The sequence below is a fragment of the Cupressus sempervirens genome, chromosome 10 (genome assembly GCF_028749045.1).
Source record: "Cupressus sempervirens isolate cs-2001-9-10 chromosome 10, ASM2874904v1, whole genome shotgun sequence".
Lineage (NCBI taxonomy): Eukaryota > Viridiplantae > Streptophyta > Pinopsida > Cupressales > Cupressaceae > Cupressus > Cupressus sempervirens.
The window spans coordinates 206,549,352-206,693,530 of NC_143127.1; the positions used below are offsets into that span (position 1 = coordinate 206,549,352).

The 144,179-nt window shown below is 34.6% G+C and overlaps 1 pseudogene; it reads right to left on the reverse strand.

Moving 5' to 3' along the window:
- Nucleotides 1-35,836: 35,836 nt before the first annotated feature.
- On the reverse strand, nucleotides 35,837-95,639 carry LOC149533354 (fasciclin-like arabinogalactan protein 15; annotated as a pseudogene).
- Nucleotides 95,640-144,179: the final 48,540 nt, after the last annotated feature.

Below are 144,179 nucleotides of genomic sequence, written 5' to 3' on the forward strand. Positions count from 1 at the left end.
AACTTTGTGAGTATCATGGACAACCATTTTCATTCATTCAAGGAAAAGATGAATAAAAGATGTGGAATACCTAAGAAACTTGTAGAAGACTACAAGGATGATATTTTTTTTTATGGTAGACTATGCCAAAGTGTACATTCAAGCAGTCAACCCTAGAGTGGTGTAGGTTAAAACTTTGAACTATGAGGTTAACATTGTTGACACCAAGGATATTATTGAAGCACCGTTGAATGAACTTGTGGATCCCAAGGCCATACATTTTGGTACTTATGATGAATCCAAAGCAAGAATAGAACTTGAAATTAAGCTTCCTCAAGCAGTTAAGAAAGGAATGAAGAGGATAGAAAAATTGAGGCAAGCAAGTTCTACTCTCCTCTTGACTGAAGGAAAAGGAGATGATGTGGAAGAAGATGAAGTAGAAGAAACAAAGTTTGAAGAAGAAGAGCCTATAAGGAAGAAGGTTAAGGTTATCATTACCCAACCCACCAAGTCATCTACTATAGTATTCACAAGAAGAGCATCAAGATCAAGAAAGAAATTGGAATTAGGTGAGGAGGATGCCGAGGAAGTTATTTTCAAGAAACCTCCACCTACATTTCAAGAAAAATTAAAGGAAATTGAAGGAGGATTTGGAATGGAAAACTTCAAATCTCTCCAGTATGAAACTATTGTTAGGACTAACCTTAGACAGAAATAACAATTACATGCAAATATAACCAATATTAGAAAATAGTAGATCATATAAAAGAGAACACAAGGCACCAAGATTTAATGTGGTTCACCCAATCCCTAGGCTACATTCACCAACAACAAGTCCAATATTATTATCCAATGATTACAATCTACAATCCCTTACAACTCAATACCACTGCAAGAAGCTACAATATGACCATTACATTATGAAATCCCTAACCTTAAGCCTTTTTTATATGTAAGCTTTTGCTGCTTACAAAATTGGGGCTAGAATAAGTTGTCCAATAGGAAAAATAGTAGCTGACACCTTTTATAATATAAGGGCATTATTGGCTTCAGGGGCACTACCCCCAAAAATCCTTGTGGAGGCATTTTCCCTTGACCCCATCTTGTACTGTGACAAGGAGTGCACCTAGGGCACTATCCCAAGACCTCGCAAGCGTGCTACCCTAAGACCCTGCAAGGGTGCTGCTCCTTGACCCCATCTTGGGGGCACTACCTCCAAACCCCTATAGAAATAATATGGGGAGAAAACCATGCCAAATAAACCTCTGAGTCTAATTAGGCTCCACATCACAATAATCTCCCACTTGGAGACTAATCAAACCTCAAAACAACAACCTCCCACTTGGAGACTAATCGTAGCACTGCTAAACCTATAGCTCCCACTAGAATATATCAAACCATTATGGAATCTATTGTTCTTTTATTATATTTAGTTGAGAAGACTAATTGAAGTTGAAGAGGAGTTCACATTCTCCCTTGTCACTACCTTTGTAAACATATCCATTGTATTGTCATTTGTATGTATCTTCTCTAGCTTCAATTGTCTATCATCCAAAATTAACCAAATGAAATGGTACCACAAGTGTATGTGTTTTGTCTTTGAATGCAAAGATGAATTCTTTACAAGATGAATGGCACTCTAGCTATCTGTGAACAAATAATTATCAATATGTGGGTATTCAATTCTTCCATGAAGAATTGAAGCCATATCATCTCCTTGGCTACCTCTATAGCAGCAACATACTCTACCTCTGTAGTGGATAAAGCATTAACCTTCTATAATTGAGAAATCCAACTCATTAATACCCCACCAATAGTAAATACATAACTTGTAGTACTCCACCTAGTATCAATATCCCTTGCCAAATCCGAGTCAATATAGCCCTGTAAATTAGTGGTAGAGCCCCAAAATGTAAACACTTATTGGATGTTCCTCTCAAATATCTAAGAATCTATTTAAATGCATTCCAATGCTCAATTCCTGGATGACTCATATACTTGCTAACAACTCCCACTGCATGTGCAATAGCTAGCCTAGTACATACCATAGCATGCATCAAGCTTCATAAAATTGAAGCATAAGGTACCTTAAACATCTTATCCTCCTCTTCTTGTGTCTTGGGACACATCTCCTTAGTCAACTTCAAATGACCAAGTAAAGGTGTGTTAACAACTCTAGCATTCTCCATAGAGAAATGTTGCAACACCTTTGCAATACAATTAGCCTGAGATAATGTCAATTTCTCATTCTTCCTATATTTGCAAATCTTCATACCAAGAATTTTTTTCTGCCCCCAAATCCTTCATAACAAATGAATTTGCTAATTTTTCTTTTAACCCCTTAATGTGATCCATGTTAGACCCAACTACAAGTATATCATTAACATATAAACATAAGATAATGTAGCTATCATCATGCAACCTCTTAAAATAAACAAAGTGATCTAAATGACACCTACTATATCTATGCTCATGCATAAAACTATCAAATTTCAGATACCATCGCCGAGGTGCTTGCTTCAAGCCATATAAACTTTTCTTCAATCTGCACACTAAGTTCTCCTTACCTTTGACCTCAAATCCTTGTGGCTTTGTCATATAGACCTCTTCATCCAAATCATCATAAAGAAAGGTTGTTTTAACATCATGATGCTCCAAATGCAAATCTTCAGTAGCTACAATACTTAAAATAGTGCAAATAGAAGTTATTTTAACAATAGGAGAAAATATCTCATCAAAATCAATGCCCTTTTTTGTGCAAATCTTTTTACCACTAACCTAGCTTTAAATATTTTCTTACCTCCATCCTCTTCTTTCAACCTATAAACCCACTTATTTTGTAAAGCCCTTTTACTTGCAAGCAACTTGCATAAATCCCAAGTCTTATTTTTTAGAAAAGAGTCCATTTCATTTTTCATTGCAAACTCCCATTGAATCTTAGTATCCACCTACATAGCTTCATCATAACATTTAGGTTCACCAACATCAATAAGTAAAATAGAATACAAAGAATGAGAAAATCTTTCTGGAAGTCTAATTAGCCTTGTTGACCATCTAACATTCACTAGGGTGTGTGGCATTGTTGATAATTGGCTAATAGTGATATGTAATTATTGTCATTTATCGCAACACATTATGTAGATGTTCATAGGAAACCTCAGAAATAAAGATACTTAGTGTTTGGTAATCAAAAATTTGTTGAAGTACATAATTTGGTTTACAACAGTATATTGTTTTTTTTATAACTTGTTGTTGACGTCATATTATGACTAGCAAAGTTACATGGAGAGAGTATACATATTGGTGATGATGTGTATAACTTTAGAAGTTAGTATAGACTGTATGGAATAGAGATAATTATGTTTCAAGAAAAATAGGACAACGTAATTGAAGGAAAAGGATTGTTTTTTTTACAAAATAATTACTTGTCCAATTAGGGCCAACATCCTAGATGTTTGCTTAAAATTGGGAAAGTGGTTTATGGTCTTAGTTGACCTAGTAGAAATTTATAAAGGCATGGTATTTATGCAAAGGACATTTTGCGATAAGAAGTGAGCTATCTTAAATTGAAATACAAGTATGAATTGCAAATTCTGACTATATCTGAACTTTTGTGAAAGCAATATATGTAAAGTTTTATATGAGCTATAAATGATGATCCAAGATCAAGCTAAAGATTAGAGATTAGTAAAGGAAGAAGATAATAGTAAATTACTTGTTTGGGCAGTGATCTCTTCTTGTCATTGGAATTGCATGTTTGGGAAGTGGACTCTTCTTGCATACATTATACCACAATTCCTAATAGGATTGGAATCTCCTAACATGGATTCAAAGTCTCCTAATAGGGACTCCTTATACTGAACTTTCTCATTGAGTCCTAATAGGGTCCATCCTCTAACAAGGAACTTATATATCAATATATTATCTAGTGGGTATCATCCTCATTAGGGTTTTCCCTTGGCTAGGGTTTCCTTAGTTAAAAAAATATAGTGTTATGGGTTATCTTTGTGCATTGTTACTATTACTGTTACTGTTCAGCATTACTTTATTCTAGCAGAGAAAATCTTGATGATTCAGTGTCAATATAGAGAACTACTTATGATAAGATTGGTCTTGGTTATCTAATTAACATGTTTGCAAAGAAACTTGAGATTAGATCAGATCCAAAAGAAAAAAGGCAAATTTGATCATAAGATTGAATCCAATCAATCTTCTGAAAAACTTAAAGAAGTTAGACAAGTCAAGGAAGTTGAAATTTTGGATGAACCAAAGCAAGTGGAGACTCCCAAGGCAAATAGGTATGAATTTAGAGGTAACTATTTTTTACGTAATGAAATAGGTCATATGAAAAGAGATTGTACAAATAAGTCATTTAATCATGTTAAGGACTTTTACTGTCATAATTGTCATGGTATGGATCATAATGTAATTGATTGTAGGAAACCTAAGTATGATAATGATAGAAGAAATAGTAGAATGTCTAGAAATACTAACCTTGCAAATAGAAGAAGATCTAATGAAAGAACATCAAGAGAAGGAAGATCTCATGAAGACATAAGACATATCATGTGTTATAAGTGTAACAACTTAGGACACATTTCTTGAAATTGTCATGCACCTGATGATCAACAGAATCCAAGAAGCAGAGCACCTATTTGTCAGTTATGTCATAACTTCAAACACACATCAAAGTACTATAGAATGGATAGAAACTTTAGAGATATGAGGAACAATGGAAGAAACTTTGGGAACAAAAGGAATGATGGAAAGAACATTGGAAATTATAGAGGGAACCATGAGAGGAACTCTAGAACTAATAGAGTCAATGAAGAACATAGAAACATTGTGAGTGAACTTTGAGAAGAAATTAATGAAGCATTTGTGAAAGGAGTAGATATCTCAAAAGAAAAGTTAGATGATGATGAGACAGGAAGATCGGAGTTATTTGTTGCATTTGATTCAATTAAGTTAAATTAAGCTTGTTCACAACATCAAAATTTGAGAACTTAAGTCAGAAGCCAAATTAGAGGTAGTGAAGTTGGGAAAAGATGTATCCAATTATGTTTAGATGGTACCTAAGCTCACTTGTAATTTGGAGCTCATCTAAACAAGTTATGAAGAAATTTAGAGTTACTGGTATTATAGTAAAGGTTGATTCTATAATAAAACATGAAAAGTATGTTTTTGCAGAGGATTTTGTGATGCAAAGTCTTGAGAATGTTTGTCATGATGAAAGAAGGCTATAGTAAACCACGGCTGACATTTGAAGATCAGATAGATGATCTTGAGAAATTATTTGACTATAGAATGTAATTGACAGATTTTTTCATATTTGCAAAGTACACAATTAATGCAAGTTCAAGTTGAAAGGATAAATGGAGTAAAAAATTAATTTTCACTTCATTGCAAACACATCTAAAGTAAAGAACATTTAGAAGTAACTTGTTAGAGCAATTTTGAAGAAAATCCTATTTTTGGAAAGAGGTATTTTATCATTTTTCTATAAATCCAAAAAAAGTTCATAATTGATAGAATCATGGATATGTCATTAGTACACATTATCGAGAACAATGATAGACCTAGGTTAATGATTGTTTCCATAAAACCCACTGAAGGAAACCCTAACTCAATATTTTCTATCACTCTGAACAATGTAGTTTATCTTGAAGATGTAGTAAGTTATTTGAATAAAAATATTGAGTCAATAGGTAGTGAATTCATGAACAAAGATATGGAATTGGTTTTCAACCATGACATGACTGTGAAGCTTGGATTTGAACATCTAAGGGAATTAGACTTGTTTAAGTATAATTTCTACCTTGAGTTAGACAAAAATGAATGGATGCATATTATATTGAGTAGGATACATGATGGTAAATTATGGATGCAAGAAAATGTAGTTGACATTTCTACTAACCTTATTCATGAGGTAACTAGTCTCAGTAAATAAGGCAGTGTATCTATAGGTGAGAAGATGGTAAAGAAGAAAGTTGAAAGTTATCCTAAACAAGTGTATAATGATAAGGCTATGGTGATAAACACCATCAAGTAGGATGATGTTAGATTTTTTAGTAGAATTATTGCTTATCCTATTTGTGCAAGTTCTAAGATTGATGAAATTTCAGCGAGATTCATCTATGCATCATATAAGATATGTATAGAGAAAGAACAAGTGAATATTAGTGAAATACTAAGAATGCAACTCTTAGAAAACCTAGAAAAAATAAAGAGGACAAAGAATGGTGTGTTTAGATTCCAATCATTGATCAATCGCATATTCTTTCATGTACATAAAAGATTTTCTTATTTATCAGTCATAGACATAATGAGTAATGATAGATGCACTATGGAGAAGATTACAAAGGTATGCATAAGGCATCCTAAAAACAAGATATTGGATAGTGGCAACCTAATAATGAAGACATTTTAGAATGAAATGAAACTGAGATTTCGAATTGCTCCTGCAATTGTGGATAGATTCAAGGAAGACATTTGTATCTTGGTTGACACAAATCATACCTATATTCAACTAGTGGAACCTCAAGAGATATTTCTTGATCCCTTGAGCTATGAATTGAATGATGAGGTTGCATTTGGTTATATTGATTTGTTGCTAAATTTAGACAGAGATAAAGTAGAGCATAGATTTGGCACATATGATGAGATTAGATAGAAAGCTCATCAAGCAACCTCAGAAAAGACATCACACAAGAAAGTTGAATCTATAATGAAAAAGGTGCTATCAGAGGCCAAAATGATAGAGAGTGAATCTAAGGCCATAAGATAGACAATAAAGAAAGGTATACTAAACATACAATCTTTATCAATATCAGTTGCTAAGACATCTTTGGAACAAAGCATTTTGTATGCAGTAGTGTCTAATGTTCAACCTGGTGAGCCAAAGAGAAAGTCTGAAAGATTGGTGGAAGCAGTGTCTACTAAGACAAATAAAGTGAAACAACAAGCCACCAGACTAGGTAAAAGATAGAAAACATTGTTGATAATTAACTCCAATGATGAAAAAGATTAGGAACAAGAAATCAAGCAAGCAGAAAAAAGTGACTCCACCTAAGCAAGCAACAAGCAAAGCTTGACAACCTTGGAAGCCAAAGATTGAGAAGATCAATACAACTATTGCCAATAAAGGAAATTTTTGTTTAGATGAACAAGTTTTATGATTTATACAATAGTTTTGAGAAGGACCAGATTGGTATATTGATGCAGGAGCATATTGGTTTGATGTGTTATCCTACTCATTTTTGTTCATTCTGCTAGTTGTTGTCGAGTTCCACAGTGTATGCCAAGGTATTCTTCATGTGATAAGTTACCTAGTGTATTCTAAGTGACACTTCATGTGCCATGCTATTCTTAATGTGTCGAGTTACCTAGTATATGTCAAGTTACTATTCATGTGTTGAGTTTTCCTATTTATGCTGAGCGTTAGTATTTTGGATGTGTTTTCTGCGAGCTGACTTGCAAAATTTATGTCAATCACAACATTTATGATAAGATATTTTCTTGGGATGTGTCCAGACCATTTTTGGGTCAGCCTTTTTATTATGTAATGTTCTAGAATGATCTGTAAGCCATTTTGGAAAGTATAAATAGAGTGTTTAGGCTTAGAGTTGTGAGGGGAAAGTTTTTGGTAAAAAGTTTAGATCGATTGGGAGAAGAACTCAAAAGTGTGAATTTGAAGATGGATCTTAGATATTGAATGTATATTATATCTAACTGTAACCCAAAAGGCCTTATAGATGGACATTTATGCTGATATTTTCATGAATCAATAAAGTGTCTTATTGTTTTGTTCTCTCTCTCATTGGTGTTGTTCTCTATTTTTGTTTGCTTCCATTGTGTTAACTCTATAAGGTTAGTTTAAATTTTTGGGTGTGCCTTTGGCCCTAGTTCTTTCCTTCCCCTCCTGAGTGTGCAAGTAGATTGCCAAAGTGTGAGGCAATTTCTACTAGGACTTTGGATCATGTAGAACCCTAATTAGGATTTGGTTGTAGGGTTACAGATCTATAGATTTGACCTATAAATTGTAGAGGGTTACAATCTTGTAGGAACTTGATTTGTAAATATGGTTCATAGTAGAGAAAATGTTGATAATTCCATGTTAGATGCATTGAGACAAATTACAACCAAATTAGATGTTGTGGAGATAACCCAGAGGAGAGGAGCACATCTTGAGGAGGTGAGTGATGATGAAGTGGTAGCACCAAAACTTAATCTAGAACTAGAAGAAGATCAAGATGATGAAAGATTACTAAGAATATTATATAGGGAACATTCGAAGCCTGCTATAGAAGTTGTTCCTTATAATGGAAAGTTGGTCACCAATGTTGTGTTGGATTGGATCTCAGATATGGAGAAGTTCGTTGAGTATGAAATTACCAAGTTAGCTTGTTGAGAAAGATGAAAAATTTGAGACAAAAGGACATGAGTGTGAAAGAGTATACTAAGGAATTCAATAGATTGGACATCAGATATGGACATGTGGATGATGATGTTAAGAAGATTGCAAGATATCTAAATGGATTAAGATCTAGAATTCAAGATGAAATAAGTTTTGTGAAATTGGGAAGTGTGGAAGAAGCATATCAATATGCCTTGAAAGTCGAGGAGATCTTGAAAAAGAAGCATGAAAAAAGACAAAGAGGTAGAGGTGGTAGATTCTAGAGAGGCAAAGGTAGATCTTATGGAGAAGGTGGCAGATTTGATAGTTTTGTGCAAGATAAAGGCAAATCTGAATGGAAGAATGATGACAATGAAAAGACTGAGTGGAAAGGTGGTAGTTCTTATGAAGGAGGTACTGGTCCTTACCAAGGAAGAGGTAATTCTTATCCTAGAGGTGGTTTCTGTGGTAATTGTTTTAGATGTGGTAAGGAAGGGCATAGATCTTTTGAATCTAGATCTTCTCAAAGTAGGCAAAATAATAGAAATATTGTGATTCAAGAGGACATTAAGAGTTCACCAAGTGGACCTGAGGCTAGAGAAAATATAATGGTGAGAAGAACCTTATGTAATAAGGGAAGTGATGAGTAACCTATTTTAAGAAGAAGTATTTTCAAGACCACATGTAACATGGCTAGAAAATGTTTCAAGGTGATCATTAATAGTGGAAGTTCAATAAATTTGGCATCAGAAGAGCTTGTTACAAAGTTGTAGTTGCAGAGGCTAAAGCATCCTAAACCCTATCATGTTTCATGGATCAAAGACGAGCATAAGATATTGGTAAGTGAACAATGTATTGTGAAGTTCAAGATTGGGCATTATTTTGATGAAGTTCTATGTGACATTATGCCTATTGATTGTTGTCATATTTTTTTGGGTAGACCTTTGCAATATGATAGATATGTTGGACATGATAGAAGCTTGAATCAATATACTCTTTGGGTGAATGGGAAGAAGAAAATATTGTTGCCTTTGATTGAAAGTCCAGATGAGGTTAGTTGTACTACAATAAAAGTTTGCATGGTTATTGGGAAACAATTTGAAAAAGAAGTGAAGAAGAATCAATTTTTTTTTGCTATAGTTCCTAGAGGATCAAGTGTTGGTAGTAATGGCCAAGTGAAACAAAATTTGGTAATGATCGAGTGATAGAAGATAGTGGTAGCCGAGTACTAGAAGAAATTACAAAATTATTGAATGAGTATAAGGATATTTTTATTGAAGATATTCCTAATGGTTTATTGCTAGTAAGAAGTATAAGTCATTGTATGGACTTGATTCCTAGAGCTAGTTTGCTGAACAAAGCACCATATAGATTGATGCCTACAGAGAATGAAGAACTTAACAAGCAAGTGCATGAATTGCTACAAAAGGGATTAATCAGAGAAAGTTTGAGTCTATGTGTCACACCTATTGTACTAGCACCTAAGAAGAATGGATAATGGAGAATGTGTATTGATTCCAAAGCCATTAACAAGATCATTGTGAAATATAGGTTTCTTATGCCGAGGATGGATGACATAATAGATTGTTTGAGTGGAGAAAAGTATTTTACCAAGATTGATTTGAAGAGTGGCTCTCATTAGAATAGAATCAAAGAAGTTGATGAATGGAAGAATGTTTTTAAGACAAAAGATGGTTTGTATGAATGGTTGGTTATGCCTTTTGGTTTGACCAATGTAGCTAGTACTTTCATGAGGTTGATGAATGGAGTTTTGAAAAGATTTTTGGGTAAGTTTTTGATCATTTACCTAGATGATACTCTAATATTCAGTAAGACTAAGGAAGAACATCTTGAACATGTTAGACAAATATTGTATAGCTTGAAAGAGGGCAAGTTGAAGATCAATCTAAAAAAGTGTTCTTTTATGCAAGAGGAGATTGCGTATTTGGGATTTTTGATTTCAACTGATGGTTTGAGAATGGATCCAGAGAAAGTCAAAGTAATTTTGGAATGGCCTACACCTAAGAATGTGGGTGAGGTAAGATCATTTCATGGTTTGGCTAGTTTTTACAGAAAGTTTATAAAGAATTTTAGTGCTATTTGTAATGCTATGACTGGGACAATGAGAGGAGATAAAAAGGAATTCAAGTGGACAAATGGAGCTGATAAGAGTTTTGAGACTTTGAAACAAAAGGTTGTTGAGTTACCTCTATTGGCCTTGCCAAATTTGAATAAGGTATTTCAAGTTGAATGTGATGCAAGTGGTAGTGCCATAGGAGCTATATTGAGTCAAGAAGATAAACACGTTGCTTTCTTTAGCGAGAAGTTGAATGATGCTAAAAATAATTATTTTGTGTATGATCAATAGTTTTATACTATTGTTCAAGCTTTGAAGAAGTGGAGACATTATTTGATTCCTAAGGAGTTTGTGTTGTATATTGATCATAAAGCTTTATAGTACTTGGGAGTCAACATAAATTGAACCGAAGACATATGAAGTGGGTTGAGTATTTGCAATGTTTTACATTTGTAATTAAGCATAAGAGTGGAGTTACTAATAGAGTTGTTGATGCATTGAGTAGAAGACATTCTTTTTTGACTGAAATGAAGGTTGAAGTTCTTGGTTTTGATGAAATGAAAGAATTATATGATGTCGATCTTGATTTTTTTGAGGTGTGGAGAGAGTGCATAGCACCAAATTTGATAGATCACATCAATAAGGATGATGAGTATTTTATTCAAGAGGGTATGTTGTTTAAAGGTATTTAGTTGTGTATCCCTAAAAGTTATATGAGGTTGAATCTAATTAAGGAGAAGCATAGTGGTGGATTGGCTAGATATTTTGGAACTGATAAGACATTGAGTTTCTTGAAGGAGAAGTATTATTGGCCAAAGAAGTATAAGGATATTCATAAATTTGTGAAGAGTTGTGGAGTTTGTCAAGTTGCAAAAGGAGTAAGTCAAAGTACTAGATTGTGTACACCTATTTTTATTCCTGAGAAACCTTGGAGTGACATTAGTATGGATTTTGTTCTTGGATTGCCTAAAATAGAAAAGGGGTATGATTCTATATTTGTTGTTGTGGATAGATTTTCTAAAATGGCTCATTTTATACCATGTAAGAAGACATCAGATACTGAGCATGTTGCTGAAATTTTCTTCAAAGAGATTGTTAGATTGCATGGATTACCAAGAAGTATTATTTCTGATAGAGATAGTAAGTTTATTGGTTATTTTTGGAAAACTTTGTGGAAGAAGATGGGTACTAAGTTGAAGTTTAGTTCTACATTCCATAAGCAAATTGATGGATGGATAGAGGTTGTGAATAGAAGCTTGGGTAATTTGTTGAGATGCTTAGTTGGAGATGAAACACATAATTGAGAGATGGTATTGGCACAAGCTAAGTTTGCATCTAATAATTCTATAAATAGGAGTATAGGGAAGACACCTTTTGAGATTGTTACTAGAATGAATTGTAGAGGAGTATCAAATTTAAGAGATGTTGTTGGTGAAGAGAAAAGAATTTCTGTAGGAGAAGAATTTGTTGATTTTATGGAGTCTTTGCATAAGGAAGTGAGGCTGAAGTTGGAACAAAGTAATCAGAAATACAAGGAGAATGCTAACAAGTCTAGAAGACATCATGTTTTTGAAGTTGGTGATGAGGTGATGGTTCATTTGAAGAAAGTATGATTTTTGGTTGTAACATACAATAAGCTAAAGATGAAGAAGTTTGGACCTTGTTAGATCTTGAGGAAGCCTAACAGTGGAAATGCTTATGAAGTTGAGTTGCCTGATGACATGGATATATCTACTATATTCAATGTTGTTGATCTGTATAATTACCATAAATTAGATGAGGAAGTGGTTTTACCTGATGATTATCCTAATAAGTAGATTTAAGAGGTTGGACAAATATTGGATCAGAGAGTTGGTAAAAGCACAAGAGAAAAAGACTACTAAAAGTATTTGGTAAAGTGGAAGAACAAACCAATTGACGATGCTACATAGATTTCTCAATCTAAGTTGGATTCAACTCAGGTTGTGACCTCTCAATGATTTAGCAGAATGATTTCTTTCTACCCTAGTTGTTTGATGTAGGAGCATCCTAAGTTGACATGTTATCCTACTCATTTGCGTTCATTCTACTAGTTGTTGTTGAGTTCCACAGTATGTGCCAAGCTATTCTTCATGTGCTGAGTTACTTAGTGTATGCCAAGTGACTCTTCATGTGCTGAGCTATTCTTCATGTGCCAAGTTACCCAGTGTATGTCAAGTGACTCTTCATGTGCTGAGTTTTTCTATTTATGTTGAGCGTTAGTATTTTGGACGTGTTTTCTGTGAGCCAACTTGCAAAATTTATCTTGATCATGACATTTATGATAAGATCTTTTCTTGGGATGTGTCTAGACCATTGTTGGGTTGGACTTTCTATTATGTAATGTTTTAGAATTATTTGTAAGCCATTTTGGCAAGTATAAATAGAGTGTTTAGGCTTAGAGTTGTGAGGGGAAATTTTTTGGTAAAAAGTTTAGATCGATTGGGAGAAGAACTAGAAAGTGTGAAATTGAAGCTAGATCTTAGATCTTGAATGTATATTATATATGACCGTAACCAAGAAGGCCTTAAAGTTGGGCATGTATGTTGATATTTTCATGACTCAATAAAGTGTCTTACTATTTTTTTCTCTCTTTCTCAATGGTGTTGTTCTCTTTTTGTGTTTTCTTCCATTGTGTTAACTCTACAAGGTTGGTTTAGATTGTTGGGTGTGCCTTTGGCCCTAGTTCTTTCCTTTCCCCTCCTTGCATCATTATATCTACTGTGAGATATATTATGGCAAATAATCTAAAACTAAAGGATCTTGAGAGCATTATTAACCAAAAAGTCTATGAGAGACTCATCCAAAAGAAGGCTCCTGCAAGGGAAGAAGACCTTGAACTTTAGAAGTCTATGTTTAGGACTATTTGCAAGACTGATGATGAAGATGAAATCAAAATATTGTTGAATTACCTCGCACCATACTTGAGGAATAAATTGAGACCATTCTTATTTATGATTGGTGAAAATGATAAGCTAAGAAGTGAGACTATAGTAGCAATCAGTCAAATGCTGACAGAGTCAAAGACAACATCTCCTCTAGCTCCTAAAACCTCAGAAGTGTCAGAAAATAGTGACACTATGCAGATTGATCAAGCCAATGTTACCCTTAACATTGATGATACCAATCCATATGGTGGTCCCAAACCAAATGAACCAAACACCGAGGATATTGAGGATAAGTTGAGATAGATTGAGGAAGAGAAAAGACTACTTGAAGAAGAAAAGAAGAAAGTAGAGGAAGCCAAGCAAAAATTGCATGAGGAAGATAAGAAAAGATTGGAAGAGAAGAGAGAAAGAGAGGAAAAGGAAAAGAAAGAAGAAGAAGAAGAAGAGAAGCATGAAAGAAGCAATAAAGAAAGAGAGGGAAGATGATACTAAACCATCTAGTTCATCTACTCCACTCTCTCTTGCTAGTTTATCTAATAATGATGATGATCAAACAGATCTGATCTCATCCCTAACCAATTTGATTGAGAAGAAGAGGAAAGTGAAGAGTTTACATAGAACATTAATGGAAGTGAAAGACAGACTACATAGTACATTGGCAGTTCAGCACATAGAATCTAATCCTAAATAGAGAGCACGAGCAGTGCTAAAATCATTTGATGAAGAGTTTACAAATTTGTTGAATGTTGTAGAGGAAAAGACACAAATTTCCCATGATGCTAACCTATTTGGCACCATCTATCAGAATATCAAGAATATCTTAGTTAATCTTGATACTTGTATAAAAGAACTCTAAAAAATGCCAGTAGGAAGGGAAAACTTTGTATATTAAGTGTACCTTATCATACAAGCTAACTAAAGACATTGATAGTTAGATAGAGATAAAGATGATTTAGCTAGAGGCTTTATCCAACCAGATCCAACATCCATCTTGTAAAGTAGATGATTTTTAAAGACAAGTATCCAATATTCATAGTGACATCAAGAAACTAGAACTTCAGAAAGAACATATTTTGAAGAGGACATTTGATTTTAGAGCACCTATTGCTCTGAAATTATCTTTTATTGGGAAACAGTTAGAGGAATGTGTCAAGGCTAAGGACACATATTCCAACTTTTTGTATTTAGATATTAATGTAGTTGAGATTGTATCATATGCTTTATGTGCAATTCTCACTTCAACTGAGTCTACCAAGGAAACATGGACCAAAGTTATGGATATTATAAAGAAAATTTTTGATGACTGTATAAAGATTATTTTAGCATAAGGAAGGACAACATTTTTGACAATTTTTGGATCAAATCTTGACATTTTGATCTTTGTTATTGATGTCAAATGAGGAGTAATAGTTGTAAAAAATTTGGATAGTAAAAGGGGATAGATACAATTGGGAGTAGTATTTAATTGTAAAGTAGTAAAGTATATTGTAAGGGGGAGCATATGTAAATTTGAACAAGTTGTAATAGATGTAATGTTTATATGTTATTTATGTTAATTTTTTGTCACTTAGCCAATTTCCCCTATTTTGTTGCCATCAATGCCAAAGGGGGAGATTTTTGACAATTGGCTAATAGTGATATCTAATTGTTGTCATTTATGGAACCACGTGATGTACATATTCACATGAAACCTCAAAAATAAAGATACTTAGTGTTTGGTAATTAGAAAATTGTCAAGTATAGAATTTGGTTTCCAACAACATATTGTTTTGTTTATAACTTGTTGTTGACATCATATTATGACTAAAAAAGTTACATGGAGAGATTATACATATTGATGATGATGTGTATAACCTTAGAAGTTAGTATAGATTGTATAGAATAGAGATAATCATGTTTCAAGAAAAATAGGACAACGAAATTGAAGGAAAAGAATTGTTTTGTTTACAAAATAATTACTTGTCAAATTAGGGCCGACATCCTAGATATTTACTCTAACTTGGAAAAGTGGTTTGTGATCTTAGCCAACCTAAAAAAAATTTGTGTGAAGGCATGGTATTTATGCAAAGGAAATTTTGTGATAAGAAGTGATCTATCTTGAATTGAAGTACAAGTATGAATTGCAAATTGTGACTATATGCAAACTTTTGTGAAAGTGATATATGCAAAGTTTTATATGAGATATTTGATGATCCAAGATCAAGGTGAAGATCATAGATCAATAAAGGAAGAAGATAATAGTAAATTACTTGTTTGAATAGTGAGCTCTTCTTGTAGTTGAAATTACATGTTTGGGTAGTGGGATGTTCTTACATACATTATACTACAACTCCTAACATGGTTGGAATCTCCTAATAGGGATTCAAAGTCTCCTAATAGGGACTCCTTATAGTGAATTTTCTTATTGACTCCTAACAAGGTCCATCCTCTAACAAGGAACTTATATATTAGTATATTTTCCCTTGGCCAGGGTTTCCCTAGTTAACAAAATATGGTGTTATGAGTTATCTTTGTGCATTTTTATTGTTACAATTCAACATTACTTTATTGTTTTGTTATGCATGGTTTAAAGTATGTAATAATATCTAGTTGGCAACTAAAGTTTGTAGATTACTGATTACTAAAAGTAACTACACAACCCTTATCACCGAGTTGCCTTACTAAAATTAAATTTGTACTTAGCCTTGGAACATGTCTTACCTCATGTAGTAACCAATGATTCCCATTTTGCAACTTAATCTTAAATTTTCCTTTTCCAAAAATCTAACAGGGTTCATTATCCCCCAAATAAACAAGCTTAAAATACCCTTACACATAATCAATAAAATAACCTCTATGAGGTGTAGCATGAAATGAAGCACCATAATCTAAAAACCATGAATCATCAATCCTTTCTAAAGAAAGAAGCAAAGCATCCTCTTCAAATTTGGTACTTACCACATTCGCCTCCTTGTTCCCTTCTAGTTTATCTCCTTCATTGGTTTTTCGAGTCCAACAATCTTTCTTTTTATGTCTTGTTTTACCACAGTACCAACAATCTCTCAATCCTTTGGATTGAAACCTTTTCCCCTTTGACTTCCCTCTTGATTTCCAGAATTATATCCTCTTTCTGTCGTTCTACTCTGCTTTGTGTGTTCAAAGAACTTCCTGATGTAGATCCACCTAAGATTTTCCTATGAGTTTCCTCACTCAAAATAACACCAATCACATCATCATGTTTTAGGGTATTAGATCTGGAAACAAAATTACTCATAGCCATTACTAAGAAATTCCAACTTTTAGGCAAAGAACACAAAATCAAGAGAGCCCTAATTTCTTCATCAAAATTAGTACCCACAAAAGATAACTGACTGCTAATAATATTAAACTCATTCAAATGATTTGCAATAGATCCACCTTCTCTCATCTTCATATTAAATAAATGCTTCATGAGAAATACCTCGTTTGAAGTAGAGGGCTTTTCATACAATTTCGTAAGGGTTTGCATCAACTCTTTTGTAGTCTTTTCTTTTGTAATGTTAAATGTCACTACTTGTGCGAGGCATAATTGAATGCTTCCAAGTTCCTTTCTATCTAAAATCTCCTAGTCCTCATTTGTCATAATTCCTTGCTTCCTAGTTTTTCCTTCAATGGCTTCAATAAATCCTTCTAGTAAAGATAGTCTTCCATTTGCATCTTCCATAACTAAAAGTTATGCCCATTAAACTTGTCAACCCTCAGCTTGCCCTCATCTTCCATCACTCCCACTCAACCATGAGACCTTCCTGTAGAGGATTGCTAAAAATAAATTAAAAAAAGATGATGGTCTAGCTAAAAAAAATGATGACAATCTGGCTAAAAAGAATGATGACCATCTAGCTCTAATACCACTTGTTAAGATTAACCCTAGATAGAAATAACAATTACACACAAATATAACCAATACTAGGAAATAGTAGATCACATAAAAGAGAACACAAGACACCAAGATTTAACATGGTTCACCCAATCCCTAGGCTATATCCACCAACAACAAGTCCAATATTATTATTATCTAGTGATTACAATCCGTAACCCCTTACAACTCAATGCTACCACAAAAAGCTACAATATGACCATTACATTATGAAATCCCTAACCCTAAGCCTTTTTTATACAAGCTTTTTCCCCTGGACCCCACCTTGTACTACAACAGGGAGTGCACTTGGGGCACTTCCCCTTGAGCCCGTCTTGGAGGTGCTACCCCCAAACCCCTATAAAAATAATATGCATAGTAAACCGTGCAGAATAAACCTCCAAGTCTGATTAGGCTCCACATCACAACAACTAGGAATGTAGATGAGAAGAAGCGAGTTGAAGACATGGTGATGTCAAAATTAGGTAAACAGAGATACTCTCCTGATCAACTTGTACAACAAATTCCCAATGAGCTTATGCAAGAAATCAAGCGAAGATGGAAAAATGCTAAGAAGACTACAAAAGATATATTTGAATAGACTCTAAGGTAGCTCATGTTAAGTCTTAGTGACAAAGAGGTGAAAGAATCCATGAAGAAAAATGAGGAAAAGCTCACTCTTAAATTCAAAACATGCATGATATTTGTAAGTGACATTGAACATGTGGTGAAGATAGCTACGACTACATGGAAGAATTTTTACAAACTTCATCAACCATGTGATTTTGTTGTTCATGTTAGTGATATGGATGATGAAGATGACAAGGAAGATAATGACAATAATGATGAAGAAAATATAGAAATAGGAGATGTAAATCTAGATGATGAGAAGGAAGAACATAAAGCTATAGAGAAAAATCTCCCTGAGATTCAAAGTATTGATGAAACTAACCTAGAGAAGATTGCAACAATAGTATTGGTCTCATTTTCCTCACTCTTCAAGAAAATCTTTAATGCCATCAAGCTCAAAGAAAGATTTTGTTGGGTTGGTTGTGGAAACTATTGCAACACCATGCATCCAACCAATCTTTACACCAATTTTGCTAAGTACCATATTGGCTGAAGTGATTAGCAGTTCATCTACTGAGCAACAAGTGCCACCATCATCAAATTAGGGCATATAGCAACAAGGTATTTCTATTGTTAGTGAAATATCTACTTTTTTACTAGCCCTTTTATTTATACTGTTGTTACAATTCCAAATGTGTTAGTAGCAAGCACAAGGATTGTTGAGAACAAGCCTCAATCGAGTACAAAAGTTTTTAGTAAGGATGAAGGTAAAGAAGAAGACATTGATCTAGATGAGGATATAGCTATCCTGAATTGGGATATCTCTACTCTGAATCCTGATCAAATGAACATAATGGGTGAACTATTGCAAAAGAGAGATAAGTAACATAAGCTTAGAGAAGAGAAAAGTAGAGAAAGCCAAGTGCTTGAAGATGTGAAAAATATACTTGTAGATGCACTAAGAACTAAGGTTGATAGTACACAACCTATTTTGGTTTAGTTAATAGAAATTTTCCAGAAATTCAATGAAGATCTAAATGGACAAGAAAAGTTTCTATAGAGAGCAGAGAGGAAATTTGAGAACAAAGTATTGGAGCAAGTTGCATTGAAAATTGCAATAAATCAAGTAGAATTTTCTACTATTCAACACATTGGAAGCCTCTACAAATAATTTTATGTCATTATTCAACAAGTTTTGTGATACATCTATCTTCACTCAGTAAATCAAAGATAAACTATCTAAGATAGATGAAGACTTGAAGGCAGGTGCACACAAATTGTCACTTGACCTGAGCTATGGTTCTGCTCACTACTCAAAGATCAAATTTCTAACTAATTTACAAGAAAAATTAATAAGGGAAGAAGCTAGGATCAGGGCCACACTTGTAGACATCCAAGGCATGTTTCTTTCAAACATGGATGCATTGCAAAAACACATTGCACATGCCAAAACTCTCATCCATGATAATAACTTTTCCATAGCTGATCACATAATCGAGTTACCAAAAGAAGTACATATTGCATGTCATGTAAGCAAGGTGTTTCAGGAAAATTGGGACAAGACTATGGCATTGATTTTGAAGGTACATTCTGACTTCTTATCACATTTTGGCATTTATGTCAAAAAGGGGGAGAAGATATATATAAAAGGGGGAGAGATTTGTATATATCAAAGAGAAGTATAATATGTGATATATGTATGGGTGAGTAGCATAATATTATACAATTACATGTATAGATAATCAAAAATCATCTTTTACAAAAGCAATTTTGAAAAATTTCAAAAAGAGAGTATGTTATTGAGTTGAAGACACAAAATGGAGATAAAAGAATGTTTTGGACTTGAAATTTGGAGAATTTGGTTTTGGATTGATAAGTGTTTTTTTCACTAATGCCAAAGGGGGGAAATTCTTGACATTAAGGTCAAGTTTTGTTATTAGTGACTTACACTTAGTGAATTGGTTAAATAGCTACCGAGCTTACCTTGCAGTTTGTTGTGTTAACCAAGTAATCTAGGTTCCACCAAGTTCTGTAGTTGCTACCAAGTTTTAGAATCTACACTCAGTTCACACCAAGTAGTATCTACCGAGTTGATCAATGAGAGTGCAAACTGAGCTTCACAGTATTAACCAATTTTCACAATGTCAATCATGTTCTCCAGTGTCTACCAAGCTCGTAGTATCAGTGATGTGAATCTAGTATTGACTGAGCCAAGAAGTGTCAACCAAGTGATTTAGTTTATATCGAGCTCACAGTGTTAGTGTTGACTGAGCCATTGAGTGTCAACCAAGTGATTCAACTTATAGGTTGAGTATCATAGTTTTAACTAAGTCACCAGTGTTCAGTGAGTTCATATTACTTGGAAGTGATTAGTATGAACTAAGCTTCTACATCTACCGAGAGTATGATGATGCCAAGTGTTGACAATGGTTGTTGAGTATTAGAACCTCATTGAGTTTCTCTTTAGGATTTGAGTGTCAGTAGTTGAGCCAACTTTGTGATCTTATTTCAAATCTATGTTGTAGTAGACTTGATGAATTGTAATTTGGATTGGTATATATATAATGTATTATATCACATCCAAGTAGAAGTAAGAAAAAATATGATGGGAATATAGAGAGAAGAACTGTAAAGTGAAAAGGCTACAAGCAATATAAGGAGCATAAAAGATTTATCTATCATAAAAAGGTGATCATTACATTTCAAAGGAATCTCAACCAGCAAATCAAAGTTGCAGATCAGAGATCAAACACTGTTTCATCCTAATAGGTGTATTAGTTAAATCATTTAACAAGGTAGACTTAATAGTCTTTTTTAAATCTCTTTACTGAGTGCATACGTCATTGTATGTTTTTCAAATCCTTTAACAAGGTGGACCAAGAAATCCTCATTGATCCTAACAGGGTAGATCATTAGAAATGATCAATTGTAATCTGTAACTAGCCAATTTTATACTACAATACTAAAGCTTGTGGGTATCATCCCCACCCCAGTTTTACTTTCTATTTGGAAGGTATCTGGGTCACCATATATTATGTCAATATGTTATGAATGTTTTACTACTTTCAATCTTTCATGCATGCAATTAGATTAGAATATATATGAAGAATTAATTGGTGAAATAAGATTAAGTTTTCTTGGTTCCTAATTCACCCCTCCCCTCTTGGTAACCTAGCCAGTCCTATATTTCTAACATGTTGATCCCATCATTAGTATCTTGGTTCAAACTATCATTGAGTTGCAACAACAAGTGGCTCAATTCGCTCAATCTACATATAACATTCCTACATGTGACATTTGTATCCTCTTTCTTTAGATATCATTCGTGTTGTTATACCATGATATGTTGAGGTACCTCATCTTGACACTTCTAATGGTAAGGGTGTTGAGATTATGTGTGTTGCACACATTGTGTACTATTGCTTAGATAATATTACATTATTTTATTATGTAATGTTGTAGAGCACCTAGATGGACGTGCAATATGTAAAGATCATGGAATATAATTGATGAGTTTTATTGTAAGATTGTGATAATATTTTATGTAATTATTTAATATTGGAAAAAATAAATTAAATATCCAATATTAAATGTGGGGTCAATGGGTTAGGTTGCAAATGGTTTATGTATTACCACTTGGTGGTTTTGTGGGACTTGCTACTATATAAGTAGCCACAAGGGTAATTGTAGAGATAGGACAAGAACAAAAAAAGGTGAAAAAGGAAAGTTGAGTAGGAAAATGCTTGACAGGTTAGCCAAGAGAGCATTTGTGAAGGTTGGAAGCATGACATGTGATGTGTGGATTCCTGCTTGTTCACATGGATTTTTTAGTTGTGGCTATGTCTTTGAAGACTTCCATGGTTTTATTGCAATCATGTTTTGTTAAATAATACATGGTGATGGATTCTGTTGGAGATAGGGTTTTCCCCTCAATAAGGGTTTCCCACGGTATATCTTGTGTCACATTTTTTGGGTATGTTGCCTATTCTGTTGCATGTGGATTTCAATTACATATTTATTTCAAACTTATTATGGGTTCTGTAGAAAATGTTAGATTTTTTGTTGCAAGTTTCTTTACGAGTGGTATCAGAGCTATACTTTTGTTATTATAACACTAGATTCAATCCATGGGAATGCATGAGAGGATAAAAGAAAGGGCAAGATATGTGAGTTTTTTAGGTTGTTTATTATAGATCCAAGGGTTTTGGATTTTCTCTTATGATGGGATGTTGACATATTTTGGGCATGTAAAAGTGTTGATCAAATGAATTTTTTGGATGTTTGATTTAAATAAGGTTTTTAGGGGGGAGCTTGCAAAAATGACCTCTTGGGTAAAAACAAATCTCACAATTGGATCCAAGCTAGTTTTTCCATAAATTTGGATATATAATATGCCCTAGTTTGGTCATGTTGATAGAAAATGAAAAGTTTTTTTAGTTTCAGTGCATGACAACTATCAAATTTAATCCCATCAAAATTTTAGTAACAAAAAAAATCACAGTGAAAATGGTAGAAAAATTGTTTCAGTAAAATGGCCATAACTTTCACTTAGAAAATCATATTTTAGACTTCTTATAGTCGTTGGAAAGCTAATTCAATGAAATACAACTTGCTATAGGTTTAAATCTATGAATTTGAAATTTTGTCAATTTTTAAGAGCTGATAATTTAGATGTTATTAATTTTGAGCACAAATTTAGTCATAACTTGGGCATACAAAATTAGGTTTTCACCTTCAAATAGTCAATGAAAAGCTCTTGGAGAGCACTAAAAATTTATTCAAATTTGTTGCAAGATTGACATGATTTATTAGGTGATATATTGATCTGAATAGTTTATGATATATATTGACTATGATAACATTGTGAGTTTATGACATTGTATGTTTTGGATATTTGAGATTTGATGTCATTAAATACTCATTTTATATTTCATATTGGTCTCATGATGACTTCTTAGGTGTACAAGTTGTGCAGTGTTGTAAGTGGTCTACACTTACATGTTGCATTTATGACTTGGATATGAATTGTCTTTGCCAATTAATCTTTCATTATTGATGCATATTCATATTTGTGGCTTGTATTTGGGTTGTCTATGCCCTTAGTCACATGATTTGCTGATATTTTTTTCATGTAGAAGGGATTAGATGTTGTTATCAGGTACAATCATGGTGAAGGATTGTGGCTAGCTATTTTATGCTGACAAGTTGGACACTTTGAGACTTAGATGCTTAGTTCATGGATGTGATCATGGTGTCATGGATTTGGCATGCCATGATTAGATATACAATTACATCCTTGTTGTTCATTAGTTTGGATTCCTGATTTGGCTATGGTGGTATATCATCTTGGTTGAGGAGCATGGTCACTTTGTTTCTTTTGAGGATCTCATGATGTGCACTTTGAGTTCTTTGATGATTTGATGTCTTGATTGATTCTAATGATTAGAAGATTTTTTTTTATCATGATTCATAGAAAGCTTGGATACACGATTTAGTGGGAGTTTGTGATAGTGATGAGGTGGCAGTGCAAGATTAGTTCTTGGTTTGGATATGTTGGTTTCTCTTGGTACTAACACTTTGGTTATATGTTTAGACTTGGATGATCTTCATCTAGGAGATGCATTTTATCATGTTATGGGTGACTCAGTACCATGGTTGAGTGGGAGTTTTTGGTATTGATATATTTATTGATTTTTTTAAGATGTTGGAGGATGTCATCTTAAATCTTGTTGCTACAAAATATTCTTTGACATTTGCATGGTGCACTTTTTATCTTCATGGTGTGTGGAGATGGTTGTTCTTGAGGACTCATGGGGTTCTTGGTAAAGGTTTAGTTTATGCTTCCATTTGACATGTTATCCTTGGTATTAGGATGACTTCATTATTATTTCATGGTATAGTCATGATACACATTATGAGTTTTGACATATTATGGTATGTTCATATGGATCATGTTGCCTCTTTGGTTGAGATGTTTAGATCATGTTGTCTTGTTTATGTTCTTGAGGCCATGGTTGGAACTTTGACATTGATCTTGGCTTAGTTTCTTTGTATTGAGTACATTGATCACTTGCTTGATACTTCATTATATTTCTATGTTACATTTGGAATTCACACGGATTGATTGGTTACAAGTGCTCATGGATACTTAGGCATGATGATGATGTTGATTTCTCTTGGATTAGAGATATATTTGTTGGGAAAATTGTTTGGTTTTAGTGGGAAGTTTGAGTGGAATTCACCTGATATGGATTTTAGAGGATATTTCTCTTAGATTAGTCTTGGTTGGATGCTTGAATATCTTGATGAGAATTCTCATTACCCACTCTTGGTCTACTCGACGGTTTACTACTTGAGAGGTACATCCCATTATTTCTCTCCAATGCATTATGTTTATGTTTAACTTTTATTGATATGGATCTTGACCTATGGTACTTGAGTTAGACCTGTAAGGTCCCCTCTCTAGTGCCTTATCATAAACCTTAAGTGTCATGGATATGATAGAAAGATGAGAAATGATAAGGATGTAAGATGATATGTTTCAAGTATATTAGGTTGATATGTTGAGACCTTATTGAATTAAGGCTTAGGATGTCATGGCACTAGCCCTGAAACTATGTAGAGGACCTCATAGCATTTTATGCTTTAGTAGGATGATTCAACATTCACCCTCATGAGAGGAAATTTTTATTAGAATTGGATAAGTACCTACACAATAGGACTAAGTATGATGTAAACTTAATGAGTTAGTTATATGTTGATGTTTTAGGAGGATAGGTTATATTGACCTATAGAATGTGATGGTTTTATTTGATGATGGATTTTGGACCTATGTTGACATGAGTATGCAAGCATCCTAAATACCTGTCATAATTGAGTTTAAGGGCATACACCTTGTGATATGTTATCTCATAATTACAATGAGATATTATTAGTAATTTCACTACATTTAATCAAATTAAAAGGGTACTAGTGATTTATATTATTCCTCTAATTGTGAAATTTTCTTTTGGTGATGTTCACTTATAATATGTATTAGGACCTATCAGTGAACAAATTATCTTTTCCTACTATAACAACAATTCTATCTATGCCCAAGCCTCAGAAAACCCAATAAAGTTCATAATAGTTGGGTAAAAATTGAGATATTTGTTTCCCTATGAATTTCATAGGTACAACTCCCTTTACAAAAGATTTATCAATAAATTCAAAGATTGAAATTGATTAAATGCACACTTTTACCAAAAAGTGCATAAGGAACACTCATGTACTCTTGGGTACTGAGGTAATAACTTGCATACTCAAATATTTAATGAACAAAAAATCTCATAGTCTTTCCACAAATTAGTAGAATTTAAATAAGAAATTGAGCTTTACCACAAATTCAAACTGAAACTAGAAGAAAATAAATGAAAATCATCAACAAGAAACAACAATAGATGTTATACAGAACTAATCACCACAGCTCACAAAGTAACTATGATTGGACCACTTTAAATGCTAAGTTTTATAGCATGGAAAAAGGTGATAGATATATATTGAAAAATAATTCTTTAGCACCAAGTCATTTAAGAAATTATTCCAAACATATGGCTATCTATCTATCGCTACTTCTAGATAATAAGCTTAAAATAGTACTAGCTTTATTAGAGTATTTTTTGGCTACTTAAAATCTAACCCCTAACTAGCTAAATGCTCCAACATTTATAGTTCATTATAAATCCAAAAAGGCCTCCATTAAAGCCCAACCTTTCAGTTAGAAACATATGCAAAAATGAGAAACTATTTTAAAAATAGCTTGAAAAATAAAATAGAAAATAACTGCTCCTAACTAAATACTATGGCCAATATTTCCTCCATTCACCATAGTCTGCTTCACCAGTTTCTAGCTCCTGAACGCATTTGTGATCTCCCTCATTACATGGGAGTGAGGATTCTTTAGAATGAGAAACTTTTATTTGCAAGCATCCTTTTTCCATTTTAGCTCCTTGATTCTTTGGCTTTGCCTCGGCATGAGATTCTTGTTTAAATATAACATTGATTCGATGTTTGCTAGGTTAGTGAAGTCTCCAGGGGTAGGCGTGTCATTTTCTTTGATTTCTATCACAGCACCATTGAAGTTCTTGATCAAGACCTTAGAGTCCATATTACCATCTTTGAATTGTAAAATTTTGGTAGGATTGACAACCTACATATCCTTTAGGAGTTCTTTGTGCATTCCTACAATTTTGGCTTCTACTAACCGCATTTCTTCAATGGCTCGTTTATAAATTGACTCCTTCCATCCCATATTTCTCTTAAGAATAAAAATCATGCATGAATCCATGGTCTTCATGGGATTTTCATTCAGAAACTCCAATACCCCATATCTCTCAACTTCATGAACCTAGAATACAATGGCTTGGCAACAATTCTGGTTCGCTTCCAAAACTGGCAGGAGAGCTTGAATTTCACCCAAAAACACTTCTCCTTTGGTAAATGTGGTGGTAAAATCTAAAATGAACTTATTTCCTTCCTTCACTATGGATGTGACTCATTCCTACACTATGTCTAAGAGCAGTTTACCTCTTTGCATCTGCTTAACCAACTGTTAGATGTCTGAGGAATTAGGGTAAAAAGACTGTGAGGTCTAGACCAATGGAAGGGTGCTTACATTCATTAGTGAATCTATATAATCCACCATGGTGATTACCAATGCTTTCAATTCTTTCTTCTCCTTATTGTCCCTTTCTGATTGAATTAGCATATGGTCAGCAAAGAATTTGAAGAAATGATTACCAGTGTCTCTAGTAATAGCCCCTAATTCCATAGTGGTCACATTAAAGCCCTTGACATCAATTTCCCTAGATTCCTCTTTCTATTTGTATGTGTCCACTTTTGTCATTACTCTTTCAGTCACTAGATCTTTGATCAGTCGCGCATCACTCTTCATCTTTTTACTTTTAGAACCATGAGCTGCATACTTGGTGACAATATCTTTGATAAGTGTAGACACAGGCTGCAGGGTTCACTTCTTATTGAAAAAACTAGACAACCATGATGGTATAGTAGGAGTAGTGGTCATCCCCTAACTTCCTTTAAGAGGATTCATAAACTTATGTTGGTCCAAACTAGGAGTCTCTACTAATTACACATCACCATCCTAAGTATCTGAGAAGCTGAGTTCTTCTCCCAAACCTTGTCCCTAAGACATCATTTTCTCTTTTTGAATCTCTTGCAGCATGAGTGCCTTGGACTTAGTCTTTGACCTAGTTCTAGGGGTCGTGCTTTGCTTAGGGGATGGTGTTCTTTTCTTCTTACTAGGAGCTGAAGTATGACTTGCAACATGAGAGGAAATTGATATGTTAGAGGTCAATGTCTCAGAGAAAGAAACTTTCTTTGGAGATTTTCCAATTTGTTTTTCATTGGCAACCTTCATGTTTCTTCTTCTTAGCCGATTATTTGTGTGAGTAAGGATAAATTCGGTTCTCAAATTTATATAATCATCTTCCTCTTTGTTCCAATCTACCTCCAATTGTTTTAGCTCGCTCGCTTCTTCCCATCCCGGCTCAATAATATCTGAACCATCTTCAACTACTCCTTCCAACTAAAACTTCAATTTGAGAGAACCTATTTGTGGGAGTGTTAGTCTTGAATGGTTTTTCTTTATCACTTCTTCTTCATCATTACAATCTTGCCATAAATCTTCTAGATGTGGAACCATAGGTGATTGACCTTTAAGACCAAGTACTTTACCTGTAAAACCTTTACTATAAAAATTTCTCCTTCCATGGTACGACCCAAGATTAAAACTGACCAAGTTGCTCCCAATGAATAAGGAATTAACCATGTTGTTGCAAGTCAAATGACCAAGTTTAATAGGAAAAATAGATTCCCAATTTTCCTAGGGCAAATTATCTTTAAGTATTGAAAACAATTGTCTACAAATTTCAGCTATGACAAAACAGTCTAGAGCATAACGAGGCAATTTTACTAGTTCTTCCTCAAATCCCCTTATTCTGAAGTATGTAAACTTAGGAAATTGGATAAAATATCTCCCATAATTTTGAATTAGCTTTTGGGCCTCTAGGGATAATCTAGGCATGGGTGCCTTTTTGAGGTTCAAGTGTACACTTTCTATCAACATATCATGTGTTTTCCTAAAATCCTCCAATACTCTATCCCTTTGGAGCAAAGGACAATATTGGTAGACAATTACATCTTCACTCCAAGTTTCATGGGGGAGAGAAGTAATATTGCTGACATAAGCAATGCAGTAGGTTAGTTATGAAGACATGTAGAAATCTTCTCTAGACACCTTAGCATGTTTTAGCTGATTTCTCATTGAACTGGCTATCAATTCTGCCCAATCCAACAACTCTTCTCCCTTTAGAATGATTTCTACATAATGTTACATCCACTCTTCAAAGAGAAAGACATATGAAGAACCCTTGACCATGTTTAGTAAGACCATGATGTCATGGATATGAGGTTTCATATGGTCTTTGGTGATTATTTTGGGGAGTCCCTAAATACTTTTATAATTTGTTTCTATCCACTTCCTAGGCAACATGTTACAATATTTATCTAGGGTTTCTTGATACTCAACCAAAGACTAGGTAGGGCTAAAAGTGGAAAAAGTGAATTCAGACAAACACAAGACTGATGAAATGGTCTCTCTAGAGATGGATAACACTAGTTCTCCATATTTATTTAAAATTCTTTTAGTCCTCACATAATAGTGGTCAATACACAACTAGAGTAACTTAGGACTCAAAAGGGAAGGGGGAAAAGTCGTAGCTTCAACTAAACCACTTGTCAAAATCTCCATACAACCATTAACTTCATCTACTTGTTCAAGAAAACTTCCTTGTAATTTCTCAACCTTGACACCCTCCAAATTAGTGTTAGTAATAATATGTCTCCTACACTCCAAAATGGAAATTTTCCTAAAGAAATGTAGAACATACTTCATTTTAAGAAAAGGAAATTAAAACCCAACTCTACTTTATTCTTAGAAACACACACACAAAGGAAAGAACAAGGGGTTTCTTGTGTTCTCACCTATGATTTTTCGAGAGAAAACCAGACCTTTTTCCTTCAATTATGGTGGCTCCTCCTTCAATTCACACTTTCACATGATAAAGTAATGAAACATGAAACTCATACCTAAAAAGGAAAGAAGACATATAGGTGAGAGTACCACACCATTATGAGGCATTCATGGAAATTTCATTGCAGCTTAATTTGCATGCTTGAAGCTACGATAAGACACCTTCATTAAATGAGCACTTTCTGTAGCTATCCTTGCAATAATTATAAGTTTCTGACAAATAATCCAACTCACAGGTGAAAGATTTTCCTTTTTGAATCATGATGACAACTGATCTCATGCCTCAAACAAAAATTAAATCTGACACGACCCTTAATCATTACTTCTGTCACCTCAAATAGTTTCTCAGGAATCGATCATCCTTGAAGAATCATTAATGCTTGTCCAAAAGTCTTCAACAATTGAACTACTTTGAACCACTTCAAATTGAGGTTCAAAGAGGTTCAAAGAGGTTCAAACAAACATCATCATTATGCTTAGCGGTCCCACCTGCCAAAAATAGTTAGTGTTAAAACCTTTGATTGAACTTCTTTGAACTACTTTGAACCTCAGTTTGAAGAGGTTCAAAGAGTTTCAAGAAATGAGAGTTGCAATAGACAACACAAGGTTGGTTTCTATATGCAAGGGTCAGTGATATTCGTAAGATATGAGAACAATAAAGGCTTGTCCAATACAAGACTTTGGGTTTCAAGGGAAACCAGAGATAATTTAAAAAATGGCAACTTAGATTAAGGCTAATAGGAGCTAATTTGTATGATTAATGATTTAATCATTACAGATTCAATATTTCATCATTGTGATTAAAAATGATTATGATGATATTCAGAATGTTGATTTGACTATGTGAAGTAGAGATTCATATTGATATGAAAAAATTATATTTCAATGTTTTGAATATTTCATAGGTAAATGATTAGAAAGAAAATTTAATTGTAATAAGTGAATATGATAGTCAATATTAATTATACAATATTAATTTGTCATGCAGATATATACATGTATTTTTACATGATTTTCATTGGACTAATAATGCTCGAGTTCAATGTGTGGGAAACTGAACCATATAATTTAATCAAGGAAACAAGGGCCAAACTTATGTGAACGTGGTAAAGCTAAGGTGAATCTTTGGAAGATTCAAAACCTCTTTGTTATGTGTTCTATTTTGTAAACATGAACTGTGTGTGTTTGTAAAAGATTTAATTTCATGTGCAAGTAGTGGCATGCCATTGTGATGTGTAATGTGCTTTGAGGTGTAATTTGAAAAATCTATTGTTTATGTGTGGATGACATGTCATTTAGGGTTTTGAGTATGAAGTCATTAACCTAAATCTAATCCTCATTTTTATACTTAAGTAAATCCACTTGGGAGAGTGTTAGGATGGGTCAACATCATGTGGAAAATCGAATTCAAACTTGATAAGGGTTTTAGAGGGCCTAAAAGTATTCACAAAGTGTTATTTTTGTGAAAATAAGCCACCCACATGATAGTATAACATGTTAAGGTTCTAAATTTAAACATTTAAGTGCCTAGCTAACTTGGTAGGCCCTTTAAAAAAGAGTGTAAGAGATAGTGGGCTTGATTTTTTTGCCAAAAGTGTGATAGTGGGTGGGATAGTGGATGAGCCCTTTTAGAGGGCTTGGGAGAAACTAGTGGAATATTCACCCACTCTCTAAGTTTAGAGACAATTAGGATTTTGAAGGGAGAAGGCTAAGGAAGGAATCTCTTCAACAACTATCATTTTCCATTTTCCTGGATTCAAGGTTGGTGTCCATGCCATTGTTTCTCACTAAAATTGCATAATGGTGTTGAATCTATGTTCATGTAGAAATGTAATTGTGTATTGTGTGTTGTGTTGCATTGGTTTCCTTGATTTTTTTCTTGTTTTTGCAATGAGTGTTGTTGGGGTGTGAATGCTTTACCCACCCTTGGGAGGGAAGAGAAGCCTTGGGTAAAGTGGTTAGTTGGGCTTGATAATGTAGTTGAGAACCTTGGAGTATGGGCTCCATTGTATCCATAATCACTCATATCTTTATTTAGGGGTAATCAGGGAAGTATGGTGGAGCAAGGAAGTTTATAGAGTATGGGCTCCAAGAAAGCTATAGTTGATGATAGTGTGTTGGGGAATTTATTGTGAAGAGAAGGATGATTGTGAAAGCCTCAAAAGGGCATGTAAATTACTTATTGTAGATATTGTTTGATATGGCAAGTCTCTTCTTTGAAAGGCCCACCTTCACCCAATGTTCATGATTCCATTTGAGAATCATTGTGCAAAGCCTTGGTTCGGATTGTGAAGTGTTGTATTTTTTTTGTTCATGCATTAGTGAGTTTGATTTTTGTAAACCATTTGAGCCTTCTTTCCCCTAGCTTGGTTGGTGGCCTCATAGAGACCTAGGATGGGAGATGAGCCTCCATGGTTCTTGTGTAGACATTTTTGCAGGTTTTGTACTCATTGGACCCAAGAGAAGTTGGTGTCACCCATGTTTTGATTTAAAAAAGGAGGAAAATGTCATTTTTCAATGTATTTGAAAGGATGAATCCCTTCTCCATGTAATATATACTGCAATGTAAAAGTTGAAACCTTCATTTATGCTTTTGTATTGTACTGAAAAAAGAAGAGATTATCACCTTACATACATTGTTGTGAAGAGTGTTTTCATGTAGGGATGAGGAATGGGGATTATGATCCTATGTTGTTACATTATAAAATTATATATTATGCATTTAGATATAATTAAGAGAAAGTTCATTGTAGCATAATAACCATAGTTGAGTATGAAATGAATTCCACTATGTTTTGATTTAGTGAGCAATCTCATTTAGAGTTTCTTCATAAATAGGGAGAATAGATTTGATCTTGTTTCAAATGCACTACATGTACTAAAATTATTATTATTGTGATTTTAATAGTCCCAATGGGTTAGATATATGCAATATAATGCTAATGATAACATCAAACCACCACCAAAGCCATATTCATGGCCTCCTAAGTTGAGTAGAGAAAATAATGCATAAATCCCCAAGAGAGATTAAGCATGTATATGAAAAATCACTCTTTGGATTTTGTATGGGAGTGAAGAAGAATAAGATTCAGTCATATTATTATTATGATAGACCGATATTATATTGAGGGAGAATATACCCAAAATCTCCCTTATAGAATATGAATAAATTAACATCCCTAACCAAAGAAAATTATGAAATACACACACATATACCTAGCCAAATCAAATTTGATATGCCAAAGAAGAAAAAGATAAATAAATAATAAATTAGCACTAGTCCTAGGAAGTCAAGAGACTTTAACATTGCCAAGCTCAAAACAAATAGGAAGTGTGTTTGAATCATAAGCCTCATGTGACTAACGTCCCATACATATGTCACATTCCAAAAAAAAATTACTATATAATTTAACCCAATGAATCACACATTTATATGGAGGATGGTAACCTTGGGACATGAGAGATCATGTCATTAGTCCCCTCCACACTCATACCTCCTCCCTAGGCACTCTGACTCATTTAAGACCTACACCACTTTCTAGACACCCTTAGCACACATCATCAAGTGCCCAATCAATGTGTCAAGAGGGAAAGAGTCTTTTTAAAATAAAAGGTAGATATATATAGTATATGTGTTTGAGAGAGGGTCTTGGGATTGATGACCACCCCAAGTTTCATTGTTCAACCACTAGCTGACCTCCTAATCAATTTACATGCCTTGGAGCCCACATCAAAAGTTGACCATGGAATGCACGAGCCAAGGTGGAAGGAAGGAAATAGCACTTTCTAGCTTTTAGAGGATTGGGGAATGTATAGATGGGATGGTAGTTAGAATAGTGGAAAGTCGTGGGAATAAGGGAGGGTTAGGAAGTAGTTAAATAAGTTAGCAATTAAATTAGTATGAGGTTTTAGGTATTATAAATAGATTTTAGTGTATAGTTAACTAGCAATTGCACCCGAAGGAGCAAGGGGTATGCTGATAGTACAAAAATGTGGTAATATGTGTAAGATACATGCCCTCATTTTTTATATCATATGACACAAGATTAAGAGGATCAAATTTTTCTTTTGTATTTTACCATAGACAATATTGTGTGGCATTTGAGAGAATAACACATCTCAAAAGAAATAAATTTTTTTTCTTAAACATGAGTCCACGCAAATATGTACATCTTATATAATTCAAGGTCATTCTCAGTGTTGAATAATTTGCAGTAAAGATGTTTAGTTGCCATAAAGTTTGGAACTTTGAAATGTAATCTCCTTTTTGAATCAAGGAGTTCATTCAACTAAAGTGCTTTGATGTGATCAATCCCAAAAGGGAAACCTCCTCCCTCCCCTCGACATACATCGACGTGGATACATAGGGTCTCTCCATGTACACTAGTCAAACAAGAGAACATCCAAATGCAAGCTATCGAATAACCACATGGGGTATCTTTTCAACATGCCTATATCACAACAACTTTAAACATTAGGGAAAGATGATATTGAAATGAATAAATGCATCCAATTCTAAAACTAATGAAGTTAACACAAAAAAAGTTCTATAAATTAAGGGAAAGGATGCTATTTAATACCTAACCACTCTAGAGAGAGAGTTGTTGTAGTCGTGATTCTTCTTGTTTTCTAGATAATGGTATATGGATTATCCTTCATTCTTGAATATCACTCAAAGGAGAATGGTGGCTCTATACAAAGGTTGTCTAGTGATTTAATTCTTGATATAGTCGTAAAAGTCAAACCTTGTCATTCTATTGTACCAATATCAATTATTGTTTTTTGAAGCATTAACCCCTAGGATATATGTATGGTGAGTGAACATGACATGGATAGTGGTATTTTTCTATAACTTCCCAAGGTGAAAAGTGTTATAGGTAAACTTTTTGGGTTGACTTGGTCCCAAGGTGGGCCGTTGCAATTATCAAATCGTACAACCACATATAGAGGTAGTTCTAGGGGTTTACAATTAGGTGTGTACACAATATCTACCACCTCCCCAAGTGATCCATTTACAAGGCCCATTTGAATCCAAAGGTTTTTTGTTAACATTGTTCGTTGGCCTTTACATAGCAATATTTCTTTTGGAAGGTGATTGACATCACTAATGAGGCTTGGTTGTAAGTGTTCTTTTTTTTGCAATACTAAGTACAACAAGAAGATTGAGTAATTTAAGCATTTTTCGATTGTGTAGCCCAATTGAATTGTTTGTAGAGTAAAGGTGCATTGACTAATCAAACATACTTTTTTTGGAAGAAGATAATTTCTGGTTTGTATGTTGCATAAGTAATTCCCAATCTTGTTTAGTGGCTTCTACATTTCGCAAGTTGTACAACATGTGACAAAAGTTGATCTGAGTCTAAGTGTCACCTTGTTGGAAAAATATGGTTGTCAATGTGATAACCTTTGTAAATTTATCCCAAAGGTATTTCACATTTGAGTGTGATGCATAAATAGGTTTATCCATAACAAGGGGTAGTTGTGCTAAGTCACCCACAAGAATTATAGAAGCACCACTGAAGGAATTTTTTTGTTGATGGGAGAAGCCTTACATAATCTACTATCTATTTTAAGAAGAAATTTTTTCCCAACAAAGCTAACTTCATCAATAAGAAGGTATTTCACATGTCTCATCTCTTCTTGAAATTGTCCATGTAATGGGTGCATTTCTCTTATTGATATTCTAAGGGTAGCATGTATCATTGAGGCATGTATGTTGAATGCCACAATTCCTATAGGAGCAACTGTACAGAGTGGATTATTATTTTGAGATGCCAAAACCCAAAGTGCACGTCTGATGCAATGTATCAAGTATGATTTCCTTGTGCTCATTGTTCCTTGTATAATCAATTAAAGGGGTTGGTTGGAGGAAATTTCATTGTAATGCTCTTTAATAGTGGCAAGTGCTTGTTTTTGTTTGGGAGATAATGGATATAGTGGAGCATGTTCTTGTAATATGGAGTGATCATCTCTTTGAGTTGTCTTGTTCGTACTTATGAAATGCTATGCAGTGTTGTGCAAATGGGAAGGTATAGAACATAAAAAGACATAAATGATGATGTATATATAGTCCAATTATATTTATAATGTATGTATTGCATACTCAATAATGCAAAATTTTAAATATAATATTGCTCAAATTATCATATAATTTGACCATTACCAAATTTTGTTTTACCTTATTCCAAATTCTTGAACTTTATAATACCAAATATAACATTTTATTTTATTTAGAAATATAATATAATCCTACCCATTTCTTAAAAATATACTTTTAATTTAAAATCATATACAACTAATAATATAATATAATAATGTTATACATTATTTAGATTGAATTAATAAACAAAGCCCAATACCATAATATAATTAATTCTAAAGGAACTCTGCTACTAATCTAATATTTTATTTAGAAATATAATATAATCCTACCCACTTCTAAAAAATATACTTTTAATTTAAAATGATATACAACTAATAATATAATATAATAACTTTATACATTATTTAGATTGAATTAAAACAATTTCATTTAGAATAAATATAATCAATTCCCACAACATAATAAATATAAGATGTAGTAGAAATATGGTAAAAAACAACATTCATAGCTTACATCAGGTATGTGTACATATGCATTAATCAAAAAATTGCATCGTATCCCTGTCAACCAGACCAAACACTATCAGACCTTGTAGACCAAGTCACAAACCTTGGATCCAAATATCAAACCTTAGATCTCACAATAAAACCTCGGTAATGAAGTTATCTCCAACTTCGCTCTGCTCTACTTATCTTCGCATTCTGCTCTTCATGCTTCCTGAAATTGTTCTTCCTTTCTATCTCTTCATATTTAGAAAGAGAAATATTTATTGTCCTACTTTCTTTTAGATATTATTTTTTAGTGAATTTTTTTCTTGCTCTGTAATTGTGTGTATTGTTGTTACATCTCTGCAAGCTCTGTAAAGGCTTCATTGGAGGGTGCCAAAATCATCAAGCGGTACCCTTCCCTAACAAGCCTGGCAAGATCAGAGGCTAAAGATGTCATATTCACAAGAAAATCTACCATTTAACTGTATCTTTGTACTCAAACAGAGACCCTAGCAGTCCATTACATAATTTTCTACAGATCCAAAGGAAGCAAAATAATCAAGTCTCCGAGCAGTAGAAGCTGCTAAAAGATGGAGATCCTCTTTAGCATCAAGTGGAGAAAATCTAAAGGTACTCCTCATTCAGTGCCTGTCCATAGAACCAGGGGCTTGAGAAAAATAATATGATTCTTCTTCATAAGGGCACTTCTTCTTCCACTGCGAGAAAGCTTGCTAAATGATCTTCAAAAGTAGAAAGTCATCGATGCTATGAACAACTCCATCAAATCTCACAATCAAATCTGACATCGTGACTAAAATAAACCCTACCTTGAGGATATTTTTGAACATCCACAGTTGGAGGAAATTGAAAGATAGGGTTTTGAAATTGGCCATGGCAAGCAGCAACATAGCTGCCATGAGCTTGCGAGGCAACACATGGAACTGTAGCAACCTTTGCAGGAGCATCATGTTGCCCAGCTTGAGTAGAAACCTCTGAAAGCTTGCTTGAGTGAGGCCTCCAAAGCATGAATTTATTGAGTAGATAAATACCACCTATAATGTCTGGTTACCTAAATTTATTGGGTAGATAAATATTGCTTGGTTTTCCAAATAGACAGGTTTCTATGAAAAGCCCACCTATAATAGCCTATCGGCTAATTAAAGTAAGGAAGGTGATGAGCAGGTATCATAGGATATTAGAAGGAATGGAGTTAAATAGGTAATATACATTTTTCATGTTGATATGAATAGGGTGGGATATAGTATTAATTAATTTAGTAGGTTAGGAGAATGTGTAGAGTATTTAAGTGAGAAAAGAAATTGCATGCATATAATAACATGACTAATTGTAATTAAATAATATAATGTATGATAATGTATGAAGTTTAGTTGTTGTAAGAAATAATTGACTTTTAGAAGTGAAGATATAATGTTAACACATTTCACATGGGATGGAATATTCATTTAAGGTAGAATCTCGTATTGGTTTTTTTAAAAAATGAAATGAAAATTTGAATGTTAATAAGATATGATGTTTAGGGGTTGATGGGTCATGATTAGCATGAAAATAATTAATGGTGGAACTTAGGGACTAAAATCTATATTGGTGGTCGAATTGTCATATGGTGAATTATATTGTAAGACACATATTAGGTAAGACTACAAAATTGTAACCATAAAAATGATTAATAAAAGTTATTAGTAAATGTAATTATTAGGAGCTAAAAAGGTATAAATTAGGTCAACTAAATGGTAAAGGACAAAAAGTTAGGTTACTTGAGTTTAATCAACAAGAATGACCCTACCCTAGATGTAGAGTTCAACATACCGAGTTGAATGCCATGACATGACAACTAATAAACCCTAATATATATAACATCGAGAGCTTAAAGGAGTTGAATTTCTATTCATCTAATTATGATGTTGTATCAACAAAACTACTCCCCTAATTTTTGATGTCAAATAGAGATGAACCTTCAACCAACCTAGTAAGGATCAATTTATTTAAAGAATTAAAAGTATGTTGCAACCTTATAAACATAACGGTTATGTATTATGAACTACTAGTCTTCGATAACCTAGCTGACAATGTATAGATCCTTATGTGAAATCTTAAGTTCTATCTTTAAAAAAAATGTAGTTGTGTTTTTGCCCATGTAGATTTTGGGCATGACAAGTTCTAAAAGGTTCATTTGAGAGATGGTTTAGTATTTTTTATCTCCATGTGCATATGTTGTTATGTTGGTTGAGTCTGGGAGATGGTTTTATATTGGGCATATTCCTTGGATTAGGAATGGTTATTCCTTGGTGTAGGAATTGTTATGAGTTTGATCTTCATGTTAGAGGCTTACATCCATGATTAGTTATATGGTATGGTTTGGGTGTTGTTGTGGCTTCTTGGTTCGAGGTTTTATGGAGAAGATCTTACTTGACACAATCTACATCTAGAGGTGTTTATAGAAGGACATGATACATGTTATGATTTGCATGATTTGTCTTTGGTCTCAATTATCTTCATGGATGTTCAATTTCACTTAAATTAGATTTGAGATTGGTTAGAGATTATGATTACTAGTTTGTGTTCATGTATGTTATATGAGAGATGGCATGGTTATTATTTATCTCTTTCCTTTGTTGGTTATGAAGAACTTGGGAGAGCATTAGAGACTTGTTATGGGAGTTATTCATGCAAATTATTGATTTATGTTTTGTGGATGTCCTTGACACTACATGGATTCACTTCTTTGAGATGTTGTGAGTGGAAATGTTACATATTTGAAATTATTGTTTGTAGTGAGAGCTTCTTAGTATATATGTGGTAGGTATTTCTCTCGAGGCTTGTGATTGTAGCTTTTAGATTGTATATGTTGATGATGTGAGATTCACTTGGTATACCTTTGGAGATATGGATAGTTGGATGGGTTGGCACTTGTTGTGGATGCTATTTCAGCTATGGATTTTTTACAACTACAAATACATGTGATTACCTTTGGATTAGGTGTATATGCTTGACATTTTATTTGGTATAGGTGTCATGCCCAAAATTTACTATAAAAAAATAACACAACAATTTTTTAAAAAAAAAATTCTCTTTTTTTTTTTTTGCTTCCTAAGGAATACCTCACCATTCAATATAACACTACCAAATATTCAAAACTAACTAGCTTTAAACTCTAACATATTCTAACCTAAAACATCTTATCGACCAATTAATACTAACTACCCTTTTTATTATACATTCTATTTTAATTTAGAAGCCATTTGCTCCTAACGTCTTTAAAGTTAGTTTTAATAACATTCCTATACTTAACCCAAACATCATTACTAAGGATTTGCATAGTGTCCCTTAAAACTATCATCCTCTCATATTAATTTCAGGTATGTACTGAGGATGTTTAAATATTTGTCTCCAAAATAATTGTCATACTTACTATACTTTTATTTATTTTTCAATTGTTCTACGATGTTTCAGATTTACGTCATGAAATCATGCTTTCTACATACTATGTAGAAATTATCAGGGCATGGCTAAAGGAATACTTTTGTTTTACTATTTAATATTTTAATTCAATAACAATACTGTTAAACCCCTAGGTAATATAGATCAATCTTTAATTAAGAATTCTATGACATCTTCTAACAATGCATTTATTTGAAGTTAATATGCTTGTTTTCTTTTATCATCTTAATTTATTTTATAATTTCCATTACTCATTTTATTAAAGTTTTCTTTCTAATTTCACTATTAATTTTTGAGAGATGTGTATTTTGGATTGATGGTGTGCCACATCAATGTCTCAAATCACACCCTGAGATCCAACATCATGTTGGATATTTACTATCTTCAATATTAGAATCTATAACAACTTGCTTTAAGAGCTAGATCAATGAAAGATAAGATCACGGGTAATAATAACCTAACAAATTTTGTGATGAATCCTATCACCAAATGCCTTTAGCCAACTATATCCAATTCTTTCTAAGAACAAATATAAAACCAAAAGTACCCACTAATATAAAGTAACCATCGCAACCTAACCAACTTACTTTGCTATCGTAAAAATATCAACACCCACACACATACCATAGTAACTAAAAAGAAATTACACTAAATTAATTCTTAACTAAAGTCATCATCATTACACCTTCAATATTACTAACTAATCCTATCTACAATTTAAAATTCCAATTATAAAAATAAGATTCTATAAATAACATGCATTTACTACCTAGTATGCTACTACAATTTAAGACATACTTAAAGCTAATGTCTAACCTCATAAAATAACTACAAAACATTTTACAACCCACCAAATACACTGCTTATTTAACTCTATACTAACCTAGTACACTAACCATCCTATGTTACTAACCTAGCACTCTTACACTTCCCACATAAGTCAACGCCTATGTTTGAGGCGTTGTGGGAGACAAGATAACGTGGAGAGGTGGAAGTCATGTGACTTCCCTCTTCCCAACACTTTCCAACTCGATTTAAAAAAAAAAAAAATGCCTTCCTTTCGAATTGCCTAGGTGCCTAGAGGAGTACGTGGTCCCCTCCATATCTTGGGCAGAGGCATTGCACCTTCCTAGGCGATCAGACTACTGCAGCATGGAAATTAAGATGTGAAGTGAAACAAGTCAAGTTCGAAAATAGACAATGTTTCCCTTTTTATTAATTTATTTCTTCTTTTTAAGATGTCCTTTCTATGTTGACTTTGCTCACGAGTTTCTTGCTCCCAATAACAAAATTTGAAGATGACATACTTTTATATCTATTAATACTATATATTGTCCAATCATTAAAATGATTGTCTTGAGAATATGCTTCCTATTATTATATTGCTCTGTAATAGCAACTTGATGTGGGTTATTTTCTTCTCTCCCATCAAATTTCCAGAGAATAAAATGCACACTTCCAGTTTTAACTTATTTTTCACCCATATTTGCATCTTAGTTATTAGATTTAATTTTCTTTCCATTTAAATCATAATCTGATAATTTTCTTAATATCATTATCTACCATGCATATACAATGTTCCATTAACAATATAATGCTTTCTTGTGATAACATAGGATTTTACAAGCCTATCACTTATGCTTCAAATTGAGACAACTATATCAACAGAAAAGAAAACTTCCTCACAATAATCTATGAAATGTTTATAATAAGAAAGAATGTCTCATTACTTAATCTTCTCCAAAATTACATCAAATCTCTAATTGTGAAACTTACAATGACTTTTTCTAAATCTACCTTGCATAATGTTACAAGGATTATCCTATGTAAAGTCCTTGTGAGGTTTGGCTTTAACTAACAAGAAAAGTTCATATGTGCAGAAACTTGTGCATCAGATTTCAACATGTCTTCCTTCACAATTAATGTTTCCATACAAGAACAATAGTATACAATTTTCTAATTGATTCCATAATCACAACTAAATACAATAGGAAGTAGTTTTCTTTTCTTTTAACAACATTACCAACTGACATATTCCTTCTACAATTATCCAATGGAACAATGATGCCAAGGTATTCTACTCTTCCATAACTCATGATCATACCTTAACAAGGAACATACATATACAACATTTTCCATTATTTCCTCTACATATACATTAGGTAACAATGAGTAACATGAACACTGATCATCATGATCATTGAGAACATGAACAAGCTAGTGAATCCTCCTTCACAAGGGAGGGGCAAAATGTCAAGTTTTCTCATCCAAACATCAATTTGCAAGGTGATCATTCCAAGTTGTCTCCATTGCTCCCTTGGGCACAAATATGCAAATGCATCACAAAGAAAACAACAAGGACCATGGGTGCTTTCCACCAAACCATAGGCCTCCAAAGAGACCACCCCCATGCTAGGGGAACAAGGCTCAAACCAGGTTACACACACATACATCACACAAAACATAATCAACACCCTTCCATGGCTTGCACAATGATTCACCATTGGAATCATAAAACATTGGGTGAAGGTGGGCTCTTCAAGGAGGAGAAATTTTAACAACATAAATATCATATTGCCAATGCATTTTGCCTCTCAAGGCCACCACAACATAAACAACATATTGCCACTGCATTACCTCTCAAGGCCTTCAAAACAACCATCTTCTCCTCATCCACCAAACCTCCTTATACCTCCCAACAACAAGATTCATGGACATGATGGAGCCCATGCTCCATGATAATAACAAACCTCATCATGAGGTAAAAGAAAAAGATTTCTTTCTCACCTGCAATGTTAAGCCCAACTTGTGCCCTTCACCCAAGGCTTTTCTGCCCTCCCAAGGGTGAGTGAAGCCTTCACACCCATAATGAAAATCAACACTCACATTCAAACTAGAAACCACAACAAAACAAATGAAGAACAACAAAACAAAACCAAGCAAGGATCTCCAAAAGTATAAAACACATTCACTTCTTCCCAACATAATGACAAGCTCATAACACAAGATTGACAATGCAATGCATACTCCATTGATAACTTTTCACACTTGTAGATTTTCTTATCCATACTAAAGAAAAGGAATAAAAGAACATGTTTGAGCCACCAACCTTGGTCCAAGCTAGGGTAAGGATAGTTGTAGTAGAGCTCCCTTGATCTCCCTCCAAAACTTAGTTGTCTCTAAAATTAGAGAGTGGGTAGACACCCACTAGTTTGGCCAAGACTCTCTAATAAAGCCTTCCCACTAACTTATAATAGCAAAAACACTAAGCCACTACTTCTTACAAACTTGTCTCCTCTAACTTTTCTATTTTTAACATAGTGGAAAGCATGAGAGAAGATAGATATGACAACTCCAAATTCGAATTGATGGAAGAATGCATGGGTAAAGGGGCTCCCTAGGCTATCTAGGCACTCACATGATCAAAATTAGGCCCCTAACTTGTTGTACTATCATATGGATAACTTATTCTCACATAAAAGGCACTTTGGGACCACCTAATGACCCCTAAAAACCCTAGGCAAGTCCAAATTCGAATTTCCTTTGATTGAGACTCCTCATGCCATTTTTTTCTATGTGAAGTTAACTTGGGTTCTTCATCGGGGTTAGGTTTCTTCTTGACAAACCCTAAATGACATGGCATCTCCATAAGGACAACACAAGTGTCAAGTGACACACACAAAATATCACATTACATTATAAATGACTTGTTTTACAATAATACATGAACTAGGCTACTACACACACATACAATTCACATATTCGAAATAAAACACATTACAATGAGGTTTGAATCATTTCCATTGATTCAACCTTGGCTATGTCATGTTTGTAGTAGTTTGAGCCTTAATTCCCCTTTAAACCCATGGTCAAATTCCTGCACACTAAACTCAAGCATCAGTAGTCCAAGAAAATCATGTAAACAATAAGTACATAAGTGAAATAATCACTATCTCATTCAACATTAGACTTGCATATATTTCATCATCTCAAATTAACTTTCCCTTTCTTAATCATTTCAAATATAACCTTCAAAATATTAAAATATCAAAACTGACATATCACATTCGACATTTGAGTTCCATACTTCATTCTTTTTAATTAAATTACTTTTTCTAATAATTTCCATTTAAAATGCTCAAAATACTATAACATCAAACTTTACTTATCATAACATGGTCAATTTAATATTTTGAATAGCTTCATAGTCTATTTTTATCATTGCAACAAGATTTTGAATCCACAACTATTGAATCCCTAGGTATGCGGGTTAGGTTTCAATGCATAACAAAATTTATCTTTTTACTCTAATTTCCACTTTAAACATTACATTCTTACATTACAAGCATTTCTACCATTCAATTTATATTAAAGAAATGTCAATAGCTTAAAACGTGAATAGAATCATTAAATGCATCAATTAGGTCATAATATGCATAAGTAATTGCAGATTATCAAAATGCAGATATCAAAATAACATAACCCTACAGTCTCAAAAGTGTATCAATACATAGGATTAAAATCACCGCAATACAATTATCTCATTGGTACTATGATAGATCGGGTGAGGCCTCACATCATCCCCCCCTAGGCATGAACCTCCTCCTGGAGTTCATCAACTAGGTGTCAATGTTGTGTTATTGCCTAGGTTGTATTTACTAGAGCTAACCCACTCGAGTATTCTATTGTTGGTGCCAAGTAATCCAAAGCTTTACTTTGCTAAGGTCTAACTGTTAAATTTATTATGTCCTTGCTTAGGGTCTTCAACATAACATGCATCTATGGGCTTAACCAATTTAACATACATTATATACCTATGGTAAAAGAGGTTGGTCCATATCCCATAATTATGACATACAAAGGGTGGTGTCTTAGAAATCTTGTGTAGCAGCTTTACAATGGATAATCACAAATTTTACAGGTACATTAATTTTCTAGATGGTTTGTCAAGGATCCTCCTTGGTATGGCCATTTCAATAATATTCTTACTCACACAATTCACACAAAATTGCCTCAAAAGTATCAAAAGGAACAATTTTACCGAAAACAACATAGATGTGGCCACATTGGTAAATCCCAAATAACACAAGACATGTCCCTGAGGCACAATGGGAACAATCAAAAAACCTAGAAAAATAATAAGTGTCAAATTGTCAGTAAGCAAAACAAAAATTGCACAATGGGAACAATTTCACAAGCATGATGTGGCTGTACCAAGGTTCCTTGATGTTGAAGAGGATAAATGTGTGCTTTATGGAACTAATGGCTTAGTAATAAGTCTCATATCTCCTATGTCTCTAAGTGCTTCATCCATAGATCGTGGTTTAATTGGGTGTACTAATACATCTTACACCAAGTTGTCATTTATTGCATATGTTGAAACATAATGGGTTAGGCACCTAGTATTGAAACTAGACTTTGCTAATAGTTGATATCAGAAAGGAACATATGCTTATGCAACCTTGCTATAGAAATATCCTTTATCAATGATTTAATTTAACATCCTATTCATGAGGGTAAGCATGATATTTATAAAGTAACATGTAATTCTTTTTGAAACCTAGATTCCCAATTTGAATTGTGTCCAAATGGATGTGCCTAAATAAGTAATCATCCAGCTTATCCAACATGTACACTGAGATCATAACTCCTAGATGATTAATATCTACTCAAGTCAAGAGTTCCATATGATAGTGTGATAAGTAGCAATCATACTAAGGATTCCAACTATCGATTACATCCTATATCTAATATAGGAATATCACTTCTTGACACTTGCAATTTTGACTATACCACACAATGGTGTCACGAATGGATTATTGTTTAGTATCGTAGCCCCTATAAAAAGATGATAATTCCTCTACTATATATATTCGGTACTCCATGACCACCTTAATATTAATCATTTGAGGTCAATTTTCACTTCTATTTACATTGTAACAAATCTTAATATTATGCTTGTATTCACATCTAGGATATCATTTTATATAGTTCTCTTCATCATGTTTTGATATGGTTATGCCCTCCAACTATTATCATTTTCCACACTAATTTAAATGCTATACTTTTATGACACCTTGACCCTTCAACATTATTATTAATGATAATCAATTATAACTATCACAAATGTACAATTAATCATAAATAATTAATGTTGTTAGTTATAGGATTAGTGTTAAATTAGGGCATACTATATATATATTCCATTAAATATAATGGATAGGATACCTTGTACTCTTATATTTATAATACCCAAAATTGGTCTCAAAACTAACTTGCTCCTAATCTTTCGAATGATCAACAAAATCCTAATTTATTGGGCATTTCTAGTCCTAATTGACTCTACTTGATTTAAATATCAATTGTAGAAAATCATTCATCTACAAAAATCACTATAAAAATAAATAAATAAATGAAATATCGACATCTTGGCTATTAAACCCACTAAATCAATTAATTTAATTAAAATTTCCTAATATATTAATTTTGACATTTTCTAAGATTACATAAAAAATGAATTTATTGCTTATTTGACTTAAATATCTACATATATTTATTATTTGAATTTAAATAGTCAAAATATGAGACATAATTTTAACAAAATCTCCAAAATCTTCTTTTGATTTGTTTTTATAAAAAAAAATGGAAACATTGAGTGATTTTAAAAAAGAATAAGGAAACAAATCAATTAACTCTCTCAAATGGAAACTTCCATTCCAACATGAACACTCACTCAATCTCCACCATTCATCTAATTGATATACACCATTAGTTTATTTTGGATTTCTCTATAAATTGGGAACTTATGCTTCTCCTTTGAGATGATGAAATTTGTAAGTGAATAAACTCTGTCAATTTCAATACTCCACATTTGTGCTTTCAAAAGCTTTGTTGCATTTTCATTCAATACTTTCATTTTAGTTGTTAAATTGCATAAATGTTCTAGCTTAAATGTTTTCTTACATTGTTTATATTCATTTACTTGCATGGAAAATCTTAGATAAATCTTACATTATTTTTTTTTTCTTTACAAATCCTTCATTCTAGTTCAATCTATGGTCACTAACTTCTCTTACATGCAGTGACATTGTGAAATGCATATAGGGACATTTTTGACACATACTATTAAAGTAGTATTCTTTTATGAAGAAATACAAGTTTAGCTATTGTTAGTTAGAAGGAAAAAAAAATTTAAAAAATGTATAGGTTCTTCTTAATATTCTTCAAGTAAGCATGAAACTTAATTCAAAAATCAATTTAATAAAATAAAAGATTATATTCATTGTAAGATCTATTAAATCCAATCTTTGTTTATTGTTGTTTATTTTTATTTTTATTTTCTCTTACTATAATTATATTAGTAGTGCGTCAAAAAGGATCCTTCATCTAGAAATGGTAGAGGAAACAAAAATAATAATAATAATAAATTAGTATTAATTTCTTACTAAATATTATATATTTACCAATAATTAGAAAATAAGTGAATCACCTTTGAGGTAATGCTAGGTCATTGATTCCATCTATATAACTATTTAGATTAATAGGTAAATTCTTATTTACATTAATTTTATGACAATGGCTTGTACTAAGTTTATAAGTAGTGAGAGAAGGGTTTGGTCAATGTTTTATTAAGGTTAATTATTTTATTTTAGTATTACTTTTTCCAAATCAAATTCATATTATTATTATGATGAACAAATTTTCCTAGTAATCGGGAAATTATATTAGTATCATTTAGAATAATTTATTTAACATGTTTAAAGTTTATTTATAAAAAAAAAAACAGATCAAACATTATCTTATCAATAAGTCAAGAATAATAAGAGTGTTATGCTTAGTTGACTCTCTCATAGAAGATACTAGCTTAAAAGTTGAGTCAATTGAAGTTTTTCTCTTTTAAAGGTAACATTTAAATTTTGCATTTGTTTATGGACCCTTCAATGCCCAGTGTTTCAACACCAGGCTCTAATACCAGAATGTCATGCCCAAAATTTACTATAAAAAAATTGTTGTGTTATTTTTTTATAGTAAATTTTGGGCATGACATTCTGGTATCAGAGCCTGGTGTTGAAACACTGGGCATTGATGGGTCCATAAACAAATGTAAAATTTAAATGTTACCTTTAAAAGAGAAAAACTTCAATTGACTCAACTTTTAAGCTAGTATCTTCTATGAGAGAGTCAACTAAAGCATAACACTCTTATTATTCTTGACTTATTGATAAAATAATGTTTGATCTTATTTTATTTTTTATAAATAAACTTTAAACATGTTAAATAAATTATTCTAAATGATACTAATATAATTTCCTGATTACTAGGAAAATTTGTTCATCATCATAATAATATGAATTTAATTTGGAAAAAGTAATACTAAAATAAAATAATTAACCTTAATAAAACATTGACCAAACCCTTCTCTCACTACTTATAAACTTAGTACAACCCATTGTCATAAAATTAATGTAAATAAGAATTTACCTATTAATCTAAATAGTTATATAGATGGAATCAATGAGCTAGCATTACCTCAAAGGTGATTCACTTATTTTCTAATTATTGGTAAATATATAATATTTAGTAAGAAATTAATACTAATTTATTATTATTATTATTTTTGTTTCCTCTACCATTTCTAGATGAAGGATCCTTTTTGACGCACTACTAATATAATTATAGTAAGAGAAAATAAAAATAAAAATAAACAACAATAAACAAAGATTGGATTTAATAGATCTTACAATAAATATAATCTTTTATTTTATTAAATTGATTTTTGAATTAAGTTTCATGCTTACTTGAAGAATATTAAGAAGAACCTATACATTTTTTTTTTTTTTTTCTAAGTAACAATAGCTAAACCGAATACATGTGATTACCTTTGGATTAGGTGTATGTACTTGACATTTTATTTGGTATAGGATTTTATGATTCTTATGTTATAGGTTGGGTGGCTTCCTCTTTGGATGGCTTCTATGTATGTCTGGTGGAAATAGTATAATAGAAGGTGGGATCATTCATATTTGAGATGTTGGATACTTTGAGTTTGTCATAGGTATCGGGATAGAGCACATGGTGTACTTTGATCAATGATGGTGGATATGATAGAAGAAATTGTTTCCTTGTTCATTTATGTGGTTATGGATTGACCCTATGTAATTTATACAAGTGGGAGATTGTTGAGATTATGTATATTGCACACATTGCATAATATTGTTTATAGATTATATTATTTTACTTTATTATGTAATGTTGCACCTAGGGGCACCTAGATGGACATGCAACATGTAAAGATTCCCATAGAATATACCTAATGAGTTGTATTGTAATATTGTCATAATATTTGATGTAATTATTTAATATTGGAGAAAATAAATTAAATATCCAATATTAAATGTGAGGTCAATAGGTTAGGTAGCACATAGGTTATGTAATACCACTTAGTGGTTTTGTGGGACTTGCTACTATATAAGTGGCCATAAGAGTAGTTATAGAGACAAGACAAAAAGGAAAGAATGCAAAAAAGGAAAGTCGAGCAAGACAAGGTTTGATAGGTTATCCAAGGGAGCATTTGTGAAGGTTGGAAGATTGACATGTAATGTGTGGATTCATGCTTGTTCACATATATTGTTTGGTTGTGGCTATGGCTTTGAAGGCTTCCATGGTTTTATTACAATGGTTTTTTTGTTGAATAATACATTGGTGCAAAGAGGGAATGAATAACTAGGGCCAAAGGCGCACCTAACTATCTAATCACCTTGTTGAGTAAAAAGACAAAAAGAAAACACAAAGAGAACAACACCATGGGGAGAGAGAGAGAGAGAGAGAGAGAGAGAGAGACTTTTTATTGACTCATTAAGTTATTAACATATGTGCCCAGTTTTAAGGCCTTCTAGATTATGACCAGATACAAAATAAAAATTCAAGATCTACAATCTAGCTTCAAATTCGTAATTCCAAAAACATATGTTCTGACTCTCTCATCCTTCCTCTAAACTCGATCAAGTACCTCTACTTATACTTGCTAGAATGGATTACAGAAGATTCTAGAACATTATATTATAGAAAGGCCAACCTCAAAATGGTCTACACTCATCCTAAGACAAGATCCTATCATTAAATTTATGATCCAAATTAAATACATAAGTCGGCTCAAACTAAGAACCAATCACAAAAAAAACTTGATCAAATAACCTAAGCTTCAAAAAATATCAGGTTCACTTGACACATAAAGGAACACTCGGTCAACTCTGGACAACTCGGTTAATGTTGACCTTAGTTAATACTATGTGTACTCAGATAACACTATGTGTGCTTGACTAATACTGTCAGAATGAAAAAAAAAAAGCAAGATTACAAGGAAACTTAGGATGCTCCTACATCAAACAACTAGAGTTGAAAGAAACGATTCTCCTGAATCATGCAAGTGCTACAACCTAAGATGGATCCAACTCAGTTGAGAAATGCATGTTATTCTTCCACTTCAACAAATACTCATAGTAATATTTTCCTCTTGTGCTCCTACCAACTCTTTGATCCAATACATGTTCAACCTCTTCAATCTACTTCTTAGGATAATCATCTGATACAACAACTTCATCATCTAACTTGTGATACTTATACAAATCAGAAACATTAAATATTGGAGATTTATCCATGTCAATAGGTAAACTCAACTTCATAAGCATTACCACTATCAAACTTCCTCAAGATCTTACAAGGTCCAAACTTCTTCATCTTCATCTTACTAAATGTTCCAATAGAAGATTTACCTTTCTTCAAATGAACCATCTTCTCATCACTAGCTTCACAAACATGATGCCTTCTAGACTTATCGGCATTCTGCTTATACTTCTAATTAATTTGTTTCAACTTAAACTTCACTTCCTCATGCAAAGACTTCATAAAATCAACAAATTCTTCCCCTTCAACACTTATCTTTCCTTCATCAACAACATCCCTCAAATCAGATATTCCTCTAGGCTACATTCTAGTAACAATCTCAAAAGGTGTTTTCCCTGTACTCTTATTCACTAAATTGTTATATGCAAACTCATCTTGTGCCAATACCATATCCCAATTACTTGACTTATCTCCAACTAAAATCCTCAACAAATTATCCAAGCTTCTATTCACAACCTATGTTTGTCCACTAGCCTATGGATGGAATGTAGAACTAAACTTAGTATCCAACTTCTTCCACAAAGTCCTCCAAAAATAACCAACAAACTTACTGTCTCTATCAGAAATAATACTTTTTGGTAATTCATGCAATCTTACAATCTTTTTGAAGAAAATCTCAGCAACATGCACAACATCAGGTGTCTTCTTACATGGTATGAAATATTTTATCTTGGAAAATCTATCCACAACAACAAGTATGGAATCATACCCTCTTGTTGTCCTAGGTAATCCAAGACCAAAAAACATATTGATGTCACTCAAAGGTTTCTCAAGAACATAAATAGGTGTATACAATCCAGTATTCTGACTTACTCCTTTTGCAACTTGACAAATTCCACAACTCCTTACAAACTTCTAAACATCCTTATACATTTGTGGCCAATAATACTTATCCTTCAACAAAATCAATGTCTTATCAATTCCAAAATGTCCAACCAATCCACCACAATGCTTTTTCTTAATCAAATTAACTTTCATAAAACCTCTTGGTATACACAAATGAATTCCTTTGAACAACATACCTTCTTGAATGAAATTCTCAATATACTTACTCATGTGATCTGATAGATTTGGTGCTCTACACTCTCTTGATGCCTTAGAAAAATCAGTGTCAACATCATACAACTCTTTCATTTCATCAAAACTAAGAACTTCAACCTTCATCTTAGTCAACAAAGAACATCTTCTTCTCAATGCATCAACAACTCGGTTAGTGACTCCACTTTTATGATTGATCACAGATGTGAAACTCTACAATTACTCAACCCACTTCATATACATCTCTGATTCAATTCATGTGGACTTCCCAAGTAATGAAAAACTTTATGATCAATATACAACATAAACTCTTTAGAAATAAAATAATGTCTTCACTTCTTCAAAGCTTGAACAATAGAATAAAAATATTGATCATACCTAAAATTCTTCATTTTATTATCATTCAAATTCTCAATAAAGAAAGCAACAGTTTTACCTTCTTGACTCAACATAGCTCCTATTGCACTACCACTTGCATCACATTCAACTTGAAATACCTTATTAAAATCAAGCAAAGGAAATATAGGTAACTCAAAAACTATTTGTTTCAAAGTCTCAAAACTCTTATTAGCTCCATTTGTCCACTTAAAATCATTTTTATCTCCTCTCATTGTCTCAATCATGGCTTGCAAATAGAGCTAAATTCTTTATAATCTTTCTATAGAAACTAGTCAAACCATGAACTGGTCTTACCTGACCCACATTCTCAAGTTTAGGCCATTCCAAAACCACTTTAACCTTCTCATGGTCTATTCTCAAACCATCATCTGAAATCACAAATCTCAAATACACAATCTCTTCTTGCATAAAGGAACACTTTTCAAGTTAATAATCAACTTCTCCTCTTTAAATCTCTGCAATACTTTTCTAACATGCTCAAGATGTTCTTCCTTAGTCTTTTTCAATATTAGAATATCATTCAAAGAAATAATCACAAACTTACCTAAGAATCTCTTGAGAACTCCATTCATCAACCTCATGAAAGTACTAGGTGCATTAGTCAAACCAAAAGACATTACCAACTATTCATACAAACCATCTTTTTTTCTTGAAAATAGTCTTCCATTCATCACGTTCTCTTATTCGAATATGATGATAATCACTCTTCAAATAAATCTTGTTAAAATACTTTTCTCCACTCAAACAATCCATTATGTCATCCATTATTGGCATAGAAAACCTATATTTCACTATGATCTTGTTAATAGTTCCAGAATCAATACACATTCTCCATTAACCATTCTTCTTAGGTGCTAATACAATAGATCATTACATGGACTCAAACTTTCTCTTATCAAACCTTTCTACAACAACTCATGTACTTGTCAATTAAGTTCTTCATTCTCTGTAGGTGTCAATCTTTATGGTGCTTTATTCAAAAAACTAGCTTCAGGAACTAGATCCATTCAATAACTTCTTATTAGTGGTAAACCATCTAGTATATCCTCTGCAACAATATCTTTATACTCATTCAACAAACTTGCAATTTCTACTAGCACTCGGTCAATACTAGTAGCTTTTGTTATCACTTCATTACTATTGACCTTTATCACTCAATTATTGCTATCTATCACTTTGTCATCACTATTTTACGTCACTCAGTTATTACAAGCACAACTTGGTCTTCTAAGAATTGTGAAAAAATAGATTTGATTCTTCTTTATTTCCTTTTTAAATTTCTTTCTATTGACCACACAAACTTGAACAGTAGTACAATTAACCTCATCTTGACTTTCAATCAAAGACAACAATACTTTCTTTCTCCCATTCACCCAAAGAGTATACTAATTCAATCTTCTATCATGTATAAGGGTAAGTGCACCAAGTTGTGGTGCCAAAAAGGGGGTATAATTGGACACCTTTTTTCTTAAATCAACAATTTATGAACTTCAACAAGAATTTGAAGATAGTTACACTCAAAATTTTAAGATATGACAAAAACAAAAGTAGTAGTCCTTTGAATCTAGTTTCTAAACTACTAATTTTTTGTTCAAAATGATTTAGTTTTAGGTCCTCAAAAAAGGGGGCCACATAAAGTAGTACTATTTATTCCAAAAAACATAACATAGTACAAAGTGTGGCCCCCCTAAAATTTTAACTTTTTTTTTGAAATTCTTTGACCGCTCTGGTCAAAAGTTACTTAATACTATATAGTTTATCCTAGATTTTTTGGGTAATTTTATAATGTGTATTTTTTTATTAGACACATCCCAAAAATGTGAAATATTTATTTGCTCCCCCTTAAAATGATTGAAAACTAATCTAAAATCAAAAATTCTTTCTTTCAAAGTGTGTAGAATGAAGTCTAGTTTCTAAAAAACTAAGTTGTTGCAAAATTCGATGAACGAGCTAAAATCTATAGCCCAATTAGTACATGTTGGTTTTTGACAGAAAATTGACATACATTCAAAAGAAATTATAGATGAAATGCTTTAAATTGTTCAAATTAAAAATAAATTATATGGTTATATAGCTAACACAGAGACCTACAATTTCATATAACCTGATCTTATCTATTATTAACCATGAGGAATCTTGAAGGAGAGCACACAAGAAAAATCAATCATTTTTTGTATGTTTGCAACAAAACACATCTTAGACTAGTTTATAGACTCCAAACCTTTGGGTTGGATCTCCAACGAAAAACCAAGCCTTAGGCTTGGTAGAATGCAAAGGTTTGAATAACACATATGTCCTATAGCACGCGTGCGCTATAGCGCCCATGTGCTATTTAAAGCATTTTGAATTTGGGTCTCAAAAGTGCGTGCATGCCATAGTGTACACACACTATTGAGACCTAAATAGTGCATAGAGAGGGAAGAAGAGATGCAAAGAAAGAGCAAGAGAGGGGGGGATGGTTGTGTGTGTGTGTGTGTGTGTGTGTGTGAGAGAGAGAGAGAGAGAGAGAGAGAGAGAGAGTAGGGGATGGGAGAGGGGAGAGAGAGAGTAGGGGATGGGAGAGAGAGGAAGTGAGAGAGAGTAGGGGTGACAGAGAGAGTACGGGATGGAAGAGAGACAAAGTGTGAGAGAGAGAGTAGGGGTGCCAAAGGGAGAGTATGAGATGGGAGAGAGAGGAAGTGTGAGAGAGTGAGTAGGGGTGGTAGAGAGAGTATGGGATGGCAGAGAGAGATTGAGAGTATGGGATGGCAAAGAGAGAGTAGGTAGTGGGAGAGGGAGAGAGAGAGGGAGAGAGAGAGGAGGATGGGAGTGTTTGTGAGAGAGAGTAGGGCATGGGAGAGAGTGTGAGAGAGAGTAGGGGATGGAAGAGGGGAGAGAGAGAGAGAGAGTAGAGAGGGAGAGAGAGAGAGATAGTAGGCAATGAAAGAGGGAGTGGGAGAGGGAGAGAGAGGGGGGTTGGGAGTGTGTGTGAGAGATCTAGAGAGTAGGGGATGAGAGAGGAGAGAGAGGGGGGATGGGAGTGTGTGGGTGTGTAAAAGAGAGAGAGTAGGAGATGGGAGAGGGGGGAGAGAGAGAGAGAGTAGGTGGTGGGAGAGGGAGTGGGAGAGGGAGAGAGAGGAGGGAATGGAAATGTGTGTAAGAGAGAGAGAGAGAGAGAGTAGGGTATGGGAGAGAGATGAAGTGTGAGAGAGAGTAGGGTGGGTAGAGAGAGTACATGATGGGAGAGAGAGATTGAGAGTAGGGGATGGGGAGAGAGAGAGAGTATAGGATGGGAGAGAGATTGAGAGTAGGGGATGGGGGAGAGAGAGAGTAGGTAATGGGAGATAGAGTGGGAGAGGGAGAGAGAGAGAGGAGGATGGGAGTGCATGTGTGTGAAAGAGAGAGAGTAGGGAATAGGAGAGGGGGGGAGAGAGAGTAGCTTGAGAGAGAGTAGGGGATTGGAGAGAGAGAGTAGGGAATGGGAGAGGGGGGAGAGAGAGTAGGGGATTGGAGAGAGAGAGAGTAGGGAATGGGAGAGGGAGTGGGAGAGGGAGAGAGGGGGGATGGAAATGTGTGTAATAGAGAGAGAGAGAGAGAGAGAGAGAGAGAGAGTAGGGGATGTGAGAGAGTGTGAAAATGTGAGAGTAGGGGGTGGCAGAGAGAGTAGAGAGGGAGAGAGTGAGCGAGAGTGAGAGAGTGAGAGAGAGAGTAGGCTATGGGAGAGGGAGAGCAAGTAAGAAACATAGTAAGGGATGGGAGAGGAGAGAGAGAGGGGGGGGATGGGTGTGTGTTTGAAAGAGAGAGAGTAGGGGATGGGAGAGAAAGAAAGTAGGTGGTGGGAGAGGGAGAGAGAGGGGGATGGGAGTGTGTGTAAGAGAGAGAGAGAGTAGGGGATGGGAGAGAGTGTGAGAGAGAGTAGGGGTGGTAGAGAGAGAGTGAGAGTAGGGGATGGGAGAGAGAGAGTATAGAGGGAGAGAGAGAGAGAGAGAGAGAGAGAGATAGTAGGAAGTGGGAGAGGGAGTGGGAGGGAGAGAGAGGGGGGATGGGAGTGTGTGTGAGAGATCTAGAGAGTAGGGGATGGGAGAGGGGAGAGAGAGGGGATGGGAGTGTGTCTATGAAAGAGAGAGTTTTGGGGATGTGAGAGGGGAGAGAGAGAGTAGGGGATGGGGGGGAGAGAGTAGGCAGTGGGAGAGGGAGTGGGAGAGGGAGAGAGAGAGGGGGGGAATGGGAATGTGTGTGTGTGTGTGTGTGTGTGTGTGTGTGTGTGAGAGAGAGAGAGAGAGAGTAGGGGATGGGAGAAAGTGTGAGAGTGAGAGAGAGAGTAGGGGGTGGTAGAGAGAGCTCATACAGGATGGGGGAGAGAGAGAGAGTGAGAGTAGGGGATGGGAGACAAAGAGTAGAGAGGGAGAGAGAGAGAACTTGAGAGAGAGAGATAGTAGACTATGGGAGAAGGAGTGGGAGAGGGAGAGGGAGAGGGGGGTGGGAGTGTGTGTGTCTTTGAAAGAGAGAGAGTAGAGGATGGGAGAGGGGAGAGGGAGTAGGGGATGCAGAGAGAGAGTAGGCAATGGGAGAGGGAGTGGGAGAGGGAGAGAGGGGGAATGGGAATGTGTGTAAGAGAGAGAGTAGGGGATGGGAGAGAGTGTGAGAGTGAGAGAGTTGGGGGTGGCAAAGAGAGAATGGGATGGGAGAGAGAGAGTGAGAGTATGGGATGGGAGAGAGCATGAGAGAGAGTAGGTGGATGGGAGAGAGAGTGAGAGTAGCGGATGGGAGAGAGTGTGAGAGAGAGTAGGGAGATGGGAGAGAGAGTGAGAGTAGCAGATGGGAGAGAGAGTAGAGAGGGAGAGAGAGTGAGAGAGAGAGAGAGAGAGATAGTAGGTAGTGGGAGAGGGAGTGGGAGAGGGAGAGAGAGAGGGGATGGGAGTGTGTGTGAGAGATCCAAAGAGTAGGGGATAGGAGAGGAGAGAGAGAGAGAGAGTATCAAATGGGAGACCTGAGAGAGAGTAAGAGAGAGTAGGGGATGCAAGAGAGAGAGTGAGATAGAGAGTATATGGTCGAAGAGGGAATAGGAGAGGGGGAGCGAGAGAGAGTAGGGGATGGGAGAGAGAGTAGGGGATGGGAGGGAGAGAGTAGGTGATGGGAGAGGGAGAGAAAGGGGGGATGGGAGTGTGAGAGAGAGAGAGTAGGGGATGGGAGAGGAGAGAGGGTGAGAGAGAGTAGGGGATGCGAGAGAGAGAGAGAGAGAGAGAGAGAGAGAGAGTAGGGGATGGAAGAGAGAGTAGCTTGAGAGAGAGAGGGGGGATGGGAGTGTGTGAGACAAAGAGAGCAGGGGATAGGAGAGGAGAGAGGGTGAGAGAGAGTAGGAGGTGGGAGAGGGAGAGAGAGAGAGTAGGGGATGGAAGAGGAGAGAGAGTGAGAGAGAGAGAGGAGGGGATGAGAGAGAGAGGGAGTAAGGGAAGGGAGAGGATAGAGAGTGAGAGAGTAGGGGATGGGAGAGAGAGAGTGAGAGAGAGTAGGCAATGGGAGAGGGAGTAGGAGAGGGAGAGTGATAGAGAGTAGGCAATGGGAGAGGGAGTAGGAGAGGGAGAGTGAGAGAGAGATTAGGGGACGGGAGAGGAGAGAGACTAAGAGAGAGTAGGGGATGGGGGATGGTGGGATAGGGAGAGATGTGTTTTGACATAGTGCATATGCACTTTATAGTGCATACTCGCTATAGTGCATACGCACTATGTGAAATCACCAAAAAATGGTCACAAAGCAAGTTTGGGTCCCTTTTCATCCATTCTCTACTTTTTGTCTATTGTGCATTCTGTTGTTTCGATAGAAAACACAAGTTTCAAGTTGTTGGAAGTTAGCAAACACTATTTGAAGACTTTTTGAAGCTAGCAAACACCAAATTCAATCATTAGATACATTATTTGAAAGATTTTTGAATATTCTTTCTATATAAAAGGTTAGTGAAATCCTTTTTAAATATTGTTTTTTGATATATAGATACAAATTTGATTATAATTTGACATGTTGTTTAATATATAGTGAATTCGTTGAAATTTGTATGTTTGAATGAAATGTTATTTTGAAATGGTTAGAAATTTGGCAAGTTGTTTGATATATATTGTGTTCATTGAAATAATTGTAATTTTTATATGTATTTGAATGATTTCTAATTTACGCATTGTAAGTAATTCATATGTTTGAATAATTTGACATGTAGAAATCATCATCATGCCAAGGAAGAAACCAAAAACTCAAACAAATGAAGATAGGGAGAGAGATTTGGCAATTAAAAGAGACAAAATGAAACTACTATGTGGACAAATAAAATTGCAAAGCAATAATGAATAATTGACTTTCGAAGAGGATCAAGAACCACTGATACAAAGAAACAAAGAGGGAGAATTGGAAAGACAAAGAGAACGAATGAGACTATTATGCTCAAGAAGACAATTGAATTGTGAAGCTACACTATCTTCCAATGTTGGAGTCATATCATCCTCTCATGTTGAAGAGACACTAATTTGTAGATCTGACAATGTACACACTCCATCATGTCACGTTGAAGGCACACCATCAACATATCAAGTAGGTGGTATTCCATCTTTTGCATCTTATTGCCAAGGCACATCATCTTCAGTTCAAGGTATGCAATACACTCAACCTTATGTTGATGTTTAAAATGTTGAGGGAATGGAAGAGATTATAACACCTTCTAGAATTCATTTTAGAAGACCAAAATATTTGATTGATATTGATACTAACATTTTGAAATCAATGCTTGACAAGATTAGCAAGTGTACTTGTCAAAGAAAAGTTAATCATATGTGAAGATTATTTTTTGAAGAATTAAATATTACAAGTCAATGCCAATTATTTGTTGAAATGATGAGAAATTTGAAATTTAGGCCTATCATGAAGATTCTTGGGCTAAGAACAATGGATGATTCAAATGAAAAAAAATTGTAAAGAATCTAATGAGTGCTTATGACAAAGTGAGTTCTAAATCATGCACCAAAGATAGTAATATCACAAGATGAGTACTTACATCAATGATAGTAAGTACCCAAATGTAAAAAGCTTGACTCATGAGAAAGGCAAGCAAAACATTGAAAATTGGTAGAGGTACTTTAAGGAGAGCCATGCTAAGGGATGAGAGATTGGAAGATCCAACAAAAAATGAGTTATGGACATTTAGTGATAGACTACCATGAAAGGATAAAGAAATTAGTGAAGCTTTGAAATCATTGATCAAAGATTTTTGAAAAAATAACACACGTGTTTCCTCTAATCAAAGAGATGTTGTAAGAAGGATTGGTAGCCAAAATCGAGACCCACATGCGAAACATTTTTTGGACTCAACTCAAACACTATTTTTTGCAAAATTTATTGGTATGTATCCTCAAATTTGAATAAGTCAAAGATTTTTTAAGATGGGTAAACCTTTTTATGTGAAGATAAATCACACACGCACAACTTGTTGTTGTAGGATACATATTGAATTTTCTAACCATCTTGATATTTTTAGGCATATATTTGTGTTTTTGCATTCTGAGTTTGTTTTGCAAGATTGTGACATGAATGAGCCACCAAGATCTTCAAGGAAATTCATATCTAGCATTTTATGTGAAATAGGGGATGGTCAACAATTTTACAAGACATCATGCTTGGATGCTACATGCTTATTTTGTGATTCTTTGCAACTTTTATCAACTTGTTACATATGCAATTAGAAATGAAATAGTAGATTACAGAAAATTTAAGATAGTGACATATGCTCTAAAAGATGGGAAACATGGTAAAAGATGTGATTTAGTCATTGAAAAGATTCCAGTGTATGAGTTCATGAAAAAAATTTGTGAAAATATTATTTATGAGTATGCAAGGCATACACATAGAGCTTGATGGATGGCTTTACAATTCAAGTTGTGCAAGGATACGTTTCCATTAGATACCATTGTTTCGGTTGTAGAATTCATAGAGAACTACACACTACAACCACAAAATGAGGTGCAAGCAAAGTATTATACTTCTCAAAAGGCTTCCATATTTGTTCACATAATATTCATGCATTCAGCTACAAGTACAGAGGATGACATGAATATTTTGAGGCAGTACCATTTTTATATCAGCGATGATCGATCACATTCTATGGAGTTTGTACATTGTTATTTTCAACTATTTTATGGATATTTGGTGAACAGGAGCATAACATATCGTCAGCATATTATTTGGTCAAACAGTTGCACATCTAAATTCAAGAATGCATGGATGTTCTATTGGTTGAGTAGGATGCACAAGTTGTGTAGAATTTAATATATGTAGAATTTCACAGAGGCTAGTCATGGAAAGGGAGATCATGATGGTGTAGGTGCATGCATCGAAAGAGCCTTAGCTCATGAAGAACTAAATTACAAAGATAGAGCAATATTGATAGATACAAAATCCATCATCCAATGCTATAACGCTACAATGGGTCTAGGTAAGGATGGTGATTCTATGGTTTGTAGATTTTTTTGGTTGATAAATAGTACTAACATTGCACCATATGAGGATTTTTGTACACTAACAAGATCTAGTGAGTTGCACTCTTTAGAAGCTCTGATGCAGGTTCATGGAGTATCCACACACAAAAAATGGCATGCTATTGTCCATCATGTGTAGAGGAAAATTGGGATGACTGTAAGTCAACTGAATGGGTGGACAAATGGAATATATGAGTTTTGGACCCAATTGACACCTATCATCCCCCACAAGCACTGAAAATGGCAGAGATGGATTCGTCTATTGACTTTAACTGCTTGTCTAAACTAGTGCAACCTAATAATAAATATATTTATATATCTTTGCAATTTCAATATGTAACTTGCTAACTTTTACCTAAGTATTTTTTGAATTAATGACTGCATTTTGTACACTTGTCACTATAGGCCATGTTTTTGCTATTATTGCACCTAAAGACAATGAAGAAGGGATATATTATTATTTGTGTCATTGTGTCCAAGCCAAACAAAAATTGGATCACTCAGTTATAGATGGTGAAGGTTTAGAGTACCATATCAATGTGGTGGTTGTAACTGGCACATGGCTTAGACGATATTCTATGAAGAACCCTAACTTGTGGTTATTTGAGGATTGGAAAATAAGGAGGAATATTCTTCATTATTCAAACTTTGTTGTCGCATCAAATGTCCACTTGGTAAAATATGGTGGAAAACCACATAATAAGATTCTTTGGAAAGTTTGGGAGTTAGACCATGAGGCAATACTTGAGACATTAAAATGTAGAGTAGATCCAATTGGTTCATTAGATTGAATAGGGAGAGATGGAGAGAGAGAAAGAGTGATCAGTTGGATCCAAATACAATGTTGCAACCTCTCCCCCAAGACTGTCCACATGACAGGGTGGGTATTGTTATTATTTGTAAGTGATGAGATAAGTTTAAATCACAGATTTTATGTTTTGATTTTTTTAGAATCTAGATACATTATTTGAATTTATATTAGATTCTTTAGTAGGACCCATTTTCAAATTAGTCATTTGAATAAGTGTAAGTTTAGAATTTTTTGTTTAGATCAAAATGTAATGAAAGAACATGAAAATTGTTAGAATGTGAATGCTTTGTGATGTAAAGTCATGATTGTGTGCATATAACCAGAAACTTCAAATTGGTGAAAGCAAGGATACAATGGGAGAAATTTCCAAGACTCATCAAGCCATTCTGTAAGCTGCATGATGATTGCTAGAAGCTCAAACAAATAATTCTTTGCATTTGGAACATTGTTACCAATAATGATATTATGACTAACATGCTTTTATCTTTTATTTGTTTTTTTATCTGTAATTATTTGAGATAAACTCCAAAACAAATTTATATCCAAATCATAAACTTATAAAACCCATCTTATAAATTTTTCAGATGTTGTCTATTTGGAAGCATTAAGACCAAAGTGTATGATCTTTGGTTCACTCCTAGTCACAAGATTCAAATGTTTAGCATATGTATGGGTTCGGGGGTCAAATCCTTTAAGGATGACCATAGGTTGTTATGTTTGTTCACTCTTAGTCTCAAGATTGCAAGGTTGTCATTGTGTGGAAGAATCCACACCCTTAAAGATAATCATAGGTGGTTCATCAATGTTTAATTTGTAGCCTTCATTTTTCCCTTTAGACCTAATCATGTTTATGTTCTCACAAGTTGGCTCAATCATATGTAGTTGATCTTTGCATCCTATTTTTCTTCCTAGAACTTTCTTCTTGTTCATGCTTGGGTACCTAGGTTCATTGAAAACCTTATGATCAGTATTAGTCATGAGTCCATCCACCCCAAATTTCTTATCATCAATGAGATCTTGAATGAGGTATTTAAGTTTCATATAATTTGATGCAGAGTGCAACAATGGAAGCACAACCTTAAGACCCAACCCCAAAATCAACACTCAAGATCTTCAAAGGATTGAACAATTGGTTTATTTCACTACAACAAGTGTATACCTCTACAAGGAGCCACTACGAGGGTTTTAAGACTCACCATACACAAGTATGACACAAAGAAATTTGACCCAAATCAAGCCTTTAAGGAAAAGCTCCCTTAATTTGGGTAAAATAGGGATTTTATGGTTCTAGGCCTCACAACTTCCAAAAAAAGATAGAAACTACTTAGTCACAACCTGACTAAGAAAAATCCACCACTAGTTGCACTCCCAACAACCCACAACACAAATTGCAAGGAAGGACCTAGAATCCTATTAGGTCTCCAATCCCTAATTTTAGCCACTAACTTTAAAACTCCCCAAAAGACTTCAAGAAAAAATTCACACTTTTAGATACCTTTTTCAAGTTCTCTCAAACCCCAAAATTGCAGAGATTGACTCCACTCCAGCATATCATAAAACCTGACTAAGTCCACAAGCCTAATGAGCTAGGTTAGGCTTGGATTTCAAAGCAAGAGGTTAGGAATGGGTGCATAGAACCAAAACTCCATTACTAGGGTATTCTACTAACTCAAAAAAGGATAATTTATTTGATCACCAAGTCCTTAAAGTCTCTTCATCTCTTTATCTAATCCGATCTCCTTAAAACTGGTCAAATACATGGTGATATTTTACCTAGGGCTTCCTCCCAAAATTCAATGCCCTCAATTCCTATTCCAAAATTGAAAAAATATTATAGTACACATCCCTAACTTACTTCAAACAAGTGGAGAAGAAATTTTTTTGGTGGATCAACAAGTTAGGGCCATTTGAATGCCAAAACCCTGAAATTGAGAGTTTCTCAAACCAACAAGCTTATAAATTTGATTACTTTTGAAAGAAAAAGGATAGAAACTTCAAACCATTACCAAAAGCCTTTAGACACTTAGCATCAACTTTTAGATAAACAAGGTCATCATCCACCCCTTATTCTTCCATATTGTACTTGCAAAATGTTAAGAAATTGCACTAAAATAGGTATATTTTATTGATTTGAAAGCAAATTTACAATTGGATCTTCCTTCTTTATCCATTTTCAAATCTCTCAAGCCTAAATAGGTTGTTTCCAACCATTCCACTCAACCATCAAATGGTTTGAGCCGTTGGGACTCCTAAACCAAAAAGTTGCTAACAATTTTTAAGTAACTTTTGAACCTTAGCAAAGTTGCTATAGCAAGAAATGTTGCTGAAATTGTGTGAACCATCTCTAATATGTTTTGACTTTTGGGGTGAAAATAAACCATGTCTAGAAATTTAATTAGTAAATCCTTGAGAAAATTTTCATGCTTTTTCCATATAGCCTTAGGCCACTTTCCTTGGCAAATCTTATATCTAGTTGTAACTGGCATGAAAGAAGATACAATAATTCAATAGGATAACTAGAATAGACTTGATTTTCAAACTAGGTTAGAAATATTTCCACTTTTCCAAAGTGATGATGTAAAAAGAGAAAAAATGCATAAAATATTGTCCTCTTGCATTTTTCTCTACATTTTTCCATAACATCAAAAAAATAAATTAAAGATTAGGATACCTATTTCACTTCTCTATAACATATCAAAAGATGATGTATGGTTGTTTTGGACTAAGTCTTTGCTGTTACACTATGGGCCACTTTTTAGGCATAAAAACCCCTCTATTTACAAAGAAACTATATTGAATAATTATCCTCCAACCATAAAACTTGGTAAAGTATCTTAATATGATCTTAAAGTAAGGATTATTCAATTGGATTGAACCCATCAACTCTCTATATGTGTTTTTTATGAAACACTCACCAAACAAGGCCAAAAACTAAGGCCTCTTCAAATCTGACCAAGAAATCACTTCTAGGACCTATTAGTTGTTCCTACACCATATTTATAATGAATAATTTGACTGTTTTACCTAAATCCATGGCCTCCTTTAGGCAGATCTCCCGCTGTTATACCTATGACATCAAATTTAATGCATTTTCATGCACCCAAGCACTCCAAACTTTTCCAGTTGGATGATCTTTGGTGTAGGGCACCAAGGAAAATAGATAGGTGTCATTGTAGTTTTGAATTAGGAACAAGGTTGCAAAATGATGTAATAAGACCCAAGATGTAAGGTCAATTGGACTTTAGGTGTCATTATAAGGCAGAGTGCCAAATTGAACCAAGGGGTCAAAATAAGAAATATAAGTAATTTTTCAAGGAAAAAGTAATATTTATGTTTCTTAGAAGATTATAAAGGTCCTTAGGGTAATTAGGTTAAGTTTTAGGCATCTAGGAGTTAAGATGTCAAAAATTGCAAAAAATTGCAAAAGTTGCAAAGCAAAATTGCAAAAATGCTGACAACTTTGCAGGAGTTTGGGAATTGGTGAAGGTTTGAGCATTTGGAAATGAGTTTTTTTCATATTTTTTAACCTTTTCCAAGTTGTAGAAGTGGAATCAAGTGAAAAATGTAAAAATTACACTTTTTGTGCAAAGTTGCATTATTGAAAGTTGTAAAAGTTGCTCAAATTTGCAACTTAGTGGAAAAAGGGTTGTGGGATTGAAATATCTGTTCTATTAGCTTAGGGAAGCTAAGTAAACCATAGCCCCAAGATTATCCCATCCCATTGAGCACTCAAACATTCTCAAACATGTCAGACTGAAACATCTCTAAGGGTCACTAAATGCCATAGGGCAGCGATCTTTGACAGGGCATATCTCAGAGCTTGTGTGAGGTATGGATGCAATTCTATTTCCTATAGGACTGTGTTGTGAAGACCTATAATAACCTCTCTCACTTTTTATATATCTTACTCTAGTTTGATTTTGTGATGCCATCTCAGGTGATGCTGAAACTTGTAGTGTTGGCCAGTACAAAGTTGCCAACTGCCAAATCTCTCTCACCTTTGGTCGTGGGATCGAACTATCTATTCTGTTAGCTTTAGGTGGCTAGTTAAACCCTATCCCCAACCTTGTCTCATCCTGTTGAGTGCACAAACATTCTCAGGCACACTGAACTGAAACATCCCTAAGGGTCACTAAATGTCATAGGGCTGTGATCTTTGACAGGGCATATCTCAGAGCTCATGTGAGGTATGGATGTGATTCTAGTTCCTATAGGACCATGTTGCGGAGATGTGTAAAATAATCTCTCTTTCTTTTTAGAGATCTTACTCCATTTTAATTTTGCGATGCCATCTTGGGTGATGCTGAAACTTGTAGTGTTGGCCAGTACAAAGTTGTCAACTGTCAAATCTCTCTCACCTTTCGTCATGGGATCAAATTGTCTATTCCATTAGCTCTAGCCTCATCCCATCTTGTTGAGCACTTGAATGTTATCGAACATGTCGAACCAAAACATCCATAAGAAAGATAATGACACATTAAGGGGCTTACAAGAGTTCATAAGTTTCTATTTATCTCCCACACATTGAAAATATCATGGAGAAAACATGGTGTGATGTGTAGAAGGAGAAGATTCTAAAGGGCTCATAACTTTTCCTCCTCGTCATAACTCATGATCTTAAGGGTTTATTAGAGGTAGGCTTAATATGACACATATTCTAATGTGCCATAGGTTTATAAGATTGTGTTAAAACTATCAAAGGAATGATAGAGATCACTATTTTGCATCATTATGAGGGTTTCTCAAGGATCTTATCTTATGTAATGTCATATTTGTGAATAGCAAAGAATACATTCACTACCTCTTGCATTATCATTCAAAAATACCAATCACATTAACATGCCTCTAAATGATAGATTTTTAAATTGTGATGTTTTTTAGTTCATTGTCTTATATTGAATAATGGTTTGGATCCCTTAAAGAAGTGTGCTTTTGATAGTTGTGGGTACATGTGACCCTCACCAATGTATGATAGTTTCATGAGAGGCAATAAAAAAAGAAGTCAAAGTAAATAGATATATAAAGTACAAAAGTATATTTAGAATGACAATAAGTGAATAGACTCTACACAATGCATTGAGGATATTTTTCCAAAGAGAGAGCTAAGAAACTCATACGATATATTCAAATAAAGAGTAGATAATGGTAAATATATATCAAAGTAGAGAACATTTTTTGAATATGATAGGGAATGACTATGTTTTTGTGTTACATTCCAAGTAATGATTAGTTGGGATGTACGTCATAGACTAAGGGAGATGATATTCATGTGAAGAGTTTTAGATAAAAGGCTACTATAATTGTCAAAACAATGTTAATGATAATCAATACATAAGATAAAGGCATTACGAAGGAATGAGATCAAAGGAAAATATTCAAGGCAATGATAGTGACTATGATGAACAAATTTTTAAACCTTTATAGTAGTGTAACTATCAACATCTCTAGAAAAGCTCTTAAATATTTATCAAAATGCTAATTTCCATGAAAACAATGACATGGTATTAAACTTAATATTCGTGTTCATTTCTAGGGCTTTGTGGTAGGGTTAAAGAAAGTGGAATCATTTCCTATGTAGATGGAATAAGTAAAATAATGTCTAGTGGCAAAGTATGATCATGAAAATCTTTAAAATCATTTTGACTTTTCTTTCAACTAAGCACAACAATAGTGCTCAGTCCAAACAAGTGGAAAAGTATATGTGAGAAGCCTATGTAGTAGTTATGTGCAAATGGAATAGAGGTGTCCAATTGAGATCAATGATTGATTAAATTATAATGAAAAACCTCTTAAACGCTAGTTTACTACTATATCACATAGATTATAGTCATATGGTAAAAAACATGGAGAACCTTTATTGTAGAGGTATATAAGAACTAATTTAATGGATCATATGATAGCGAATTTAACAAAAAATAAGACATAGTGAGACAACAATCTTAATAAATCTAGTAATCATGTGTAATAGAATAGAAGACATTTAGTACTATTTATAGTAGGAGTAATAAATTAAAATGTTTCAAGGATCTTTTAACAAAACACCTAGTTATGTATGTGCAAGATGACTCAAAATCAAATACTACAATGAGTTGTAAAGTTGTGAGTTAGTTCATAAAGGGATAACCACAAAGGAACAATCACTATTCTAAAGCTATGAAGAGGAGCTCCAAATTCCATTTAGGTGGTGGTTGGTTGGTAGCTTGAGGAGACTTATTATCTACTCCTATTTTTTCAATGTTGAACTCTATTAGAATAAATTTACAAGTTTCCCCTAGCATGAACTGAGAATTCAACAAAGGCTTTCAAATATTTTTGCATACATGTTAGTGCACTAGTGATATATGGTGATTTTGAGGCTGCACTATATTAGTATATTATTATATTTTTATGACAAATGGTGATCTAATGAATAAGAAACTAACAAATCTAGAGGTCCAAAGATGTGCAATTGTCATAGCATTAAGGATAAGACATTGAAATAGTGAGGTTTTCCCTTTGGAGAATGTGACAGTTATAGCATTATGGCAATAGTAGTGTTAAAGAAGATGAAAATAGGTGCTCCAAAATTCACAGCCTAAATGAGCCAAGGGATTCAAAAAGATGTCAAAACAATGAAGTTCATGGTTATCTTTTTGGTGATGTGAAAGATGATTTGTATAGTAGACAAAGTGTCAAATTGAAGAAGTTAAAGAACAAAAAGGTTTAGGAAAGTAGTTTGTCACAAATGAACATGGGACATGCATCCCATTATCTTAAAGCACTGGCATAATACACTTTTAAGGATATTAATGCCATGAAAGTGGAGCCTTAAGCTAGGAGACATGGATTGAATGAGGTCAAGCAATAGATAAATGAAAGTTCTTAGTAATAGCTAAAAAAAGTTAGATACTTGAAGCCTCTATATTCACCATGCATTAGTTATAGTTTGTGACCAAGTTTTGAAAGGTTCTATAAATTTTTTCAAAGATAACTATCTGCTGCCACTTTTGGAGTTGTTTATCATGAAAGGGTTGCAAGTCTTCTCTCCACCATGGAAATTCCATGGTCTTCTAGATTTCAAAGCTACATACCTTAATGTATTATATTATGCAAGCAAGGGCCCTAAAAGTGAGTGCAAAGAATTCTTTGACCAAGCCTTAGGCGAGCTAGGCAATGCCCGACTAGGGACTATCGGCAAAGAAAGAGCTCTCAAGAGAAAAGCTTGAAGAAAGAATACTTTCCATTCTGAGGGATTGAAGAGGGTTATGAGGATGTTCTAACTTGTAGAGTAGGAGTCTTGATGAAGTGTGGAAGGTGTCTTAAAAGTGGGGACAGTAGGCAGCCATGAAAACCCTACCAAACCCTCAATTTTGCTATTTTTGTTGTACGGCCTATACACACCCTAAGACCCTAAAAATCCTTGAGCATGGATCCTATGTATAAATTTTTCTTAAGGAAAAAGGTGTTGAAACTCTAAGACAAAGGAGCTATTGTCCCTAGAAATCCAGGTGGAGGCCTAATTAGGGGCTCTCCTTATAGCCCTTTTGTGAAGAAATCTTGAAATCGGGTACAAACCCATTGTTGTTATCCATTCAAGCATAGTACAAGTGTTCCAATAACACCTTAGGACATCATGGAAACTTTGGTTGGACTAGGGAGTGCTATTATACCCCAGTAGACCTATAAAACCTTTGGAGGGATACTATTCCTAGAAGAGCAAGGGAGTGATGTTGCAAGTTCGAAACAATTAACCTGGTGAGGAGGTTGGGAAAGGTTAGGGGATGTTCTAAGTAGAAAGAGATCCTATAGAACACATAGGTGTATAGAAAACACCAAGATCCACATATAATATACAAGGTTGCACGAGGACAAGGGTACTTGGGGTACTTAGGGTACGGGTATGGGTACAGGTACAGGTACAACTATTTTTTATAATAGGGGATGAGGGTACTTGGCTATGTCAAAATTTATTTTTAATTATACTTTTATATTTATAGAAAACCTAAATTTATGAGTCATGACAATGATTTTTCATATCAAGAACAGTGATAAAGTTTGCAAATGTAATGTATTGTTTTCAGTTTCAGATTTGTTATATGTTTGTAATAATAATTTATGATAAATGCTTAGATGCATAACATAGAAGGAAAGCTTTAAACATGAAAAAGAAGATCATAAATCATATGACAATGACATATTACAAATGATAAATTTCTAGCTTTAACACTGATAAAGTTTATTGTTGATCAATATTTTATCAAAAATTCAAACTAATTAGGTATTGAATTAAGCTTGATAAACAAATAATAGAGAAGGAAAACTTTAAACATGAACAAGATCATAAATCATATAACGATGACATATTGGAAATGATAAACTTATGCTTAAACAATGATAAAGTTTATTGTTAATCAATATTCTATCAAAGTTTCAAACTGATTAAGTATTAAATTAAGCTTGATAAGAAACGAGTTGATACACAAACAAAAAATCAAAAAAATAATCCAAAATCTCAATCAAGGTCCTTAGCTATGATGCTCTCGACTGAGCACCTAGTACTTGGGTAAGTGGGTACAAGTACCCATGCAACCTCATAATATATTATGATAACCAATAATGTCATACATGAATGAATACATAATATATTATGATAACCAATAATGTCATACATGAAAAAACATATAATATATTATGTTAACCAATAATGTCATACATGAAGGAACATATAATATATTATGATAACCAATAATGTCATACATCAAATATAAAATGTCATATATACATCAAATGTATATTGAACATGTTCACTGACATAAAATCCAACATATATGTCCATTGATGCCTATACATGTATGTCTATCAACTATATCTTCTCCTTCCCATGAGGGGAAGGAAACAAATCTCTGGAGGCCTTCGATCGTCGTGTGGAGGGAGACAGTGGAGATGATGGGTTCTTCCTCACATGCTCACTCGTCCTCTTGTTGAGGTTCTTCTCTAACTAGAGCTGATACAAACAAAGTAGATATGAATCAATAATTACTATACATTGAAATCAAATATATGTATGTACAAAATTAATTATTTTCTTACTGCCATTAAATAGTCGCTATGCAAGTCCACCTCGAAGGCTTGTGGACAATCAGGTGTAACAAGACCCTACAACAATTCAATCAATATTATCACTTATAAATAACATTAGAAATTTTGATACTAACTATTATAAACAACTAAAACCAAGAAAATTCTTTCATACCTCAGTCAATGGCTATGAACTAGCCATAGTTTTAGCCACTCCATGATCGATGGATTGCCAAAGATGAGGAGGAGTCTCAAATGTCAAGAGTTTCATGTCATACAATACACGTTACATGTAACATAAAACATGAAACAAATATAATCAAATGAATTAAATTAATGTGAAACAAATGTACCTCTACGAAGCTCATATCATGTCTAGGCTTGGAGTCCATAGTGAATGTTGATGGTCCTATAGAGAACTGATGCACATGCATAAATTATTTTGTCAATTCTTCATATGATTACTTAATAAATATATGTATTAATTTAAATGATTAAATTGATACATACCTCTAGACTCATTCACAAGAGGAAAAATGGGGCTGGGGGATTGCTACTAGGGTCACCAACACTCTAACCTTGAATTTTGAACAATGTCAATACATGCTAATTAATTAGTCATTCACTATACATATGAAATGTGATCAAATTAGTTTATTATAATTGTAATTTACCTGTATGTCAATGCCAAATGCCTCATTTAGGAACTGATCAGTGATGAGCCCATCATCCGCACCATCTTCAGCATGACTACCAAATATGCATAAGGATCTGCATGATGTGCACATGTGACTGTGATGTGCAAAAGGCTCCTCCTCAACTAATGGACTCGTGTAATGAATGAGGGTCTATGTCAAAGCATTAATAGTCCCTAGAGTGATGGCCTCTACATGTTCCTTCACAACTGAAGGAATAGTCATATGCTCAACCTATGGCTTGACCACATGTGCCCTAACTACATTAGGGTCATGATTTGCCTCCAGCCTCTCAAATGATGACCCCCCACCTCTACCTTGAGATTCTAATATACCAAAATAATTGGGGATCTCCCCAAGGACAAACTCACAATAAAAATTCTTTAAGAAATACATTGAGACCTCACGATTATTGTAGGAAGGGGCATCAAAAACCATCCACCATCTATCCCAAAAATTATTCCTAATACCATCGTGTATGCACCAATGGATGGGGAGCCATTTAGTTGCCTCTCTAATATATTTTGTTCACCAAGATTTCTAAAAAATGTACATATTCTCCCTTTTGGTAGTTCATTTTTTTTGTTTACATCTTCATGTGATAATTTTTTTTCATAATATCTTTTTTGTTCATCCCTCTTAACCTACCAAATTTCCAACTGGCCACTAACAGAAGCTATGTGGGTCTTAATGGACTCGAGGGAGGATGCCAATTGAGCTCTCATTGGATTGGTTTGTCTAGAAGCTTTCAACCTACCAATGAGTTCTTCTAATTCATTTTTGCCTCTTTCTATTTCATTTATTATGTTTTCTTGTGTAATAAGAGGAGGTCTTCCAATTGGTGTAGGTTGTAGAATTTGTTGTTCTTGTTGTGGAGGGTTTTGATTCTCATCTTTTGAGGGTTTTGGTTTGGATCTTGTTGAGGGTTTTGGTTTTGATCTTCTTGGAGATTTGCAAATTCATTATTCACATTTCCTTATAAGAAATCAATTGAAATCTAAATAAATAAACAAATTTAAAGAAAAATTGAAAAAAACCTACAAAACAATACAAAAAACTTATAAAAAAATGCAAAAAGAAGGTTAGACAACATACGGTGTGCTTGTGATCTCGAACTTTGATAGCTAGGAGGCATATTGACAAGGTGGGTGGTGAAAACCTTCAATTTGTTGAATCCGCATACACACTATGAGGAGGGGAAGTAGGAAAATGGAGAAAAAATGAATGGGTTGCGGGTATGCAACCCATTTATAAAAATTTAGATTTTTTAAAAGTGTGTACGTGCTATAGCGCATATGTGCTATTGAAAGTTAGAAAAAAAAGGGTATCACCTTTTTGGCACCACAACTTGGTGCACTTACCCATAGCATATCTATCATATTGCCAAGGTCTACCCAAAAAAATATGACAACAATTTATAGGCATAACATCACACAGAACTGTTAGCATGAATGTTGATGGTATTCCATTGGGGAAGTATCCTAAGCATTGAAGAGTATTGACATGTTGCATTCAAGACTATATTTGTCATTGATGTCAACATAACAGTAAGTTTGTGAAGACTCATAGAATAACAAAGAAAGATCTTAGTTGTATGAACAAGGTTTTGATTTTCTGGTCATGCGTGGATAAGGACATGTTCTACACTATGTATTGATGATGAGGTTTAGTGCACATAAAGTAAGTCAAAGATGTATGGAAGATATGACTAATTTACAAAGAGTTGTATAATGACAGAGTACCTAAGAAGTAGTTTATGGTGATTACATTAGATCTTGTAATAGAGATATAATTAGGTGATGCATAGTCAGTCAGTGATCAAAGACATTTTGATGGTGACATGAGCAAGTGTGCAAGCCCTAGTATCACACATGTGAGAAGTTATATAGATTTTGAGTTGACGGTGCTATTGTAATTATGAATTAATTAATTTTCTTATTATAATTAATTGGGAAAGCCTAAAGGATGACTCAAGGAATTATTTTGAAGACATGGTATAAAGGAAAGATGTTTTCCTTGTTTGAAAACTATGTATGAAGTATTGAGAAAGTATCAATTACGAAAAAGAACAAAATATTTGAAGAGTATGAATAAGAGATCCAAGAGATTATTGGATGTGAGATCTATGATCTAGTTACAAGATCAGAAGGAGTAGAGGTCTAGTTGACAAGATAGAGGAAGAGGAAGGAAGTAAAATTCATTTCTATTATTCTACAAGGAATAATAAGGAGATTTTGGATAGTGAGTTCATTGATATTAACGCTAAAATTGTTTGGATAGTGGTTCCATCTACCTTATACAACTCCTAACAAGGATTCAAAGTCTATTAATAGGGACTAATATATACTAAATTTATTTCATAGACTCCTAATAAGGTCCATCCTCTACAAGAAATATTTCTATTAGTACATCATCTTGTGGGTATCATCCCCATTGGGGTTTTCCCTCTAATCAAGGGTTTCCCTAGTTAACATATCTATTGTTATTGTGGATTAGTATCTTGTTATGGTTTTTGATTATATCGCTCTTATAGTTAAGATTTATTAAGAATGAAAATTGTGATAATATTTATATAAATGATTCATCAAAGTAATTTCCAAACTTGAACTTCAAAACACATTTTTCACTTACCAATATCTTATGCTCATCCTTGATCCATGAAACATGATAGGATTTAGGATTCCTCTACCTCTGCAACTACAACTTAGTAACCTGCTCCTCTAATGCCAAATTTTTTGAATTTCCATTATCAATGATTAGCTTGCAACATTTTCCAACCATCTTACATCTGATCTTGAAAAGACTTCTCCATAGAATAGGTTCATCATCAATTCTCTCATTACATAAAGTTGTTCTCATTGTCATAATTTATTTGGCCTCAAGTCCACTTGGTGAACCCTCAATGTCCCCTTGAATCATAGCATTTTTTTTACCTTGTTCATTCTCACCAAAGGATCTACACTCAAAGGATCTATGCCCTTTTTTCCACATGCGAAACAAATACCATGAAAACCACCTCTAGAATAAGAATTACCTCTTCCTTGGTAAGAATTAGTACCTCCTTAATAATAATTACCACATTTATATTTGGTCTTGCCTTTGTCATCACTTTTCCATTCATATTTTCCCTTATCTTGCAAAAAATTGTTAGATATGCCACCTTCTCCATAAGATCTACCTCTTCCTCTCTAGAATCTACCACCTCTACCTCTTTATCTTTGTTCATGATTCTTTTTCAAGATCTCCTCAAATTTCAAGGCATATTGTTATGATTCTTTCAAACTTTCCAGTTTCACAAAACTTATCTCATCTTGAATCACTAATCTAAATCCTTTAGATAGCTTGCAACTTTCTCAACCTCATCATCCACATGTCTAGATCTGATGTCCAATATATATAATCCTTAGTATAATCCTTCATAGTCTTGTCCCTTTGTCTCAAACTTTGCATCTTTCTCAACAAGCTAACTTGGTAATTAATAGGAAGGAACTTCTTCTTCACTTTGTTCACCATTTCAGCCAAGTCCTAATCTTCTCCTTTCCTCTCCTTTTTCTATTAGTTTGCAAATACTTCCACCACAATGAGGCATAAACTTTCAACCTAGTGATTGCAATTTTCACCTTCCTATTATCATGCGTGTTTTCAAACTCAAAGAACTTCTCCATATCAGAGATCCAATCCAACATAACATTGGTGTCTATTCTTCCATCATAAGGAACAACTTCTATAATAAGCTTTGAATGTGCCCTAAACAATACTCTTAACAATATTTCCTCATATTGATCCTCTTCAAGTTTTGGATTAGGGTTTGGTGTCATTTCTTCATCATCAAGATGTGCTCCTCTCCTTTGGGTTGTATCCAAAATAGCTAATTTGGCTGCAATTTATCTCAATATGTCCATAATAGTAGTGTCAACATTTCCTCTACCTTGAACCATCTTTGCAAATAAGTTCTTGCAAGATCATAACCCTTACAAATTATAGGTCAAATCCATAGATCTGTCACCCTACAACCAAATTCAACTTAGGGTTCTACATGATCGAGTCTCCACAAGGACAAACCTCAAGCTTTGATACCACCTAGTGCAAGGAGGGAATGAATAGATAGGTCCAAAGACACACTTAACTATCCAACCACCTTGTTGATTAAACACAATAGAAGAAAACACACAAAGAAAAACAACAAGGAGAGAGAGAGAGAGAGAGAGAGAGAGAGAGAGAGAGAGAGAGAGAGAGAGAGAGAGAGAGAGACTTTTATTCTCATCAAGTTATCAACATACAGGCCTAGTTGTAAGTGTAGACAGTTAAAATTGTCTAAAACACTATATTAGTTCATTTAATATTTTCCTTAGCATTATAATCGATTATTTATTAATCAATTATATTTGTCATATTCTTCTACTTATTTAATTAAATAGGCTCACTTCCCTAAAGTATTAAATTTAATTCAAATGCATGCCCTCTAATGTGTTATATTTATTTAATACATAGTACTCCATAAATCCTCCTTTAAATAAATTTTAATTTATTTAATTCCCTCCACTATATTAAATTCTATAATCTCATAATTAAGTTAAATCATATTTAATTTAATCTAAATCCAACCTAAAACCTAGTTTACCACCCATCACTCTCATCCTTCTAAGTCTACCCACTAGTTAATACTACTTAATTATCCTAAACACCTTCCTAAGCACCTTTTAGTCCCTAAGAATTTTCTCACATGTGTGAGAAAACCTTGAGCCATCTCTATCACCAAAAAGGCCTATGTTGACCTTTGCATGGCTTGTCTCCTTAGCCCATGTGTCTCCCTTGTGACACCTATGTGGATGCCATATAGATGCCACCTCCCCAAGGCCTCTCTCAAACCTATAAAGAGAGCCCTTGTCTCAAGCATTCTTCATCTCTTCTATTGCATTGTTATCATGTTAGTTTAGTTTTAGAGCTTTTAGAGCTTTTTATGCTTAGAGATAACCTTTGATATTTGTTTGCATTCTATTCTTAGATATTGCATTCTCATTCTAGATTTGCATTGTTAGTTTGATTATTTGCATCCATCTTCACATCCTTTGAATGCTTTCAAGCATGGTTGCTTCCATAGCCATTTTTTGAAGTATTCTCCATTCATCTTAGCATAATTTCATATCATTGATCATTCATGAAATTATGGGATTCATCTATAGTTGTGTTTGAGGAGAGCACATTCACGTCCCTCATCTTGAGCACACCAACAAGGCCTCTTGCGGGAACCCTTTTTGAGCTTCTTTAAGGTTGCATGAGGAATTTTCTTTTTTGTTGCAATAAGTTTTAAAACTCAAGTAGAATTAGTTGTATTTCAATCTTATTTGAATCTTTTATATACATGTGCAACTAACATTTTCTTGTTTACATGTGCTCCCAATAGGTTCTTGTATATAGTAAGGCCTTTTGGTTACAATCTGATACAAAATACAACTTCAAGATCTACAATCTAACTTCAAATTCATAATTCTAGAAAAATCTTCTCTAACTCTCTCAGTCCTCCTCTAAACTAGATCAAATGCCTCTACTTATACTTGCCAAAATGAATTTCAGAAGATTCTAGAACATTACATAATAGAAAGGTCAACCTCAAAATGGTCTGCACTCATCCCAAGACAAGATCCTATCATTAAATTCATGATCCAGATTAAATACATAGGTCAACTCAAACTAAGAACCAATCACAAAAAAATTCGGTCAAAGAACTTGAGCTTCGATAAATATCAAGTTCACTCAGCACATAAAAAAAAACTCAGTCAACACTGGACAACTCGGTTAACACTGAACTTAGCTAACACTACACATACTTGGTTAACATTGTGTGTACTTGGTTAACACTACCAGAATTAACAAAAGAGTGGGATTACATGGCAACCCAAGATGCTCCTGCATCATACATGGTGATGGATACTTTTGGAGGCTGAATTTTTCTTTCAATGAGGGTTTCCCAAGGTATATCTTATGTCACATTTGTTTGTGTGGGTATGTTCTCTATTCTCTTGCATGTAGATTTCAATTACATATTTATTTTAGATTTATTATGGGTTATATGGAAATGGTTATATTTTTTGTTGCAAGTTTCCTTACAAAGGGTGATAATATGATTAATGTTAAGACTTTTGAGACTATGTGTAGTGATTTTTCTTGTGACTATAGGCTCATGGCTAAGTTGCTTCCACATACCTTTAAGGATAGAGCCTTACAATGGTATTTCTCTCTACCCCCTTATTCTATTAATTCTTTGAAAATGTTTGATAATATTTTCATTCAACAATTTCAAAATAATATTGGTAATTGGATTTCTCTGATTGATTTAATCCAATGCAAACAAAATCTTAATGAAAAAGTTATTGATTTTATTGGTAGATTTGAACACTTGTATGCTTAAATATCTTATCTTACATCTTATCATGATATTCAACACATCTTTATTTCTAACTTACTGAAAGACACTAAAGACAAGATTCTCCTTATTCACTATACCTCCTTTTCACATCTTTGTACAATGCTTCATCATTACCAATTACAAGTGAGTCAACTCGAGAGTTCCACTCTAATAGTCTTGTTACTAGAGATAAGAGTGATTTTGTCGATAATCAAAACAATTTTTTGGGGAACTAGCATAGTTATCAAAAAGATTGGAGGGTTATCAAAATTCTAGAAACTTATCAGCAATAGTGATGCTTGTCAGTAAAGCTAAAGGAAAAGGTTAAATATGGTTTATGGAAACATTGAGAAACCCTAATTAAGTCATGAAATGAAACAAGAGATATTTAGTGAAGCAAGAGATACAAAAAGTGACTAGAGAGAAGAGGAAGTATTGAGAAAGTGTTGCGTGTGTATGATTAGAAGAATAGTGGAACAATACAACAAGCTATCAGATAAAAGAATAGACAATGAAGAGAAAAGATGACCAATCAAGCAGAAGAGAGGCTAGTACAAGTCAAATTTCTTGTTGTTAATACTTCACAAGTTTATCAACATGATTGCTAAATATTTTAACAAGGTGGTCTTTAATAGTACTTAGAATTTCTTGTTTTGAACTTATTGTGAGGCCACTAACAATGTGAACACAGTATTAGTGGGATTAAATCTCTTAATAGAGTAATCTTAAATATGATTGTTGATACTCCTAATAGGTTATTAGACACTTTTTAATAGGGTGTAGTCATTCAAGAGATGACATTATTGTGACCTCCTAATAACACACCTTTTTACTGCAGCGATGAGTTGTGGAAACCATCCCCGCCACAGTTTTTCCCTCTAACCAAGGGTTTTCTGCAAGACCAAAATACTTTGTTACATGTTTATGAGTTTTTAAGTTACTTCAATTACTTTAATTTACAATGCAATAAATAAAATGAATATAAAACCTATTAGTAATAGTTTATCAATTAAGGTGTAAAACGTGTTTAAGTTTAAAGTTTTTTCTTGTAATGATTCACCCTCCCATCGCCACCCCCCCCAATACCTCACTTGCATCTTACCAACATTTATATCTCAGTATGTTCATGTGTATTCTTTCATTGCTAGTGCAATACAACTACAGAGATGGTATTGGTTTTGGTATGGGTTATCTAGGTTAATTGATTAGCATCTTAGTATTGTTTTTTATATCTAGCGACAACTATTGACTATACTTGGTACTTTTTCACTCCTTCATGGTGGGAATTATTTTGGGTGGATATCTACAATAATCAGAAAAAGTTTTGGCCCTTATGTAGTAGATGCAAGTCTGAATTGGAATGGAAGCTACTAATCTTCGATGATGTAAGATATGTTTTACCCACTAATAATTGCCAAATAGAAATACAACTATCACTTTGGGAGGGGGCACAAGCAAGAGATGGTATACTTGAGAGAAGATAGGGATATTACTATTTGATGTGGCTTGGACTAAAATAGTTCCATTTAATTTATGCATATGAAAACACATTGTAAATATGTTTGAATAGAACATCTCAATGTAACACCTAGCCATAAAAGGAACAAAAAGCTAGGTGAATGATTATCATTTTTTTATTTCTATCTATTTGGTAATAGAAATTGTAAAAATAAATGTAAAGCTGAAATCTTGAATTGTAAATGAGGACCTTTTGATCCTCATCAAATAATTAACCACTAGTCAAGGGTGAGCTTTGCAAATTTTTAATTTAAGGATTTGGACTGCATAATTCTCGAACTAGACCAAAGATTTTCTTTACTTCCTATTATTTTAAAATATCTAATTTATTATTTGTTAATTTAAAAAATTAGCATAAACCTACCCCCTGGTTATGTTGTCAAGTGTTGTGACGAAAAATAGGATTGACATGGAGAAATACCCCTTTAGGAAGCAGATTGATGACCTCTTGAAATACCCAATTGTGGTAGGGGATACCACACACCAAACTTTGGAAGAAGGTGAGATTGGGACCCCCGGGGAGACCTAATGTAAGAAGAAATTACATGCAATTATGTTGTTGAGTGCCAAGTGAACTCGTCTAGGACTCCTCTAGTGACCCCAATCTTTTTGGCCCAGAAACAGACCACAATGTTGGTGACCTCTGTCAAGAAATCCTCACCTCTAAATGAGGTAGATGGATTTTCCAACAAAGGAGAACTAGAAAAGACTCAAACTGGTGACTCCAAAGGAAGTTGCTACCAAAATCATGAGAAGTGTTGAGGTGGCTAAAGATATGATGGCTCACTCAGCCCCCTCCTCCCCCCAAATGAGTGTTACAGGAGATTGGGAATTCCCTAAGAAGATAACTAGGGGTGGAAAGAAACTAGATGTTTTGGGGTGACAAATATTGTGGGATGCCATAACAACAAAACATCATAAACGAAGCAAGCAATAAGGGAGGTGGCCCATGGAAGACAACTTACATTGGAGACAATCAAGAAAATTAAGAAGTGAAATTCCTTTCTTGGAATATTAGGGAGTTGAATAACTCCCATAAATAGTATGTTCTTAGGCAATGTATTCTAGTTGAAAGGTAGTTTGTATTTTCATATAGGAAACCAAGATAACTAACCAAAATTTCATTAAGCTTGTTGATAAGTTATGGCCTAGGGATGCCTTCTTCCATTTAGAAGTGGAAGGGGCCTTAGGGGGTATAACAACTATGTGGAATCTCAATGACTTGACTAGCAGGGAGGTTCATAAAGGAAATAACTTCATGATTATAGAGCTTAGCAATGGCAAAACATTTTGCAACTTGGTGAACATTTATGCTCTGAATGCCAAGGCAAGTAGATGTGAAGCTTGGGGGAGGGTAGAAGGAGTATTGGAAATATGAAGGATAAAAATATTATGTGCATGGAGGACTTTTACACCCCCTATATCCCTTGGAAAAGCTAGAGGGAACAATGACTTTTTAGAAAGCATGCAAGATCTCTTAGATTTTATTAATACCTATGACCTCATGGATGTTGAACTATAGGGTAACCCTTTTACTTGGACCGATAATAGGAAGGGAAAGGATTTGATCCAAGTTAGATTAGATAGACTCCTGATCTCGGGGGACTGGCCACACCTCATACCCTCCTCCCTATTCAACCTTTCAAGAACTATTTCTGACCATTCCCTAATTTTGTTCAATTGGGTGAATGGTCTGGTCAATGGGCCTAAACCTTTTAGGTATGAAATTATGTAGAAATCTCATCTAGACTTCAGAAATAAGGTGAAAGAATGGAGGAACATCAGAGTGGATGGGACTATAATGTTCAGGCTTACCCAGAAACTAGATAATGTTGGGAGGAATGTAAGGAATGGGCAAAGTGATATTTTGGGGATGTGTTTAAAATCAAAAGGGAAGTTAAAGAAGAACTTAAAAGGTTACAAGAAACCATGACAATAGGGAATGACATGGAGGCTACCACCCAAGAGGAGGAGTGTTACAGGGAGAAGTCGAAGGAAACTATTAAAAATGAGGAGGTCTTCTGGAAGCAAAGATCTTGCATTTCATGGCTATTTGAAGGTGATAGGAATACCTCCTTCCATAGATCAGCTTCAAAACCAAAAAAATGAAACATCATTACCTCCCTTGAAGAGGAAAGAGGAAGGGCTTGGAAGGAATGGGAGGACATGGGGAAACATGAGGTTGAGTTCTTCTTGAATCCCTACAAAAAGGAGGACAAGAGGAACAACAATATGATTAGGTGCAGTATGCTCAATACCATCCCAACTGTGTTGGTGAATGAGGAAAATGAAAAGATAAGGGAGAAATTCATTAAAGAAGAGATGAAGAAAGTTGTTTTTGTATGAAGGATTTCAAGGCACCATTCCTTGATGGCTTCCCTTTGACCCTCTTTCAGCACTTCTAGAAAGTGATTAAAAATGAGTTGGTTTGGGCCATTAGGGACATGATCAAAACTCAAAAAATGCTAAGAAGGATAAATAAAACCTTTATTGTTCTAGTGAGTAAGATCTAGACACCCAAAACCATTAGGGGTTTTAGACCGATCAGCCTTTGTAATACCATATATAAAGTCTTCTTCAAGGTGATGGTTAGTAGGATAAAACCATTTCTGAAAAGGGTTATTGGGGACTCACAGAAGGGGTTTGTCCTAGGTCAAAAAATCTTGGACATTGTGATTAACACCCATGAAATCGTTCACTCCATGGAAAAAAGTAGAAGATTGGGTATGACCCTTAACTTAGATATTTTAAAGGCCTATAACAGAGTCAATTGGATCTTCTTATATGATGTGTTGTAATAGATGGGGTTTAGAGAGGATGTTGTGAATGTCATAAGAAACATGGTGGAAAAAACTCAAAAAGAGGTTTTGCGGACACCCTAGGGAAGATTTGAAGTTGGCATAGGCCTAAGACAAGGTGACCCTTTATCCCCTTACCTCTTCATTATGGTGGCAAAAGTGTTGGGCAGGTCAATTTGCAAGTTGGCTCCATTGGGAGATTTAAAAGGCATCCAACCTACTACCACTTTGTCTCCCAAGGTAATACAACAATTTGTGGATGAAACTTTCCTTTTTGGAGAGTCCTCTGTCTAGGAGGCTAGAGCTTGGAGGAATTTTCTCACAAACTATGAGGATTATTCAGGTCAGCAAATTAACCTGATCAAAAGTAAGATATATTTTTCTAACACTCCTGAGGTCTTGCAGATTAAAGTTAAAAATATACTAGGATGTCACTCAGAAAACATCTCGAACACCTACCTTGGTCTCCCCCTAACAATAAAGGATGGCTCCACCACCTTCTAGAAAGGATCCAAAAGAAGCTTGTTGGGTGGAAAGGTAAAATCCTTAGCAATGCAGGGAAACTCTAACTGCTAGTGGCGACTTTGTAGGGAATACCTATTTACTTTCTCTCCATCTTCAAGATTAATCAGAGTATGGCTAAAAAATTTAAAAATTTGCAAAGGAACTTCCTATGGCTAGGGATAGAGGAGAGAAACAAATTGAATCTTGTCAATTGGGAAAATGTTTGTAAACCCAAAAATAAGGGGGGGTTAGGAATATGAAGAATTATTGACTCAAATAAAGCCCTTCTCACTAAAATGGGGTGGAGATTTTTGGAAAACAAGACCATGTAAGGAAGAATCATGAGGGCTAAACACCTTGCCAACACCCAATTTAGGTATAATCTCCTTAATAATGACCTCTTGGGTGATTCTAAGGTTTGGAATAACATCCTTAATACTAGGTCCCTTCTGAGGAAATAACTAAGATGGTTGGTAGGAAATGGTAAAAAGTAAGATTTTGGGAGAAGAACTCATTAAGGGGAAACCACTGATCAACAACAAGTTCAGCGGTCTTCAGGAACCTTTAAAAAGAATGGTGGGGGAGAAGGTGATAGACTATATTGATGCACAAAGGAAATGGAAGGGCTTATCCACTACTGGAATTCCCAACAGAGATGACCCTCTGGTTAAAGAGTTGGGAAATGATCAGTTATCACAAACTTCCCTTGCATGATCAACCTGATAAGGTAGTTTGGGATCAGAGGACTAATGGTTGGTCCTTGGCTAAATCTAGCTACCTCCTTATATTTTATAAGGATTACACTCTTATCAGTTGGAGAAAGATCTGGAATAGTCAATTGCTACAAAACGTTAATTTTTTTTGGTGGACAGTCATATACAGAAAGATCTTAACTATTGATAACCTAAGGAGGAGAGGCATACCGATTAATAACAGATGATATCTCTACAAGGAGGAAGAGGATAGCATTGTACACCTCTTTATTGAATGTCTAGGCTATACTTTACAGGTATGGTCATATATTTGGAACAAATTTCTGTTGGTTTGGGTCATGAACAGAGGAATGGAACAACTTGTGGAGAACTAGAATTGCCACTTCTACCACCCTCGACTCAAAATTCTTTGGAATATCCTCCTCCCACATGTGTTCCTGGGGTGTCTAGAAGGAGAGGAATAATAGGATCTCTAGGGAGGAAGAAAGGTGGTGGAGGTGGTGGGTGAGATATTGAGGAAGCTTGTTACAGAGAATGTTATGATAGCTAAATTTAGAGAACCATAGGAACCCCCGAGCATGAAGTATGGGCAGATTGCTAGAAATCAAAACATTCTTCCCAATTTCTAGTACTTTGACAACTTGAAAATTTTAGCAAGGTAAAACATTAGGGGAGAAGTGTTGTTAGCCTACTCTGGGAATTTGGGATAGGGAACCAATAATGTGGTGGAGGCCACTACCTTAATTTGGGGTCTAAAATTATTTTTGGAGATTAGGTTTGAGAAGTTAAGCATAGAAGGTGATTCTAAATTCATCATTGAATTTGTCCAAGGGTGGGCCCAATCGGGTTGGGCTATACATAGCATCTTGGGGGACATTTGACAACTCTCGACGACCCTTGATCACTATGAGTTACAACACACTTATAGGGAAGGCAATGCAGTGGCAGACACTTAACCTTTTAGGTATCAAATTATGTGGCAATCTCATCCAGACTTCAGAAATAAGGTGGAAGAATGGTGGAACATCAACGTGGATGAGACTGCAATGTTTAGGCTTACCCAGAAACTAGATAATGTTAGGAGGAATGTAAAGGAATGGGCAAAGAGATCTTTTGGGGATGTATTTAAAATCAAAAGGGAAGTTTAAGAGGAACTTAAAAGGTTACAAGTAGCCACAACATTGGGGGATGACACGGAGGGTACCACCCAAGAGGAGGAGCACTATAGGGAGAAGTGGAAGGAAACTATTAAAAATGAGGAGGTCTTCTAGAAGCAAAGATCACAAGTTTCATGTCTCTCTGAAGGTGATATGAATAACTCCTTCTTCCATAGATCGGCTTCAAAACACAAAAATGAAACACCATTACCTCCCTTGAAGAGGAAGGAGGAAAGGCCTAGAAGGAACATGAGGATATGGGGAAACATGTAGTTAAGTTCTTCTTGAACGCTTACAAAAGGGAGGACGAGAGGAACAACAATACAATTAGGCGAAGCATGCTCAATACCATCCCAACTATGTTGGCAAATGAGGAAAATGACAAACTAAGGGAGAAAGTCACTGAAGAGGAGCTGAAGAAAGTTGTGTTTTCTATGAAGGCTTTCAAGGCACCATGCCTTGATGGCTTCCCTCTGGCCTTCTTTCAACACTTCTGGGAAGTGATTAAAAATGAACTAGTTTGGGCCACTAGGGACATGATCAGAACAGGGAAAATGCTAAGAGGGATAAATAAAACCTCTATTGTTCTAGTGCCTAAGATCTAGATACCCCAAACCATTAGGGATTTTAGACTAATCAACCTTTGTAATACCATTTATAAAGTCTTCTCTAAGGTGATGGTTAATAGGATAAAACCATTTTTTAAAAGGGTTATTTGGGACCCACGAAAGGAGTTTGTCCTGGGTCGAGAAATCCTAGACGTTGTTGTTAACACCCATGAAATCATTCACTCCATGGAAAAAGGTAGAAGATCAAGTATGGCGCTTAAATTAGATATTGCAAAGGCCTATAACAGAGTCAATTGGACCTTCTTGTATGATGTGTTGGAACATGTAGGGTTCAGAGAGGATGTTGTGAATGTCATAAGAAACATGGTGGAAACAACTCAATACAAGGTGTTGCTCAATGGGACAACCTAGGGAGGATTTGAAGTTGGCATAGGCCTGATACAAGGTGACCCTTTATCCCCTTACCTCTTCATTATGGTAGTAGAAGTGTTGGGCAGATCTGTTTGCAAGTTGGATTCCTTGGGAGATTTAAAAGGAATCCAACCTACCACCACTCTGTTTCTTGAGGTAATGCAACAATTTGTGGATGACCCTTTCCTTTTTGGAGAGTCCTCTATCCAGGAGGCTAGAGCTTGGAGGAATCTTCTTACCAACTATGAGGATTGTTTAGGTCAACAAATTAACCTAGTCAAAAGTAAGATCTATTTTTTAAACACTCATGAGGTCTTGCAAGTTAAAGTTAAAAATATTCTGGGATGTTACTCAATGAACCACCCAGACACCTACCTTGGTCTCCCCCTAATGATAAAATATGTCCCCACCACCTTCTAGAACATTGTTCTAGAAAGGATGCAAAAGAAGCTTGCTAGGTGGAAATATAAAATCCTTAGCAATGTGGGGAAACTCCAACTATTGTTGGTGGCTCTATAGGGAATACCTATATGCTTTCTCTTTATCTTCAAGATTAATTAGAGTATGGTTGAACTACTTGAAAAATTGTAAAGGAACTTCTTATGGCCAAGCACAGAGGAGAGAAACAAAACGAACCTTGTCAATCGGGAGACTGTTTGTAAACCCAAAGATAAGGGAGGGTTAGGAATAAGAAGAATTACTGACCTAGATAAAGACTTTCTCACTAAAATGGGGTGGAGATTGTTGGAAAACAAGACCGGGTGGGAAAGAATCATGAGGGCTAAATACCTTGCCAACACCCAATTGAGGTATAATCTCCTTAATAATGACTTGTCGAGTGGTTCTAAGGTTTGGAATAACATTGTTAATACTAGGTCCCTTATGAGGAAAGGGTTGAGATGGTTGGTAGGAAATGGTAAAAAAGTAAGATTTTGTGAGGACAACTCACTAGGGGGGAAACCAATGATCTACAACAAGTTCAATGGTCTTCAAGAAGCTTTAAAAAGAATGGTGGGGGAGAAGGCGGCAGACTATATTGATGCGTAAATGAAATGGAAATACTTATCCACTACTGGTATTCCCAAAAAGGATGACCCTTTGATTAAAGAGTTGGAGGAAATGATCAGTTATCACAAACTTCCCTTGCATGATCAGCCTAATAAGGTGGTTTAGTATAAGAGGACTAATGGTACGTTCTTGGTTAAATTTGCCTACCTCCTTATATTTGATAAGGATTACACCCCTATCAGTTGCAAAAAGATTTGGAATAGTCAATTGCTACCAAAAGCTAAATTTTTTTGGTGGACGGTCGTGTATGGAAAGATCTTAACTATTGACAACCTAAGGAGGAGAGGCATACCGATTACTAACAGATGCTATCTCTGCAAGGAGGAAGAGGAAAGCATTGTGTACCTCTTTCTTGAATGCTCCTATACTTTACATGTATGGTCATACATTTGGAAGAAATTTTCATTGGTTTGGGTCATGAACAAAGGAATGGAACAATTTGTGGAAAACTAGAATTGCCACTTCTATCACCCCCGGCTCAAAATTCTTTGGAATATCCTCCCCCAACATGTTTGTTGGGGTGTCTGGAAGGAGAGGAATAATAGGATCTTTAGGGAGGAAGAAAGGGGGGTGAAGGTGGTGTGGGAGATAATGAGGAAGCTTATTATAGAGAATGTTATGGTGGCTAAATTTAGAGCACCACAAGAACCCCCAAGCATGAAGGATGAGGAGATTGCTATAAATTGAAACATTCTCCCCAATTTCTAGCACTTTGACAACCCAAAAACTTTAGCAAGAAAAAGAACCTATTGGATTGCTCCCACCATGTCTACTGTAAAGGTCAACTTTGATGGCGCGGTGAGAGATGGTTTGGTGGCATATGGTGGTGTGCTGTGAAATGCTAGGGGAGAAGTGTTGTTAGCCTACTCTAGAAATTTGGGACAAAGAACCAGTAATGTGGTGGAGGCTATTGCCTTACTTTGTGGTTTAAAATTAGTTAGAAATTAGTACGAGTTACAACACATTTACAAGGAAGGCAATGTGGTGGCAAACACTATGACAAGCTTGGGATTTGATTCGGGTAGCCTAAAAAGCTGGACGAGCATTGAAATGCTACCAAATTATATTAATTCCCTCATTAGTAGGGAAAAGACCCCTCCAAACTATGATTGATGAATATCCAAATTTGGAGGACTGACAATTTTGGCGACCTTTCTAATTTTATTACAATGATGGTTAAGATTGCCTTAAATTTGACAAAACATTTTGCGAGGTCAAATATGTGGATTTCATCACACAAGAGCGCAAAAAAAGGCAAGGCATTAATAACCCTGGCTTTAAAAAAAGAGCCATCATTTTTTTGTGGTATTGGCTGATTACAAAAAAGTTATCATTATTATTATTGTCAGATCACAAAGGGATTTCACTCGAATCATTTTCACTCCCCGTAATGATGTTTTAAGACTACCTAAACATTTTGGATATTGCATCCTCATGAAGTGTAAGGAAGAATTCATTTTAACCATCGAACACATTATTTTTAACCCTGGGTTTGTGAAAATTTTGGTGGTGTTCTTCTTGCAAATGAAAATTACCGCACTTGTTGAAAGTGATATCACTGAGGAGTAGGATTCCATGGGTGGGGACCTTAATAGACTGGAGCCCATGAAGATGGACGATTTCTTCAAAAGGAAGGCAACTTGGATAATGCCGAAGGAAGGTGATTTTGTCCCTTACATGCAAGCCATAGTTGGTTATGACGAGAACTATTCTCAACAATTCATCAATAGTTGGAAAGATAGGAGGGTCACTATCAATGGTATCACTTTCTAGGTGAACGAGGAGTCCATAGCTATGACGATGAGCCTTGAAATAACTAGTGGGAAGTGGCAAAAAATTACGAAGGTGATAGACGAAGCTAGCTTGTCTAGTTTTTTCAAAGGAAATGAAGCCTTTAGACCAATATCGTGACAAAATTCAAAGGGATAAGTTACTAGAGCCCTGGGACGATGTGTGCCTGGTCACAATGAAGTACCTCAACCTAGAAGGTAGATATTGTCTGTGCTATTTCTACCATTTCCCTTTGCTTGATAACTTTCATAATAGGGAGTAAGTCTACATTCCCTTTTTTCTGATGCACGTCCTAGAAGAGACAATCATGGATGTTAGAGACAAAAGAAAGAAATGTGCTAATTTTACTATTCTATACTAAGGGCTCGTGTTTTTTTTTATTCCAATTCCACTTGGCCCTATGTCTACCCAGAGTGATTGCCATTGATAATTTCCTCCCCACTGTTATCCCCCCTTCATCTAGATTATGTGGGTGGTAGTTATGCCCCTACTCCACAACCCTCACCTAGCCAATCCCTGGTCAAGAGTGGGAAGAAAAAACCCCAAGTTCTAGAGCTGGTTGCCAATAAAAAACCAAAATTGAAAAGAGGGTGGAGGTGGAGATTAGGGACTCAGATGAAGAGATCCGTGGGAACATAAGGAGATCGGGTAGGTTGGCCAAGACTAAGGGTAGATTCAAAAAAATGGATAGACACTCACAAGAGGTTGAGGAGGAAGATACTGATTTAGAGGAGAGTGCTAAGATTTCAGGAGATGATAAGGAGGAATTGAAGGATGATACTGATAATAAAGATGAGGAGAGGTGAGATGACACTATTGATGGCACCTGGGATTTTGAAGCGGAGAACCCTACCAAGGACCCATCCCAATACCCCACTCACATTTCTACCACTTTCACCCTGTTATCCACTGCTAACCAGGAAGACCCCAAATCTAGTAAAGCTTCCCCCAACACTATTTCTTCCCCCATAAGGAATGATGGTATGGAAATCTTAAGGGATCCCACTAACATTTTGAATGTGTAGGATAAGAGGAAGTCACCAGTGAACTACAACAAGGCAATAAATTTAAGTAATGTGGAGTAGGTGGTTCTTACTCATAAAGACCTCCAAGAACTAAAGGATCGATGTAATGCATTGGAGGAAGGCTTCACCTTATTCTCCAAGTTCACTTTGAAGGTGACCCATGCAGCTACAACCACCCTTCAGCTTTTGGTTTAGGAGAAGGAGGAAGAGGGCTTTGGCAATGAAGATTCAAAACTGCTTTATAACTTCCTTGCAGAGGACTGGGCCAAAGTTCTTTTGGCCAGGAAAAGCAAGAAGAAGGTTGCCAATTAGTGGGCCTTTGTTCCTATGCCTAGGCCTTTTTTTTGGGTTCTCTGATGGTTGTTTCTTTTTGTCCAGTTTGTGATGGTTTTTCTTTTTTTGTTGAACTTGGGTATGGGTTGTGGGGGTACGATGTGTTGACCACCCATATGCTTTTTGTTAATTTGTTAAACTTTTTTAGTGTTAAGTGCATGAACCTTAGTACTTTTATTAACTGTTAATAAAAGTACTTTTACTACTTATGTATTTGATGTAAATCATTAAGAGGTCTATTTGGTTGTCTGCTAGTTTTTTGTTGGTAGTTTTGCCACTATTGTAAAGGGCCAACCTCTTTGTTTTGGTTGCTTTTATATCAAAAATATAAAACTAAACTAATGTAATGCTTTAATGGTGCCTTTATAGAGCCCATTTACCTCATCAATCAATAATCAAAAGATATCATCTACAAGTAATCAAATTATGATATTTCTATCATGATTCAATTGTATAGTTTTCTAGTCAAACTCTTTGACTCATGTTTCATAAGTAATGGTTCACAATAAATATCTCATGAGAATGAATGAATACTTCAAAACCATTACTAAGAAAAAATGGATTCTTATTCACTCTCATGAAACACAAACAATAAGTTTGAATAAAAAATTACATAGTTTGATCATCATAGATATATCACAATTTAATTTTTATTAAATTTTATTATACAAATAATTAAAAAAATCTTAATACAGTCATCATCTTATGTTTCACTCTCATTTCATTTATTGTTTTGCTCGTCCATTTGCATAGCAAAGTGGGTTCCTTCCCTTCCCATCGGGGGTTTTATTATGGTTTGAACTAACAAATTTGCTTGATATTTTCTGCTATAGTGGGAAACTATTAACTTGCTACTTAATCTACGTGTCCTAAGCGGTATTGATAAAATGAAACTTAAAGAAACAAGGTTATTTCTGCATGAAAAATAGTTTGTAACAGGAGACCCAGAATTTGAAAATGTTGATATATTAATAAAGTTGTGGAGCACAGAAATTCGTTGTACTTAACCGTATTTTCTCAAAAGAAATATTGGATTATAGTTATCCTTGCTATTGCAGGAACGGTGGTCTAAACTTGCACATTCTGTAAAACTTTTTAGTGCAGAAGAAACTTGGTTCATTGTTTTCCTTGTTCATGGAGAAATGATTGATAACTATGCTTGATATATTAATGAGCTGGAGTCCTTGCCTATTGTCAAATAGGCACATTTGCATGGTAAAAAGAGAAGTTACAATGAAATTTGAAAGTAGAGGACTAAATATTTTTACAGGGTAAGAGAGAAAACCTTTCAGTCGGTCATAAAGTGATGAAGGATGATTTTGAGCTGAGAACAGATTAATAGGCACATGTAAGGAAGATAAAATATAATTTTATAAGAACAAATGAATCGCACATATGCATTAAATGTCTGCAACAAATGTATGATTCAAAATCTGTTAAGTTTTCCAGGGAAGATATTAGGAAAGATCCATGCTTATATAATGTGTTCCTATTAAAACTCGTTACCTTTTCAATTGAAGCTAACGGTTCCGTAAGATAATATTGCATCAGCAACAAAAAGACCTTACCTTCTTTAATTAAAACTAACATTTCTACCCCAAAGCAAGGTCTTTTTACAATAGAATATCAATCAAACAAATTCATATATAACTATACTACCTATGAAGTGATGAGACCATCAACAGTACCAAAAATAAAATACTAACTTCGGCAAGGCGATCTAGTTGAAATAATGTGGAGCCCTGGACCCATGTTCAAAGCATTGAAATGCTTCTACGTCAAAATAAAGGAATGTAGTTGAAAATGCTTTCCTTATACATGGAGGAAAAGTAATGTTAAAAATAAGCAAAATAATAGTACAGCTCGAGCACATAGCACTATTTTTCTTTTTAAAATGAAAGTCTGGTAATAAATAATGCATCCAAATGAAGATCAATCAGAACCATCACATATAAAATTATCTTTTCACAGACAAATATTCCCACCATCACAGAGAACACATACATGTCTTTAGAAGAAAGAAAATATAGTTCTGGAAGTATGTAATATTCATATTATGTTCAAGACCAATCCTCTTTTAACTTGTATCTGACAGATTACAGGTTGTAGTCCATATGTATTTTAATGGTCCCATGAGTCACTCAAGCTTTGTGTACATCTAAAAAGCTAATAAAAAGCCAATTTAGCATCACAATAGCTAGAAGAAAACCGACAAAGAAAAAGTTATTTAAAATCTGCATGGCCATTGTTCCATTAACGAGCTTGGACTTGAAGAATTGTGCAAAAATATCCTTAAGCCAGGCTAGAGAAGGCTAAAATCTCTACAACTTGCCCAAGAGATCAAGATTTGGACACAGAAATAACCTTAAGCCAAGATATGAAAAACACAAGATTTCAGAGTTGACAACAAAAAGACTTAGTTGCAGTAACTTCATCCTTGCTATTAATGTGGATTGTTTGACTCTTTCCAGAAATATTTGTCTGCTCCTCACTAATTTCTGATGTCTTCTTGCTTGTAACCCTGCAAATCTGATTCAAAACTCATGTGAAAGCTTCCTCAATGTTTGTTGAATACAGTGCTGATGTTTCCATGAAGAAGAAACCTTCCTTTTTCTGCAAATGTTTCAGAATCTTCTGGGGCTACAACTCTCAAGTGCCCTATATCCAACTTATTTCCAACACCCATCACCACAATAGAAGGCTCAGAACGATCTCTCAAGCCCTTGAGGCATCTCTCAACATTTTGAAAGGTCACATCTCGAATGATGTCATACACAATAAGAGTCACTGCCCAATCTGCATTAGACTCATCTCAGTACTAGTATCAATGCTTGAAAGATTTGGTTCTAAAATAATAAGATCTCTCAAAAGAAGCGTTGTCAGATATTTCAAATTTATTACTATTATTCTAAGATACCGATTCGTTTGGTATAGGCTAGGCTTCCACATCCGATGCGGACGGATTCCAGATGCATCTGGAAGCCCTGCAGAAGATGGCCGGAAGCCAGCCGCAGGCTCCCGGACGCATTTGGAGCATTCTTTGTAGCTCTCCTTTTGCTTCTAGCGTTATGAGTTATGCCATCATTAGAGCCAAACCCTACCCCTTCCTCGGCAATTGTAGATCTCTAAGGATATCAGTGCCTCCTAGATGCACTTAAATCAGCATTTGATTCTAAGTTAGCCCCCACTCCCTTAGCTAAACTTGACCACAATGCTCTATAGAATCTAACCTAGCCTCAGGCTTTAGATTTTGGCCCCTGCTAACCCCAAACCTGAGCACAAAACCAAAAATGCAGAGAAGTTGGATTTGGAGAGAATCAGAAGATTTTTTTCTAATCAAAGTGCTCAGGCATCATCTAATGTACTCCAAGTTGGCCCCAGTTTCCATCATGTGCTTCACGATGGGGCTGTAGCCCTTGACCCCCAAACCCTGGTTGTTATGCAGCTAATGCCTCCTTTTGAGGAAAGCACAGAGGTTCCCTAAGATGGGGTTGAGCCCAAGGAGTCAATTGATGGATTAAATTCTATTAAGAATAGACTCAGAAATTTCATTCTTGTGGTTATTCCTATTCCTCTACCTCTACCCCCCAGTGACTGGCAATATTTCCCAAGACACATGACTCTGGAGCCAAGAAATCCACCACCACTCTGGAGGACATACTGAAGGTCGAGCCAACTCTATCCTCTGGGATTGATGGCAACTGTAAAGTTGAATTGGGTGAGTCAGCCACTGTCCTAGTTGTTGAGTCTAAAGTGGACAATGAGGTATTCTTATTTAATGCCAAGAAACAGAGGAAGAAGAGAGTACCAAAAAAGATAGAGGAGGAGAAGGAAGGCGTAATGCAATCAACTGAAGTAGGGGAGATTGTGTCTATAAGAAAGGGGCAAGGCCGCCTGTCAATGAGAGAAACTTGAAGCCCACTAAGAGGCCTAAAAGGAAGGTACCTAATTGCTACAAGAGCTTCCAAGCTCCTTTGGACACATATAACTAGGCTATCCTATGGATTTAAAACGTTCTTCGTGGAATGTCGGGGAATTGGAGAATCCTAACAGGAAGTATATGGACAAAATATTCCTAAAAATGTTCAAAGACATTGATCTTATACTATAGGAGGTAAAAAAAATAGGGTTCAAAATGGACATTGCCCTTGACTGCATTTGGAAGGATGCAATCTCCTATTCTACCAATCATCCTAAAGGAAGAGGTGGAATCTCTATCCTTATTGGCCCCAAATGGAGCAAGTATGTGTATGGTTGGGGATTCTCACCTTGCAATGGATCATTGTGGATCTCTCTTTCCCTCTATGTACGCTTCTAATGATTTCAATAGAAAGTTGGCTTGTGGAAGTGAACTAGTGATTTGAGAGATATTCCACAGGTGATTATTGGGGACTTCAACATGATTGAAAATCCTTAGGACAAAGCAGGTGGGGTCAAGTTTGAGTGGAAGGGTAATGAAAAGTTCTACTGGTACAAGATGTTGAACAAACTAAAACTTTATGATCCACTTGCTGGTAATAAATCTGACTATTATGGAATATGGCATACTTGGTCCAACTTCAAGAAAGGTGATAAAAGGGTCTAGTGTGGACTGGATAGATTCTACCTGAATAACGAGGTCCTTATCTGTAAGAAAGATGATAATGGACTTGCGATCAAAGTGATTCCCTTTACCCTATTTGATCGTCAACCTATTATAACTTCATTGTTCCTCATTGACAAACCCCCTCCCTTGCCTAAGAAGAAATAGGGTTTTGTTCTCAATACCTCTCTCTTAGCCAATGATGATATCAAGACTGTTGGTAAGGTGGTTTATTTCTTGCATTGCTAGGCATAGTAATGCCATAGACAGGTGGAACCAAAATATCTCATCTTGGAGGTCATTATATCCAGCTGCAAGCAAGAAATTTGCTTAAGATGCTACAAAGGAGGAAATAGATCTCCACAATATATTGTGTGATCTAGAGAATAGGTCAAGAGAACCTTGCTAATTCAAATGTTGTGGTACACTTCTTCAATATTCTTAAACGCAAAAAGTCTAGAGATAGAATTGACTTCCTATGTGAACGAGGTAACACCCTAAAGTCACAAGAGAATATTTTGAAGGCCTTTGCAGATTACTATAAAATTTTCACATGAAAAGATGATAGGCAGTCTGTGGAATTATCCAAGAACAAAATCAAAGGGATCATTCTTAGAAAGGTCTCCTCCAACGAGGCAGATATTCTTGTAAGGCCATTATATTGAGGAAATTGACAATGCTATCTTGAATATGAGCAATGACAAGGTTGCTTCACCTGATGGTTTACCTGTTGAGTTTTACAAAGAGAATATTAGGTGGATACAAGATGAACTTTTAAAAGTGTATGTGGAAGCTATTAAAAACAGATCCTTAGGCAACGAAATAAACTCTGGACTCATCAAACTTATTCCTAAGGATGGAGATAGAACTCTAATCAAGAATTAGAGGCACATTACACTTCTTAATGTTTCCTATAATATCTTGACTAAACTCCTACCCTCAAGAATTGAGTATATCATGCCTCAAATTATCAGATCATCCCTAATAGGGTTTGTGAGAGTGAAATATATCTTGGAAAACCTTATCACCTGTCAGGAGACTATGGATTGGGCTAAGATATCAATCAATAATCTTGCATGATGTTGATAGATTATGAAAAAGCGTATGATAGAATTATATAGAAGTTCATCCTTATGATAGTAGAATGCATGCAACTCCCTCCTTACTTTTGTTTAATGAATTTCACTCTTATGGATGAGGCATATGCAGCTGTGGAAATCAATGGGGCCAGATCTAAGAATTTTATGCTCTCAAGAACTATTAGACAAGGATGTCCACTTGCCCTGCTCCTCTTTTTCATTGTAATTGACTCCCTGTACTATTTGCACCCAAATTCATTTGTGCCACCCTTCCGAATGATGAAGAGATTTCTAACATCTAGTTTGTAGATGACACGGCCATCATTATTAGGATGGAAGAGAATAATATGAGTAACCTTATGAACAAGCTTGATATATTTTGTGCAATCTCATGTAGCAAAGTCTCCCTATCTAAGTCAATTCTTCTCAAATAGAATGAGATACCATTTTCTTGGTGCAATAAGATCTCCTTGACCTAGGGGTAACCCAACAACATGGCTAGGTACTTCGGGATCCCCTTTGCAGTTATTCCCAATCTGAAAGGCATGTGGGAGTGTGTTCAAAATTAAAATTGAAAGAAGTTACATAAATGGAAAAGATTTTGAATGCATAAAGAGGTCTCTAGATGCTTCAATCTTCCCAGAATTTGTAATGAGGAGGCTAATAGGATTTACACCAAGGTCACCGGGAGACAGGGAAACTTGGAGGTCTTTGTTACTGGTACTGGTACTGGTACAACAATTTTTCAAAAGTAGGAGACCCCCCCGGAATTTTTTTTTTTAATAGTTTAAAAAGTCTAATACTAAATACAAAATTTGAAAATAGTAATATTGTAAAACTAAAAGACTAAAGTAAATAATAATAGTAATGTTGCATTAATATAGAGTCAAATATTTCAAAACTCACATAATCACAATATTGTATCTCATTGGTCTTAACTTTTGCATTCAAACCATTAAAATGAGGGCTAAAATATATAAAATTATTTAATATTATATTTTATATTTATATTTTATCAAGAGACTTTGGGAAGACTTCACCTTTTGGATTAAGAGACTGGGAGACTTCAGGAGACTTCGTCTCCAACCTTTTTTGAGGTCTCCAAAGATGCGACTTTTAGGGGGGAGATGAGTCTCCCCATAACCATGATTAACACCTATAAATGGCTTGATGGTACTATGCTGCCACAGATTAAAGCCAAATATATCTATAGCCTCCTCACCCATAAGTTGGACACCATTGAGCACCTTAACTCAAAGTGGAACTTGAATCTTGATCGGCCTACCTGAAGCAAACTCCTTGTAAACCTTTGGTGCCACCCCATTGAACCCAAGATAACATGTTTTTTTCTGGCGCCAGCTCCTACACAGATTGCCGCTTAAAAAACCTAATGGCAAACCTGACATTTGTTCTCTATGCTATAGTTCTAAATCAGCATTCCATGTACTCTTTGATTGCTTTATTGCAAAAGAAATCGGGAAGTTGTTTGGTCTCTCCCTGTATGGTAATTTCAATCTTATTAATGTGATCTGGTTCTATCTTAAGCCAAAAAAAATACAGTCATTTATTCTGGTCTACCCTTTCTGTTTATACTCTTTGGTTTATTTGGAAGCTTAGGAATCATGACATTATCAGTGGGAAGGCCAGATACCATAACGAGTCTCTACGGAGACTCATATTTTTCAGCATTGCTTTGCAGGTAACAGCAACACTCAAACTAAAGGAGAAGTCCTTGCAGCTGATGCTGAATGGGAAAGCAGAAGTATAGATATAGATATTTTAGAGCTTACCCCTACAGTAAAGCTCATCATAATAAAACAGATTGAATACAGTATGTAGCAGGGATATTTTATAGTAGGCATATTTTATAGTTTGCCACGACACGCTTCGAAGCTATATCAGGATTTCAGCGCAAAGACTAAAGCATAAATGCATTGTTTTAGATCTGCAAAGGGTTTGGGCTTCAGTCTAATTATTTCTGGGAATCTGGTTGGTGTCTCCCAATAACTAATCTATCAGATAAGTTCAGCAGCAGTTGCCAGTTTGACGTCTCTTGGGTCTCAATAACTACTCTATCAGACAATTCACCAAGAAATTTGTCTCTTAGATTTTCCATTAGATATGAAACATTTCCTTATTAATAAAAGTGACAGTTATCATAATTTTATTGTATAGATAGCAAGTTACATAATTCATGAAAGAACCCAGAGAGAGCCCTAATAGTAAAAGATACAGTTTAGAGAGACTCAAATACATACAACCAAAGATCACCCTTGTTAATTATAGAAAACCAAAACACTGATTCCAATTATCAAAAAGAGCTCAAGATTGAAGCAAACTTTTTCTCAGATTTTAAAAAAGAGCCCATTGCGTAGACAAAATTGGGCTTTGCATACATGACAGACCAAAGCAATTAAACATGAAATCAAAACTGTGAAGCCTATTAACAAACTGATACAAAACTTTCCATAGCATAGAGTTGAGGCTCATAATAAATATTAAAATTTCTTTTTAAAGCAGAATTAGAAATAATTTTTCTATTAAATGCGAAGATGCAAAAAAAAGCATTGAAAATTTTCAAAATCTCTAGAGAAAGGCATTTGGTAGTTGTGAAAACATATGCCATAACCATTACCAACAACCTCTAGATAAACTGTCACAGGTGCCTTCTAAAGTAGCATTATTAATAAAACTGCATCATACTTCGTTTATCTGCTCTGGTGAATTTCTCGTCTGAAGACATTCATACTTCCTTTAATGGTCAGCCAGATTTTATCCAATGAAGCAGCAACCAAAAAATCTGTTTCATGAGATGACTTGACTGTATTTTCCAACAAATCTTGAGGGGTAACAGAAATGGGAAACCATCTGTCATTATTGTCCAACTCCCATATACGGACCAAAGAGTGCCTGATGAAAGGGAAACAACCCCATATGAACCCTCTTCCACTGCCCTCCTTCTCTAACCTCCCCACTAAAAGCAGCTTCCCATTACATGAGACCAAGGAGGGCAGTGAGGTTATAACATTGTTGAAATAATCAAAACCATCCGTATGTGGAGGGAGGCCTCCTTCAATCTCCCTATACTGAAACTCTCGGCGTGTAAAGTCATGAGAACCCAGATATTAACTATAAGGGAGGCCTCCTTCAATCTCCTTATTAGTAAATTAAGCTATGCCATTGCACAGTGTGCTCATCCAACAATGTTTCGCCTCCCCAATGTCCCAAATTTCGACCATATTAGGGATAGTGTTCCACTTATATGAACTGGAATCATAAAACTTAACTTTAATGCAGCTGCTTATTGCAACAATTTCAAAATGACTACCCTGGAACATCATTCCACAGGTGTTACAAGAGAATTCCAGCCTTCAAGTTGAGGCAAGTATCTGTGCTCTTTGGTCAAGGGATTACATATCACAGGCTTATCAGATTTGCGAACAAAAAGGAAAAGCCCCTTGTCCGCAACACAGTAAATGGAGCTTATTCTGGTCCCACGCTGTATGGATTGAAAACCACTGGTTGAGAGTGGGAAAGAGGAAGGCAATACTGCCATGGATTCCTTTGTGTGTCATAATATGATGAGTTCCCTCAATACTCGACAAAATGATGTCCAATATTGTTGTTTATGAAAATAATATTGGCCCTAATCAATGAGGGTGTATGAAGTCTTTTCAAAATCTCTTTTATTGCATCCAAATCCAGATTTGGATGATTGTTTTTACCGTCTTCCAAACCATGATTACTTTCATGATGCCTTGGGCTATTTTGTGAGAGTAGTGGCTCAATTAGAAGAAACAATGGACCATATCGCACTGGCTCACGACCTCGGACAAATATTGGAGCATATCTATCTAGAAAAGACCTTTGTAATATGGAAAATGGAATTAAAACACACAACACAACATCAGAGAGAAACACATGGAAAAATCCAAATATGGGCTCTAAGGAGTTCAGGCCAGTCTATTACATTTATAGAAAAGTACATATTAAATATTACACAACTCACAGACCAAAGTTTGTTGCAGCAGTAATGTAGGATAGGTGAAACAGTGCACAGAACGTGAAAAGCATGGTCAAAATTGGTCTGTGGCCTCTGCATATGTGAAATTAATAGTGAGCTTTACCATCACTGAACTGTCAACCTCCGTGATTTCATTTCCATCTTCAGCTCTTCTCATCTTAATAGATTCGGGAAAGTGATTTGATGTAAAGATCTTGTAGACAATTAAATTCAGAAATAATGTTATCTGGAATTAACGGCTTGTGGAAATTCCTTAGCATCGAAAGATAATACCTGTTTGTTTTTGAAATGATGCTAATTTTCAAAATATTCTATGTAGATTTATATGTCAAATGAAGCCTGCTACATGATGCTTTGATTTGGTTTTACCATGGGATTTAAGATCAAGCTTTCTAGATCCATTTTAAGTGATCTCTAATTTTTTCGCGTGGGGGTGGAGGGGTTCTCAATAGATATCATAAGTGTCATGTACGTCTATACTTTTGAATCTAGCTAGCCAAGGAAAAGAATATGGAACCAAGATGATAGCCTACTTAGTGACAATTTTAATTTTTGAAGTGCACTAATACTACAACTTGCCCAATAGATCAGGATTTGGACACAAAGTAGCCTTGAGCTAAGAAAAACCAAGATCTAAGAGTTGACAACAACCAGACTTCTTAGTTGCAGTTCCTTCATCCTTGATATTAATATGGAATGTTTGATCTTTCCAAGACTATTTGCCACCTCCTCACTAGTTTCCATGGTCTTCCTCAACAATTGTTAAATCCAGTGTTCATGTTTCCATGAAGAATTAACCTTCATCTTCTGCAAATGTTTCAGCACCTTCTGAGGCTACAACTCTCAAGTGCCCTATATCCAATTTATTTCCCACAGCCATCACTACAATAGAAGGCTCACAATTATCTCTCAGGTCCTTGAGGCACGTTTTGAAAGGTCATAACACGAGTGATGTCATAGACAGTTAAAGCCCCTACTAGTATCTGTACTTGAAAGATTTTGTTCTAAAATAATAAGATTTATCTATAATGATTTCTCCAAAAAAGAATTTTCATTTATTTTAGAAATATTATTAATTTTGTACTTAACCAGTACAAGAGTTTGCATGTGGTTGACATATTTTTCTCAAATTCACAAATTTGACAATGATCTAAGAAAGGGTAGGGAGATTTTAAGGTCTGTAAAAATTGAAGCTGCGAGCTAAAGTAATTTTGGATCAGTTGTCAATATTTTACATCACTGCTTAAGTCTACGAATCGAAGTTCTGTGGCTAATTTACATCTTGCCCCTACAATCAGGCTCGTTTTAATAAAACAGACTGAATACAGTATACTACAGGGATCTTTTATAGCTTGCCACGACCTACTTTGAAGCTACATCTTGGGATATTTCAGCCTAAATGTTGTTGCTTTGTATCTGCAAAGGGTTTGGGATTCACTATGAATTTTTTGGTCATCTGTTTGATGTCTCTCAGTAACTACTCTATCAGATAAATTAAGCAGTAGTTGCCAGTTTGATATCTCTCACTAACTACTATATCAGATAAATTCACCAAGAAATTTGCGTCTTGGATTTCCTACTAGATATGAATTCCCATCTTATTTTATTGTTTGGCACTGCCTATCATTGCTCAAAATTCAAAAAGAAAAAACCATTACACACACAAAATTGAACTTTGCATACGCCACAGAATAAAGCAACTTACCAAGAAACAAAACTGTGAAGCCTATTAACAAACTCAGAAAACTTTCTATTTCACAGAGATGAGGCTGATAGGAAACACTCAAATTTATTTTTAAAGCAGAATTAGAAATATGTTTTCTATTAAATTTAGAGATGGAAAAAATAACATAAATTCAAGAAAGTCGAAAATATTCAAATACCGCAGACAAAAGGCATTTGCTAGTTGTGAAAGCAAATCCCATAACCATTACCAACAAACTCTTGATAAACTGTCACAGGTGCCTTGTAAATTAGCATTTTTAATATAGCTGCAACCTACTTAGTCAGTGTTCTCATCTGATTTAAAGAGGAGTAAAACTAAAGGGTAGACAGAACGCCCTCCTTGGCCACCTTTCATATGGATCAACAATATCGTCAGCAGTGTGTCCTGGCAATACACTCCATTCCATAGTCATCAAAGAAAGTGTCAAGACATTCATGCTTCCTTTAATGGTCAGCCAGATTTTATCCAACGAAGCAGCAACCAAAAAATCTTTTCCATGAGATGACTTGACTGTATTTTCCAACAAATCTTGAGGGGTGACAGAAATGAGAGACCATCTATCATTATTCTCCAACTCCCATATCCCGACCAAATAGTGCCTGATGAAAGGGAAACGACCCCATATAAACCCTCCTCCACTGCCCTCCTTCTCTACCCTCCCCACTAAAAGCAGCTTCCCATTACACGCCACCAAGGAGGGCAGCGAAGTTATAACATTGTTGAAATAATCAACAGCATCCATATGTGGAGGGAGCCCTTCTTCAATCTGCCTAAACTGGAACTCTCGGCATGCAAAGTCGTAAGAACCCAGAAATCGACCAAAGTTTTGGGTAAAGTAAGCCATGCCATTGCACAATGAGCTCGTCCAACAATGGTTTGTCTCCCCAGTGCTCCAATTTTCGACCATATCAGGGATAGTGTTCCACTTATCTGTACTGGAATCATAGAGCTGAACTTTGTTGTGGGTGGTTATTGCAATAATTTCAAAGTGACCGCCCTCGACCTTCAGTTCCACAGGCGTTTCAAGCGAATCCCAGCCTTCAAGGTGAGGCAAGAACCTGTGCTGGTTGGTCAAGGGATTGTATATCACGGGCTTATCAGAATCATGAACAAAGAGAAAAAGCCCCTTCTCTGCAGCACAGAGTAAATGGCGCATATTTTGGTTCCACGCTGTAGGGATTGAAAACCACTGGTTAAGACTGGGACAGAGGAAGGCAATATTGCCATCACTTGCTTGTTGTGTCATAAAATGATGAGTTCCCTCAATACTCGGCCAAGTGTTGCTCGATATCGCTGTCTTCCAGGTTTTACAAATACTCATGGCTCTCATCAATGAGGGCATCGGAAGTCTTTTAAAAATCTCTTCCATTGCATCCAAACTCAGATCTGGATTATTGTTATGATCATCTTCCAGATCATGATAATTTTCATGTTGCCTTGAGCTATTTTGTGGGAGCAGGGGCTCGCCTCCTTGAGGTATTGGACCATATCTATTTAATAAAACCCTTCGTAATGTTGAAAATGGGACATTTTCTAAGCAGTCTAAATAAGAAATTGAGATCCGCCACCTTTTGGTGAATTTTTGGTTGCGTCTGTCTGCATGTGTGAAATTATCAATGAGCTTTTCCGTCACTGAACTGTTAACCTCCATGTATTTATTTCCTCCTTCGGCTCTTCTCATCTTAATAGATCGGGGAGTGTGATTTGATCTCAAAATCGCGTAGAAAATCAAATCCAGAAACAAGAGCTCTGTGTTGTCTTGTGCATTGGATAGACATATATAGACATATATTATTAGAAATTACTAACAATTTAATTTGTCAATAAAAACTAAAGGAAATGGAACCCTTAACGATATTTTGCAACTTCCAACTAAGCATTGATAATTTACAAACAAACTTTGCATATTTTCATTTTACAAAAATATTGGTCCACCTAAATGGATTCTCATCACTTCAATGTCTAGATACATAAGTACACATTTACAAAAGGATAAGGGAATCTTCGACACAATTGCGCTAGCATGTGAAACCACAAAGAATTGTGTTTAAGTAGACTCATTTTTTGGGTGGGTACATGGTAGTCAAATATAAATCAATAAAAAATTTAAAAATCTAACCATGTAATGTAGGCACAACAAACTCAATGAAAGGATTCATGAATTTTATTAAGGCAAAAATAAGTAATGTTTTTTCCACTTAGAGAAAAATAAGTGATCAAAATCCAATGTATTGCTGAGGATTTGTGGGTGTGCAAGTTAGTTATAATAACTATTGGTAGACTTCCTAGTGAATGCGTTTCAATTGAAGCTTGGCAAACTATTGATAAAACGGTCAACAAGTTTTGTAAACACCTCAACTTAGCTCAAGGATCTTTATTGTAAGGCAATTTTCAATGGAAGATCATGTTACAATATCATTATATATAAAATTAGCATTTCTTAAAATTTAGAATAAATTCAATATTGTTAGTAATCGACTTTTTATGTAAAGCTAACCTTCAATATAAGGTTTAAGTAAGAATGATTAGTATCACATTGCTATTGTGTTGTACCAATATAATCACATTGGATACTTATAAATTTATCATATAGTACATATTGTAATAGTATTTTTTAAATGACTGAACAACTAATATTTATTTAGCATCAATGTTTCAATTATTACTATTAAGTGTGTGAACTTAAATCAAACAATATTTATTTAAAATGATAGAACAATTACAATTTATTTAGTATCATTGTTTCAATTATTACTATAAGTGTGGGAGATTAAATCAAACATAGAGAAAAGGAAAATAAAACAATAAGAATCTCTCAAAATGATGCCACAACTATCACCTTCCAATTGAGCTCATAAACAATTTTCGTAGGAAGAAAAAATGAATGATAAAAAGATTTCTTGATAAGGAAGATTGGTAGGCTTACAATCACTAACATACATATTACTTGAACAACCTAGGTTTCTAATGTTTTTAAAATTATCTAGCATTGTACCAAATGCGTACTTGTCTTCAAACCTTAAGTCATATCAACCTTTTAAAATCACATCATTATCTTTGTAGTGCATGTTCAAAGTTTCTATATCTTCAATCAACATTTGAAGTCAATGTTCTTAATGAAACATAAAAATAAGTCACATAATTGTTTATACCAAGTTTATTTTGAGTGGTTAGTGAAAAAAGGGAAGAGCTAATAATTTCAACTTTGGAGTCAATATTAGGTGTCATGGGATTGACCTATGATAAGAAAATTTAAATCTTTAGATCTAAGATGTAGGTGTCTTGAAGTGTAGATTGATAACAAAGAGAATATGAAAAAATAGACCTACAAATATAACACCTTAAAGGAACTTGATGGATTGCTAGAGCAAGGTTGTCCTAGATCAAGTCTCTTGTTAGGGGCCCTAGCTTTACAATCTTGGTTGAATGTTCAAAGTCAATATAAAGAAGTAAGTGTAAAGATTATGAGGCAATCAATTTTTTTTAGTTTTCAAATCATAAGTGTTCATAGAATGATTGCTCTTTGACAAATGAGTGTTCCTTGTTATTCCTTGCATATGTTCATTGCACTAATATATTTATTTAAATACCAAAACAAAGAATATGTGATAAATGTTTATCAAGGTGATTTTAAATGATTAGTGAAAAGAGGCATAAGTTGGCAATTTACATTTGAGGTCAATCCAAAGTTTCATGGGACTATCTAAAGTAGAAAAATATAAATCTTGATATTGAAGAAATAGTTGTGTAGAAATGTAAGCTGATAATGAAGTGAATATATAAAAATATGGACAATGATCTTTTGGTCTATTAATGAAATTGAAAGTTTATTAATGAGTCTATAAGGATAAGTCTTGCTAAGTATGATGTTTTATCATTTAAAAGAGATGAGGCTAAGATTGACTTGAAAAAATTTTGTATCTTAATTTGATGAACCAAACATAATTAAAAATAATACATTCCATTTGTTAGTGTAGTTTTTTATTTTTCTTATTTTGCTAGGTTTTTTGTACACTTTTTAATAATCTCGCTTAGGTTAATAAAGCATGTCTTATTAGGTGAATGGTTGTGAGGTGTCACCTTCCTACATGTGAGCATCCATTAGCTATCTTGGGAAGATACTTTGCTATCTTTAGTCTGATAGATGGTTGCTCCTCATTGGTTGGTGTTGCCACCTCCTCCCTCTTCCTAGCCTATATAAGCATGCTACCTGGCTTGTATTTGTATCTCTTGTTTTTGCACCCTCTTAAATGCTATTTTGCTTCCAGCATTTAAATTACTCTCTTGGAGACTAACTCTATGATGCTATTTTGATTTTGTATCATTTGCATTCATAGTTTAGATATTTACTCTTTGCACTAGTTTTTTGGGTTGTTAATCTTTTCAGATTGTAACATGGTATCAGAGCTTTTCTATGTGCAAGAGTAGATTTTAGTTTCCTTATTTGAGAGATTTCGGGGGGGGGGTAAACTTTATTGTAGTTTTTTGAAAAATGAAGTATGCTCTTCTCTTGCATCTTTGGATGATCCTGAGAATCAAATTTTTTTTGACAAAAACGATTTTTCTCTAGGGTTTCAATCTCAAATCTGACAACCAACTTGCATATTTGGAGTTTTCAATTAGTATTGCAGGTTCCAGCATGCCATTGATAAACTTAGGAAGCTGATCTAGCATTTTCATGTCATATTCTGGTTGCTGGGGTCATTTTTTAATTTTTGGAGCCATTTTTTACTGTTAAAGGCGTTTGATTTACACTACAGCAACATCTTTTGTACATCAGCAAGAAAAATGCTTTTTGAGTTTTGTTCGTAGCCCCGAAAAACCATCTGGGTATCTTTTAGATTTTGCATGCAAGCTGTATATTTTGTAGAATCGAGCATGCAAAGCTACAACCATACCCCTCTCCATTGGCAGTTGCAAATTTGAATGCAGTTTTCAAATGTCTCGTTCTTGCTCATACAAACTCCAATTTTGATGATTCTTGTTATGAACTTGGCTATTTTTTTGTGCTCTATCCACTAGTGGAGTTGTTTTTTGATTTTCATGCATGTATTCTTCAGAAATTGTAGATTCTTAGTTGTGACTGTACACAGTTCTCGTTTTGGAAACTTTGGAGGATCATAACTTTCTCATACGACCTCGTATCGAGGCGATTCTTGTTTTGAAAGTGCATGATTTTTTGAGTAGATCGCAGTGGTACTATTTGTTTCCTTGATTATTGTGCTCAAGTTTCACTTTTAGCATATACTCTTCATGAGGAGGCCCTATCAATTTTTCTTCCGTAACTTGAGCATATGGATGTATTTTTTCGATCCGAAAAATGCATCGGAAAGATGGTTCTGAGACAGAGATGATGGTACAGGTCTTTTTGATTTTTACTATAATTTGATTGCCTATTTTGGTAGTCAAAGCCAAATGTTCTATTTTGCCTTCCGGGAGCCATATCTCGCTCATTCAGACTCTTTTTTGGGCTCGCTAGATATTGTTGGAAAGTTGGTTCTGTGAGTTATTTAGTTGTAGAGGTCTTTTATCCAGATTCTGCTCCAGGTTCTTTCTCCTTTGAGTTTTGCACTTTCGCACTCTGGCGGATTACTTAGATTCTATAGGTCCTGGAATCTCTTCTTCTGTTCTTTTGGTTCACTCTTCTTTCTGACTTCTGAGCATTGTATGCTTCTATTCTGTTGCATTCCTTTTTCTGTAAACGCACTGAGATAAAGTGCCTGCTTTTGCATATCTGGGATCTTGTACACCTTGTGTTTGTTTGTACTCGCACTCAGTTATAAAGTGCCATGGGGGGTCATGATGTTTTGCCATTTTGTGCTCATCCACCTTTGTCAAGTGAATTTTTCTTCCATGACATTAGCCCATGTAGTGTGTCGGTGACACCACCCTTTATCCTGTGCTTGTACTTCTATTGCACTATTGGTGTTCCTGATTCTTCTTCTTGCAGATGTTTTTGGCATTGCATTTCAGTGTTCCTATCACCCCTCTCCCTATTCAACATTATGGGGGGGTTCACCTGTTGGCTCTATTGCTTCTTTGGTTCGATTGAGTGATCTATGTATTCAGTTTTTGTTCCTATGTACTAGGCGGATGCAGTGGCTAGGAACCTATGCATTTCGGTGAGATGGTTCATCTAATATATAGACACTCATTCATTCCTACTTTTGGAGGTCACCTCTTCAATTGATCAGCTCTTCAGACTTTGTCTTCTCTACCTGGTCATGCACTATTTTAGTGGGGGTTCCAGTAGTTTCTTCTGATAGTGTTTGCAGCTTAATGCTTCAGAGATTCTTCATGCTCTTTTTTGTTCCTCTCTTTGGGACATTTCCTAGATTGGAGGCTTAGTTTCCTTGATCTAGTTCTTTTTCTTGTATTGGGTACCTGATCAGGCCTTGTTGTCGGGACCCATTTTCCTGCTTTCATAGCTTTGCTAGGTTAGCATCCACCTAAGCTTCACTTATGGGGGGGTGTTAGTGTAGTTTTTTATTTTTCCTATTTTGCTAGGTTTTTCCTACACTTTTTAATAATCTCGCTTAGGTTAATAAAGCATGTCTTATTAGGTGAATGGTTGTGAGGTGTCACCTTCCTACATGTGAGCATCCATTTGCTATCTTGGGAAGATACTTTGCTATCTTTAGTCCAATAGATGGTTGCTCCTCATTGGTTGGTGTCGCCATCTCCTCCCTCTTCCTAGCCTATATAAGCATGCTACCTGGCTTGTATTTGTATCTCTTGTTTTTGCACCCTCTTAATGCTATTTTGCTTCCAACATTTGCATTACTCTCTTGGAGACTAACTCTATGATGCTATTTTGATTTTGTATCATTTGCATTCATAGTTTAGATATTTACTCTTTGCACTAGTTTTTTGGGTTATTAATCTTATCAGATTCTAACACCATTGAAAGAACCCAAAGTATAAATTTTCAAGTTTCACCCTTTCAATCATTAATAACTAAGGGTGTGGTTTTGTGAGGGGGGTTGCAAGATCTATTTTTGTGGAGTGGGTGGTCCTATGAAGTCAAAAAAAAAGTTTGCTATAGGATTAATTGAAATATTCTCCTCAAAAGTAGCAATTCCTACTTTTTGGGGTGCAAATTTAAGGGGGTGGAAACGATAGGGGGCTAGAAATTGCCCCATTAGCTTAGGCTTTCCTTGTGCCACTTGTCAATCACATATCAATTTTCAATTTTTATCAATAATTTTTAAAAATATATTTAATTATTTAGTAAGTGAATTGAATATGTTAAAATAATAAAAAATCATGAGACCACCCACTTCCATAAATTATATGGTTTAAACTTTTTAAGAATAACTCCACTATAAAATTCATCAGACCTCCCACATTAAAATAATCCTAAGAAGTCTTTAAAGTACTCATTGAATTTTTTTAGGAAGCCCCCTCCATGGGACCACTCCCTAACACTTACGTAATGGCTATGCAACCATGAAAATAAATAAAATAAGGACAATTTCATAAAAATAAACTAAGTATTAAAAATCCCCTTCATATCCTTTTCCATTTTCGTGGCTGCATAGCTTTTAATTTGTTTAAGCATGCATAAAAAAAGGCACTGGCTATAGTGCAATTTATTTGCACCGGCCCCACTAGTTAGTGTTGTTTAACTTTAACATTCTCATCAGTCTTGGAAATGAGGACCCCCTGGTAAACTTTTGTCTCCCAGACCCCTAGTCCAGGGGCCTGGGTCATTTTTGGACTCATTTTAGGAGTTCGGGTCAAGCCTTAGTCTCTAGTTGGAAATGTTAAGGAGTCATATCTGGATGAAAAGTGAAAATTTTGTGTTTTTTAGTGCAAAAGTGCACACTAATGCACATGCACACTTTATTCAGGTGTGTAGGTGCGCTTAGTGCATAAGTGTGCACTCATCTCCCTTTGGAGATGCAAAATTGTGCATGTGCGTACCTCCAAAGATTGTGCACTCAAGGTCTGAGGTCTATATAAACCTCGGACCCCCCTCCTCCACTTCATTATTCTCCACACTTCACTTGCTCCCGCACCCTCGCACCCTTTGACGTGCAAAATCTCCACCTGTAACCTGACCTCATCACTAACAAAGCACAAGGTTAGAACATACAAGAAGGTGTGCACATGCACACCTCCTCAAGGTGCACATGTGTGCACCTTCATTCAACCATCAAAACCTAACTAAAACCTAAGACAAGCCTAAGTTATAAAGAAGGTGTGCACATGCACACCTTCTCAAGGTGTGCACATGCACACCTTCTCAAGGTGTGCATATGTACACTTTCTTCTTAAAACTAATAAAAATATCTAAGGTAAAAGGTGTGGATGTGGGCACCCACGTGCCTTTTGAGACTTCATAGACACAAAGCACATTAGGGTGTGCACATGTGCACCCCATCAAGGTGCATATGAGCACATCCTTTGTGCACAAAAAATCAAGAAGCTAAGTCCCCCCCATCCACTATGAGCACTTTCCACTGCTCATGTGCACAATTGCATACATGTGCATGTGTGCACCTTACCAAGGTGCACATGTGCACATAAATGGTCAACTAGGGACCATTTAACGTACCTAGTGCACTTGTAAGGGTGCGATAGGTGCACTTATCTACATAATAGGACTTGTGGGGGGGAATTTACTATTTTGGGTGAATTTGTACTAGGTTTTGATCTTTTAGGGTTTACCTTTTGGTCTAACTTTAGTTTTCTGGACTAGTATTTATCTCTTGTGCAGATAAGATGGCATCCTCATCCTTCTCAATGCCAAAAAAGATTGCTTCAAAACCCATTGTTTTCAAGTACCAAGGTGCACCAAGGAAAACCTAGTTCCAAGATGGGCATGCAGAGATCAAAGATACTGATCTAGGACATATTGACTGGAACACATTCCTCACCATTTGTAATAAGCCTAAGGAAAGGTCTTCCATGGTATCTACATTTATGTGTTTAGGCTTTGTCAACATAGCCTCACACCCAACTTCAATATAGTCCTTAAAGTTGATTATAACATTGGCAGAGAATTATGTGTTTGAAGAAAAGTTTGTTCAAAGTGTGACAAGTGAGATAGTCCTAGACCTCTAACCTAGGAACATTGAGAAAGTGTTCCATCTCTTAAGACTTGATCAATATGTCAAGATAACCTATGACCGAGTAGAAAGATGGTATCGAGAGAATGAAAAGGAAGCCAAAGAAAGTATTCAATCTTCCTTCCCAATAGACAAAACACCAGTAGGTCACAGAGTTAGCAAAGTGGATATAACATGAGGGCACATAAAGGATGATATTGGCTACACAAGTGTGCTTTTGAGTAGAGCAATGGGACTCCCTCTAGCTGGACATCTTCACACATGGATGGTCCATTTTATTGATACCATTAGGATGACAAAAATGTCAATAGACTGAGTTGCTATCCTCAGTGATAATCTTCATGAGCAACTGATAGCCGTGAAAGTCGATCCAAGATTCTGACGCAAGGAGAGTAAAGAAGAACTAGGGCCAAAGGCACACCTAGCAATCCAAACCACCTTATAGAGTTAACGCAATGGAAGCAAACACACAAAGAGAGCAAAACCAAGGAGAGAGAACAAGATTCTTTTATTGATTCATTAAGTAATCAACATACATGCCTAGTTGTAAGGCCATCTAGGTTATGGCCAAATACAAAATGCATTCAAGATCCATGATCTAGCTTCAAATTTGCACTTCCAAACATATATGCATTGACTTTCTCAATCCTCTAAGTTCTCCCTAACTCTAAGCCTAAACACCCTATTTATACTTGCCAAAATGACTTATAAGAGATTCTAGAACATTACATTATAGAAAGGCTGACCCTAAAATGGTCTTGACACATCCCAAGCCAAGATCCTATCATAAAAATTACAGTCAAAATTAAACATGCAAGTCGGCTCCCAAAACACAAATAACTTAGAAAAAGAAGGAACAAAATGCTAACACTCACCATCAACAAGTTCACTTGGCACATGAATAAACACTTGGCCAATATTAGATAACTTGACACACATTGGATAGCTTAGCACACATTGTAGAACTTGACACACACTACAGAGTGAGATGGGATAACACGTAAACCTGAACATTAACACAACATGGGATAACTACAACTCGACTAATATTGCAAAATTAATGGCACTTGATAATGATTTCAACTCAATAAAAACTGGTAGAATGAACACAAATGAGTAGGACAACACATCAACCTAGGATGCTCCTACATCAGACAACTAGGGTAGAAAGAAATGATTCTCCTAAATCATGCAAGTGTCACAACCTAAGCTGAATCCAACTTAGTCTGAGAAATCCATGTAGCATCTCTAACTGGTCTATTCTTCCACTTTACCAAATTATATTCATAATAGTATTTTCCTCTTGTGCTTTTACCGACTCTCTAATCTAATGTCTGTTCAACCTCTTAAATCTGCTTCTTAGGATAATCATCAGGTGCAACAACTTCATCATCTGACTCATGATACTTATATAGATCAGCAATATTGAATATAGGAGATATACCCATGTAATCAAGTAACTCAACTTCGCAAGCATTTACACTGGCAAACTTCTTCAAGATCTTACAAGGTCCAAATTTCTTCATCTTCAACTTACTATATGTTCCAACTAAAAATCTTCCTTTCTTCAAATGAACCATCACCTCATCACCAACTTCAAAAACATGATATCTTCTAGGCTTATCAACATTCTCCTTGCACTTTTGATTACTTTGCTCCCACTTTAGCTTCATTTCCTTATGCAAAGACTCCATAAAACCAACAAATTCTTCTCTTGCAACACTTCTCTTCACCAACAACATCCCTTAAATCTGATACTCCTCTAGGTTGCATTCTAGTAATGATCTTAAAAGGTGTCTTCCATGTACTTCTATTCACAAAATTATTATATGCAAGCTCAGTTTGGGCCAATATCATCTCCCAATTATGTGGTTCATCTCTAATTAAGCATCTTAGCAAATAACCCAAGCTTCTATTCACAACCTTTGTCTATCCATCAATCCATGGATAGAATGTAGAACTAAATTTCAACTTAGTATCCATCTTCTTCCACAAAGTTCTCCAAAAATAACCAAAAAATTTATTGTCTCTGTCAGAAATAATGCTTTTTGGTAATCCATGCAATCTAACAATCTCTTTGAAGAAAGTTCAACAACATGCTCAACATCTGATGTCTTCTTACATGGTATAAAATGAGCCATCTTAGAAAATCTATCCACTACAACAAATATAGAATCATACTAATTTGTTGTTTTAGGCAATCCAAGAACAAAATCCATACTAATGTCACTCTAAGGTTTCTTAGGAATAAAAATAGGTGTATATAATCCAATATTCTAAATTACTCCTTTTGCAACCTGAAAAACTCCACAACTCTTCATAAACTTCTGAACATCCTTATACATATGTGGCCAATAATACTTCTCTTTCAACAAACTCAATGTCTTATTAATTCTAAAATGTCCAGTCAATCCACCACTATGCTTTTCATTAATCAAATTCAACCTCATAGAACTTCTAGGAATACACAACTAAATTCCTTTGAACAACATACCTTCTTGAATAAAATATTCATCATCCTTACTCGTGATATTTTATATTTGGTGCTCTTCACTCTCTCCATGCCTCAAAAAAATCAGGGTCAGTATTATAAAATTCTTTCATTTCATCAAAACCAAGAACTTCAACTTTCATCTCAGTTAACAAAGAATGTCTTCTACTTAATGCATTAGCAACTCTATTAGTAACTCCACTCTTATGCTTAATCACAAATGTAAAACTCTACAAATACTCAACCCACTTCATATGTCTTTGATTCAATTTATGTTGACTTCTCAAGTACTATAAAGCTTTATGATCAATATATACAACACAAACTCCTTAGGAATTAAATAATGTCTCCACTTCTTCAAAGCTTGAACAATAACATAAAACTCTTTATCATACATAGAGTACTTCCTTTTAGCATCATTCAACTTATCACTAAAGAAAGCAATAGGTTTACCTTCTTGACTAAATACAACTCCTATTGCACTGCCACTTGCATCACTTTCAACTTGAAATACCTTATTGAAATTAGGAAAAGCCAATACAAGTAACTCAACAACCTTTTGTTTCAATGTCTCAAAACTCTTATTATCTCTATGTGTCCATTTGATTTCCTTTTAATCTCCTCTCGTTGTCTTAGTCATAGCATTACAAACAACACTAAAATTCTTTATAAACTTCCTGTAAAAACTATCCAAACCATGAAATGATCTTACCTCACCCACATTCTCAAGCGTAGGCCATTCCAAAATTTCTTTAACCTTCTTAGGATCCATTCTCAAACCATCAACTGAAATCAAAACTCCCAAATACACAATCTCCTCTTACATAAAAGAACACATTTTCAAATTAATCATCAACTTCTCATCTTTCAATATGTGCAATACTTTTCTAACATGGTCAAGATGTTCTTCTTTAGTCTTACTAAATATCAAAATATCATCCAAATAAAAAATCACAAACTTACCCAAAAATCTTTTCAGAACATCATTCATCAATCTCATGAAAGTACTAGGTGCATTAGTCAAACCAAAAGACATAACCAACCATTCATACAAACCTTATTTTGTCTTGAAAGAAGTCTTCGATTCATCCCCTTCTCTAATTTTGATCTAATGATAACCACTCTTCGAATAAATCTTGGTAAAATACTTTGCTCCACTCAAACAATCCATTATGTCATCCATCCTTGGCATAGGAAACCTATGCTTCATAGTGATCTTGTTAATAGCTCTAGAATCAATACACATTCTTCATTTTCTATTCTTCTTAGATGCTAATACAATAGGTACAACACATAGACTCACACTTTTTCTGATTAATCCCTTTTGTATCAATTCTTGCACTTGTTTGTTATGTTCTTCATTCTCTATAAGTGTCAATCTATATAGTGCTTTGTTTAGAAAACTAGTTCCAGGAATTAGATCCATACAATGACTTATACTTCTCACTGGTGGTAAACCATCAAGAATATCTTATGCAAAAATATCCTTATACTCATTCAACAATTCTATAATTTCTTCTAGTACTTGGTCATTACTATCAAAACTTGGTCCTCTAGGGATTATGGAAAAATAGACTTGATTCTTCTTCACTTTTTTTTCAAATTGCTTTTCATTAACCATACAAACTTGAATATTAGTACAACTAACCTTATCTAGACTTTTAATCAAAGACAACAATATTGGCTTTCTCTCATTCACACAAAGAGTATATTGATTCAATCTTCCATCATATATAGCATATCTATCATATTGCTAAGGTCTACCCAATGAAATATGACAACAATCCATAGGCATAATATCACACAAAACTTCATCAAAATAATGTCCAATCTTGAACTTCACACAACATTGTTTACTTACCAATATTTTATTCTTATCTTTGATCCATGAAACATGATAGGGTTTAGGAAGCTTCAGCCTCTAAAACTACAACTTTGTAACTAACTCTTTTGATGCCAAATCAGTAAAACTTCCACTATCAATGATCACCTTGTAGTATTTTTCAGCCATCTTACATCTCATCTTGAAAAAGACTTCTCCTTATAATAGGCTTCTCATCACTTCCCTTATTACATAGGGTTCGTCTCACCATCAGATTTTCTCTAGCCTCAGGTCCACTTGGTGAACTCTTAATGTCTCCTTGAACCATAAAATTTCTATTACCTTGCCCACTTTTAGAGGATCTGCATTCAAAATATCTATGCCCTTCTTTACCACATCTAAAATAGTTACCATAGAAATCACCTTTAGAATAAGAATTACCCATTCCTTGGTAAGAACCAGTACCTCCTCGGTATGAACTACCACCTTTCCACTCAGTCTTATCTTTCTCATCATTCTTCCATTTAGATTTTCCTTCATCTTGCATGGAACTATCAAATCTGCCACTTTCACCATAAGATCTACCTTTGCCTCTCTGGAATCTACCACCTCTACCTCTTTGTCTTTGTTTATGCTTCTTTGTCAAGATCTCCTCAGCTTTCAATGCATATTGATATGCTTCTTCCACACTTTCCAATTTCACAAAACTCATTCATCTTGGATTCCAAATCTCAATCCATTTAGATATTTTGCAATTTTCTCAACATCATCATCCACATTGCTAGATCTGATATCCAATCTATAGAATTCCCCAATACACTCTTTCATAATCATTTCTCTTTGTCTCGAATTTTACATCTTTCTCAACAAGCTAACTTGGTAATCAACAAGAAGGAATTTGTTCTTTACCTTGTTCATCATCTTCACCCAAGTTTTGATATTTTCTATTCCTCTTCTTTTTCTATCAATTTGCAAATGCTCCCACCATAGTGAAGCATGACCTTTCAACCTAGTAACTACAAGTTTCACCTTCCTATTATCAAGAGTGTTTTCATACTCAAAGAACTTCTCCATATCATAGATCCAATCCAACACAATATTGGTGTCCAATTTTCCATCATAAGGAACAACTTCTACTGTAGGCTTTGAATGTGCCTTAGACAATACTCTCAACAATCTTTCCTCATCTTGATCTTCTTTAGGTCTTGGATTAGGGTTTAGTGTTACTACTTCATCATCACTCATATCATCAAGATGTGCTCCTCTCCTCTGGGCTATCTCCATAGCATCTAATTTGGTTGCAATTTGTCTCAATGTATCCAATATGACATTATCGACATTTCCTCTACCTCGAACCATCTTTAAAAATCAAGTTCATGCAAGATCATAATCGTCTATAAGTTATAGGTCAAATTCGTAGATCTACAAACCTACAACCAAATCCACTTAGGGTTCTACATTATCCAATATACACAAGGATAAACCTCAAGCTCTGATACCACCTGACACAAGGTGGGTAAAGAAGAACTAGGGCCAAAGGCAAATCCAACAATCCAAACCACCTTGCAAAGTTAACAAAATGGAAGAAAACACACAAAGAGAACAACACCAAGGAGAGAGAACAAGATTATTTTATTGATTCATCGAGTGATCAGCATACATGCCCAACTATAAGGCCTTTTTGGTTACGACTAGATACAAAATACATTCATGATCCATGATCCAACTTGAAATTCATACTTCTAGACATATATGCACCGACTTTCTCAGTCCTCTAAGTTCTCCCTAACTCTAAGCCTAAACACTCTATTTATACTTGTCAAAACAACTTATAGAAGATTCTAAAACATTACATAATAGAAAGGCCAACCCTAAAATGGTCTACACAAATCCCAAGAAAAGATCCTATTATAAAAGTCATGATTGGAATTAAACATGCAAGTCAGCTCCCAAAACACAAACAACTCGCCAAAAGAAGGAACCAAATGCTAATGCTCAACATCAATAGGTTCACTTGACACATGAAGAAACACTTGGCTAATACTGGACAACTCAGTACACATTGGATAGCTTGTCACACCCTATAGAACTCGACACACATTGCAGAGTGAGATTGTCATGCCCAAAACTTACAAGGCAAAAACACAACGATTTTTTTTTTTTTTTTTTGACAACATTTGAATTATACATCAAATATTTTCAATGACCATGATAGTTAGGTAAAATGTTCATATTGGCATTAGGTTAAGATTAACTTAAGGTTAGGATTATTACGACTAAGTGTGTGAGTATCGAGTTTTCAAGGACACACCGGTCATTGATCGACCACCTTCTTCAATTCACAATTGTCTTGTATATCCATCTGGGTGGTAAGAAACTTATTGATGCATCACCAGATAGTTGATTGCTCCATTAAACTTGGTCATGATGGCAGGGTAATCTCGAGTGTCCTTTCAAATCTATTCCTAGAGAGGATAAGATCATCCATTGTCTAAAGTTTCACTAACTTACTAATTTCACCCTAACATCACTAGGTAACGATGGGTTAATCATTTGTTCTCCAATGCTCATCAAATAAAGTCCATATCCATAATCTACTATAATTGTACATTATAGTTCAGTTGTGGGATAATGTAGATGAATTAGAATCTACGATTTAAGAAGGATATATCTAGTTACGTAATTTAATCTTTATCAAGTATCTAGATGACATGGTTTAATGCATGCGTGAAATGACCCCTTCAAGTATATACATTTTACATTAGATGATATGTAGCATTTTGTTTATACATATTAATCTCCTAACATTAACATCTTGATACAAGGAACATAATTAATGTTCCTAGGTAGTAATGAAACCACTAGTATTTAGATTTTACACAAGTATCATGATATACTTTATATTAATTATTACTACTACCAGAATTATTAATGTTAACCACCTATCAATCAATCTCAATCTTCCAACTATTACTAGATTTCTAAGATGGAGCACCATAATCCTCGATCAACCTCTTAGCGAAACACTTAACAATTTTTATTAATCCTCCAACTTTTAACTGTAATAACTTGAATTAGCTAATCCTCTAATTTATTAAATATGTAATTAATACTTAACATTCTTCATCTTTTGACTCCTCAAGTCATACTCATTCTAGAACTTATTATATTAATTGAATTTTCAAATTATTGTTACATACTAACTACAATAATTAAATAAATATGTTTATTCTAATTAATAACTATTTACTTGCTACTCACACATGTATTACTAACTATCCTAGATTATCTAACTTAACATTACTTATTACACTCTAACATTAAAATTTCTAATTACCACCTCCTAACCCCAATTACTACCCTTAACACATGCCATCAGCATATTACTTTATTTCTCAAAAACCCTTCCATGCCTTTACATTGCATAAGACTCAACAAAACCTCTCATGTGAATTTGGTTGGCATTATAATGCTTCTGACATGGCTTTTCCCACTTTTCCCAAGTACACCTAGGAAGAAGGGACCATCAAATAGTAGCCCAATGTGGGGGTAGACATGGGACACCTACCCACCCAACCATTTTCCCAATACATGTGTCCTTCCCTACCTAGGTGAGTTAAGATTGAAAAAGGGCAGATTTTAACATTGCATATTGGTGTCTTTGTTTTTTTGAGTTCCTTTTCCCTCCATGAATTAGCGCCCATATGTTTTAAAGGAAGGCTTTTCTCTTAACCCAAGGCCGATATCCTTGGGATTGGGGTTTGACTTAATGTTATATTTGTCCCCTTTCCAAATCCTCATGCGTGAGTCTTCCAAGAAGGATGATATGCACTTGGTAAAAGCATACAAGGCATTGGGTGCCTAGGTGGGGCCATGTTTTGAAAACATTGACTCCTTCCCTTTTGGAACTAGGTGCCTAGGTTTGAGTTTATGATTTATTTTTCTTGGCTACACTTTATTTTATTTTATTTTATTTTATTGGATAGTGAGTTGTGGTGGTCGGTAGGGTATGGGATTTATTAGCATTTCCTTATTTAAGTTGGTAATCCTACCCAATGTACTTGACCTAATCCCTGACACTTCATTAGTTAACATCTATTATTATATATGTGACTTAATGTTACTGTTGGGGGTGAATATTATATTGAACTATATTGGTTGAGTATTATTTCCACTTTCTCCATACAATTTCCAGAGAGATAAAATGAGCACCTACAACAAGTTATCTCTTATGTTCTATGCATTTTATATCTTCTATTTGATTTCCTTCTTCTATAGTCTAGGGTACTCATAATAAGTTATTACAATGATACATTAGGGTTTACTAGATATGTTATGATAGTCTATATTAACAAACTTATTAATTCATTTAGACAATAACTCAATACAAAAGCACATATAGAAAACATGACAAAAATCTTAAATGAACAAAGGATTATTCTTATCTTGCGAATAATGAAATTCGGTAAACCATCTGCTCAAGATCTAACATTGTATTCCCATGCAAAGATCCAATTTAATGATGCGTATACACTTATTATTCAAAAGAGTTGATATGATAATATCATTCCATGGAACTAATTCTCTTAATATGGCTATTCTTCCATGATAATTAAATTCAATCTTGCAATTTGCATAGAAGTAAAAGAGTTCACTAACCTTAAGAACTAAGATATCTTATCTTCCTACACACAATATATGCTTCCTCCAATAATTCTTATAATGCACAAAAGGTGGTGAAATCCTCATTGTATGTTAACACAAGGAAAATGCTATTCACTAACATAAATGTTTCACAAGTCTCCTTGTCAATAAGAAGCAAAACACTACTCTTGCAATACATTTAAATGAACACATCAAGATGGATTTTTTTTTCATAGCCTAAACTCAAATACAAGAAGGAAAGGTCTTCATTTTCTATTCACAAGGAAGGATAGTAAGAGCTCCAATTTTTGAAGATCATCCATTAAGGACCTACAAATAAGAGATTAAAAAAAAATGATGAACCATGGAGGCTCACCTCCCAACCTAGGCCTCAAGGAGGCCACCCCCATGATAGGGTAAACAAGGCTCAACCAAGATACATTCAAACAACATCACAATAACAAGATTCAACATGAACACCATAGTTTAACAACACATTCACAATCCCCAACCAAGGCTTGCACAATGATTCACCATTGGAATCATAAACATTGGGTGAAGGTGGGCTCTTCAAGGAGGAGAATGCCATATCCTCGTGAAATAATAAATCTTGCAATTGCAATATTTCAATAATGCTTCCAAGAAACATGCCACAACAAGGCTATTAATAACACATGCCTCAACAAGGCTATCAACACTTACTCCTCTTCACATATCCTCACTTATACCTCCCATAGAACAATAGAGGCTATCAATAACACATGTCTCAACAAGGCTATCAACACTTGCTCCTCTTCACATATCCTCACTTATACCTCCCATAGAACAAAAAAAAGGCATATGGCTTCAATGGAGCCCATACTCCATGAAAACTATCCCCTCTCCAAGAGAAGGATTCCTCAACTCAAATGAAAAGCCCAACTAACCCCTTCACCCCAAGGCTTCTTTTCCCTCCCAAGGGTGAGTGAAGCCTTCACACCCAACACAACATTCAATCCACCACAACAAAGCCAAGGAAACAAAATCAAATGCAAGTAAATCCAACATGCTCATTTACATACGCAACAACTACTACATACCAAATGCAAACACATACCTCTTACAAGAACTTTTTTTTTTCAATTTCCTTCTTTCAACTTTCATGAGATGAGAGAGAACATGGCATGAAGCACTAACCTCTTTCCAAGCTAGGGCTATGTAAAATGGTGATGGAGAGCTTCCCTACAATTAGAGAGTCGGTGAAAAACTACTAAGTTTGACACAAGCTCCCTAAAAAGACCTCCACTTCCATCCCCACCTACCCTTGTACCTTTCTACCAATAAGACCTTAACCAATTGGTGGGATGAGGGAAGAAGTCATGTGAAACTCATATTTTCGAATTGGCTTGAAAATGACTAGTTTAGAGGGTCTCCTAAGTCCCCTAGACCAACTTATGGTTATATTTAGACCCCCAACCTATACCACTACCATGTGGGAGACTTATTTTCACCAAAATAACACTTGGGAACCACTTTTAGGCTCTCTAAAGTTCCTATCAAATTTTAATTTGAATTCCATCATGAAGGTGACTCATCCTAACAATGTCAAAGTTGAGATAACTTAATGTCACAATGGGTATTGAATTTAGGTCAAGTGACTTCATGCCCAAAATCCTACATGACATGTCATTTTCACATAAACAACACTAGTGTCAAATGACACACACACACATTAAATACTTTACACATCACGATGAAATATTGATAATTAACCATGATCTTTAAACTTATAACACCCATGCACAATCACATTACAAAATAAAAACATTACAACAAGGTTTTGAATCTTCCAAAGATTCACCTTGGCTTTACCATGTTCACATAGGTTGAACCTTGTTTTGCCTATAATCTCCATGGTTCAACTTCCCTGCACACTCAACTTAATGTCAGTAGTCCAATGAAATAATATAGAAATACAAGCAGATAAGTGCAAAAGAATCCAATATCACTTAATTGCATTAACACATTTTAGTTATCTTTCGTCTAATCATTTCCATAAAGTATTTAAAACATTGAAATACCAAGACATATATAACATTAATCTTTTTAATCATAAGAAAATTACCATTCTAAATGCCATCACAAACCTTGTCTATCATAACAATGAAACATCAAAGTCATATCTATTTAATCATTAAAACATGTAATCTTAGTATATAAATGAAAATCACTATTGTGCAGACTTGTCAATAGTATCCTTTCAAATCAATTGACCAAAGTAATATTTCTAACAATGTCCATTTATCTTTTTACGAGGTGTGTGTGCCCCTAGGGTTAATTTCTCATGCCATTGGATGTTTCCAATTTATGTCATCATATTTTAAAACTAATCTATGAGTGCAACCTTTATGTTCTGTTGATGTTATAAGCTACATCCCTTGTTTTTTTTTAGGAGAGAGAAAATGTTAATTCATCTTTCGTAATTTTGGCTAGTGAATCATTTTGTAAATTCCTTGATCGAGTCCTTAGCTTGAACATATAGAGTTTTATTTTCATGTGATCTTATCTATACAACTTAATGTTATTGAATATATGTTACACTTTATAATAACCAAAACCTGCTTTAATCTTTAATAGGTTCTCATAAAATGTCAATTATAACCTAATTAACTCATAATCATATTTATTTCATCAAGATTTATAATAGGATACTAGTGTGGGCCTTACAAATATGGGATAATACACGAACCCAAATGTTAACACAACATGGGATAACTACAACTTGGCTAATACTACAAAACTATTGGCACTCGATAATTGTTGCGACTTGGCAATGAATGCAAATCGACAATAGTTGGCAAAATGTAGTGCCCACCCATAATTTATTTTTCTATTATATTTGTTAAACTCTTTTATGCCTATTTCATGAATGTGTTAGTTTCAAGGATATTATTTCATAACTTGGACTAGAGATATATCAATGATGATTACTTAGTTGACTATATTTCATGTGTTGTTTAATGATTATGGTTATTGGTGCATTAATGACACTTTAATGATTCGTAGTTCATAAACATGATTCCTTTCATAGCAATGTCAGATGATGCTTTAATGATGATTACTTCATATTTGTAAAAATGCATTATTTTATTTGAGTATTTGATGTTTGACAAGTATAATTATTATGATACTTACCCTATACTTGCATGTTTATGGTGTGTGTGTCTATTTTATCTTTCTATTTATTGTGTTTGATGTGGTTAAGGAAGGGAGTCATAGTCACCTTCTAGTCATGATCTAAATGATGTACCACTCCCTACCATAGCTTGTTTAGTTTAGATATATTTATATACATTTACATCCTCATCTTTTATGAAGAATGAAGGTACTAGACATCGACTTCCCTGAATTGCCAAGATAAGCATGCCCTATCACAATAACTCAATGGTAAGAATAAGGAGATAATGTTCAGGCCCAATTTCAACCATAGCCTAAATACTTGTCTTGCAAGGAGGACTCATAACTGACTTTTCACCCTTTTTAAAACATGTGAGTTTATCTTTGTTTTTGTTGTTTGATTTTGAGTTTTGGTCTGTTTTGGTAATGTTTCTTTTATGTGGATTTCACTATGTGATTTACTTGATAATGATTTAATTATAATATTTGGGTTAATTATATAATATTGAGAATTATTAAATATTATTTGATTAAAAAAGAAAATATTAAAGTATGAGAAAATTTAATTAATTAAATATGTGCTTTAATTTAAAAGTATTAATCTAAATTAGAAAATTGGTTAAAGTGAAATTAGAATATGATGATATTTAATTAATTATTAATTAAATGTGTACTTCACTTTAAAAGATTTAATTAAAAGTCTAATTTAAGAAGTTGGACAAAAAGAGAATTAAAATATTAAAATATTAAAATATTAATATTGTTTTATTATAATTATTTAATTAATAATAATTAAATTATAGTTGTATTTAAATAATGAGTTTTGATTATTATTATTAATTTAAATAATAAACTATGCTTTAATTAGTGCTTGCACTAATTAATACACTAGAGGAAAATAAAACATTAAAGAATGAAATTTAAAGATAAAGTTATAGTTCTAATTGTGACATAGTTATATCTATTTAATTTAATGATAATTATTTAGGAGTTTTTTTTTAAAATTTATTGGTAAACGACCAAAGTCTAAATTAATTATTATTATTTGTTTGAATTGATTATTATTATATGTCAAGCAAAGGTAGATTCGAACCCAAGACCTTCCACATGTGAGGCTTGCAAATTACAATTGCATTGTAGGCTTTTACCCAATTATTTAGGAGTTTTGTTTTAATAATAAACTCTAAATAATGTTATTAATTAAATTAATAAATATATTATTAAAAAAAAATTCAAAAATTAATTTAAGAGAGAAAGCTAATAATTTAAATTAAGATATTTTGTAATTAAATATATAAAAGAGTTGTGCATGAGAAGGTAAAAGGTAATAAAGTAATAAACAATAATTGATCACCAAGTTCTCTTTCATGATTGCACAATTAGAGCCCCAATTTAAGGGAGAACTCTTTATCAGAGATCAATAACTCATTTTACAATTACACAGGTTTTGGAGAGCAAAAATTTAGAATTGGATCAAAAGAATTGTTGAAAGTTTGGATTTGCATGCATTCACAGATTGTCTTGGATTTTAGTTTTAGTTTTGAGGTAGGGTTTGAAAACCTATTGTAGCATTTTATTGAAAGATCTATCTACTTTGTGTCTTCTTGGGTGTTTTTATATTGCTTATTAATTTACTATATTACTTGTTGAATAAGTAATTATGTTGTAGATATTAAAAACGAAAAACTTATTAATCAAGAAAACTTGACTGAGAAAAATTATAGAAAAACTGTAGAAAATTATTTTGACTGTATTCTTTTAAACCCCTTTTTAATATAAGAAAAATTTGATTACAAAAAATTAGAAGAAACTAATAAATTGAACTATTATGGTTTCAACTTTAAATTTGTCATTAGAACTATGTGATTATCATGAATTTTCTAAATATAGATAAATATTATTCTTATATCTAAAATAATTTAATTAAAAAAATTATTAGAAAAAGAAAAGAAAAAAGGATTAATTGAGAGGAAAACATGTTATAACTAAACTTATGCATACACATGAAAACAAATATACTAAAAATAGAAACTAAGGATAGTATGGTTAAATGAATGTGAAAACAATTATGCTAAAAATAGAAAACTAAGTATACCATGATTACATGCATATGAAAACAAATATGTTAAACATAGAAAACTAAGTATAGTATGCTTGCATAATTTAAGGGATCAAAGACATGTGAAAATACTAATTGCATGTTTAGTTTTATTTTATAAAAATATAATATAATTTTCATATTTATTTATTTTAAAAAAGAATAAAAAATATTATTAATTAATTTTAAAAATTAAATTAATACTACTCATTTAATTATAAAGTGAATGTTAGTATTAGTGATTATTTAAGTCTAACTAAACTCTTAGTTGTATATAAATGATTTTATAATTATTAGTGCAAGAGGGAAGTTAATAAATAAATATTTATAATTTTATTATATTTTAAGAGAAGTTGTGGTAGAGTTCACTTTGTAATCATTTAGTTAATAACTATTTGACTTTGTGAGAGAAATTATAAATAATTAAATTAAATTTATAATTGTATCTCTAATTGTATTATGAATTAAAGAAAAAATAAATATTAATACTAGTCTTAAATAGAAGTCATATTAATATTCTAGAAATTGAAATTAATATCAATATTTAAATATAATAATATACATTTATGTTATCAATTACATTTATGATTTAAGATTATTTAAATTAATACTATGATAATATTGTATGATATTTTTCATGCACAAAAAGATTGGATATTTAAATACTTGTTGTTTTAAATAAGTCTACTAGCATAACAATTTATATTAACATGTATATTCTTTATTTATTTTTAAACAAATCCTTATGACCCAAACTAAACAAGAGAAATTGGTGGAGTTAAATCATGTGGTAGAAAACTATGTGTTTTTTAATATTCTATTTATAGTCTTGTGATGTTTATTTTTTTTATAGTTTTTCTTTGTGGGTTGTTTAGTTGGCTAAGTTAGGATCTGCACTAGAGGCATTTTTGTGATTTCTTTTATGATTATTTGACTAGATGTCATGATGAACTTTATGATTTGAACTGAGATTTATGTTTGATGAGCTTTATGCTATTGAGTATTTATGAAAACTTGGGTTTTGAGAACCAATATTATTTTTTGGGTTACCTATTAAGGAACAAAATTTGATCAATATTACTCTTGTGGTATGGGACACTATTGTGGTTTGTGATTTTTGGGAAGGTAGTCTAAGTGCATGTCTATGAGAGTGGCTTGCAATGGGGGCCAGGGCCCAAAGTGGTTGCCAAGGTAATTCATTATAAGTTGTGTAACAAGTGATAACATAGTAATTTAAATATCTTGTGTAGCCATTTTCCTTGAGATACATTAAAAAGAAAAGTTAAATATTTTTCCTCGTCCATGCCTTGAGTACTTGTATAGACTAAGGATGAGATGAAGATGATACCTTGAGAGGTATGACTAGTTTTCTCATCTTCAAAGAGAGTAACCTAGTTTCGCATAGAGTCACTAGGGGGTTGAGGTCTTAAGAAACTACCAAGGTAACCTTAGAGTTGGCTCATGTGGTGTCACTCCCTAGTATGTAGCTTGAATCTCCTTCATGATTTTTTTATATTTACCTCTATTGGTGTACTTGTTGGATATTACTTTTGATAGTGTCTTTATTGTGAGTTGTTACTCATTGATTGGATTTTATTTATTGTTGATAGTTGACTTTTATTAATGAATGATCAATTATTTATTGGTGGTGTTTTTATTGTTGGAGTTAGTGATTGGTAGTTTAATTTTATTGGTGACAGTTGTTATCTCTTGGTCATTGTGCTTATGATACTTGTCATTGATTTCGAAGTGGTTGTATATTTTTGGCCTTAGTATTTGTATGTTGACTTGGTATGAGATGTTAGTATTGGAATGAGTGTCCTTTTAATTTTGATTATCTCTTCTTCTTGAGTAGTTTTAGTTACCCTTGAGGTATTTTTGGTTATTAAGATTCCTTACCTAGGATTATTTTATGATTTGATTATCTTTGTGTGGATTGTACATTACCTCTCCTACATGGTGAGAGTGGAGCCTGATTAAGTGACCATGCAATTGGGAGGTAGTTTATTCTTACCATTTGGGTCCCCCTCAAATTGATAGATGTTAGATTCTCCTTGATACAAAGTACCATTATTGTTCTTCCTCTTATCTTGAAGACTTAATTTCATTTGATGTGTCTATGTATCATGTATTTTGAGATCTTATGGGATTTTGTATTGTATATTGATGTACTTGTATCTATTTTCACATACCTTGACATGTGCAGGGGATGTTATTCATTAGATGTGCTTTCATATTATTAGTTGTACTTGTGCATTTTCTTATATGATTATGTATGTGTTTATTCATTTTATGATTATGGACATTGTAATTGAGACTTAAACTTATTAATAAAACTTTCTTAAATGTGACTCAACACGATGGAACCCTTCAAGAATTGAAACTCTATTTATAATTGATTGCATTTTCTTGATGTGTATGTATATATTGCTTCCACATTATTGTTACTTTGATGTTGTCTAAACTTTTTTTTAAAAATAGTTTAGTAAACTTTGTAACATATTAGGTTTATTTCTTTTGGGTTCTTGAGTAGGGTGTTACATAGAATGAACACAAATGAGTAGGATAACACATTGACCCAGGATGCTCCTGCATCAAATTCCATATGACATCATACATGGTGTACTTACTGGTAGAAAGGACCATAGACTACCTGGGACTTTAAAAAAAGGGGAGTATGCAAGATGTTAATGTCTGGCCCTGTGTGGTGTATCCACAATTGGTGAAGAAGAAATTCTCAAAGCAGAGTGTAGAATATAGGGTGGTGAATGATGGTTTACTATTTGCAATCATCAAGTTTATTGAAGGTGATTATGAAAAAAGGATGTTAGTAGAAGTAGTAGCCAGGATCATAAAGTTTGATGCATACTCCATTTAGTTCAAAACATTTACTTACCTAAGGGTAGCCAATACATGGGAAAACCTGAAGAAGTTCCTGAGATATCCATCAAATAGGTTAATTTTGTTTGAGATTGCAAACCAACTTACATATGCATATGACAGAGTAAGAAGATAGCATAAGAAGACATTGGTTTGGCTCATGAAAATTGGTGTTTTCAAGGTCAAATAGAAGTAAGATATAATGACCTTTGATTTAGAATGGGATCAATATCCCTTAGAAGAGTACAACTCCCCTCGCCCCCACTTCGGCAACATAGGGATGGTACAACATCTGGCAAGGAAGCAATTTGTACATGAAGATGCATTGGAAGACCATTGGATGAATGCCATAGATGACTATGATATCCGCATAAGGGATCATCGTAGGATGACTCTATATTTGGTGGAAAATGTGCTCAAGATGAATATCCCATTAAAGGTTGTTGAGAAAGACACAGAAGACATCTTTGACACTCTATACAATAGGAACAAGATTTACAAGAAGCCTATTATGAATGTGGATGTAAGAAGAGATGAAAATGTAGGCATTAATCATACATCCAAGCACATAATTCAATTAACAAAGGATTGAATCAAGAAACCTTTCAAATTTGATCCAGTTCCTTAGGCTATTCCTTTTCAAGCCATAGTATGCTTGATGAAGGGTAAAGGTGCAAAATTTATAGTAACAACCTTCCCTACACAATCTCTACTAGGGTTGGAAATGGTACATCAACATAAGAGGGAGGTTAAGTACTTTAGGGAGGACAAGAGAAAGAAAAAAAGTAAGCAAGTGTCTACCAAGGAACAAGAGCCACAAGCTTATCCTAAAGCTCAAGAGCTTGAACAAGAGCCTAAACAAGAACCACAAGTGCCCTCCATGAGAAGAATAGGTGTAGGGTGAATAGGTAGAAGAAGGGTAGCTAGAAGAATAGAGGGTGCCTCCAATAGCTACACTAGAGGAAGAAACCTTCATTGTCACTCCCAGAAGAGAAAGGATTGAATTGATTGTGGTGGGGACATGAAGGAGAAGACTAAAGAAGAAGAACACTCCACCCCCACAAGTCCCATAAATAATCCTAGAAGTTGAAGAAGAAGTGGGTGAGAAACCTGAGTATGTCCCCTTGAGTTAGAGGACTCACTCAACATGGGCAAATGAAGAAGAAAGGAGAAGAAGCTCAACCTTGACCCCTCCATCTACTCAAAAGGAACCTATTCATGTTTCAACATTAGAGGATGAACATAAGAAATGGATAGATGATATGGAGGGGAAAGAAATATATGTCTTTAATCTCTTTGATTTTGACTTCATACCGGTAGGTATTGAGATGGTGGGAGAAAAGATAAGAGATGCCCCCAAAAGTGAATCCTTAGGAGAGGACTGGAGTCAAATTCTACCTCTACCTCAAGGACCTCTAGGTATACCACCACTACCATCTCAAGATTTTTCATTCTTAGACAAAGGCTCAACAACACCACTTCCTCATGCTATAGAAATAGAAGAACAAGTAGCAGAGGAAGTAGTTCTACAACAACTTCAAGTCGATGAAGTATTGATGGAGGGGAAAATACCTAAAGAGCCTCAAAAAAATCCATACACTACTATATTTAGACCCAAATTTTTACAATAAGATGTCGTAATTATGATGGCTAACTATCACACAAGTGATATTACCAAGAATTGGCTCCTATCAGATAGACGTTAGACTTTTGGCATTGAACATTATGTTGACAACATCATTCATCGCAATTATGACCATAAAATTCATCAAAATTTTGTAGGAGGTAGGGCCAATAGGTCACCATGACATTTTCATAATTGCTATAGGCTGACATCACAATTATGACATCAAACAGTTTCATTTTTCATCCTAAAAATGATGATTGTACTATATGACCGATAAACAAGCATCAAAATGGTCATTGCAATGGTGACAATTTGTGATAGTAGTTTTCTAAGTGTGACAACTCTTTGTCATCTTTGTCTGTCACAAGTATGATGGATATGCAATGATAGTGCTCTTGTTCCAATGACATTCCATTAGATTGGGCATCACAATTGTGATGAACTACTGATATATTTAAAAAACCACTTGTTCTTCTTTTTAAGAAATACATTTTACTATGTTGCTCACATGTGTACACTATTTAGTGTAGGTCATGTATTTTTTTCTTTGGCCCCTCTCATGGAGATTTTGTTTGACATTCTTCTAAGTTGTCTAATTAATACTAATTCTACTCAAGCATTTCATAGATAATGTTGCATTTTCATTTCCTTTTTATATTACTAGAAGCCCAACATCATGATTATTTCTCCAAGCAAGAAGCCATGGATTTGACATATATTTTGTGTGCAATATTATTTTATCAAGGACTTTCAACATGAAAATAGGATTGTGTGCCACTTGGAAACATTTGGTGGTGTGCCACCTATTTTCATGCCAAGTCCTTAATAAACTAATGTTGCACACAAAATTTATGTTGAATCTGTAGCTTCTTGCATGGAGAAATAATCATGACATTGGGCTTCTTATCTATAATAATATAAAAAGGAAATGTAGATGCAACACTCTCTATGAAATGCTTAAGAAGAAGTGGTATCAATCGGACAACTTAGAAGAATTTCAAACACAATCTCTATGAGAGGGGCCAAAGAGGAAACTACATGACCTATACTAAACAAAATACACATGTGATCAACATAGTAAAATGTATTTCTAAAAAAGAAGAACAAATTATCTACACGTCTCCTAAGGGATTTACCACACCTTTTTATTGCTTAACATTGCTTTTATAAGGTCCTTTCAATGTGGTGCAGCTTCATTCATGTAGCACAAATTTCCTCCTTCTAAAACACACTCCATTTTCTCTCCTATAGATCTACCTAATATTGCAAATGTCCTCAATTGTACAAGGTCTACTTTAACTATTTTTGTCTAAATCTATTTCTCTTTTATTATCTTTTTATAATAGCTGATTTCAATAGAAATATTTAATACGTAGCACTATATAAGTATCCCCTAAAATCAATGAGCAATGAATGTGATTTTTTGGAGTGTTTTCCAAGAATCACTTGCCTCTAAATAATGCATACTAACATATTGCGAGTATGATCTTAAAATCAAACTTGTTTTGATGGTTCCAGTTGTTCTATCATGGTTCAAGTTCCTCTTGTTGTTGATGGTGTCACTAGAGCTCCTTTTATTTTGTAGATACACTCTACCTATTGGTGTTTCAATGGGGATGCATGTCATCCTTGCTCATCTCTTTCTTGGAGGTTCCTCTTTCACATATGGTTTGGGCACAAATTTTGTTGGTGTGGCTATCCCCATGGCTACTAAGATTTGAACTCTATAAGCATGTATATTCCATCTCTGAATTAGTATGTTGTGACAAGGCTCATTGAACAAAACAAAGATCAAATTAATATTCAATAGAGGTTAATTGAAATCAGATCAAAAAAATTAATCAGAATGGAGTACAAAGACAATATGATAAAATATTACATGTGATACTTTAGGTAGAATTATGGAAGAGTGCAAAGATTTTACACAAATAATAATGTGTTTTGATTCTTCGTTTGTATTTAATAAGAATAAACATAATGCTTTTCTTTTTTAGATCATATATTATAGGAACCACCCTAAAAGGACTCCTAATATATAAATTGTTTCAACAACTCAAAGAAAGAATTCTATTTAACCTTAAAACAACTACAAGAATGGTGTAATATTCCCAACACCTAGTGCATGCATTCAAAATTTCAAAGAAACTAGAGATAATACATTTAGACACTCCCAAATAGCCATCTATCAAACATCACGACACCTATGCCATCCATTCACATGCTTTCTCTAGTTTAAATTCATGATTCAAATTTTAGACATTGTCAATCATTGCAAATATAGGTCTACACAATTTATAATCTCTAGTGACATTGTAAATAACAAATATATAGAATTATGGTAACATTCTCTGCTATTGAATTAAAAGGGGACCATAAGTTTTGTAGAAGGTGGCTAGACAATGCTATGATAGGGTCTTGATCAATATAAGTGTTTGCAAAAGAAATTGTTGGGTTGACCTGACTTTGCCTTTGTTTCTACTCTATTTCTCTTATCATTTGCCTTTGTTTCTATTATGACTTACATTTCTTTCCATTTTTCATGTTTGGGAAAGTTTTCTATATCTTTGGTGTAGGAGCACCTTGATCATCTCCTTGCAATTTGGATTCATAATTAGTATTTTTTGAGTCTTCATAGGTTAGTGTATTAGTTGTTTGAATTCATGTTATTAAGTGTTCAATTGAGGTCATGTTGACCAAGTTCATGTTTTAAGAAATGTGGGTCAAAGAGAGCCTAAATGTGGAAAATGTCAAGTAAGGCCATAGGTGTTGTGTTAAAAGGTCATAATAATCTTATGGACCTATTTAGGGTGCTGAGAAAGCATGTGAAAGCATAGAATGCAATACGTGTAAAAAAAAAATTATCAAAAAAAAAGTTGTTAGCATTTTTGCAAAATGACAAGTTTTGGGGAGATGGAAGGTCATCCATCTTGGATGGGCCCTTAGAGGAGGTGAAGGGTCATTTTTTGTATTAAAAAAAGCAATCTCAGTAGAAGATATAGAGAGATGAGATGTGGAGAAGAAAGATGAAAAAAACATGGTGTGTAATCTTGTATAATAAATCAGTTATTTTGTGAAATTCTAATGATGTATTGGTATTTGAATTATAGTCCTTGTATCTTCTATCATATCTCATGGATATGGTGATTATTGAGCTCCTTATATCTATTAATGAATTTTAGATTTATTGCTGATGTTATAGGTGTGCATAACATTATTGGGTTTTGCTAAAGTTCTCATTGTTCATTGTTTTATACAATAAATTATGTACCTTGTTAGAGTGAAATATAATTGTTGGAATTAAAAAGTGGGAAGATTTACTTTGAGAGGTGGGGGGGGGGGGGGGGGGTGTGAATCAAAATTAACTAATTTTAACCTTTTCAAATCCTTTTAACTGATATCATCCACATGCATCTAATTCATCTAATAAACATGAAAGTAAAGTCATGCACGAAAATAGATAACACACAGATTTGGTAACCTAGAAACTCTCCAAAATGAGAAGGTAAAATTGGGGTGGGGATGACACCCACAAAATATCACTGTAGCAATGTGTAACTGTTCAAGGTTACAAAGTTTGACCACTTCCAATGGTCTGCCCTATTAAAGGCATGTCCTATTAAAGACTTTACACCCTGTTAAAAGTGACTTGGTTAAAGGATTTCAACTACCCTGCTAAAAGTAGGCCTGGTTAAAGGACTTTAGTACATTCACTTGGAATTCCGCCCTATTGAAGGATTTAAAAATGGCTGCTAAGCCAACCTAAGTCCATAGGATTTTCAATCCTAATACAATTGCTAGAAAGTATTAGAATGACTTTGACCTGATAACTTGCAATCCTCTATTGCTAATTATAGATCCTTGTTCTGCTCTGTCTACTCTAATCCTTGCTTGATCTGATATGTCACTCTTTGAGGTTTTGATACTTTGTTCTTGATCAATTGGATTCTACAATGCTACTCTATTCTTACTAAGTCTTTACACCCTTCTGCACTTTTCTATAACTCACCCATACACTTCTCTCTTGCATATGCATAATGGGGTTTCATCATCCTTTTAAAGATTTTGAAGACTTAGGATTATGTATGAATCTACAATCAATATTAAATCCTCATTTCCTACTCATTCTTGCACTTTTCCTATTGGTTTCATGCCTTCTCCATTTTTCTTATTGGTTACATGCTGATTACATAGGTAATGCAAAATATTTGATCTTATTTTCAAAATCCTTCAAGATTCATCCCATGTCAGCTCCAAAAATGGTTTACATATGAGTTTGTGAAGGTAAAAACTCATATGTTGATTCTATGTTACTTGGCACTTACTAGTTGCTGATGCTCGACACATATAGGAAAATTGGCTCACTCAACTCCTATAGCAATTCTATTTCATTCAGCATCTATACTTTGCTTGGCACTTGATCTTCACTCAGCACCTGAAGTTCACTTGGCATCTATTGAATTTTCTAGCTTTGTACACATTATAGCTTGACTTTTGTGTTATACTCAGCACCATCTTGAGAAATGGTTAAATGTGTTGACACTCAATTGTCAAAACCAATATGAGACTAACAATAATTGCATATTACCATTGAATGGAGTTAAGGGAGTTGATAATGTATTCTTGGTTTCTTTTTATTGCCATCTAATAGTTTAACACCAAGAGCTTGTTTCTTGTATTGGAGGTGGATGAGATTCAATAGGCATGTATTGTTGCATGTGTAATAAAATAAAACAACAATTTGGAAAAATGCGATAGAAGTTGTCTAGAGTTGCATGAGAGAAGGAAGGTTTGTATCCACTCATGGGATGTTGGAGAATCCAATGGAAGGGTTGGCAGTTGAGATGATGGAGGTTTGAGATTGGTTTCTTAAAATAACCATGAAACCCTAATTGAAGGCAAGGGTTTGAAGGTTTGATTATCTCCTCAACAGCTAGGATTCCACAAGTTGGAAGTAAACATTGAATGGAAGTTTGGAAGTTGAATGTAGAAATGTGTAACAAAGTTATAGAATGTAAGAGTTGAAGCTCAGTCAGATGTTCAATCAATGTAATGCTTCACTTGGTTTTGAGAATAGTTTAATATTCTCTACTAATCAGGGCCAACCATGTCAAGGTAAAATCTCATTATCCCCCCTCCTCCCCCACCCACCACCCCCAAAACATCTACATTTCTTGTTAACATCTAAAATTCAGCCATTCTATAAATAAAATGTAACATTCATGAATTATCACATGATAACATTCATTAATACATTAGTTTCATTAGAACATTCAATAGACTATAAATAAGACATATATACATAAACATTAGTCACTATCAAATAATTTACATAAGTTCACATGAATCATTTCTTCTTTTCTTTTTTTTTTTCTTTTTTTGTCCTTCCTTATATTGTTGCAAAGGCATATCCATGTTGTCATTGATATTTCCTCTCATCCATGGACATGCACTTGATGTCCTTTACAAAGCCTAGTCCTATGCAATAAAAAATAAAAGGGTTAAATTAAGAAAAATTGAGACTAAAGATTTTAAAGAACATTGTAGTGCTCTTTACCTTGTCCAACCACATCATCTTACCCACCGGTTTGGATCTCAACATGCTCATCATCTATATCCCGTGCAACTGCAATACAAGATGTTTTCTTAATATTAACTCATATTATAGTTAAATTTGTATTACTACACTAAATTCAATTAAAATTTTTTACTTGTACTAATAATTCAAAAATAAAAAATTGAATAGAAAATGTTTACTTGTATATACATTGATATTATTCTTCATCCATCTCATCATTAGGATTAATTGTCGTTGTTGACATTGTGACCACCACTATCATGTTTGTCATCACCACCACCATCATCATCATCATTGTGATTAGTAGCAACATCATTTTCTTCAAGAGCATCATCAACTAACTCTCAATCATGATCCACTTCTTCCTCTTCCTCGGTATCTTCTGTATATGTGAAAATGTGGCCTATGCTAACACACACACTTCAACACAGTCCTTATTTGCGGATTCATCCCAGAATGAACATTGAATTGTTCATCCAAAATTTGTCCTGCAAAGCGACCTGTTGCCTTCTATCTCAAGGGAATTGCTTCTCAGATATCCTCAGATTTGAGGTGTTTAAGCAACCAGACCCTCTAAGAATGAAGGATTTGACAATGAAATTAAGCTAAGAATGAGTATGCAGATTAATCTAGAATGAAAGATGCAATGTAATCTAAGAACAAATAAAGAAAATTAGATTAAGCATATGCATGATTAAACTAAAATGAGATTAAACTAAGAATGAGAATGTATGCAAGAAATGTAAGTAAATGTGAGCATGAATTTCAATAGCAATTCGATGCAAATTCTCCAAATTCATCCTCCAAAATGAAGAGATGAGGGTCTCTTAAATAGACTTCCCTGGAATCCATCAATGGTTGAGATCGATTTGGATCAACGGTCAGGATTGAAGATGAGGTTCAGTCATAAAGGGAGATTCCCAAATTAAAGGGAGTTAATAGATTTAATTTGAGTAAAATAAGGAGTTAACTAATTTAATTTGAGTAGAAAAAGGAGTTAACTGATTTAACTCATTTTTGATCAATAGTGAACTGGAAATTTCCCTTTTTGAACTGAAGAGAGATTTTGTTGAGATATTTAATTTAATAAAATGAGATATGCTCTCATAATTACTTTTTCTATTTAATTAAATAATCTTTAATTAATTAGAGACACTTTTCTTATTTAATTAAATAACTTCATTTAATTAATTAGGAAAGGCTTCCCATTTAATTAAATAACTTTGTTTTAATTAATTAGAAGTAAGTATTCCATTTAATTAAATAATTATATTTAATTAATCAAGATAGGCGTATTTATTAAATTAAATAAATTTAATTTCGTAGTACATTAGCCTTAGGATATAATTATAATTTAATTAAAGTATAAATACTTAATAATTAAATTATAATTAAATCAACTAGATTTAATGTGACCAATATGAGTGCGTACTATAGGAATTAAATAAGAAATTTGAGGAATGCAAATTAGGGTTTTCTGCATCTGACAATTAAGTCAAGTAGCGAATAGCACAATTAGAATTGCCTATTAGAATAGGACTTAGAAATTATCAGAAATAGACCAGAATTGGTTGAGATGGAAATGAGCCAATTTTGGGGTATTACATTTTGCCCCTCTTTGAATGAATGTGCGAGCAACATATTTAATTCAAAGATAATCAGAAAGCATGATGCGAACATGAGATTGGTTTCAAAATTGATTACATGAAGACCAATTGATAAGCTTTTAGGGATTATCTCTAGAACAGAGCTTAATCCCAAGGAATCCAAGTAGAGCACCTATATACCTAAGATTGGTAGCATTTAAAAGACTATCTCCAGAACAGAGCATAATCTTTAAGGATCCAAATAGAACATCTAGATACCTAAAATTGATAAGCATTTAAAAGGTTTCTTCAGAACAAAGTTTAACCTTTAAGGATCCAGATAGAACATCTAGATACTCGAGATTGAAAGCATTTAGAAGACTATCTCCAAAATAGAGCGTAATCTTCAAGGATCCAGATAGAACACCTAGATACCTGAAATTGAAAGCATTTAGAAGACTATCTCCAGAACAGAGCGTAATCTTCAAGGATCTAGATAGAACACCTAGATACCTGAGATTGATAAGCATTTAAAAGGTTTCTTCAGAACAAAGTTTAACATTTAAGGATCCAGATAGAACATCTAGATACCTGAGATTGAAAGCATTTAGAAGACCATCTCCAGAATAGAGCATAATCTTCAAGGATCCAGATAGAACACCTAGATACCTGAAATTGAAAGCATTTAGAAGACTATCTCCAGAACACAGCGTAATCTTCAAGGATCCAGATAGAACACCTAGATATCTGAGATTGATAAAAGATAACAAGGTCCAATCATGATTCATAAAATCATCCCTAGAACGAGGCTTAATTCTCAGGAATCGGGGTTTAGACTGTCCCAATACTTGTCCATCGAACTTTGAGAAGAGTTGTTATAAGGTTGATCAATTGATGAAAAGATAAGATAGATGGAAAAGATGCTAGATAAAAGGGAACAAGATGCCCCGAGTGATGAGATGCCCCAAGTGATAAGGACATAAGATGGGAAGTAGATGCCCCAAGAAATAGGTATTTAATGATGTAATCATCCTGCCCCCTCAGGAGCAAATTTGAAAGATGACACACCAGAAATATGATGTGAAGCAGAGTGATGAAAGATATAGAAGAAATCCAAGGTTTAGTAGAATATAGAAGATATTAGAATGATCAGAAGAAATATAAAGAGATTAGAACGATCAAAAGAAATATAAAGAGATCAAAACTATCTTGAAGAAATATGAAGAGATCAGAATGGTCTGAATAAATTTGGAGAGATCAGAATGATTTGAAGAAATATGAAGAGATCAGAATGATCTGAAGAAATATAAAGAGATCAGAACGATTTGAAGAAATATGAAGAGATCAGAATGATTAGAAGAAATATAAAGAGATCAAAATGATCTTGAAGAAATATAAAGAGATCAGAATGATCTAAAGAAATATGAAGAGATCAGAATGATCTGAAGAAATATAAAGAGATCAGAATGATCTGAAGAAATATGAAGAGATCAGAATGATAAAAAGAAATATAAAGAGATCAAAATGATCTTGAAGAAATATAAAGAGATCAGAATGATCTGAAGAAATATGAAGAGATCAGAATGATCTAAAGAAATATAAAGAGATCAGAACGATCTGAAGAAATATAAAGAGATTAGAACGATCTTGAAGAAATATGAAGAGATCAGAATGGTCTGAAGAAATTTGGAAAGATCAGAATGATCTGAAGAAATTTGGAGGTTGATCCGAAGTGATTTTGAGATCCAAAAGACCAAGTTTGAGTTGAAAAGATTCCAAGAATTGCAAAGTATCAGAAAGATTTGGATTGCACAAAAAAATTTAAAATGCATTTTGAGCCACTTAAGTGTGTCAGATTTTGAATTTGATCTCGAAAAATGGGTTCATAGCAACCAAAGTAGCCAAGAGGGTGATTAATCAATCATTTGTATAGTTCATGAAAGAACATGATACTTTGAAGAGATCAGCAATCCTTCATCAGAGAAGGTGAAAGTAGATTTGCAATTGAATCGCATGCTTATGCAAGTGAAGTATGCAATGCAAGACTATATTAAATGCAACCCTAGGTCTAGTTACCAAGTCTCGACGATTTATCATCATTGGATATAAAATAAAGCTCATATGTTATACAACTCTCACTGACATTGCAATCATGAAAATATGAATATAACATACGTTATTGGGATGTTGGGATTAAATGTAAGCATTCGAGGCACAAAAAGCCAGAATGACCAGAACATTTGTCCCTTTTAATGTAGCAAGTTAACATAAGCATCAAAGCATGAACTCTAGGATGACCTGAATGTTGCTTGCATGACAGGCACACCAAACACATGTGAGATTCCTCTCATGCTAAGTATTCAATATTCATTTTTTCTGCAATGACCCTTGCGTTCATAACCTGAGACAGAAGTGTGCTAGATATACTCACAGTGACCTGTATGTTCACTTAATAGGATGAGTATCAGTATATACTATAGCATGAAGAGTTCACTCCAACAAACAAGGAGAAGAACCAATGTCATTGACGTATTTGTATAAAAGGAGTCGAGGTACACATGGCCATCCAATACGAGATGGAGGCTCTTATAGTGGATACCCCTCTTATAGGAATAGATCAACTTATTAGAACGAAACCGCAAACAGAAAGAAAAGAAAAAGATCATGCCCCCAGTCATTACTTCTCTAGTTGAAGATGACATCATCAAGTTCCTCGAGGAGATATGATAAAGCAAAATAAAGAAAACAAAGAAAATGTTCAGCATATCCAAACAAGTATATCATTTTTTTTTGAGTTCAATGTTTTCGGGATTGATGTCAAGTGTCAATTTCTAGAACATAGAAGAAAGAAATCTCTTCAGTAGGGTGACAACAGTAGGTAGACGCAATCAGAATGACTGGTGACTAAGGTCAAAGAGGAATCTTCATGATGAAGAACCTAAGAAGGACTAAGTGACAGTAGACAAACACAACCAGAACAACTGGTGACTGACGCAAAAGAGATCTTCCATAAAAGAAATTTGAGACATGACCCGAGCAACGGTAGGCAGACACAGCTGAAACAACTAGTGATCATTTGCGAAAGAGATTCTATGAGGAGAATCTCAAAAATGGTGACACTAGCGATAGTAGGCAGACACAGTCAAAATGACTGGTGACTGTCGTGTAGGATATTCTATGAGGAGAATCTAAAAAAGAGTGACACTGGTGACAGTAAGCAGACGCGGTCAGAATGACTGGTGACTATCGCGTAGGAGATTCTATGAGGAGAATCTTGAAAAGAGTGACACTAGCAACAATAGGTAGACATAGTCAGAATGACTGGTGACTATCGCATAAGAGATTCTATGAGGAGAATCTCGAAAAGAGTGACACTGAGGGGGAATGCCCCTGAGCTATGACAAGACTCAATCCATTGGATACATGAGCAGGAAGCAGGAAAGCAAAAGCATGCAAGCGACTACACAAAATAGCTAGAAGATGCATTGCAAGATGGAGCATTGGGAACAAGAGGTGCCTATTTACCAAGTTTTCACCTTCTTGGCAGGATTTTCCTTTTTTTGCTACCATGATGCCTATTTCCAGGTTTTCACCAATGACACTTTTCTATTTTTTCAATATTTTTGTATTTTTCTCTTTTTTTGAATTTTTGAGATTTTTCACTTTTGTTTGGTGTTAGGAAGGCACCTATTGCTAGGTTTTCACCAGGGTAACAATTTTTTCAGGACTTTTTCCAATTTTTAGATTTTTTTCAGGACATTTAGATATGTACAGAGAGCTTGTTGAGATTGAATCAAATATAAAACCGCTTCAGGTGGAAAGTGTTCATAGGCTCTTTAAGCACTTCTCCTTCGGTTGTGGAAAGCTGATAGGCACCAGATCCATATACTGCAGTAATGATATAAGGACCTAGCCAGTTTGGTTGAAACTTTCCCTTTTGCATTCATTGTTGTTGATTCTTAGGATTCTCTCTCAGGACGAGATCACCTAGCTGGAAGTCACGTGGCCTAATTCTCCTATTGTAGCTTCATGCCATTCTTTGTTGATATGCTCGTAGATGATCACATGCCACTTGTTGTCGTTCATCCAGCAACACAAGCTCTTGAAGCTGAGCTATCCTATAGCCATCATCGGTGATAAGGCCTTTCATGGAGATTCTCAAAGTAGGAATCTCAACCTTTATTGGAAGTACAACATCTGTCCCATATACTAATGCAAAAGGAGTCATGCTCATTGGAGTTCTAATGCTTATTCTATATGCCCACAGGGCTGGATTGATTTAGAGATGCCAATCTCTCCCTGACTTACTGATTGTGCGATGAAGAATTTTGAGGATCACCTTATTGGATGCCTCAACTTGGCCATTACCCTAGGGGTAATAAATGGAAGACCAATGTTGTGTAATCTTGAATTTTTTGCATAGTTCTTTGAGGTCTTTATTTTTTAACTGTCCTCCATTGTCAGTAATGATTGAGGATGGTATACCATATCTACAGATGATGTAGTTTGTGATAAAAAGTGCTACAGTTTTGCCATCAGCAATTGTGAGAGGGACTCCCTCTACCCATTTCGTGAAATAATCTATAGCGGTGATAATGAACTTATGTCCATTGGAAGAGGTCGGGTGAATTTTCCCCACCAAGTCAAAGGCCCATTGTTGAAATGGCCATGTTGTAGTAGAGGGAATCAGCTCTCTGGTTGGAGCGTGAATGAGATTCCCGTGTAGTTGACACTGCTTGTAGGACCTAGCATATTTAACAACTTCTTGCTCCATTTTAGGCTAGTAGTAACCAACACGAAGGAGTTTGCGAGCTAGTGTTAGGCCATTGGAATGAGATCCACAAATGCCTTCGTGAACGTCAATTAGTGCACATTTGGACTCGTCAGGTTCTAAACACCTAAGGAGTGTTCCATCGAGACCTCTCCTATATAGATCGTCAGCAATAATGACATAATGTGAAGAGTTACAGATTAGGTAACGTTTCTTATTTTGGGTCAAACCTTTCAGAATGGTTTGATTACACAGGTAGGAATAGATGTGATGGTAGTGGGATGATTCTTGTCCTATAATAGAATAGATCATCTTGGAATCAAGTGTGTCATAGGCTGGGTAGTGTAATGCTTCCACCAAGAACTCGTGTTGAAGATCATTTTCTGGCATTTGTAGAAGGGAGGCCAGAGTGGCCATAGCGTCAGCCGCTTTATTATCTATGCATGGAACCTATTGGAAGGTGATGTGTGCAAAATATTTCATCAAGTCATCAACCATGCGTTTGTAAGGAATTAGTTTTTCATCCTTTGTTTGATACACATCATTTACTTGGTTGATGACAAGCTGAGAATCACTGAATATATCCAACTGATCTACTCTCCATTCAGTTACAATTTTCATACCATTGATCAAAGCTTCATATTCAACAATGTTATTTGTACAAGGAAACAAAATCTTGTACACTTTGGGCAATGAGTATCTCTGTGGTGTATGAAAAGTAATCCAACACCTAATTCTTGTTGTGTGAAGGACCCATCGAAGAACATAACCCATGTATGGTGAGTAACTGTTAGAATTGACTCATCTAGAAAATCAATGTTTATCGGTAGAAGACTCTGTATGGGTGCCTCGGCCAGCTGGTCTACAATTGCCTATCCCTTTATAGCTTTGTGTTCAACATATTGGATTTCAAACTCACTTAGTATCATGACCCATTTAGCCTATCTTCCTATGAGAGCTGCCTTACTGAGCAAGTACTTTAATGGATCTATTTTAGCCACAAGTTGTGTAGTGTAGGCAAGCATGTAGTGTCTCAACTTTTGGGAAGCAAAGACAATTTCCAAGCAAGCTTTCTCAATAATGCTGTAGTTTTTCTCATAAGAGACCAATGTTTAGCTCAAGTAATAAATAGCTCTTTCTTTGTTGTCATTGTCTTCTTGAGCCAACAGGATTCCCAAAGATGTTTCAGTGGATGAAATCATTCCCATGCATAGGAGGCATCAGGATTGGTGGATTGACAAGATATTGTTTAATCTGTGTTAAGCTTTGCTCACAATCCTGGTTCCAATTGAATTTCACACACTTATGTAAGGTCTTTGTGAAGGGTTGTGATTTATCCACCAATTGTGAAATAAACCTGCAAATAGATTGAAGCCTTCCCTGTAGTCCTCTCATCTGACTAATGTTTCAAGGTGGTGGCATGTCCATTATTGCTTGTACTTTTTCTAGATCTACTTCAATTCCCTTTGTAGAAACAATATATCCTAACAATTTTCCTGATGTGACACCAAATGTGCATTTCTTAGGATTGAGCCAAAGACTAAACTTTTCCATACGATCTAGGATTGGTCCCAAATCATGCAAATGAGTATTGCATTTAGCACTTTTGACCAAGGTATCATCAACATAGTCCTCCATGGTTCTATGCATCATGTCATGGAAAATTGTAGTAACAACCCACTGATATGTAGCCCTAGCATTCTTTAAACCAAATGGCATCACATTCCAACAAAAGGTTCCCCATGCACATGTGAAAGCTATTTTCTCTTGATCTTCTAGTGCAATTTTTATCTGATTGTATCCAAAAAGCCCATCCATAAGTGAGTACATCTCATAGCCAGCCGTCATGTCCACGATCATATCAATATTAGGGAGCGAAAAGTTGTCTTTAGGAAATGCCAAGTTAAGATCAAGGAAGTCTGTACAAACTCTGATAGACTTATCATGCTTGGACACAGGGACAATATTGGATATCCATTCAGCATAATCAATTGCACGAATGAAACCAGCCTTCAGAAGTTTCTCCAATTCGGCTTTGACTAGCAATGCAACATGAGGATGCATTTTTTGAAGCTTCTGTTTAATTGGTTTGATGCCTGGTGCTATGGACAAGTGATGCATGATAAGATCAAGATCCAATCCTGGCATGTCAGAATATGTCCAGGCAAAATTTATTTTCTTCTCCTTGAAAAAGGCAATGAATTGTTCCTTTTCTTCAGTTGACAATGACTGAGCCAGATGTATCACATGAGGATGTTCTTCTGTGCCCAGATTAATTGGCTACGTTGGCTCTATTAACATTGATGATCTCTCCTGAAAGTGACTAGGAAGGACATCAAATATCTCATTCGCGGGTGCCTCAGAGAGGTTTTCACCCTTGGATACATCTTTTGTTTTTACTTTTTTGGGATGCAACACTGCCACAATGTGGTTTTCACCATTGGACCTCTTGCATTTTTTCTTTTTAATTATATGACTGAGATATTTGATGTCGGCCTTAGTCATGTTGATGCTCTGCTCATTGGTGGAAGACATTACAGGTTCGATAGCATTTAGGTAACAGGCAAGAGCATAGTCATTCTGGAACGTGGGGACTTCATTAGATGCATTGGGGTTCTAGTCTATAAGCTCGGGATGTGTGAGTGAGAGAGTAGTGACTAGTTCAATTGCATTCATGGTATAGTCATTAAATGCGTGGACCAGCAATTCGAGACCTATGACGACCTCACCCACAGGTGTATTTAAATGCCTCAGAGTACGAACATTAGTAATTGATGACTCTAGGACACTAGTTGGATCAGACCCTTGTGACCTATCCCTAGACGTTTCACTCACTTTGATTTGATTTTCATAGACATGTACTTGGTCAGTGTCTTTATCAGTAGTCGCTTCTGAAAGATTGTCAAATTCATATTCATGAGTATCGGTGCTACATGGTGAGAGACTATAGAACTCCCCAATAGTGATAGGGACATACTCTCCTTAACCCTCTCGATTCTTACACAAATACTCAATATGGCATGACTGACTAGATTCTCCCTTTTCTAAATGATATTTGAGTTGTTTAGCATTGTCCTCAGAAGAATCACTAGTATCATCCATAGTGCTAACACGTGGCACAAAGTCATCTGGCTCAGCAAAGAATTTAACAAGATCATAAGGAATAGGATGAGGGTAAGAATCCTCATCATCAGATTCTTCCTCTCGAGTACTTGACTCAGATTGTGACTCATTTTCAGATGAGCTCTTAGGTACGGTATGAATTTATTTGATCCCAAATGGAAAGGGACCTTCTTAAACCCTAGGCCAGTTGTGTCACTATTTCTTCGAGCTGTTGCTTTGATAGGATCTATTAAACCATTGTTATTGCACCCAATAGGGCCCGTTCCCTTGTAACCAAAATGCTTCATAAGCTTAAGACCAGGTCCATATTTCTTAGGAGTGATTTCTCGATCTTTTTCTGTTAGGTCTACTAGAGCCTCTTCTTTATAAATCCATGCAGCAATGGCTCTATTTTTTCTTTCATCTCCTAAGGGAATTGTAGCTTTGACAAAAGAGCCATTAAACTTGGTTTGAGGTGTCAACACAAATGGCTTCTTTGCTTCTGAGGGTCTCCCAAAATGTCGAGGGGACTCTGGAATAGATGTTAATGATAGCACTGGTTCCATGTGGTACTCTCCCATACCATTTTCTTTCAATTTAAATGACTTCTCAATTTGTTTCAGCTTATTGTTGTGACAATCAGTAGACTCATGGTTAGCAGGGACAAAAGAATCAGCAACTTTGAGCATATTGCAGGTGTAGCTAGTAGTGGCAGGAATAGTAACTTTGGAGCCATTAAAATGGGAATTTAATGCATTGGTGGTATGTGGATGGCATAGCGTGCATCTCATGTATCCATGGCCATCCCAACAAAATGTTGTAGGCTAATGGAATGTCAAGCACCTGACAGGTAACATCCCTTTCGACAGGACCGACACGAATTGGTAAAGTCACAAAACCTAGTGACTTTCATTCTACTTCATCGTATGCTTTAATAGTGATCTTTCGCCGAGGATCAACAAAATCCTTAGAATAATCCAATTGTCTAAGCAGAGCAGTAGAAACAATGTTTAGGCCAACGCCATTGTCAATGAGTACCCGACAAACACGTGTCTGGTGGATCATAACCTCAATGTGTAGAGGCTGATTGTGTGGGTGATTCAGTGAGTTGTCATCCTCCTCAGAGAAGGTCATAAGATGAGGTGAGGTTAGGTGACCTACCATGGATTGAAATTTCTCAAGATCAAGATCTTGAGGAACGTTTGCCTCAGTGAGGGCTTTGTCTAGAATTTGCCTATGAGCAGGCAAGATTTTAAGTAGCTCAAATATGGAAATATGAGCATTGGTTTGTTTCAATTGATCTATAACACTATAACTGGTTGTAGTCAAGTTCATCATGTGTTTTGCACCTTTACCGAATGGACCAGCAAGGGCTTTGTCCTTGTGTTGTTCAAGATTTGAAGTAGGAGGTGTAGGGCCTTTGAGCACCAATTTTGCATGAGAGTGAGTAACAGTGTTAGCACAGTGTTGCGAAGACACATCATCCATGTTATTGGAAGTAGGGCCTCTCAAGACAAATGTTGTATTG